Source organism: Gracilinanus agilis, chromosome 3, assembly GCF_016433145.1.
Source record: "Gracilinanus agilis isolate LMUSP501 chromosome 3, AgileGrace, whole genome shotgun sequence".
In the NCBI taxonomy this organism is placed as follows: domain Eukaryota; kingdom Metazoa; phylum Chordata; class Mammalia; order Didelphimorphia; family Didelphidae; genus Gracilinanus; species Gracilinanus agilis.
This window is the reverse complement of record NC_058132.1, coordinates 467,499,420-467,643,598: the sequence shown is the minus strand read 5'-3', so window position 1 is coordinate 467,643,598 and position 144,179 is coordinate 467,499,420. Positions and strand designations below refer to the sequence as shown.

At 35.4% G+C, this 144,179-nt stretch overlaps 1 protein-coding gene across 1 annotated transcript; it reads right to left on the bottom strand.

Moving 5' to 3' along the window:
- Nucleotides 1–59,787: 59,787 nt before the first annotated feature.
- Nucleotides 59,788–121,013, bottom strand: PNPLA4 (patatin like phospholipase domain containing 4). The gene is made up of 7 exons (XM_044670387.1): nucleotides 120,938–121,013; nucleotides 119,203–119,387; nucleotides 113,616–113,710; nucleotides 113,304–113,439; nucleotides 96,050–96,115; nucleotides 60,618–60,770; nucleotides 59,788–60,083 (listed from the first exon to the last, which is right to left on the bottom strand). The coding sequence occupies exons 1-7, from the start codon at nucleotides 120,960–120,962 to the stop codon at nucleotides 59,952–59,954; spliced, it is 792 nt and encodes a 263-aa protein (XP_044526322.1). The 5' UTR covers nucleotides 120,963–121,013; the 3' UTR covers nucleotides 59,788–59,951.
- Between the last annotated feature and the right edge of the window lie 23,166 nt (nucleotides 121,014–144,179).

Sequence of the window (144,179 nt, the reverse complement as noted above, 5' to 3'; positions counted from 1 at the left end):
CAATAAATGGAAGACTTAACCCTAAGAAAATGGTGGAAACTTTTAAGTACTAAAATAAGTAGAAATATTATAGCATTGCTATAATGTCATGTCCAGAGTAAAAACAATTACATGAAAAGCATGAAAACCTGTTTAACATTAGATCCCTCTTTGACTTTTAGCTAATATTGAATGCTTACTAAGAATGTTCTAAAATTAATATTCTTCTCTAGATAAATTAACTTTTACTTATGTTTCTTAAAAATAATAAAAATATAAAAGCACCCAGCAGAGCACCCAGTATAAAACAGATCATTTCTCAATTGATTAATAAGATAAACAATTATTTTATTTGTGTGGTTATTGTAGTAATATCATTATTATAGTAATGATATAATAATGTCATTATTATAGTAATATCAAAGATATAAAATATAAAGACCCTCTCCTGTACATTTTAAAGTATCAATGCTCTAAGATGATAAAGGAAAAGTTGAAAATTCCCTGAACTTGGATTGGAAGTATTATGTAGTTTTGAGAGAGGCTTAAGGAAAATTCTTCTACTTCATTTACCATGATTCTAAGCCCACTTCCAATTCTACTTACACGATTTATTTAATCTGAGTTCTATTCAGTGTGTTGTGTAGTTAATTCAATGCTCCACTTAACCATGATTGCTTTCTCATATGTAATTTTCAGCTCTGCAGCTGAATTTTTATTTATACTCACTATTTTCACCATTCACCTTTGCTTTTATCCTTCCCTTCCTCCCTTTTTTCTTCCATTCCTTTCTTCCTTCCCTCCCTCTTTTCTTCCTTCCATGGACTTCAAGTACTACATCTGTGGTCCTATAGTTTATAACTACTTTATAACTCCCTCCCTCAGAAAATTAGACCCAATGATGATGCATATCATGAATATGTTGGCATACTATTTATTACACACATATATCCTCATTCTTGCAATCATCTATCTATCTATTTTCCAAAAGCATTGCTGGAGTAACTGGAACTAGCTGGCATGGCTTTAACTTTTTATCTTAGTTTTGTGTCACTAATGTTTATAATTTATTTTGTTTTCTTTCCAGTATCTTACTAGTGAATTTTCCCCACATTTCCATCAGACTTATTTAATCATAGTAATTGTAGCAAGCAATTAATTTCAATTGAGCCTATTCCCCAAACACCAAGCACTTAAATATCCTCTCTACTCCTTTCCATCAAGGAAGAGAATATTGAAATAGTTTACCCAAAGAGAGTAGAAAGAAGCACAATCCCATTAATCTCTATTTCACTTGACTAAAACTTTTTTCAAGACTTCAATGTGGAGTTAGTCCAACTTTTAGTCTCATACATTATCATTGAACAATGTCATTGATTCATACATCTTGAACTGGGCTGGAAGACTGTAATCTCATTACCACCACACTGTTTGCAGAAGTTTGGATGACTTTAGAGATAGTACTGATAATGTAATACATTTTTTTAAATTTTTATTAACCCTTACCTTCCATCTTGGAGTCAATACTGTGTATTGGCTCCAAAGCAGAAGAGTGGTAAGGGTAGGCAATGGGGGTTAAGGGACTTGCCCAGGGTCACACAGCTAGGAAGTGTCTGAGGCCAGATTTGAACCTAGGACCTCCCATCTCCAGGTCTGGCTCTCAATCCACTGAGCTACCCAGCTGCCCCAAATGTAATACATTTTTAACTTTTATTACCCCACAACACTGATACTGATTCCAATTTCTCTCTCTCTCTCTCTCTCTCTCTCTCTCTCTCTCTCTCTCNATCCCGTTTCATGGAATAACAACTACTTTTGTTCATTCAGTAACTTCAGAATGTCTGTGCCTTCCTCAGTGTGGGTATTTTTCCATTAATATAGATTGTGACCTCACTCCATCATAGCTAATGTTTTCATGGGATGCTACAGCCAAAAAAACTCATCTCTTGAGATCAGCCTTCTGAGCTGATCTCCTCTCTCTCTCTCTCTCTCTCTCTCTCTCTCTCTCTCTCTCTCTCACTCACTCACACACACACACACACACACACACACACACACACACACACACACACACAAATACATCACCTATCTCTCTTTTCTTGCCTCTCTCCCCCAGTTCTTATATATGGTTTTCTTAGAAAACTGATGCAACAGGCTATCTCTCTGCCACCTTTAACACACAGGTGACAGATTGCTTCATAATCCATTGGTTAATTTTTAGGAATAGGCACAGATCTTTAGTCATAGGAGTTTGGCCCCCTCATAGACTTTACTTATTGTTTACAGACTGCTAAAAGACAAAAAAAACCTTAATGGAGAGTTAGTAAGAACATAGCTCAATATGAGTTGCCAGGAAAACCATTTTGACTATCACTAGAATCTGTTATAGAAGTCTTTGCAGCTGAAACTAATGCAGAGTTTTTTTCACCTTATATAAAGACAGAAAAATGTAGATAGAACATTTACTAAGCACTGACTATGTGTCAGGGACTATATTAAACTCTAGGGTTACAAATACAACCAAGCAAGATTATCGCTGCCCTCATCCATAGGACTCAGGTACAGAGTTCAAGATTGGAGTTGAAATAGGGGAAATGAGGATGATGACTAGATTGCAGGTAGCATGGTAGGGAGATGTCCAAGGAGTCTCCATGGTTTTCAACAAAATGGAAGGATCAAATACACATATTTTGGGGATTGACCTTTTGCTATTGTTTCTGTGATACTAATAAGCTATATGCTACTGGGTACACTTGTACCTTGCCCTCAACTACATGCATCTTCCTACTCATACCATTTTTGAATTGTGTCCATTTATCCCATCAAATTTTGATATCAGATCCTATTTGTATTTTTTTAAATGGAGTATTAAAAGATTAAAGCACCATTTAAAAATAAGTTTTTTTCACAGTAGGCATTTAAAAAGTCAGAATTCTAGCTTTTCCTTATAGAATAAGCTTATTCCTCTTTGTCTTTCAGAAGGCAGGTTAAGATGTCTCAGGTTTCCTTAAAAAAAATCATCTCAAGTAATATCTTTTACTTATTCTTCTAGCTATTAATTCCTCCCCTTCCCAAAAAAAGATTCCTTATATCTTTTTCATGTATAAATAAATCTATATACTGGGGAAACCTGATCTCCAAAGGCTTATTCTGGCCATGTCTTGATTACTTCCAAAGGCTCTATTCTGTGTGGTTTTCTGAACAGAGAACTCCAATTAGATGGTATGGTGGTTAGATGGCAGGACCTAGAGTCAGGAAGACTCAAATTCAAATTCAAATCCAGCCTCACACACTTCCTAGCTATAAAGTTCTAGTAAAGTCTATAATGATCTAGTAAAGTCATTTAACCTCTGTTTCCCTCAGATTCTCTTCTAGAAAATCAGGACAATAATAATACCTAACTCATAGGGTTGTTGTGAAAATCAAATAATATAATATTTATAAAGCATTTATCCCATAAGATCTCATTTCAGTATCTCATTTATACCTGCTTTTAAAGCAGAATGTTATAAGTAGGTTGTAAGCACCATTAAAAAAAAAGAAAAAAAAAAAGACAGTGCCTGGCACAAAATAGGCATTTAATAAATGTTTATTTCCTTCTGCTGCTCCTTTCCAGAAACAAAGACCTTACAAAGGTTCAAAAGAAGAGGTTGCTAGATGGTCTGTGTCATATTATCCCAGGCTGTGCCTTTTCTAGTTCCTACTTAAAAGTTGCGGACTTAGTAAATGAGGGATTGGGATACACAACTGAGAAATGTGGATTTCTCCAAAAGCTTAAGGGTTCAATTAGTTTCTGGGCATACTTTTTAGAACATGGTAAAGTACATGTCAGTAGGTCATTCTGGACCTTGTCTGGAATCCTATGGATTTTCCCTACTCACTGTACCACCCCCCTAAAAAACTTTACTGAAGAGGCTATACCCTATATTTCCTTTTTCTTAAATTTTTTCTCTTTCTTTTTTCCAGGTTACATTGTCAATAAAATTTTTAATACTTATTTTCTGACCTTTTGCACTCCATGTTTCTCCCTCTCTTCCGATCCTCTCTAAGAATCTTGTAATATGATATAGATTGTACATATATTATCACACAAGACATTGTTCCATGATCATCATGTTGTAAATCAGGGCACATATTGCTTGCACTAGAGAAAAGCCATGAGAAATAAAGTGAAGAATGGTGTGCTTCAATCTGCATTTGGATTCTGTCTATTCCTTCTGTAGTGTTAGAAAACATTTTTCTTTGGAGTCATACTGAATTCTTGCTTTATTGATAATAGTTAAGCCATTCACAGTTGATCATCACATGCTATTGTTGTTACTATGTATAACATTCTCTTGGTTCTCCCCACTTTACTTTGTATCACTTTATAGAAGTCTTTCTAAGTATTTTTGTGATCATCTTGTCATTTCTTATGGCACAACAGTATTTTATTATAAGCATATACTATGATTTGTTTAGCCAATCCCCTGCCTTGTATTTTCTTAGGGCTGATTTCCCATTCATTTTCCCTCGTATGGACCACCATATAATCTTGGACCTCTGCTACTTTCGCGTAGGGAATATTATTCCATTAATATAATTGTATAATTCAAAGCACTCATAAAGTATTGTCTCTTTTAAGTATCTATCCTCCATGATGAAACTGTATGAGGAAGAATTCAGGAAGCTCTGGAAAGTATGAGAAGTTACATTTTGGAATCTTTCAAGATGAAAGCAAACTCTTCCTGACTAGTCAGCATTAGGAATAGAACTAAAATAAAAGATTGGAAATGGTTATAACATAATACCACTAATCCTGAGCTTGGGCTGACTATCTACAACATTGAAAAGGTCAGGAAAAGCTGTGATGGGTCTGAAGACTTTGTTCAGCTCCTTTAATTCACCTTAAGTTGCCAGTTTCTCACAAGTAATGGGGTTGTTGTAAGGGGAGTAATTATAAAAAAGAACTCCAGCTTCCTTCATTTCCATCCTTTGGAAGAAATATATTCCACTTCCATGGGAACCAATATTATTTGATATTAACTACAAAGGACATTTTAGATAATTTTTTGTTGTTGTTTATCCTTCCTTTTTTTGAATTACCATTTATTTTTATTTTTTGTATATAACATAATGTAATGGGTAATGTAACTATAATATACATGATATATAAAATATAATAGATATGTTTGTCCAAGAGAAATAAATTCTTACATTAGATACATCTCATTCATCCCCCCCCCCTTCTTTCCACCCCTTCTCCTCCTCAAGAAGGCAGGTAATATGATGTAAGTTGTCCATATATCCTATATTATCATATAATACATATTTCCCTGTTCATCATGTTATGGAATAAGACACATGTTTAAACGAGAGAAAAATTCATGGAGGAAATAAAGTTAAGAATGGTTTGTTTCAATCTACATTCAGATTCTGTTCCTTCCATGGCAATGGATGTCATTTTCCTCATGAATCTCTTGGGACTGTCCTGAGTCCTTACCTTGTTGATAATGATCAAGCCATTAATAGTTGATCATCATACATTGTTGTCATTAACTCTGTTCAACATTCTCCTGGTTTGGCTCACTTCATTTTGCATCACTTCATATAAGTCTTTCCAGGATTTTCTGAGATCATCTTGTCTGTCATTTCTTATAGCACTATAGTATTCCATTACAATCATATATCACAACTTCTTCAGCTATTCCCCAATAGATGGACATCCCTTCAGTGTTCAGTTCTTTGCCACCACAAAAAAGAGCTGTTATCCATGTTTTAGAACATTTGGTTTCTTTTCCTTTGATCACCTTAGGAAATAAATAATGGTATTACTATGTCGAAAGGTATATACAATTTTGTAACCATTTGAATTTAATTTTAGATTGCCCTCTAAAATGGTTGGATCCATTCACAGTTTCACCAACAACATATCAATGTCCTATTTTTTCCATATCCCCTACAACATTTGCCATTTTGGCTTTTTATCATTTCAGCCAATCTCATGGGTGTGAGATGGTATTGTAAGGATAAGTGATAAGGGATAGGGGAAAATGCATGGATTGTCTTTAAAAGGAAAGGAGGAAATTTTAGTGTTATATTGATCTTCATTTCTCTAATCAATAATGATTTTGAACATTTTTTCATATAGTTATATGTATCTTTAACTTTTTAAAATATTTACTTAGTTAATTTAGACTATTTTCCCGTGATTGCCTGATTTGTGTTCTTTCCCCCTCCTCTTCCTTCTTCCTCTTCCAGAGCCAATGAGCAATTCCACTGGGTTTTACATGTATCATTGGTCAAAACCTATTTCCATATTATTACTATTTGCAATAGAGTGATCATTTAAAGTAAAAATCCCCAACCATACCCTCATTGAACCATGTGATAAATCATAGGTTTTTCTTCTGCATTTCTACTCTCACAGTTCTTTTTCTGGATGTGGATAGTATTCTTTCTCATAAGTCCCTCAAAATTGTCCTGGATCATTGCATTGCTGCTAGTAGAGAAGTATATTACATTCAATTGTGCTATAATGTATCAGTCTGTGTACAGTGTTCTGGTTCTACTCCTTTCACTCTATATCAGTTCCTGGAAGTTGTTCCAGTTCACATGGAATTCCTCCAGTTTGTTATTCCTTTTAGCACAATAGTATTCCATCACCATCAGATACCATAATTTGTTCAGCCATTCCCCAATCAATGGACACCCCCTCATTTTCCAATTTTTTTTGCCACCACAAAGAGTGCAGCTGTGAATATTTTTGTACAAGTATTTTCCCCTATGATCTCTTTGGGGTACAAACCCAGCAGTGGTATGGCTGGATCAAAGGGCAGGTAGTCTTTTAAAGCATAGTTCCAAATTGCCTTCCAGAATGGTTGGATCAATTTACAACTCCACCAGCAATGCATTAGTGTCCCAATTTTGCCACATTAGATACTTTTTAAGGTTTTCATTTGGTTCTATCCATAATAAATCTCAGTTGGGATTGTTGTTCAGTCATATCTGGTTCTTTGGGATCTCATTTGGGGTTTTCTTGGCACAGATACTGGAATGATTTGCCATTTCCTTCTTTAGCTCATTTTACAGATGAGGAAACTGAGGCAAAAATGACTTGCCCAAAGTCACATGGCTAGTATCTGAGGTCAGATTTGAACTCAGTTCCTCCTGACTCCAGGTCTGATTCTCTATCCACTGTGTCACTTGTAAGAAAATTGTTGAGGAATTGAAGGGATATGGACAAGTGGTTTATTGCAAAAATAACCACAATGACTCCATCCTGTGCCTCAGTTCTGGAGCTAGCTCAGTTCCCTTTCTATTCAGTTATACACCTTGTCCAAATTCTGCCCAATGAGAAAAGTTGATTCAATTGTGAGAATTGGGAGAAAATTGTATTGCATTTTATTATATTGTGTTTGAACCTAGCTGTGCATTACCAAAAAACTGGACCAGCTGTACTGGCTGTTTAAAGACCCTTAAACAAGGATCTTGGTTATGTCGACCAGAAATAGAGTCAGATCCTAAAATTGATGTAAGGAGTTTTTCTCAAGCAATCTAAGTGTCTTATCTGGAAATTGGTCCCTTGCTAATCAAGCAGCTATTCCTACTATGTTTTTTTGCTTGTTTACAGATATTCTGGGAGGAGTGGGACACTTCATTTTCTGAATTCTGAGAGTTGCACTAGTTCACATTTCTCCTCTCAATTTGGAAAGTCCATAATCCTTCATCCAATTAGAAGTGTCTATTGTTGTATTGTTTCCTTTTAACTAATTGATCTTATTTGATTAATTATTTTTAATGAATAAAAACCTGTCTCAACCTGAATTTGGAGTCTAGACCTAAACTGAGAAAAGCTTTAGTCCCAATTTGTTAGGCAATTAACATGGATTGCTTGATAAATTAATATGCTCAAAAGATCAAAACTTTGTTTCCTCAGTTATTTAATTTTGCTCATTACATCCCTAGCTTCAGGTTAAGACATCAACCCCAATGTCATTAGTCCTCTGAAAGCAAAGGACAGATAAACTCAGCAATCCACAATAACAAGCCTAGAAATTGCTAAAAGGTCCTTCACAGACATGAAGCAAGATACTCCTTCCCTCCATGTCCTCTGTAACATTCCCTAAATAATCCAAATGAGTCACAGGCGTTTTTAGAGCAGAGGTGTCAACTACAGGGAACATGCGGTCAATGACACTTAAACATTTTTTTCCAGATTACATGTTGATACAATTTCTAATACTGATTTTCTGACATTTTGCAATTTATGTTCTCTCCTTCCCTCCTACCTCTCTTAACTTCCCAAGAGGAAGGTAATATGATATAGCTTGTATGTATGTTATCATACAACACAAATATCCATTTTTATCACATGAAATTTGAAGCCTATGGCACTTTAGAGTGGGACTAAAATAGATTAAAATTTAATTGGCAAAATTTAAATAAATACAAATTTAGGATATTTTTAAAGCTAAATCAATATATGAGCCACAGGGATTCTTATATACATTTCAGTGGTCCTGTTAGTATTTGAGTTTGATGTCACTGGTTTGGAGGATATCTCAGGGTTAGGTGGAACTGTATGGGTCTGTACCCTGGTGATGAATTTCCCTGTACAGTTTTATTAGCACCCTCATAAAGTGATTACTAACTGCTTTCTTATCAATTCTATGTGTCAGGAGCCATACCCAAAGTTCCTTCCCAGAGAGGATGTCATTGCTTTTTGTCTCCCTAGCAGAGAGGGAGGCAAGCTTTGTGACTCCTATGCCTATTCCTAGAGTGTCTATTCATACTGACAATTCTTTTTGCCTGAGGCACAGCTATTATCTATATGATTCTGTTTGAGAGACCTTTAGCTAAAGTCTGAAACCACTGAAGCAGGACAAAATCCAAAGGGTGAGATCTAATTGTCCCTGAGATAGGCTGGACATAGGGTTTGAAAGATCATGGAGGGGAGGTTACTTCAGAAATCCAAATCCATCAAACCTATTTCCTCTAGGAACTTCCCCTCCTCCCTTTCAGATGCTGTTGGGAAGAGAGTGTTCTGCACCAGGGATTAATCTTTATAGGGCCAGAGGCAAATAATTTCCAATCTCAGCCACCTAGAAAGGACAAAGAACATTTTTGAACTGGAGGCTCTAATAAATTCCATTTACTTTGTAAAAGTAAATTCTCAGAAAGCTCACCTAAGCTATGGAAAGCAGCTGTGGAGAGAGGCTCAGCATTGACCTTTTTGGTCTATACCCTCAGGAGTTATTGCTCCAGGGATTCAACATATTTGTCTGGTCTTCTCCAGCAAGGACACAAGTTAATTTGTAGAAGAGGTTTGTATAGCCTCTGCTCCTTCTCTCTTCTTCCTGAAAGCAGTGGTAAGTTAAATCTTTCTTACCACAAATAGGAGTTCCCAAATTTGTACTCTGTCTGTAATCATCTGATTAGGAATATGATCCTCTGATTTTCTGGCTGGGGCTAGTCAGTATCCACTCCTATCAGGAAATATCCCTTTTGCATTTGTTGGAGACCACCAATTCTCCATTGGCTCTTGTTGTGAGGAAGATTAGGTAGTAATTAATTAAGAATTAAGGTTCATCTAGCAGGAAGGGCTGGAGCTGGAGAATTCCAAGATGGAATGAAGGAGCAGGAACGAGTGCTTGTGCCCTGAGAAAGACTCCATTAGTGGTGGGCACAAACTGTTGTTAGTCCTGGGAGATCTCAGAGTCGAGGACACCCTGCATCCTGATTTCCCTGGGATCCTGAGTGGTGGTGGCTTTCCAGCAAGAGGACAAGACCTACAGAGAAGCACCAAGAAGAGAAGTTTGGGATCTGGTGGACAGCATCTCAAGCACACCCTTTCTTCTTGGATATCTTGGACCACCTAAGCTTTGGGCATCCTGATCATCTGTGGATAACCGTGAGAAACCCCAAAGCCACCCTCAGCCCATAGTTGTGCTGGTCAAACCCTGGCTGGAACCAGGTCTGATGCAGCCTCCCAGAGACTCTATTACTGCTCCTTTGGCCCTGTCTGCTAGATCACTAAGATTAGAGTAGAGGAGTCCTCCCCTTGCCCTGTGGTTTTGTCATTAGGTTTTAAGTATAGAAATCCCTTTCCCACCTTTAGTTAAACATAATTAAACCAGTTAAACCCTTTTACCTTGCCTGCTTGTTTCTAGACTCTGGCCTAGGGGAAGCTGGGTGACAGTTAAGACCAACTGCCATTCCTGTGTTAATCCTGTGTTAAACTGTGGTCTTTCCATCCTGGTCCAGTCTCTCCTACAATCTAGTGTGTGTACCCACAACTATTTAGATTTATTGTAACATCCCTGGTGCCATCCATTACCTATTTTTACACTCTTGCTATTGAATGGGCTAGCCTAGTATATTTTCAGTTTTATTATGATAAAAATCCAATTTATGCAGAATCATCAGTAATAACCAGGGAATGCTAGATGTGATGTTTTCTATACCATCCTTGACAGCTTTCTCCATCACTCAATGACTGGAAGGGGTTGGTGGGGATGGGGGTAGGGAAGTCTGTTCCCTGTCCCCTAGAAAATAATCCACATACACAATCAGGGAGGCTTTTGCAACCAAGAGCCATGATATATCCAATTATCTATATTCGTAATTTAGTTCTTCATACCAATAGAGTTCTTCCCTCAACTCAACTATGACATGAACCATGTTGTCGTCTCTTCTCAACCCAACCTGCCATAATTAGCCAAATGTAAGAATTGGCTCTAACACCAAGATTCTCTTAGTTCATCTTTTACATTGGGATGAAATAAAGCACTTGTAAGTAATTAAACAGTTAACAGAAAAAAAGTTTATTTTGCTTTAACATACCATGAATGTAAAATGGCACTTAGCTTACTTATCTGGACATGGTGCCCGTTTGCCTACATATGGAAATACATCAACCCAGTGTATAGTGAAGGACATGGTGATCCCTGTAGTCTTCCAAAATCCAGCAAGTCTGTGGGGGCCCTGATAGCTGAATTTTTTGTGCCTTTAGGCAATCAGGAAGTTGGAAAGCCAGGCTCAGTTAAATCTTGGAAGTAGTTTTGTCTTTTTTTAGGGGAAAACTAATTTCTATGGATTAGGGGAAGAGAAGGAGTCTGGGCATTCCCCTGTTGTTTGTGGGAAAAGAATCAAGGAAATATTGCTAAATGTTAGTTTTTAATCACATAGACATAGAAGAAGTAATTAAAAATGCATAATAACTGATTGAAACAGGAAAATAGCTAGAATCATTTTACCAAATGGTAAATTCTTATCCCAATAGTCTGGATCTTTAAAACATAAGGTAACTATATTTTTTACAACTGTTTATTGTATTTCTGGTTTGTTTCACTGACCTACTTTTCCAATTCTTAGCCAGTGCCAGATAGTTTTGATAATTACAACTTTATAATACAGTTTAAGACCTGATACTGTTAGACTGCCTCCTTTTACATATTTTTCATTAATTCCTTTGATATTCTTGATATTTTTTCTCCCAAATGAATTTTGTTACTTTTTTCTAGTTTAATAAAATGATTGTTTTTGGTAATTTAATTGGGATGGCATTGAATTAGTAGATAAGATTAAATAGAATCCACATTTATTAGGGGTTTCCCTTCAATTTTATAGTCCCCACTTACTTTCAATGCCCATGTCCTAAAGAAAGACATAGAGGATATTTAAATATTAGTTCAATTCTCTTTAAGCACTATGCTTCCAAATTCTGTTCTCTTTCTACCTGGGGGAATGCAGACATAGAATATGAGTACATATCTGTATATAGCAGGGAGGAAATGCTTCCCCCACTTTTATATAATCCCTGGCTGGGAGCAAATCAGGTCTGTGATATAGATAATAATGAATTAAATCCTTTATAAAATTTTCAAATTGTCATATATTCAATAAAAGTATGAGGCTACTTTAGAAGTGTGGTCTTCACAAGTGAGATGATTGTGGTTGTTAGCCAAATAAAATTGCTTTTCTAATGAAAACTGAGGGAAATACCATAAAATACAAACCTGATCATTCAGAAGGAACAAACAGAAATACTTTTCTACTTTTCTCAAGAATACATTTTTTTATGTGTTATGCTATCATCACATAATGACATGTATGACTTGGAAAGCAGATGAAATCTCAATAATAGGAAATGACTTCTGAATGTGTTAGAAATCATCTTCTTAGTGATATAATGAAACTTGGTAAACTTCTTTTTATGTGAGTTGTTAGATACATTATAGATATGAGGTTTGGTCAATCTGTAATCAAGATAATGTAGACAAATTATGGACATTTCCAAATCCCTTATGATCTATTTGAACTATTTGTAATGGTTTAGGGTTTAATAGCTTAAAACTGCACTGACTTTTGGGGCAGCCTATGTAATGCTCTTATTACTTTTCACAAATCAAAATGTGAAAAGGGAACACTAGTTTTCAGAGCTTATAACAATGTTCCTGTTCTGGACATAAGCTTTCCTTTGGCCCAAGAAATTCTTCTTTTTGAACCCAAGAATAAGAAAATAAATATAAAAAATAATTTCTAAGAGTCTCTTTTGAGATAAACTAGGCAAAATCCATTGTGATACATAATATCTGAAATATGGAGTATTATAGTCACTTCCCTCACTTATTGCTATGTGAAAGTAACATTAAACTTTTTTGGAAATATCTCAATTTAAAAACTAGCTTTTTTTAAGAGAAAAATTGTTATAAAAACATGATGGAAAAGGTTAAGTTTTAATTAAATTTAGATGAACTACTCTGACTTTTCTGAACAGTATTAAATCCAGTAGAATGTCCTAGAACCTGGTTTAGTACTTTCTTATCTTTGTGACCATGAACAAGTCACTTTCCTTCTCCACAAATTTTTCAGCTTTGGATTAGATGCATTCTTATGTCCTTTCTAATTCTAAATCTATAAAACTCTGAACAGAGAAGTCAAAGTCTTTTTTAGAGTATCCATTTCTATTTTGTATCTTTGTTTCCTATAACATTCCACCTCTCCTCTTTTGTCCTCACACAACCTATATTGTTATTGTTTCCCCTTCGGAGAAATTATTTTATTTTTACTCAGAATATATTTCATATTTATCTGTTTACATGTGATATCCTCTCTATCCCAATAGGATATAAACTCCATGGGTATAAAAGCTTTTCATGTTTGCCTTCATATTCTCAGCACTTAGCATAGTGCTGGAACTTAATAAATGCTTGATAAATTGAATTAAATTGGATTTTTGTGGATTCAAATGTTATTGAAGATCAAATTATGTCCCTCAGCTTCATAACTGATATCCACCTGGTCTACAGGAATTCATTGACTTTCTTTCTTTGGGAAATATTTATTACTTTTCTTAGGAGTTGTCAATATTGAATTTCACATGGAATTTGTCTTAGCCAGACAAAAATGGTTTGTGAAATGATTCTGCAGCTTGCTTTTGTTGGCCTTGTCCTTCATTACTTAGAAGAGTTGGTCTAATACAAATATTACATGTTCTCCTCAAACTCTCCCATTCTTCTTCAGAGCCTCAGTAGTATTTTATAAAGTTAGTATGGAAATGTAAATAGAATTCTGGACTCAGTGTTAGGAAGGCCTTATTCTAACTCATACACTTAATAGCTTTGTGACCTTAGGCAATTTACTTAAACTATCTCAGTGTCTTATCTGTAAAATTAAGAGATTATAATAAATGCCCTGTAGATCCCTTATATTTATAAATCTTTGCTTTCTATGACCCTGGGATCAGAACTTTGAAATATACTTCTGAAAAGTCTAGGGCTATTCAACTAGGCCTCACATTCTTTTGTCCTCTCATGAAATCTAATCTCATATCATTAGTTCCTATTGTGGTTCTAGTAGTTTAAACTTCCACAACATGCCCTTCTCTTCTGGTTAGAATCAGACATTATTAGTACAATGTTTAGGAGACGATATTGATAATTCTTCTTTATACATTGAAGTCAAGTCAACAAGCATTTATTAAGTACTTAGTCTATACCAGGCATCATGCTAAGTACTAAAGATATGAATAAAAACATCAAAAAGTATTAAGAACCTTACCATGTGCCAGGAACTATGCTAAATCCTGGGGGTATAAAACTATATATTTACAAATTATTTACTTGTAGTTAACAAATATTTATTAAGCACTTACTATATGCTAGGCAATAGGGATACACATAACAGAGATGAAACATACAAAGAAAGGCAAAAACAGCCCCTAACCTTAAGGAGCTTACATTAAAAATTAATATGTAAAAAATAGGTACATATAGAATAGGTAGAAAGTAATCTTCAAAGGGAAGGCAGCGGCAACTATGATACTCAAAAAAGACTTTGAGCTAAGTCTTGAAGGAAATCAGAAATACTAAGAGTGGAGGTCAGGAATTTATATATACATACATATATGTATATATAAACGCAAAAACAAGTAGGCCAACATAACAGAATCATAGCATTAAATAATGCATAAGAAGACTGGAAAGGAAGGAGCCAGATTGTCAAGAATTTTTAAAAAAGAAAAAGATAACTTTATATTTGATCCAGGAGATAATAGGGAGCTACTGCAATTTACTGAGTATGGAAGTGACATGAATCTTTAAGAAAATCACTTTGGCAGAGCTAAATAGAAAATGGTTCCTCATTTACAAGGTAATTTCTTATATGTGATCAAAATATGGCCCCAGTTCTGTGATAGGTATGACAAAACTAGTCAAAGGAATTCTGAATACCAGAATTATTAACAAGGGTCCACCTTGTCTGCATGTTTATTTGTCTATTAAAGAATTTTAGTAGCGCTGTTAGGTATAAATCCTTCTTTGGAAAATTTGTCATATAACCCCTAATAGGTTATGTTTTCTTAAATGTTCAAATAAATTGGCCTTTATCACAGAATCTACCAACTTTCTATGCATGGAAGTGGAAATCATTAATGTGTAGTTACTGAGTTCCACAAAAGGGGATTCACAGTATTATAGAGAAAATATAGATTAAAGATTCAGTTAGCAGATTTAGCCTAGCAAACTGGCAAGAGCTTGGAATTCCAAACCTGGAATCCTGCCAGAGGGGACACTTTCACACAGTGACTCTGGAGTTGGGAGTTGCTGGCAATTGGTAGCTTTGTAAGCAGCTTTCTGGGTGAGCCTATGTGGTGTTTGGGATCTTAGTACTTTTGGAGTTGTTCCTTGAACCTGAACACAAGATATTCAATCAAGACTGTGAAGTTTCAGGTTGAGAAAGGATTTTTCTGTGTTGGTGGACATAGAGAGAATCCCATCTCCCTCACTTATCACTTGGATTATTTTGCTGTTTAACTGGAGTTTCCTGGGACCAGAGACATCTAGAGAGCAGCCAAGGATATCTTCATGAGATACCCTTAACCCTGACCAGCCAGCTTTTGCTCTAGGCTGTATGCTGGTAGATTTTAGTTATTAGAGTAGTCATCTCCATCCATCCCATCCCCTGACAGTTACTTTTAGACCTAAGTTTCTCCTACTTCCCATCACTTCCTACCCTACTTTTGTTATTGAAATCAATTTATACATACCTTCCTTGTTCTTCTCCTTTCCCAGACAAACCTGGCAATTTTGACAAATGAGAACCCACTGAGATACACCCCCAGCAGCTTCTCCTGGTGGTTTCCCTCTCTTCTCCATTCCCCATTTTCTCTTTACCAAACCACCCTGGAGTTGTTTGTCACTGGTTTTGTTGTTCTGGTAGTTAACCCACAGAGTATTTATCCTTTAACCCACTTTGTTGAGGGACTATTTAACCCCCCAGCATAACAACAGTAATAGACCACTGGCCAGTTTTCTGTTATATTTTGCCCTGCAATTCTAAGGTTCACTCCAAATTATTGAGTGAAAACCCTTCTCTCTGTGATTTTTCTATATTTACTTACATTTTAACATTTCTGTTTTATATTTATATTTTACTTAGCATTTTAACATTATTCACCCATCATTAGAATCCTATTCTTTGCTCATTATGTAGAATTGAGGTAAGGTTCCTATAAAGTATGACAGTGGAATACAAGCTGTGGTACATATTAGTCACCAAGTTAGAAAAGCTTTGGATATTGCCCTACTAATGGACAGTATGTCTATTTTCTTAGAACTAGACTGTTATATCTATAAAGGAGAGGTTCTTAATCTTTTTTGTGTTGTGGTAGACTCCTCTGGCAGTCAAGGAAAGCCCATTAAAAAAATCTTTCCAGAAATGTTTTTTAAAAAAAATATAAAACAAAATAGCTAAAATCATAAAGGAAATAAATTATTTTTTAAAAATTAGTGGATAATATGTATGTACATATAAAATTTCAAGCAATACGTACATATATAACCTATAAAAGATATATTTCTACATACACATATATATGTGTATATACATATATGTATATATAAAATAACTTAGATTAAGAACCCTTATGGGTCTAGAGGCTCTAGTCTAGCCTAGCTGTAGAGTGATGAGTCTTCATGGGCAACAGGACAAATGGGGAGGGATTAGTAGGAAAAGTGACAACTTCACTCTGATTACTATTAGAAGAGAGTTTAAGACTGAAACACTATTGCCAACCCAAGCTTCATGAAGCCTTGAATCATAAGAATCAAACATAGAGTTGCATATAAGTCATAAAAGGTTTTATAGTCATTTCGACCAATTAATGATTTGACCACGGCAACTCTTAAAGGCCATCTACTGAGTTATAGAGGGTGTAAAATTCAAATCAGTGGAGGGAGTTTCCACATCATAGAAATTATATACCCTTGGAGTAATGAAGTATTTTATTTATATCTTGATCACAAATCAGGCACACCAGTTTGTTTCATCCCTATTATTTATTTTAACAACTCTTGAGTTGTTGGTTTCAAATGACAGTATGACTACCTATCAGCTTTCATTACAAAGTCCAAATAAAATAATTAATTGAGACGCCACCATTTTTTTCAATCCTGAATATACTTTGGGGTGGGGGGTGATCCTTTGTCTGGATTCCTGGTTTGTTTGAAAAAAAATTTAACTGGCTTTACATTCCTCTACAAGACAGACCATTAATTTTCTCTTTTTCAGTCATCTAATTTCCAGTTTTCATCTGACATGTCATACTTGTTTAATTTACGGGAATATATTTAAATATTTTTGAACAATCATAAAATCTTTACTGACAATCCAATTTGGCTTTATTTATGGGAAACATCAACATTGTGAAAGGAAATGATGTATCTATTTGATTATGAAAAGATAATACATTCATAAGTCAGGTTTTAATATTCAGTAAATATTTATATATTAATTCAGGAAAAAATGGTTTCTATTGTAGTTGAATGAATTTTTTAAAAAATGAAACTTCAGGGCATCCAAGTATACTTAAATTCCAGCTTTGATTTCTTCACCTTTTGTGTCTCTCCATTGACTTTGAAAAACATGAAGATGGAATATTCCAATGCATGAAAAGATACAAGGAAATTTATTTCTGCACAGTCTCCTTTAGAATTACTAGATTTCTATTCTCCTTCTCTCTAGACTTGTCTGCTTCTCTCCTGGTTTGTATTTTATGGGATGCGAAAGGGTGTGTGGAGTGGGCAAAAGGAAATATGACCCTAGCTTAAACTATATGAAAAACACTATGATATGCAAAGGCTGAAAAATAGAACTTCTAAAATATTCTGCATCATACCAGTCTTGTAAGGCTGTGTCTTATAAGTCTCATAAGACTCTATCCACCTTTGGCCACTCCAAAATAACTATATTTCTCTGCTTTAAATTGTATGTTTAAATGCATTTTTCAATATTTAGAAATGGAAAAAATGATGAGGATGTTTTAAGAATTAAGACAAAATACTGGAATCCAAATTCAGCCTCAGACACTTATCTGTTCTGTGACCCTAGGCAATAATTTGTTTGCCTCAGTTTCCTCATCTGTAAAATGAGGAATAGTAGCACATACCTCCCAGAGTTGTGGTAAGGATTAAATGAAATAATAATCGTAAAGCACTTAGCACAGTGTCTGGCACATAGGAAGCGTAAAATAAATGTTAGCTATGATTATTAATTAATTATTACCAAAGCTGTGGTAAAGAACAAGAAACAAAAAACAAAGCAAATCCTGAAACTCCTTCTTTCCACTAGTTAGTGTGTAATGTTAATTAATGTGATGCAAGCTAACTTTCCATGAGCAGCAGAACAAGGAGTGATCAGCAGGAAAAGTAACACCTTCTCTCTGATAATTATTAGCAGATAGTGATGAAACCTCTGCCAACACAAGCTTCATGAAGACCTTGAACCAAAGGAAATCAAACCTGGAGTACATAAGACAGAAAGTTTTTAACTCATTTTAACCAATTAAATTCAACAAGCAATTATTCAGCTATTACAACATGCTGAGAGGGTAGGAAGGTTCCAATAAAATATAGCCCCCGTCAAACCCGGCCTCAGCCACTTCCCAGCTGTGTGACCCTGGGCAGGTCACTTGACCCCCATTGCCCACCCTTACCACTCTTCCACCTATGAGACAATACACCGAAGTACAAGGGTTAAAAAAATATATATATATAGCCCCTGGCCTGGTGGAGCTTTTAGTCAAGCAGGCATAATAAGAACACTTATCTCTTTGAAATGCTAGTGGAGTGAGTATTTAACATGAAGTTGGAGAGTCCTAGGTTCCCATTCTGCTTCACATGCTTATGTTAACTCTCTGGATCTCTGTTTCCACACCTGGAAATTAAAGGTAATAAAGGTTACACTACTTAACCCACAGAATTATTTTAAGGTAAACACATAACAGAGCTTAAAACATCACAGATATGTGAGTTTCTATTTAGAAAAAAAAAACTATTCCTGTATTCTGTCTCAGATTAAGATCATGCCTTAGAAAAGGGATTTGAAAAGACAAGTAACACCATCCTAGTCAGTAACTTGAAGTCTCAAATAGTGAATTGTAGGAGGAATGTCTTGTTGAACCCAGATGAATAATCAGAGTTATCCTCAATCAAAGGGGAGAGAAAAGTTAATGAGGACTTGAAACCACATGAACATTTGAGGAAATATCTAGTTCAACAGCATCATGCACAGGCATCAGAACCAATTTCTATAGAGTGAGAATATAATTCTTAACAGTGACACAAAATACTGTGAAAGGAAATTCTTGGTTCTCTTTATCTATTCTGAGTTTACACTTGTAAAAATGGAATCCTTTATTCTCTTTGCCTATTTGGAATTAACACTTTGGTTAACAATAACTTAAGTATCCCTACTTAGCACCTCACTAGATTGTGAAGACAGGATTAACTCTTCTTTGTCTTCCTTTTGATTGAATCTACACAAGCTTGAACTAGGTGGAGAAGCTCACAAACCACTTAAAAATTGCATACCCCCAGAAACTCAATCAGCCAGGAATCTGTGAACCCTTTTGATGAGAATTCACACCTCTAGAAGGTGAGAAGTGGATCCCACAGACACTGCCTCCCTGGACAGTGCTAGGCAATTTGGAAGCTGTGATTGGCCCCTGTGAAGAGGGGAAGGGCAAGAAGTCACTATAAAAGGCTCTGAATTTGTGGGCCTGGGAGTTTAGTTTGAGGAAAGAAGTCAGCTTCAAGAAGAGAGTTGGGCTTAAGGAAGAAAGTCAGCCTCAGGAGTCATCTTCAGCTCAAGTCATCTTGACCTGCCTCTTAGAATGAACTTGGGTGAGTGGATAGCTGGTTTTCCCTTTCTGACTTCTGGAGAGAATTTAATTTCAATTGAATGTCAACAAGTTCTGGCTGAGTTGAGCACTGGAGCAATATTTTTAATTAGATAGGCTATTGTCTTCTCTATCCTTTTGTATTTCTCTACTTTCAATCTGTCCATCTCTTTTGTAAATAAAAGCTGTTAAAGGTCATCTCAACTTTGAGCATAATATTTTGAATCAGTGACCACCATTATTATTTATGATTTTCATATATTTTAGTCAGACTGTTAATTATTAATCCCTACAACACACAAGCATTCTTATAAATGGGATGGCATTGAAATTACTTCACTTTGGCTAAGTTTGACCTAATCTGATTCCTGCCAGGATGCCAAATGAAAACCAGACCTCTTAGAACCAGAAACAGAAAAGCTTGGTGAAGGTTCTCCTCTGACCTCCAAAGGAACACCAAAGAATCTGCCTCTCCCTTTGGCAAAGGGAGGGTTCAAAAGAATAAATAATGTTTATCTGGCACAAAAAAAAAAATATTTCAGAAGGTTTGGGCAACATTAAGCCCTGTTCTCTACTTCCAATCTTATTAGGTCACAAATAATTTTCTTTCTTCTTCCTTTTTGCTGCCATCTTTATAACTCTGTATTTCAAAATAAATTTGCAGACTTCAGGATAAGAATTCAAGCTCTACATTTTATTTCTAAATGTGATCTGACAGTCTAAGGTAACAGTACTTCAACATTCTAGTCCCTGGATCAGATCTGAGGTTTCATGATGGGTAACGCCCTTTTCAAGAGGCAAGTCAGTTTTGAATCAAGGAGGTTATAGCCCTATTAGCAATCCAGTCACAGCAGTAAAGCCAAGGGATGTCCTAGGTGGAAGATAGAAACAGCTGTGCCCCAGAGACTGTACCAGAATACAGCTGCTTCTGATTTTTAGAGGTCTTAGTGTAATAATCAGGGAGGTTAGACATTGTGGATTTTCATTTTTTAAAAAGGGTTAGCTGTGGGATCATTGCAATCAGTGAAAGAGAACTAGAATGTGTTTAGGAGTTAGAGTAGGTTCAAGGGAAGCATGCTATTTTTGAGACAAGCAGTATGTTTGAGATAATTGGTGCATATGAAAGCTATATAGGGCACTTTATTCCCTCACAGTGCCTAACAGAGTACTTGCACACAGTAGACATGCTAATATTTTTGATAAGCAAATTTTTATATAAAAGGCATAACTGACTGAGCCTTGTATAAAGTCTAGTCAATTGTGTTCTAAGCAACAACAGAGGCTACATAAGATAGACAGAGGCACTGTATTATAATGGAAAGAATATTTACTGGACTGAGAATCAGGATGTCAGGTGCCAAGTGCCTACATCCAGATTCCTTTCTCTAGGGAGTAAGTTTAGGGAATAGATAAAAAGGCACTACAAAAAAAATTCAAAGAAAAATAAAAACAAAGAAGTACTATTATTTTTTCATTTATTTGGTTATTCAAAAAAAGTGTATGGAGCCCACTATATATAAAGCATTTTGCTAGGGAATAAGTTCCTTAGAAAAAAAGGTTTTCCAAGGGGAAAAAGTAGTAACTAATATTTACTATTTGATACTGGTTATTTCAGATTAAGGGCATTTCTATTGATTGGTAATTCTCCACAACTCATACAAAAAGATGGTCATACCTTTGATCTTATCATCACCCACAAATATACCACTTCCATGTTTAGGAATTCTGAAATTCCCTTATCTAACCATAATCTTTAGAATTTTCACTTATCCCTCTGCCTTTTTTTAAAATATATAACTTTATTAGTTATCCATGCTACAATCAACAATAAAAACCTCTTTTTAAACCCTTACTTTTCCTCTTAGAATCAGTACTGCATATTGGTTCCAAAGGAGAAGAGCATTAAGGGCTAGGCAATGGGGGTTAAGTGACTTGCCCAGTGTCACACAAGTAGGAAGTATCTGAGGTCAGATTTGAACAAATCCACAGAGCCACCTAGCTATCCCCTCCAATAATCACTTTTAAAAGAATTAGGGAATAGTTATAAAACATTCATTGAATGATAAAATCTTCGAGCTAGAAGAATTAACTTAGGGCTTATCTGTTGTGAAATGAGTGAGTGGGGAACCTGGTAAAAGTCAATAGATTTGAGTCTGAGGTGTTGTGTTATTTGAGGGAAACAAGAGGGATTAATTAGAACTATTTGCCTAAGTCAAACAGCCAGTTAGTGGCAAAACCCATGCTAGAATCCAGCTTCCCTTTCTGTCTTTCCATTATTTTTGTCTTTTCCCACTGAACAAAGGATTCATTGTACAGTTTAGCCAGATTCATCAATCATGAAGAACATGATTCAGGTTGCAAAATGTCAAAGTGGGATCCTGGTAGAGGATAAAGGGCATTGAAGGTGTGCCCAGTGTTTGAGTCCTGTATCTGCCACTAACTAGCTGCTGGACCTTGGGCAAAACACTTCATTGCTTTGGGCCTCTATTTCCCTTTCTGTAAAATGAGGGGACTGGACTGCTTTATCTATAAGTTGTTACCCCAAAGCTACCATTTCAAAAAACTATTGGCAGAGAATATTTAGACTATATATAATGTAACAATATAATAATATATATACACAATTGTACAGGCAGCAAATAGGAGCATTTGAATTCTAGAAGGATTTGGAATATGGCCATATGTAATGTTTTAACTATACCAATGACCAAAGAAGGGCAGTGTAGGATAGAAAGTAGATAGAAAACTGACCTCAGAGTTGAAAACACTTAGGGCCAAATCTCATCTCTGGCATATATGAACCTGAAAAGACATGTTATCTTTCAGTGCCCTCTCTCTCCCAGACGTACTCCAAGGGACTCTCTAAGCCTACAATTTGCCACTGGGAGACAGGCAACAAGCATTTATTAATCCATTACTATATGTCTGAGAGTTTTCAAAGTGCAATAGATACAAAGAAAAACAAAAACACAGCTCTTGCCCTCAAAGAGCTCACATTCTATAGGGCAGGCAATATGTAAACAATCTGGTATTATGCAAAGAGGAAAATTTTGAAAGAAGGAACTGTGGATGGATAGATCAGAAAATGCTTTTTACAGAGGATAGGATTTGAGCCAAGACATGAAGAAAGTCAGGCTACAAAGAGTTTTCTTACTAGGATTTGTATATACCAACGCAACAATCATATGCCTGGATACATACACATATTTGTGCACACACACACACACACAATGCCTCAAATCAGTAGAAGAGTTTGCCTCAAATCTTCTATTCCCTTTTCTTTCATCACTTTGATGGATGAATATGAGTACAAAATAAGTCTATTGTCACTGAAAATGATTAGATGTTATTCTTATGCAGATATATTTTAATGTAGAGGAGGCACTTATTTACTTGTTTATGATCAACCTTATGAAAATATTTTAAGTACTTGGGTATTTATGTTTCAGGGAAAAGCAAATAAAAATATTTGCATGAGAGAATTCATCAGCCTACACTTCGTACTCACTTGTACAAAAGGCTAAGCCTAAAATGCTGCTTTTTCTTAAAGAAATATGCAGCATGAAAATCTAGATATAGGAATGTTTACTTTTTATTGGATGTGGCAATAAGGTAAATAATAAGTTTAAACTACTCATGATGCTTTATAATGATAATTACTATCAAATCTTGAACTCTCATAAATACCATTTTACATACCAAACCCTCTAATAAAAGAGATTTTTTACCAAACCAGAAAATTTAGAGGCAGACATTGCCTTATTTGAAGTTCTGTCCCATGTTGGAAGATCTCTCTACTGATATATTCATTGGATAGTCAGAGAAACCCCCTAACTGTAGTGTTAAGGGGGACCCAGTAAGGTTTCTTATAAAAAGTGGTATTTTAGCTGGAACTTAAAGTATGTCAAGGCAGCTGAGAGAGAGAGAGAGAGAGAGAGAGAGAGAGAGAGAGAGAGAGAGAGAGAGAAAGAGAGAGAGAGAGAGATGAAGAGAGAGAGAATCTGTGGTATGGAGGACAGCCAGTGAAAAGGTTTAGACGCAGTGGTTCCCAAACTTTTTTGGCCTACCACCCCTTTCCAGAAAAAATATTACTTAGCCCCCTTGAAATTAATTTTTAAAAAAATTTTAATAGCAATTAATAGGAAAGATAAATGCACCTGTGGCCATCACCGCTCCCCGGATTGCTGCAGCACCCATCAGGGGGTGGTAGCACCCACTTTGGGAATCACTGGTTTAGAGTCAAGAGATGGAGTGTTATGTAGGAGAATAACAAATGGATCTCACTGGATCTCAGAGCAAGTGAAAGGGACTAAGGTATAAGGTATAAGATATAAGGCCAGAAAAGAAGAAAAGAGTCAGGTTATGAAGAGGTTAGGTCATTATTAAGTCAGGTTTTTAGAGACAGAGGATTTTATATTTCAACCTAAAAGAAATGGGGAGCCACTAAAATTTATTGATGGGGGTGGATGTGGGAGTGACATGGCCAGATCTATGGTTTAGGAAAACCACTTTAAAAGTCAAGTAGGTGATAGGCTTAAGTAGGCTGAGACTTGAGGCAGAAATACCAACCACCAAAAGCCCATTGCAATAGTACAGGCATGAGGTAATGAGGTCCTATAGCAGTATTAGAGGAGAGAATTTGAGAGATATTGCAAAGAAATGAGAGAACTTTGCAATGGACTGGATTTGGGGTGAGTGAAAGTATGTGAGGCATAGAAGATGATGCCAAGATTGTGCGCCAGAGAGGATGATGGTTCTGCCAAAAGCAAATAGAAAAGTTAGGAACAGGGGAAGACTTATGTGGAGATTAAAATTAATATCCAATAACTAAATATTATATTTTTATAAAGTTTTATTAATAATAAACTAGCATAAAATACTAGAGTGAAAAAGGTGCTAAACTCACTTTATCTGCCCTCATGAAGGAAAGAGCAAGAGGGAAGAGCTACAGAACTTATAAAACAATAACGTGATCACACAAAGGTGAAGGTGCAGGAGAGATTAAAAGGAATTTTGGGAAATACTAAGGGACTTATGGGGAATGCAGTCCAAGGTTTAAAATCTACATTTATACACTTGTGTAGTAAGAAATAGTGAACTCAATTTTATACATTTTGAGTTAAAGATGTCTTCAGGACATCCAGTTTCAGATATCCCGTGTCTGAAGATGTGAGAGTGGAGGTCAGAAAAGAGGTTTAGGTGTGATATGTAGATATGAAAATATACTCATCAACCAGGGGAAACTAATGAGATCAAGAAAAAACAGAACACAAGTAGAAGAGAAGGCCAGGACAGAGCTTTAGGAACACCCCCAGGTGGCAGGTATGGATTGGATGAAGGTCTAGCAAAGGAGACAGAGAAGGGGTAGTCAGACAATTAGGAAGAAAACTGAGAGAGAAATGTCATGAACACCTAGAGAAGAGAGAGAATCAAAGAGAAGGTGATTGATTTTGTCATCATCTCTTGGTTATTGCTCTTTGTGCTTAAAGAGTACCATAATGATATCATTGGTAATGTCTTTTGTCTTGTGCATAAATTGGATTTAAGCAAGGTGGAATTATATCCAGTCATCAAGCCTCATTTCTCTTTTGTAGAGTCATCAAAATCCAGTGGCAAACCTATGACACGTGTGTCAGAACTGACACGCATAGCCATTTTTTATGACATGCTGCCACATGCAACTGCATACAGAGAAGTTTGGGGCCACATGCCAAGGATGAAACATTTGCTGTAATGTAGTACAGACACTCTGTGCACTATAGATGACAATTCTACCTATATTAATTTACCTATTTTGGTTTATTAAATAGTTATATAGTACAATTATACATTTTTGTCATTTAAACAATAAATATCATGAAATTGTGGTTTTTTTCCTCAAAGCGACACACCACCCAAGTTATGCTTGGTCTTTTGGTGAATTTTGACACACCAAGCTCAAAAGGTTGCCCATCACTGGCTAGACAAAGGTCAAGACAATTTGTATTGGACTGGGATACATTGGATGACCTTAACTTCTTCCACATCTAAACAAGCTCTAATCACATCATAGCTCCATTTCCACCACCTTCATGGCCATTGGAATAAAGCTTCCCCTTCCACTGGGGGAAGTCCTCACATACCTAGAACAAACATCCCCCTAACTCGCCAACAGATTTGAGGCCCGTCAGATACCCTCAACCTGGTTTAGTCAAGCTTGCCAAGACCATTTGCCAGGGTGTGGCCACTGTGGAAGCTACAACTTCTTGGAGCCACAGATGAGAGCTAGATGGCAAGTGGACATGAAAAGGGGAAAGCAACCCTGAAATGGGCTCAGCAAACCCAATTATCAATGACTGTAAAAAAGTCAAGGAGGATAAGGATTGAGAAGGTCATTAAATTTAGTGATCAAAAGATTATTGGTCACTTTGGGGAGTAGTTTTAGTTGAATAACAAGATCAGAAGCTGGGCAGCAAAGAGGTAAGAGAGGATAGGAAAGGGAATGGAAATAATAATAGAAAGTCTTCTCAAGAGTTAAGTCTTAAAAGAAAGGAGAGAGAGAGTGATGGGAGGAGGGAGATGTATGAAAAGATAAAGCAAGGCATTTTTGAGGATGGGACCATTTCAACCTTTATTCTCTAAACACTTGAGCAATAGGAAAATAGTCAATTGAACAGGGAGAAAATAAAGATTTGTGGGAGTACAGAAATGAATGAGAGGACATTCTTCTGGAGAAGGCAGAATGGAAAGTAATCACTTGTACATTTAGAAGGATATGCTTCTACAAATCCAATCAGAGAACCTCAGTTCCTATCTTTATCCTGATTTTAAGACTTGTGAGACTTTAGACTAGTCTTTCACTAAGACTTCAGTAGCTTCATCAGTAAAATGAGAGGTTTTTCCTGGCCTCTTCCTTCTATATCCTTTCCAGATTTAAATCCTATGATTTTGTGGATATATATTATAGTCTCAATCTAACATGAAAATGATTATTCTGAAAAGTATGACTCCGGGGCATCTACTGTAATCCTGAGTTTAGGTTGAGAAAATGGGCTTGTTCCAGTTATTCTGAATATGGAGAGAAATGGCCAAGCATCAAAGACATAAAAATTCTTTTTTTTATTTGAAAAATTTTATTTAATTTAGAATATTTTTCCATTGTTACATGATTCATGTTCTTTCCTTCCCCTCCTCCCACACCCTTCCCATAGCCAATGAGCTATTCCACTGAGTTTTATATGATGACATAAAAATTCTAGCCTCAGGGAGAATGTTGGGTCAAGTTTCATAGATTTATCTTGAGAATCTCAGAAGTCATCCAGTTCATTTCACTTCATTTACACGTGATAAAATTGAGGTCTAGAGAAATTAAATGATTTGTTCAAGGCCACAAAGATAGTAAGAGGCAGAACTAGGTTTGAATGTGGGTCCTCTGTCTTCAAATCCAGGGCTTTTCCCTCTCTACAACAATGTACTTAAATGAATTGACTTTGGTGTGAAAAAAAATTTAAAACTCTAGGTACAAATTCTAGGTCATTCGTGGGCAATTTGGCCTTCCTGGGCTTACCTTCATCAGTGGTTCAGTTTTCCTCCAACTAGTGTGGTCTCATGAGAATTTAAAAGACTTCCGACTATATAGGAATTCAATGCTTTATGAGACCAAAGGTTCATTTAATGTAGAAATAATTATGCAAATGAAACTGCTTTTTAAAATGAAGTTGCTTTTAAACTTATCACTCTGAACTCAGGAGCTCATATATTGTAAGGAAGACCTTATAACTACTTCACAAAATGATATAAATAAAATTATAAAATAATCAGTCCTGTGTTGCAAACTACATGTTTCAGGCACTAATGGGAAACCTTTTGAGGTTCACCCATTGTTAATTATCACTTCAGACTCTAATCTCTTCAAAAGATAGATTGAGGTGAAGTGTTAATAGCTTTATGTTTTATAAAGTTACTACTTAAAAAAAGGAACACTGTTATGAAACTGGCAGACAGGCTGGCAAGAAAGCTACTCTTTAAACTTCATTACATTTTCTCATTTGATCAATAATTTAGCTCCTTAATATCATCTTTTATCCAATGCAATGTAAATATGCATAGATTTTTTTTATTTAATTGTTTCAAAAGGATTAGGATCTATCAAAAGTCTAGGCATAGATTTCTGATTCCATGAACCTCAACTTCTTTCCACTAGCACATTTTACAGCTACTGTAGTTACAGGGTGGTGGTGTCATTTACCAGATGTAAAAATATGCCCCATTACCAAAAAGTATTTTCAGATTTAACTTAAAAGTGTGAGTCTCCTAACTTTAGTTACTATAAGTATGTTTGTTCCTGATAATATCATAGATTGCTCTTGCAAGAGAATCACAAAACTCTCAGTACCCAATTCCATTTCTTTTTATACTTTTTTCCTTTTCTCCTCTCTCACACCTCCCTCCTACCCCCAGCTCCCTTTGAATGAAGCATATAGTAAAATAAACTGTAAAGTCAAAATAACTAAGCAGGATCTGTATAGAAGAATCCAGGAGAAAAATTTTCTTCAAACATACTGGATACACATATGCATAATATGTGGCTATAAAAAAAAATGGATGAAAAGTTATTCTCTTTTAATTTTTAGACATTTTCAAAGCTTAAATTCTTGGTAACTTCTCTATCTTTCTTTAGAAAACACCCTTTTTTGTAAATTTCCCACATTAGATTTAATAACAGATAATGCTGAAGAAGTCCTGGACTGAGTTACTTGAGAGTCCAGGGAGAATCTCACCTACCAGCAGATCTGCATGACTGGAGATCAAATAAAGTGAGTACCCAAACTGAAAGAACAAGAGATTTATTAGCATACTAAGGAGGATTGTTTGGAATGGTAGCAATTTTAGCTTCTTAGGGTATAGATTCGGTTTTTAAAGCTTTTTAGGCTCAGAGAATACAGCTAACTAATGGCATTCTGCAGGAAGGAAATAGGAGGAAGTATGTATATCTTGGGATCATACCAATTGCTGAAGGTTTGCCCCTCTGGGAAAATACATTTTTCTGTGGTAGTCTTATCAGATTTCCTGCCCTCATGTAGTTCACAATCTAATGAAGGGATTGAGGGAAAACATGCAAATAAATATTTACAAAGCAAGTTATATACAAGATAAATAGGAAATAATTAAAAGAAGGCAGGCATTGGAATTAAGAGGAGTTAAGAAAGGCTTCCTATATAAGGTGGGACTTTAGTTGAGACATAAAGATAGTCAAGGTAGGGAAAGACAGAGAGAATAAGAGAGAGGAAAGAGAGAGAGAGAGACAGAGAAAGAGAGAGAGAGAAAGACAGAAAGACAGACAGACAGACAGACAGACAGACAGACAAAGAGAGCATGAAAGAGATAAAGAGAGAGGGAGGAGGGAGAAGAGAGAAAGAGGGAGAGAAATAGGAGGGAGAGAAATAGGAGGGAGAGGGGAGGGAAGAAGAGAGGGAGAAAAAGAGAAATGAGAGGAGAGAGAGGGAGAAAAGGGAGAATGAGAAAGAGAGAGGATGGAGAGAGAAAAGGAGAGAAAGGGAGAAAGAGAGTCTTATTCATGGAACATGTAGGAGGCCAGTGTTGCTGGATTAAAGAATACATGTTGCATAGAAGGGTGTAAGAAGACTGGAAAGGTAGAAGAGGATTAGGTTAAAGAAAGGCTTTTAATGAAAGAATATTTTTTATTTGTATCTGTAGGCACTAGGAAGCATGGGGTGGGGGAAAGGGGACTGTGAATGTGACATTATTAGGTGGACCAAAATTTAGGAAAATCACTTTAATGGGTTGATGGAGGATAGATTAGAGTAGGGAGAAGCCTGAGGCAGGCAGCCCCACCAGCAGGCTATTATCTTAAGGTATGATGTGATGAGAGATTTTACTGAGAGGTAGTGGTGTCTGAGAGAAAGGGAGCATATTAGAGAGCTGTTTCAAAGGTACAATTGGGAGGCCTTGGTAACAGCTTAGACAGGGGGGATGAGGGATAGTGAAGAGCCTAAGATTACCTCTAGGTTGACAATGTCTTCCACTACAGCAATAGGGTAGGGGGGGGGAGGGGAGTTAGGAGAAAAGATAATCATTTCTTATCATGTTTTTTTGTGTATTTTTGCATAGCCCTAATGGCAGAATACTTAGCACAAAAAGATGATAGTTGGAGGTGGGGGAGGAAGTTGAATGTTTTGTACAGAAAGCAAAGTCTGTACAATTTCATACTTATGACCTAGAAATATAGATCTTTGTAGGGGCAAGTAAAGTTATAGTAGACCCTCATAGCTTTAAATATAATAGAACGTTTACCCAAAAGTTTTCTTCAAAATGTAAATGATTCTGAGCTCATTCATCATCAACCAAAATGTTATCACTTTATTGGTGGAATTTAGTATATTTAATTCTCTTTTACACAAAGCAAGGATTTTGAAATTTATATTCTGTATAACTCTAATACATCTCTTTGGATGGTCTGTGATTTGACTATATAGATGAGTTCCCAGCTGATATATTCCATCTCTACAGATTAAAGATGTTGACTATATAGGATGCATTGAACCCTCCAAGCCATTCTCACAGTTTTCAAAAGTCACAGGTACAGATGAGTAAGAACATTTCTAAAAGATACAGTGTCTTAGAACTGGTCAATCTTCAACTCGATGACAGTGACATTTACTTCTGTGAGGTTTGGAAAAGTCATTCTTCCTCCCTGAAATCATGCTTTTGGAAATGGAACTGGGATTACATGGTAAGAAAAACAACTTACAAAAGCTCTTAAACTCCCTTTTTTCTTTCCCCAGTTAAAAAATCCACAATTGTCTGATACAGTTGAAAAGAAAGGATGTTTGTCATCTTGTTCCCATAAAAGTAATACTTCTGAAACTCCCAAGTTACAAAATATTTGTTTCTGAGTGAGTTTCTGAGTGTTTAAAGTGAAGAAAAGATGTCAGGTCATTGAATTTAATAAATTATTAACTTAATTTGATTAATTAAATTAATAAATGATTTTCCACTCTGTGCAACGCTCAAGGTCAGGGGCTAAGGATATTAAGGAGATAACTTAGTTTGCTCTCAGGGGACTTACATTTTAATGGAGGAAATACAGCACATACAAATGAGTAAATACAAAGCAGAGAGCCCTACAATTGAGGGGATGAATGAAAATATCCAGGAGTATGTGGCACCTGAACTGAGCCCTGAAATAAGATAAGGATGCTCAAGTAATAGAAATGAGATTCATCGCGTGCTTTCTAGACATGTGGTAATAGGCAGAATCTTGGGAATTGGAAAGATAACTTAAAGGAAAGCTACTAATCCAATCTAGCTAGAATGATGCATGTATGAAAGAGAATAATATGAAATAAAGCTGAGTAGTAGCAGCCAAATTATTGAGGGCTTTAAATACTAGGCTGAAGAGTTTTTGTTTTATCTTACAATCAATAGGTAGCCCCTAAACTTCCCTGAGACATCTGGATGGTATAGTAGATACAATGCTAGGCCTAGCATCAGGAAGACCTGAGTTCAAATCTAGCCTCATACACTTATTAGCGTTGTGACCTTGGGCAAGTCACTTAACCCTATTTGCCTCACTTTCCTCATCTGTAAAATGATCTGGAGAAAAAAATGGCATGCCACTTCATTACCTTTGCCAAGAAAACCTCAAAAAGGGGTCACATAAAGTCAGACAAATCAAATAAAAAATCTTTCCTTAAAAAGAAAAGGGCAGGTCAAACTTTTATTTTAGGGGAAGTCATTATCCTGGGGTCATTTAGCTGAGTCATAAAGTCTCATGCACAAAGTCATTTTTAACGTCTCTCTGTTCTTCTGTCTTGGCCAATCATCCTATGATTCCTGCTTCTTTGAGGTCTGCAACATCTATTACATTTTCCCCCTTCTTTTCTATCCATAAGCTATCACTCTAGTTTAGCTTTTAAAGGCTCTTTATTAGTGTTTTGCAATAGCTTTCTATCTAGTTTGTCTGATACCCTCCAGTCTGTCATCAGATGGAATCCTAGGGGAATTATCCTAGTCCAACCTCTTCCCTTTTATTTTTCAAATGAGGAAACTGAGTTCCCAGAGAAGTTGGGTAACTTGCCCAAGTTCACAGAAGCAATAATAGGTAGATGTAGGATTCTAATACAAGTCTTCTGAATTCCATAAATAGTATCATTCCTTCCACTGCACCCTGTTGCCATCCTTTCCACCCTCCAAGCCATCCTGCAGTATGTTCATTATTTATTGCATGAAGAGCACTTTATTAGCTCCTGAGGTATGTGTGGAAGGAAGATACAAAACTTAATAATCCAGAAACATGATTTGTCTATTTAATAATCCCACAATAATTTGCTTATTGTCAAATAAGAGAGAGAAGATAAACTCAGATAAAAGATAAACTCAGTGGATCTTACACAATGTAAAAAAAAAACCTAGGGTACTCATGAATAGATTACTTCATTTATGAATGTAGATAAATTCTGAAAAGGGGTCACCAAACCACCAAATTGATAACATAACTCATTCTCTCTCTCTGTCTCTCTCTGTGTCTCTCTCTGTGTCTCTCTCTCTGTCTCTGTCTCTCTGTCTCTGTCTCTCTCTCACTCTCTGTCTCTTTCTCTGTCTCTCTGTCTCTGTCTCTCTCACTCTCTCACTCTCTCACTCTCTGTCTCTGTCTCTGTCTCTCTCTCTCTCTCACACACACACACACACACACACACACACACACACACACACACACACGCCTTAAGAAACCTTGCAATAAAGCAGTGATTGTGGAGTCCACAGTGACTGGGTTGTGGAATACTGAAGAGATCAAGCCGATATGGCAAAGTAAGAAATACTCAGAGCCTGTCAACCACCTTCCAAATGACCAGAAAAAAAAATGCCTCAAAACAAGTACTGGAGCAGCAGAACCAACAGAAGAAGGGGTGAAGCAGTACTCCAGCCCAGAACAATATAGAGAGACAGCAAAGGGGATTCATTTACTGGGGTACAAAGGGAGTGCTGGACAACCTACAGCAGAACTCGAATTTAATACAGCATAAGCAGCAGGAGAAAGAGCACAAATTGCAGGGAAAGAGTGGAAACCAACACAATATAGAACAAGCAGCAGTGGGATGAAAGTGGCCCTGTGTAGTCCAAAAAAGATTGGGCCTGACACAGGTGAAAGGGAATTCTTTATTCTCTTTGTCTATGTTGAGTTAATCAACCAAAAGCTTAAAAACACCCCTACTTAACACTAAGAAAAGGAGTTCACAGTGGCTAACTTGGAGAGCTCCACCCTTTTAACTCCCTTCAGAGGATGAGAGGTATGAATCCCACAGACACTGCCCCAAGACAATTTGGAAACTGTGATTGACCTCTGCAAAGAAGGGAGGAGACAAGAAATCACCATAAAAGCAAGCCTCCCTCAGAGGAGATTGTCCTTGAGAAGATAGTCTAAAGAGATTGTCTTCTGGAGATAGTCTTTTGATTGGGGAAGAGTCTTGGAGGGAGCTTCACTGGAGACTGAGGCTTAGAGCTCAGCTTCAATTTAGACTCTGATTCCTGGACTACTTCATTGGGTGAGTGAAAGGCTCCTTTCCTAGTTTCTGAAGAGACTAGCTTCCATCTTGGAGGAGGCAGCGTGGTTACTCACTACCAGCCTTCCTGGTTGAGAGCTAATTAATCTCTGCCTGGATTAAGCAGACAGAGTAAAACATTTAGGTTGATAGGATAGATAACTTCTCTAACCCCCTCACATTTCTCTTCTTTATTGTTTCTTCTCTATTTGTATATACTTGTAAAAAAAATTCTGACTCAAGATAATAAATACTGGCAACCATATAATTTCATATAATCATTGTCCAACTATTATTTTAACTTTACACACAGCTCATGCAGCCTTGGGAGAAATTCGGCCTAAGGTCTAGCCTCTGCAGGATTGGATAGAACCAACTCAAACCATATGAAATGAACATCTGCAAACCTCTGCAGAGTGCTCAATTAGAGACCTAAATAGCTGAAACAATCCCAGACACAGTACAAGTATAGGACAGTACTCCCTCCACCCCAGGAATGGAGTTAAGCTGCCACATATAGATAAAATCAAGAGAAAAAATAACACCCCAAAGAGCAAAAGACAGAGAAAAAGACCGACACATGAAAACTATTTCAACAAGAGAGATGACCAAAATACAATCATAGAAGACAATAATACAATAAATGAAAATGTGTGAAGCCTCTAAGAAATCTTGTATTGGGATTTTTAAAAAATAAGGTGTTTGTGTCAGGTGTGGGGGGTGGGGTAGAAAAGTCTTCCTGGTGATTAGGAAGTGATATCAACACTCTGAGGCTTTAATTCTCTCTGCCAATCAAGTCAAAAAGAAGGCTTCAATATCTTTTAAGAAAAATCTAGCTTAACTTGCATAAATAAAAGGGTCATGATATTGCTCCTACAAAACATATCAAAGTCCAAACTTCTTCATCTAGAGTTCAAACTGAATATATTTCTTATTTCTACCACCATACCTTTGCTCATACAAGCCCTGTGTCAAAAATGTTTCCTCTCTCCATTTGTAAAATACTTATACATCAAGTTCTAATCCGAATCTTAATAATCTAAAGTTTTTTTCTTTCAACTTTAATGGTATTTTGATTTGTGTTCCTCTTATTCATTTAATGATATTTATTTGTGTACCTAATATCTTTCTCATAAGATTATAAGTTCCTTGAACATGGGACTTATACCTTCCTCATTTCTGCATTCCCCTTAGTGTTTAGCATAGTGTCTTGTACATAACTGATATCCAATAAATGTTTGTTGATTGATTGAGTGAATGAATGGATGACTGTTAGCTAAACTTGAGCAACATAATTCACATAGAGAAAGTTGAATTAGTTGAATATGGAGTTAAGGAGAAAGAGACTTTGTCAGATTCCAAGTAGGGACATCATTTATATACATATATTTAAATATCTAGCCAGTGACGGCAAACTTTTTGGATATGTAGTGCCATGCCCACCCCCACCCCCCCAGAGACCACATGCCATACTCCTCTCCCCTCCCACTGAGTGCTGAGATACCATGACCCCCTCCACTCCACAGGGGAGGGAGAAAGCTGGGCAGAGGAGCTGGTGAAGTGAAAAAAATGTCATCATCCATGGTGGTGAGAGAGAAGGAAGCAGCTCCACTGGAGTCCCTCTGCCTATTTTTTTAAAACCCTTACCTTCCACCTTAAAACTGTGTATTGGTTCCAAGGCAGAAGAGTGGTAAGGGCTAGGCAATGGGGGTTAAATGACTTGCCGAGGGTCACCTAGCTAGGAAGTGTCTGAAGCCAGATTTGAACCTAGAACCTACCATCTCTAGGGCTGACTCTCAATCCACTGAGTCACCCAGCTACCCCCAAAAACCACAAATCTCTCTGCCTTTCTAGTAATGAATGTTGGGGGACACAGCCATGTGCCCACAGAGGGCACTTTGCATGCCATCTTTGACACCCATGTCATAGGTTTGCCAGCACTGATCTATGGCAATCAATAATGTCAGGCAAAGACTAGGATCTAAACTTGGGAGTGTAGTAGAGTTTGTTATTCTTAGGATGGATCTTGAAGACATCAATTTGAAATTGGGTCTTATACTGCTACATCAGCCTACAGGGCAGAAGAATAGGCTTTAAACACATTAATATCACAAACAAAGGTGAAGACCAATTTCAAGATCCAGGGAATCCATCTAAGTAGGAGTAAGACTGGCAATTGGCCAATTCAGTACAGGTAGATGATGTCTATCAGTAAAGTTTGCAACAGCTATAGGATATCAATCTAGTAATGGCTTCTGCAAAGGAATTAATCAGCAGGAGAATTACAGAATTAAGCAGAAAATCTAGTTAAGGGAAATATTTGAGTACTAGAAAAGTAACCCAGTTATTGGAGAAATATAGGTACATGGAAGGAACTTAGTCATACGGAATCAGGTATAAGGAAGGAGCCCCATTACTAGAAAATTGAGTTAAAGAAGGAACAGAAGTGCTTCATTTACTATGAACTCATGAGCCTTCATAGAGACAGGGTTGGTTAAAGAATCTGGGCCAAGATTTAGGTTACAGGTAGGAAATAAGTGTACCTAACTGCCTGGTTAGAAAACAGTAGGGTCAAAGAATTCAAGAAGGTCGATAAAGTTTTTTTTTTATTTTAAAGCATAATAAATCTTATATGAATCTTAATTTCTTAGATTGTGATATTTCTTGAAGTTGCATATGTTTAGAAATATAAGATGTGACCTAGAGAAATTAATTGTTTCCTTTAGTTAACATGCCTATAAACCCAATCACTGCCATTAGATGCATGGTGTTGCTTTCATTATGGTGTGATTCTGTTAGGTTCTCCAAGTGAGTAGGAATAACTTAAGCTATAAAGTACATTTTTCCATTATCAATTTTGCTTTTTCCATAAAATGAAAAGTTTTATTTAAACAGTGTAAACCACTAATCATTTCTTAAAAGGAAGCCTTTTCCAATCCCTCAATTCTTCTACTGCCTTCCCATTCCTAAATTTCCATTTATGCCACATATAGCTTGTCTGTATATAGTTGTTTGCATGTTGTATGTGCCTCCTTAGTTAATGCACTCATTAAGAGCAGGGACGATATTTTGCCTTTTATCCTCAGTGATTATCACAGTGTATCTCACGTAATAGACATTTTATAAGTGCTTATTGCCTGACTAATTACTATTTTTTGTTTTAGAAATTTGAATACTTGATACAGAGTAATACATCAATTAGCTTTGAGACTGGGTTCATAGTAAGACAAAGAAATAGACCTATCTTAAGTATGGATTGACACTCATTAACCCTCAGTTCTTACCAAACCACTTAATTTACCTCCCAGGAGTCCCAATGGAATAATTTTCCTGAGATCAGAGCCTTATTGGGCTATTAGTGCTTTATTCATGATCTGGGTTCTAGAATAGTTTCAGTCTTGTTTGATATGAAAACTTAATATTCCACCTGCTTCAGATAGTGTTAACACGCTTTCTATCTATCTTATCAAAATGCCTTTTACTACTCTGCAGTGGTTAGGAAAGGAATTTGACCTCTCATTCATTATATTGTTCTTTGGTTCGTGTCTCTGGGCCAATGCTTGGGGTCTAAATTATTCCCTTTCTACTTACTGCTTCCACCCCCCCCCCCCAAGATTCTCTTAATCCCTTCAGAAATAGAAATCATTCTAAGATCATGGGCTGTTAGATACATTTCTTTGTTTTTAGTACCTATTCCTCTACTTTTTTCCCACCAGAAATGAAGGTTATGCTGCCAAAGTCATTCTATTCCTTCTTCCCAAATGATCTTCTCAGTTGACTATCTCTTTAGCCCTAAAGCCCATTGATATGGGAATCCCTCCTTATTAGTGAAAATGAATGCCCTGTTATCTGTGAGGGACAAGACAGAGTTGATAACAGTCCAAGAACTCCAGCCTTCTTTAGGCCTCTTTGAGATTCTTCAAGCCTCAAGTCTTCAGTTGTTTCAAGCTATGATGGCTTATATCTTCAAGAGAGAAGATGGATGAAGTCAATCATCTTTCAAGGTGCTGAAAGTAAAAGACTCTAGGACAGTAATGGGCAACCTTTTGAGCTTGGTGTGTTAAAATTCACCAAAAAAATCAAGCATAACTCATGTGGTGTGTCACTTTGAGAAAAAATCCATGATTTTGCAATATTTATAGTTTAAATAGCAAAAATGCAAATCGCAATAAATAACTGTATTTAATAAGCCAAAAACTAATCATTTAACTTACCTGCTTAGTGACTTCTTTGTTCATGTCAGTCGGTTTCTTTTGCTGGTCTTGATGTTGTTTAACTTGTGTGGGGTGCTATGAACAAGGGTGGGGGAGAGGGAATTCTTTAACTAACCTGCCTATTAGTGACTTCTTTGTTACTGAATTTCATTGACTAATGAAAATTCATTTAGCCTCTAAGTCTTCACTTGGAATGTTGGTATTTTGTACACTTCAAGCCAAAGCAAGCACTACTAACTTCATCTGTCAATCTGTTTCTTTTGTTGGTTTTGATATTATTTAATGCTGAGAATAAAGTCTTGCAAAAGTACATAGAGGAAAAAAATTGTGAATAAAGTCATTGCTATACTTTTCAGGTGTCTGGTAATCAGTTCCAGGCATTCCAAATTTCCTGTTCATTGTGGCACTCCTCTTGATTCTCCAAGTGGCATCTTTCTTGATTCTCAAGCTTTGACCTCAAGTCAACAAACACTTGAGCCCAGATGCTATCTTGAAATTCTGCAAGTTGCATCTCCAAATCATCAGTTTGCACCCACTAGAAACCATTTAATTCCAAACCACTGTAGACTACTACATACATTGTAGACTACATCATGATACTTAATTATTTCCATGGTCTGTTCTAGGCTTCTAAATTGATTAAATCTATCACTGTCAAGTAATAAGTCTAAAACATGCTGGTCATTTATATGCAAGGGTTCCATTTCATTTTGTTCAGCTGCACAGGCCTTCTCAAAATACTTTGTTACTCAAGGAAAATACTTCTAAGTTTTAGTTTCTACATCTCACTTTAAAATCTTAAGTTTACTTTCAAAAGCTTTTATGTATACAAACATAATGTCAATACTTTTGCCAAAAGCTTGTAACTTTAAATTCAGTTCATTAATATGAATAGAGAGATCTGTAAAAAACATCAGGGTGTTGACCTACTTATCATCATTGAGCTGAGGAAAGTTTTCCAGATCTTTATCCTCAAGAAATACCTTAATTTCTTCAAAGCACTCCTTGGCACATAAAGCCGCCTGATGGATAATACAATGAAAAGGCACAATCAGATGTCCAATAGCTTCTGTAAACAATTTGACAAATCCAACTTTTTTCCCCACCATGTTTGGTGCCCCATCTATTGTCACTATTGTCACAACTTTAGTGATATCAATGATTAGGTCATGGAATGTTTGTATAACAACCTTACATATTTTGCTTCCTGATGTACTGGTTGCCACTGATACTAACTTTATCAACTCTTCGCTCATTGTGAGACCATCAGAATATCAACCAATAATGGCCAACTGAGCATGTGATGTGACATCAGTAGTTTCATCAAGAGAGATAAAAAAATATTTACAATTACTTATGTCTCTCTTTAATTGATGTTGTATATTTGTGTTCAGTCTCATTATTCAGTCTTTTGTGATATTTCCATCGAGTGGTAACTCAGATATTTTCTTAATAATTGCATCTTTATTCTGCATATTGTGAAACAGAACTGGTGGTGCACATCTTAGGAGAATTTCTTTAATAAATTCTCCCTCAACGAGTGCTTTTCCATGCTGAGCTATGGAATGAGCAATGCTCAGACTTGCAGATGTTAAATTTGTAGAACCTTTTACAAGTGTAAGGATGGAATTAGATTGGCTCTTATAAAGGTATAGCTGCCTAGAAATGTATTCCTTCCTTTCATCCTCACTTTTTTCAAGAGCTGGGAATGATTAGTTTCAAAATGTCTATTTATATTACATGTTCTGCTTACTACCATTTCAGTATGCAAAATAATCTGCCATTTTTTCTATAATGCCATATGTCTCGGTCCATGTCTCTTAAAAGGGTCGACTACTGCTACTACTACTTCTTTTATTTAACTTTGTTTTTTTATTTTTTGGGTTCTCCATCAGGGAGACAGTGACAGAAGATAGAATTATAGATGGCCTGTTAGCCCTGCAGGCAATTAGGGGTTAACTAGCTTAACTGACCACAAGATAGCACATGTAACTGTCTTTTAGGAAAGGATAGGGTTAATAAGCAGAAATAGAGGTTAATAAGGATGCACAACAGTAATAGTGGTGAAATGGAGTCTGCACTATGCTGCAAGATGGCATTCCTTATATAAATTAAGATGGCTGCTGCTATTTCTAATGGGGGGAAATGGCACCCATATCACAGGCCCTTGCCTCTCCCAGCCTCCCCCTCACTTATCTCAATAATGATGATCAATTAGAAATCCAGGACACCCCAGAACAATAGATTGGATGATGGTTGTTGTGGTTATGTGGTTGCTGGCAATGGTGATCACAGGCCCCCAGAGATGCATCCCCCATGGCTTTCCACTACTCCCTGCTCTGCTGGCTGGAAGTGAGGTCAAAGGTCCCTTAAAGGTCCAGAAGTCCCAGAACTAGATGCTCTGTGCCAGAATTCTGTTGTTTTGGCCTACAGACCTTCAGCACAGTGTCTACACTACACTACAGCAAATGTTTCATCCTCAGCATATGGCCCCATACTTCTCTGTATGCAACTGCATGTGGCCATGTGTCATTGAAAATGGCTATATGTGTCAGTGCTGGCATGTGTGTCATAGGTTTGCCATCAGGGCTCTAGGAAGACAAGAGAAGCCAGAAGGCTCCATTACGTTCCTATCCTCAACTTGCTATACCAGAGATGGGGGAACTTCCCCCGGGGTGAGATCTAGGACTGACTCTCTCTTTCTCTTTCTCCCTTTCTCTCCCTCCCTCTCTCTCTCTCTCTCTCTCTCTCTCTCTCTCTCTCTCTCTCTCTCTCTCCTTTCTGCCAATAGAAAAGCCAAGTCTGGTATAGATTCTCCTGTGTGTATCTTCTTTGATTTCTGTTTTGTTACCAATTTGGACAAGTAGGTTTTGTTGACTAAGTATGTCTTCATTGTTGAACTTGTATTTGATGGGAAAGGAATGAACCTTTGATATAATGCTTGGGTTCCTCTTTCCCCTCAATAATTGAAAACGTCAGCAGAAGTTAGCTTGAACCTGATCATATCCACTAGATTAAAAATATTTAAGGGAGCAGACACATATGATTCTAGCCTGATTATCCCTCTCTGTCTCTGTATCTCTTTGTCTGTGTCTGTGTCTGTCTGTCCATCTGTCTGTCATTCTCAGGAAAGCAAGGTGGCTTCTACCCATCACCTTTTGCTTCTCCTCATAACAGTGATTAAAGTTTTTCCTTAGAAACGTTTAGGGGGAAAAGAGACTAGAAACGCTAACTGCCTCCTTTCAAATCATAAAAAGACACTCTAACCCCGCCTCTCCCTAAACACGGGAGTCTTTTTATATATGGAAGACTAATTGTATAAAAGGGTTGAAGAATTCATTTTAAAGTGAAACTAATGAGTTAGAATCAGGTTTTTTTCCTTTATATTATTTTTTCAATTAGCAAGCATTTTTTTCACTCTTCCTCTCCCTAATTGAAAAGAAAAAGAAAACTACTGTAACAAATATAAATAGTAAAACATATCCCCACATTAGCTACTATATAACTCTTTTTTCTTCTGAACATTTTCAAACATCATGTTAATATAATACATTTAAACAAAGTTACTAATTACTGTCCTCCACAACTGAGCTCTCTTCTTCTCACTAGAAATATCCAATCTAACAAAATGAGAAAATAATATTCATATTGTTAACTGGGAACAGATGAAAGCAAGCCTATCTTCGAAGTGGGCTATGTAGCTTCAAACAAGCCATCTGATTAAGAGCTGCATTTCCAATGGGATTTGAGATTTTTGAGAGCAAGCTTAATGGTTGTTTTTAGGAGTTCAATTCTCATGGAACTAGATACCTGAAACACAGGAAAAAAATGCAACAGAAAGGTGACAGAAAGGCATATATATGGGATAATAACCATATGATGAAAAAAAAAAAAAGTTTTACAAGAACTGAAGTCCTCGAAACTTCCAAGAAGCTCTCTTGTTTGGCTTGCAGAGTCACTGAAAATATTTTGATGACTATATTTTAATAAAATTGGTTTGCTTTATAAAGTTTTGTGATATCATTTATTTTATACAGTTAAAAGTCTTATTCTGAGAAACAGCCTTTAGGCTTCACTAGCCTTGCAAAGGGATACATGATACAGGAAAGATTAAGAACCCTTGCCCTAATCTAGCTTGTTTTTATAGTAAAACCTTCTCAATTAGCTTGCCTTCATGGCATCAGCTTTTTCCTTCCAGTTCTTTGGACGCAGGCTATTTATCTACTGCCTCATAGAATGTTTAGTTTAATTTTTCTTCCCAGCATCCTGTGTGCTGGGCTGGCTCTGTCCTAATTTTCAAAGCACTGATCTTAGTCTAATATTTTGCTTAGATACTTTTGCCATTAGGGCATCATAATGAAATGGAAAGAAGATTAAATTCAGGATCAGAAAACCTGAGTTTGAATATTCATTCTGCTACTTACTGCCCAAGTGACTTCAGGCAAACCACTGGGATTCAGTTTTGTCACATACCAAAAAATATTTTGGACCCTGACTGGATCAATCAGACATATAGATATGTCACACACACAAACTTCTAGTGCCTGGGCTCAGTTATTATGTCACCACTCTCTTTTTCAAGTGAGGGGACATGATAGAATATACATAAATCAAGCAGATGATCAAAAATAAATTTTTTATCTTTCCTTTGCAAGATTTTAAAATGATGCCAGTACTTTTCAAAAAGCATAGTTCTAATAATTCTACTTAGTCAATAAGGATTTACTATATGCCATGAACTATGCCGAGTTGCACATATATAGAAAAGCAAAACAACAAACCAAAAATAATCCCCCCCCCCAGCAGTCCTTGTTCCTAATGATCACACATTTTAATGGGGGACACAACATGTAAATAATTAGATCCATACCACATTGTGCTTGTATATGGATGTGTATATTCAGGGTGTATGGGTGTTCAAGAAGACTAACACCTTTGAGAGCTTGCTGAAAAAGTCTACTTATCCATCTTGGGGTCTCACTGGCAGTCAACTTGCACCTGTGGCTTCAAGAAGCTGTAGCATCCATGTAGTTGCCTTGTTTATTCATTTGATGGGAATAGCTATAGTGCTATTTAGTTAATTTCTTTTACTTTCTTCTTAATTTCTTATGTATTTTTGGTTTAATGGAAATTCTAGAAAAATTCTTATTAAAATTTTATATAATTTCACATAATTATACAATTTTTAAAATAAAGACAGGACAGGGAGATGAAGAAATTTCGTAGACTTAATTTATTTACACTGAAGCCATACCTCAATACCTCATGTGGTCCTTAAGTATATAGTGATAGATGGATAGGTAGATAATTTATTAAATGCTTACTATATGTGAAATACTGTGCTGAGTGCTAGATATAAATTCACTTAAGGCAGTTCTTACTCTCATAGTTACATGCTAATTGGAAGAAAACAAAATATAAAAGAAGCTGGAAAATTAGAGGAAGGGAGGTGAAGAGAAAGAGAAGATACCCATAGAAATATGATGGGCAAAGCTAGAAAGTGAGAAACAGAGCCAAGAGAGACATGGAGGAATAAACATGGGCATTTCCTCAAAATGGAAGAAGAGCCACCCTTCTTTAGACAGGATTCAATTTGTCAATGTCTGAAAATTAATTGAATAAAACTGAATATAATATTCCAGAGAGAGTGTTACCAGTGTAAAGTACCATTAGGATAATGGGGACTACAGAAATGTTCAGATTGGAGAACACATAGGGTGACTTCTGTCTTGAAATATTTGAAAAGTTATCACATAGAAAATGAATTAAACTTTCTGTATTTGGTCTAGTAGGGAAAATCTACAAGTATGTTTATAAATTTCAGAAAGTCAGATTTTCTCCCTTAATGTAAATAGAGAAACGTTGTTTTTTTTTAATAACTAGAATTATCCAAAAGTGAAATAAGATACTCAGTACAAAAAGGGGTCTCCCTCACTAGAGATCTTCAAATGGAAGATGGAAATTCCTTTGATGAGAAAGACTAGAGAATATTACTGTTCAGGAATGGTTATTAGATGACCTTTAGGGCCATTCCAACTCAAAGATCCTGTGATACTGTAAAATTGGGATTCTTGCTTGCCTTCCTTGCTCCTCAACACCATTACTTCAAACTAAAATTACATTAATATAACCCACATCACATTGTTGGTTCATATTAAGCTTATGGTCAGCTAAACTCCAAAAGTCTTTTTCATATGAATTAATGGAAAACCAGTTCTCCCCTATCTTGCATTTTTGTAATTTATTTCTCAATTGATTGTAAATCTTTAAATGTTATGTCATTTTATTGGCTTTGTTTCACCATTTCTACATATTAAGTTCTTTGAAAATCTTAATTCTGTCTTCTAGCACATTAGTTGTACTTTCCAGTTTTATGTGATTTGAAAATTCGATAAACAAATCTTATTTGTCTTCATTTGAGTCACTGATGATTACATTGAATAGAACAGAGCCAACATCAGTCCTTTGGTATGGCACTAGAGATCTCCCTCCACTTTGACAATAATCCATTAATCAAAACTCTTTGGGTATAGTTGTTGAACAAGCTATGACTAAGTGTACTGTTATCCTCACCACATTTTTTAATCTTGTCTACCAAGATGTCATAGGGGACTTTGTCAAATGCTTTTTTGAAATCAAGACACAATGTATTCCAGGCATGCCTCAATCAAGCAGAGGCTATTTTACTTGTATCTTTGTTCACCCAGCACTTAGTGCATGGTTTGCACAGGTATTTAAAAATGTTGAATTAAACAAAGTAAAAAGTAGAAATAAAGTCACAAATAATGAGTAACTTGTGTCATCTTCATTAGAATGTAAACATCTTGTGAGTATTCTTTCATTCTTTGTATTTGTCTCACCAGAGTCCTAGCACAGTGATTGGCCCAAAGTAGATCTTAACAAATGCTTGTTAATTGATAATAATATATGGCAGTTATATGAGATATTGTTTTTACTTCCCCCAAAGTATTTCAGAATTGTAATGTTTTTACAAATGTTGTTGCAGATCAACTAATGTAAAAGATGCAAGAAAAGAGTCCCCAAATCAAGAAATTCTGCAGATAACGATAAGAAATTTTAATAATAGTACTTATCAAGATTATGTAGATGTCACTGGTAAGAGGAGATTCACAATGGAAAGAAATAAATAAGCACAAAGTAAAGTGAAAAATAAAAGTGTTAAATGTGTGTTGTAATTAAGTATTTTTATACTTTATATTTGTTCTTTGAATATACAGTGCTCATTAAAATTCAGCATCAATTTTTTCTCGCCTCCCCCCAAACAATATTCAATTGAAATTTATGGATTATTCAAGAAGAGAAAGATAATGGCTATCTATTTTGGAATACTCATCTTCATTCTAAACATTCCATCTGTCTAACTATATTTACACTGTGTAAGACACCTGTTTTTATTTCCATGGGACCAATCCAGCTCAAAAGTCACAGCTGGTGGCAGTCTGAATGGATGCTGGATACTAGTTCTTTAGGAAGGACAGATGGCTTTCAAAAACACCTTCTGAGTTTTCTTATTCATTTTCTTCAAAGAGTTTGGACAGGCATGCATGAGTGACATATAGGCACAAACCCAACTTATACTATATGAATTAAGATGGGTTTGTTGTAGTTGATGTTTGAGATGAATGAGTTAAAGAAAGGTAAAATCAGTGGTAGGTAGTATGGCAGTGATATAGTTGTAGCACAATGAGATCTGGATTTGAAGTTACAGGACATGAATTCAAATCCCTATTTGGAGATTTCCTAGCTGTGTGACACTGGGCAAGTCACTTAATATTTTAGAATTTCATTCTCCTTAAATGTAGAATAGAGATATTGGATTCAGTGGAGGGAAGGGTTACTTTCAGCTTTAAATAAAAATTCCTATGATGCAAAGACATTAGATCTGAAGAATACAAGTGACATGAAAGGGCCTATTATGGGCAAGAAAATGTACATAACATTCTTCTCCATGGTTATGTTGTCTTTCTTCTCAAAGAATTTTTATTGTTCCTTGAAAGCAAGGATTATTCATTTTTGGTTTTGTGTCCTTAATACAATAATGTATTAAGTAGATGTTTAACAAAGATCGATTGATTCATTCACCACTCCTTATCTAAGCCTAAAGAATATGGTCTTTCTTCTTGTTATTATCTTCTGACCATTGACCCTATCTTATTCTCTCATTCCATTTAACTTTCTTCAGAGCTCACCTTCATTTCTACCATATTGGACTCCAGGTCAATTATTTTGGTGATACTTCCTCAATCATCCTAAATATCACTTCAAAGAAAAGTTTTGTTAGTTTGTTGTAGAAATGTATATTTGATGTGTTTACTGCTTGGCAGATCTGGGAATTTGCCATTGACTTTGATATATAAAGAATCTAAGAAGAAAACTTAAATTTTTTAGCCAGATATGTATTTTAACACAGCCACTGTCTACAGGCAGGATATTGGCAACTTGACTTGCTCTATATATTTTACTCTCTCCTCTAGGTTATAAAGTGGGGAGGATGAGGGAAAATATATTAAATTAGCAAGGGAACTATCACTTTATTATGCATTTTGCAACCATTAAAGAAAAGTCTTGTATGCCTTTAGAGGGGGTTGCTTTTCTCCCTAATAACGTTGAAGAGCCCTACTTTAAAATCTTTCTTGTCTAAGTGAGGAGAAAAGAATGACTCTTTTTAAACTCTAAAAGGAACTGGAGAGCCAGTAGTAATTATAATGTGATCTTCCCTACCTGCCTCAGGTTCCTGTTCCCCTTACTTCAATGTATGTGGCTTTTACAAATTGAACCAAGTGCCTTTGTATCTGATATGCAATTGTTTTGTGCTGTTACCCCAGGTTGTTTCTTTACAAATTTCTTTCTCAAATTAAATGCACTCAAAATTAAACATGAGTTCAAGTTCCTGTTTGACATCATCTTGGTCCAAATAAAACCTACTTGTTTCTTCTCTTTACTTGCCTATTTCTGAGAATGGCACAGATATTCTCCATTTATACTTAAAAATTCTTGATATCATTTTAAAATCCTCCTTTCCCTTTCCCCCACATATTCAATCTGTTGGTAGACTCATCTTTTCAACTCCTATTTTCTTCTGTCATGTCCTTGTTATCTGTCATATGGACTATTAGAATGACTCCTTAACATTTCTAATCTCTCCAATTTCCAATTTACCCCTCACAACATCCCCAAAACCATTACCTGATCAAGTTTCCTTATTGTGCATATCTCTAATCATTCAACTATTCAAAAATAATTCATAGTTTTCCATTGCCTGTACAAATGTCTTAAATTGGCATTCGAGATTTTAATGTGACTCTATCCGTTCCAGCCTTCACCCACATTCATTCCTCTTTTTAATATGATATATACTTTAGCCAAACTAGAAAATTCATCTTTCCTGTGATTTTCCACTATGTCATCCATTGTTAACATTTGCTATGACTGGAATACCCACCCTGGCATCTTTTACCTTTAAAAAATCTTAGTAATCTTTAAAAAAAACATAGATTTTCAGTTCCAAATTCTTTTCTACTCTGCATGCTTTCTACCCATTGAGAAGGCAATAAATATAATAACCATCATACAAATGAAGGAATGCTAAACGTATTTATGCATGAGCCACATTCAGAAAAAAAAAGACAAAGAAAAAATATGCTTCATATCTGCACCTGAGCCCATTAGTTCTCTACCTGGAGATGGATAATATTTTTCACCATGAGTTGTTTGGAATTATGGCAATTAATTGTATTGATAAGAGTTTATGAAGTCTTTTGCAGTTTATTATCTTTATAGTATTGATGTTATTGTATAAATTGTTTTCCTTATTCTGCTCCCTTTGCTCTGTATCAGAATATACAAGTCTTCTCAACTTAATCTTTTCAGGCTTTCAAGAATCGACTCAAATGTTATGTCCATGAATGATATTTCACTTATTATTTAAGGAAAACAAGAAATACTCTTTCATGGGTTAATTAGTAATCTTAACTTACAATTATTATAAATAAAAGAAAGGGCTATGAAGACAAATTCAATTTATGACAATGGCTCTTGAAGAGTATGAACATCTAAGTTCTAAAGAGAAGTTGATAAAATCTTTCAAAACAGGCAACCTATATTTTGTGAGACTCCAATATCAAATTATTATCAGAAAATGGTGAAAATTCTATTGGAACATATGATTTGTTATAAAGAATTGAAAGAGGTCAAAGACTTGCAGACCGTATAGATGTCTGTCACATCTACATCATGGATATTTGAGAAAAGTACTTAAGGCAATGAATAAAGTGGAAAATATTTAAAATCATTGAATATGATTCTGACAATGTCTTAAAGTAGAAGTATAGAATTTGCACATAGTAATTGCTCAAAATTTTTTTGTTGAAATAAAGGTCTTTTAGAATTGTTAGTATGCTAGTATCTCATTCCTTTCACTGGAGCAATAAGGAACTATGGTTCTAAGACAGCTGCATGTATTTTCAAAGCACAATGTTTAGCTATTTAAAAAAATATATATAAGAGAAAACTCTTTAAGTAGAAGAGAGTGAAAGTTATGTTAAAAAGATTATGATATAAAAATAACATACAATTTTTAATTAAAATAACTGCCTATTGTACAAAAAATCAAGCCATTCCCCAATCAATAAATGGGAAAGGGATATGAATAGGCAATTTTCAGATAAAGAAATTAAAACTATCAATAAGCACATGAAAAAGTGTTCTAAATCTCTTATAGAGAAATGCAAATCAAAACAACTCTGAGGTATCACCTCACACCTAGCAGATTGGCTAAAATGACAGGAGGGGAGAGTAATGAATGATGGAGGGTATGTGGCAAAATTGGGACATTAATGCATTGCTGGTGGAGTTGTGAATTGATCCAACCATTCTGGATGGCAATTTGGAACTACGCCCAAAGGGCTTTAAAAGACTATCTGCCTTTTGATCCAGCCATAGCACTGCTTGGTTTATACCCCAAAGAGATAATAAGGAAAAAGACTTGCACAAAAATATTTATAGCTACGCTCTTTGTGGTGGCAAAAAATTGGAAAATGAGAAGATGTCCTTCAATTGGGGAATGGCTGAACAAATTGTGGTATCTGTTGGTTATAGAATATTATTGTGGGGGCAGCTGGGTAGCTCAGTGGAGTGAGAGTCAGGCCTAGAGACAGGAGGTCCTAGGTTCAAACCCGGCCTCAGCCACTTCCCAGCTGTGTGACCCTGGGCAAGTCACTTGACCCCCATTGCCCACCCTTACCAATCTTCCACCTATGAGACAATACACCGAAGTACAAGGGTTTAAAAAAAAAAAAAAAGAACAAATGTCAAAATGAACACCAAGTTAAAAGATACAAATATGAGACATCACAATTGGACCAGTTCTGAAACAATTTGTTTAAATAAACTATGAACACCTCAATCCTTGAAAAAAGTAAAATGACTACATAATTATGAAAAAATTTTAATTTATAATTAATTTTTAACATTAAAAAATTTAGTTCCAAATTCTTCCCCTCTCTCCCAACTCCTTCCCCCACCCTTCACTGAGAAGGCAAGCAATAAATATAAATTATACATTTGAAATCATTCAAAATATATTTCCATATTATCTATATCACAAAATAGCAAGAAAAATAACATGGGGAAAGCATACTTCTATTAGCATTCAGAGTCCATCATCTCTCTGGAAGTAGATATTTTTTTCATTTAAAAAAAATCCTTACATTCTGTCTTAGAACCAATACTTTTAGTACTGGCAGAAGAGTGATAAAGGTTAGGCTATTAAGTTAAGGGACTTGCCCAGGGTCACAAAGCTAATGTCTTGAGGTCAAATTAGAACCCAGGACTTCCCATCTCTAGGTCTGGCTCTCTATCCACTGAGCAAACTAGCTGTCCTGATAGCATTTTTTATCATGATTGCATTGGAATTGTCTTGGATCATTGTAGCTAAATATTTTAGAATTGATTATAACTATTATATTATCAAAATAATCATCATATTACCAAAATTGATGTTAATGATCTCCCATGTTTGTCTCACTTTATTTTGCATCAGTTCATGTAGGTCTTGTCATGTTTTTCTGAAACCATCCCCTTGTCGTTTCTTATAGCACAATACTATTCCATTTATAGTCATATACCACAACTTGTTTGGTCATTCCCCAATTGATGGACATCCCCTCTGTTTCCAGCTATTTGCCATCAAAGAAAGAGTTGCTGTATTTTCCTACTTTTCCTTTATCTCTTTGATGTACAGATCTAGTAGTAGACAATACCTAGGATATTACTGAGTCAAATTGTATGAAGTTTTATAGCCATTTGGGCAAGAGTTCCAGACTGTGAAGAGCATAAAATTATAATTTGAAGATATCTAAATATTATCTAAAGAAATATGTTCATTAGGGACTATAGGGAGCCACTGAAGGTTTTTGAGATCTTTCCAAGTATCAGAGGAGAAATCAACGTATTATACTGTTCTTTGCTCACAAGGACTTGACAAATTAATATAACTAATTATTTCCAAAAACTAATAACATTTCCTCTAATTCTACAACTTATCTAAAATTTTCTGGTTTTTTGATAGCACTAACATTTTCCCAATCAACTGGGCAAGAAACCACTCCCTTTGACTCTTTTTGTTAGTTCCTGGCAACTTTATTTTCAATTTATCTCTTAAACAGTTTCTTCTCTTTCCAAGTATTGCCATCTTCCTCCTTATTTCCCTCTTTAATGATTGTTACCAACCACTGAATTTATTTTCCCTACTTCCATTCTCTCCTATTGCTAATCCATTCTTCAAACAGCTGCCAAAATAATTTTTCTAAAGCATAGGTCCAACCATGTAATTCTCCTATTAAAATGCTCCATGGGCTTCCATTGCCTACAGGATAAAAATGCAAACTCCTTATTCTAACATTTAAAGCTCACCTGCAACCTTTCCTGTCTTATTTCACATGCTTTCCCTTTATAAACTCTAGATTCTGCCAAACTAGACTACTACCTGTTTCCCAATCTCATGCTGCCCCCTCCTGCCTCCATGCATTTAAACAGTCTATTTATTAGTCCATTTCCAATTGTTCAGAATTTCTTCCTTCCTCCCTTCCTTGCCTCCCTTCTCACTGTCTTTGTCTGTCTATCTGTAGTCTGTCTCTCCTTTAAGCTATGGAATATAAACTGAAGCCATTGCCATTTCGCCCCTTAAAAATAAGTTTGCTAGCTTAAAAAATTAGTACCCCAAGTTACCATGAACCCACAGGTAAGTATTCTCCTAGGCTTTAAGCACCACATTATATTTATTAATATATACTTTACATACAGATTTAAATTATTGAGTTATTATTGTTATTATTAAATGTGTCCTTTCACTGGATCCTTCTCTGGCATATGTCAGAATAAGTGAACTCTGAGGGCCTTTCTAAGCCTAATATTCTACATTAGGAGTATATAAATGAAATAGTTGGTAAACATTTTATGGAATTATTCCATTTGGAAAAAAAATTTTTTTGTGAGAATTTCTGAAATCTATTAGTAATAACTTGTTAAAGAAATTCCCAGTCAAAAAGAGAAACTTCCTTTAAAAAAAATTTTGGTGGGGGGGTGGGTCTCTCAGTCACAGCAGAAGGGACACTTGCAGGGCAAAACCTACTCAGTCCAGTCTCAACAGCATAAAAATGTAATTGAAAAAGGTTTAGAAAATAAAAATACAGTATAAATAATGTATTCTGTGGTTTTCTAAGTCAACATGGGCATTCAGGGATATGTTTGTATTTGAATTTGATATCACTGAGATAGTACTATATATTTATAGATGAATTCAAATATATACCTACATTTTATATTTAGGATCTCTTTCTACACTAGTTTTGTTTCTACTCTTTGGAAACCTTTTGAAGGACTTCCAAAGAATTATTCTTTTCTTGCTTTTTACAATTTAACTATGTATTTTAACCATATTACTTTTATGAAACTAAGCATTAGTATCCTACTGAATTTTTTTTTGAAGGATAAGACCTTGAAAGGTTATTTCATTTACCCCACCCTCAGATTTTAACTTTAGCTTATTGCTGGTTCATATAGAGATACCCAGGTTAGCTGCATGGCTCAGGCTTGGTAGACTGAAAGTAGGCCTGGAGACAGGAGGTTCTGAGTTCAAATTTGCCCTCAGACACTTTCTAGCTATATGACCCTAGGCAAATGACTTAATCCCACTTGTCTAACCCTTACCACTCTTCTGGCTTGGAATCAGTATATAGTATTGATATTAAAATAAAAGGTAAGGGGGGGGGGGAGAAAAAGATGGAGGGAGGGAAGGAGAGAGAAAAAGAGAGAGGAGAGAGAAAAAGAGAGAGGAGAGAGAGAGAGAGATATTGAGAACACTCAGGTAGAATATACCAAATTCACTTCTCATTTTTCTTTAATTTATATGGTTAAAATAAAAGAAGGAATTCATCAAATCCTCTCCACCCTCTTATCAATTTCAAAGTGATCAGCTGTGGAAGGCTCTCTTTCCATAAAATTCATAGCAGTTTAAGTCACAGAAACAAACCTGTTCTTTATTCAGGAACAAAAAGAGAATACACATGGGCCTACATCAAATTGCTATGCAAATGAGACTCATTGATTTCAAATACTGTGGGTCAGAAGGAGGCCTGCCTAGCTATGTGGGTCTTTCATTGTGTTCTGATATTGTTGTTTGTTTTAAAGAGAGTCCTGAATAAAATAGCAGAACTTCAAGGAAACCTCCTTTTGCAAGATTACTACAACAGACAACCTATGCCTTTGCCCAAATTATGCATTTGCAAAAATATATTTTGTGTGGAGAACGTGTTTTTTTTTCCCCATGAGGACTGCAACAATGAAAAAATAATTTAGTTATGTTAATTTTGAAAACAGAAGGAGCATATTCATAAAGATCTTACAGATTATAAATTTAAGCATTCATTATCTACCAGATGTAAAGATGAACACAAAAAGATTTTGATGATTCAAACTCATATCAAATCCTGGTAGAATCTATCAGTATACTATGGAGCATGGAAGAGACCATTTAGAATATAGTGTGCTAAAAGTCATAAGCAGATGGTTATTCATCATGATGATTTAAAATGAAAATTCCAGGTATCAGATATAATACTTGAAATACATATTCTTGGTTTTAGCTTCTAAATAAGAATTGCCAGACTTTGAAGAGACATTACACTAAGAGGAACCTAGTTTTAACTATAGATATATAAAGCAGTTTTCCTGCTCTTCATCCATTTTGTGCATCTAAAAGTTCATACAGAGATACTTTGTTTTATATTGTAGTACTTCCTACATTCCGATCCCCCTAGCAGTGCACTCAAGGAAAGAAAGAACTGTTGCTTATAAATAGCAGCAAAACAAGCAAACAAAAAATGAAGCAACTGGAATCAATAATTTCATTTGAGGCAAAACTTTCCATTTAGGGACAAGGGGCTATCCTAATCTTCTGTGACTAAAGTTTACTCTATTCAATTCAATTAAACAAATATTTATTAAATGCCTACTATGTGAAGGGTTTGGTTTTACAAAGATAGAACAAAATGGGTTGTCTTCAATGAATTACCTTCTGCTGAGATCCAGAAAATGAGCAAGTTCCTCAAGGACAAGACTTTTTCATTCTTCTGTTTATATCCCCAATGTTCAGCACAATGGCTTCCACATAATGGATTTAATATTTATTGGATTGAAAGTTGTTCACAAGCAAATAAACATAAAGTAATTGGAGGAAAAAAGAACTATAACTTAGTAGAAGAGCATTGAAAGTAAGATCTTGATTAAAATATCAGTTCTGCTGCTCAAAACCTACAGAACCTTGAACAAATCATTTAATCTCATTGTCCCTCAATTTCTTTATCAGTAAAATGAGGAATTCAGACTAAATAGTCAAGTTCTATTTCAGCTCTACACCTCTATTCCTAAGAACCAGAATTAAAGAGGAGCTCAATGGAGAAATGATTCAATTCATGTAGGAAGTTAAGGATTCATAAAAGTATAGGGAATACATTTTGAGCATACAAGACTAATTGTACAAATACACGGAGGCAAATAATGGAATGCTGAACACAAGGAACAGCTAAATAGAGTGCATGAAAGGTGTGATATGTATAAAGTTGTGAAGGAAAATTGTGGTACATTTGTGGAGGATCTTCTAAGCCAGGCTCACCCCTCAGCCCAGCAAAAGCCAGTCACTGAAAATTTTTAGTCAGAGGAGGGACAGTATTGTGGATAAATTCAAAGCATTTTTCAAGGTCTCCCGGCAGTATCGGAAAGATGTGAGCAATAGCCCCATAGAGAATACACAGTGCAGTGGCAAAGGTCTTAAAATATTTTATTAGAAATATCACTTACCTGAAATATTCACCTCAGGTCTGGCCTATTTTTAATAGGTCTAGAAATTGCTTAATGCAGCAGGACAGTTTTTAAACTGAATTTAGAGTTGGAAGACAGGTACAAATCTCAAGTCTGCTCATTTGTTTATCTGCAAGTACGATGATTGAAAATCTCTTGGATTTAGTCTTTTTGTGTAAAAATGAGAGCTGAACTAGTTATTCTCTAAGGTTCCTTCAAGCTTTCTCTTGATGATGCCTTTTATCAGGAACAGAAAAGATATACTGAATATTCCAAACTGGAAAAGATCTGGTCTTACTTATTTCTTGATTGAAATCTAGTCTTTGCCTTCATCATGACTTCTAGTCACTTTATCCCTCTGCTTTCCCCAATAAATCAGTCCTGCTCTAACCTCCCTCCAATTTCTTGAACCTACATTTATTCAATTCAGTTTTGTTCTCTGCTTTCTAATATCTTGCCCATTTGCCACCTATCCCCTTCAAAATCTCTACAATTTGATTTTCTGCCCCGCCTCCCACTCTTGCTCTGGTATGTAAGAAATAAAATGGATAGATTTAAAAACATTATGGTTTTAAAGGATTTATTGGTATCCATTAGAAAAATAAAGCCATGTGCCTCTTAAGAGTCAGTTTGAAAGTTGCACCCTGTTGCCTCCTCCTCCCATCCTGGCTCCTGCTCCCAAGGTGGAAAAGAGGCAGCACCAACCCAGGCCCTCACTATTTATCCTTCTGCTTCCATTACATAACGGTCTTACATCACCACATAAGACTGAAAGCCAGTTAGATCATGTGAAATGTAGTTTGAAAGAGCCCTAAATGTCCACAGGAAGTTTAGATCAGGGACCTCAAAATTAGTTCAAGAACCCCCAAATTTCCAATATCACAGGTGACAGTGAATGCTGCCAAAGTCACAGAACCATACTGGCTTGGTACTACAAATTTCTCCTTCACTCTTTCCTAATTGCCATTTTTATCAAATTGCTCCCAACACTGGTTATGAATCATCTTTTCTATAAAGTCATATGTAACCCTTTTCCTCTTTCTTTGTATCATGTGGGTCAAGAAAAATTGAAGACATGCTCTTTATTCTTCCCAATTCTGCACTTAAATTCATTTAATATATTCCCCTATTTTTTTCTCCTTTGTATTTATATTGAAGAGGTTACCCTTTTTGCCAAGTTCATGACGTTTATTTATTCTCTTGATTCCCTTCCCTCCCTCTCATTTCAGAGCTGCCCTTTGGTTACCAGGGCTAGGCCCCAACGACAGTCTCTTTCACTATTCACTAGGATCCCTTCTTTTTACAACCAGATTTCCAGACTGTCCCCATGCTTAAAGTCACTTGATCTCATCAACCGTTTAAGGTTGTCATATCTTTCCTTTTTTTTGACAAATTTTTAGAAAGAGCCACACTGAACATAGTATGTATTTACTGTTAATTGAATGGGAATGTGTCCTATTCACAGATAATTAAATACGATGAGAGAACTGCAAAATAGTGTAGTTGAAAACACATTGAATAAGGAATTAAAAACCTATAAGAGTTTCAGTTGTTTGGTCAAATTAGAAACCCTCAAATGGTTAAGAAGTGAATGGAGGAGGAGGAGGAAACAGAAACAAGGAATATAGATAAGATTTTTTTTTTTCTGAATGAAATGTTTTCTTTTAAGTTATATCCATTTTTTTGTGAGCCCATTTGGTTTTCATGGCAAAGATATTGGAGTAGTTTGCCTTTTCATTTTCTAGCTCATTTTACAGAGGAAGAAACTAAGGCAAAATACGGTTAAGTGTTAAGGATCACACAGCTAGTAAGTGTCTGAGGCCAGGTTTGAACTTAGGAAGATGAGTTTTCCTGACTCCAGACCTGACACTTTATCCACTGTGCCACTTAGATGCTTTCTGGATGATATGCCCAAGGTCAAATAGGCACAAAAAGCAGTGTTACTTGGAAAGACTTCAAGTAGAGCATAGAGATAGCTATGTCTGTCATTCAAAGACAAGTTTAGATGAACCTGGGGAGGTTAATCTCTGGAATGTTAGTCACCACAAGTAACAAGTAATTTAAACCATGGAAAGTTATGAAGATTGCCCAGAGGTGCTCTGATCTATATTGGTGAAGGAAGTGACTAAATCAATGAAATCATCTGTTTTTAAAGTTTTAAACCATAAAATGAAAGCTAAAGAAGTATAGTTGGGGAAAGCTGGGTGGCTAGTGAATTGAGAACCAGGCCTAGAGACAGGAGGTCCTATGTTCAAATCTGGCCTCAGACACTTCCCAACTGTATGACCCTGGGCAAGTCACTTGACCCCCATTGCCTACCCATACCACTCTTCTGCCTTGGAGCCAATACACAGTAAGGAAGAGAAGGAGGAGAAGGAGGAGAAGGAAGACAGAGAGGAGGGGAGGGAAGGAGGAGGGAAGGGGAGGAGGAGGGAGGTGGAGAAAGAGAAAGAAGTATAGTTGATCTAGCCAGCATATCTAGGATCAAATCTCACCTCTGACCCATAATGGCAATATGACTTTGGTTAAGTCACATTCTTAATGCCCCCACACAACTTAAGACTATACATTGCAGAAAAGTTGCTGATCTGGATTGGTAATAAGGAATTTTTTTCACTCTATTCATACCAATGAAATCAGGACCAGACCAAATGATGAAGACTAGATATTACTGTTTGATCATAATTTTCACAAGCATAGAGTACAAAAAATTTACTTAGAATTTTAGTGATTTTTATTGGTTCAATTATTGAAAGTAATTTTTGAAATAAAATGTTGGCAAAGTACATTCTAAAGGTTATTTGTTCATAGGTGATTATGACACACTGAAAGGTCAAACTATAAGGCCAGTTTAGAGAGAGAAATTAAAAACTCCTGCTCTAAGACTACAAACTAGCCAATAATATGTATTGGTAGTGTAATAATATGCATCAGCAAAGGGAGTTTCTTTACTGAAAGTTCCCTACAGCAATAATTTCACAGGTAAGGACTATCAAAACAAATAAGATTTCAGTTTTGTTTTTCTCTATATTAAGAATTAAATTAGGAGTCATGAGGTCATGAGGCCTAGGGTTAAGTTCTAGCTCTACAATAAGATATCAGGTTCAGTTGGATATAAAATAATTAGATTACCTTCAATTTACCTTCTCATTTGATTTCAAATTATTCTCATGATCTTTTGAAGATTCTTATGATCTTTTCAAATCTATGTATATTTAAATTATTGAATGCATTTCTTCTTCCTTTTGAGGACTACTTAACTTTAAAACCAATTCAATTTTCTTTATGAAAATGGCAAGTTACCATGGTTACAGAGTGAAGAATGTTACTGAAAAGCAACAAAAGACAAACTAATGACATTTTAAAAGCCAGTTTTGAAGATATTGGGAAATTGCTACAACAGAGGACCAGGAACCTACCAAAATTCCAATGATAGTAAATCATAATATAAACATCCAAGTGTCTAGGTCAGAAGTAATTGATGTCTATTTAGATTTGCTATGCCTGTCCCAAATCATTTTGTGTTTCAAATCTAACTAAATGAACAAGATTTAATAAAAGATGAATGTTGCACATCTACATATAGCTGAGAATATTCATGAATGCAATGAGAAATAACATCATGCCTATTACATACCTCATATGAGAATTAGGTGTGGTATCTCAGGACAATATCATTGTATGTAATTTTAATGTTTTATGGTATATTCTTCCCCTTCATGAAAAAATAGATGTAAACTGACATGGTTCTTCATATTAAAATGCCCACTAATGAATGCATCAATTTCTTTTCGAGGAAAAGCAATGACTACCAGAATGATTAAAATTTAAACTTCTTCAATCATCTTTAATAACAGGATAAAAAAAAAATCTCACACAGGGGGCAACTGGGTAGCTCAGTGGATTGAGAGTCAGGCCTAGAGACGGGAGGTCCTAGGTTCAAATCTGTCCTCAGACACTTCCCAGCCGTGTGACCCTGGGCAAGTCATTTGACCCCCCTTGCCCACCCTTGCCACTCTTCCACCTATGAGCCAATACACAGAAGTTAAGGATTTAAAAAAAAAAACACCTCACACAGTTCCAAACACATATGGCTTTAATTAAATTACAACTGAAGCAGGAAAATTTTCAGAAAATATAGGCAAAGCTAGACCAATTTTATGTGCTTGCTTAATGGAATGATGGGTGCATTATTTGAAGTCTAAAAGTAGTGTTATTTCAGTATTTTAGAAGCCATAAAATTGATTTAAAGAGGAAGTTCAAATGGTATGAAAATATATGCATGAAATTAAATACATGCAATTCAGTTGTTTTGCTTCCTACTGTCTTCTTGTAATTAAGAGTTCATGCTTGACAAAATATCATAAAACCAGATTTTAAAAACTATACAAGTGAATTCATATAAACCAGAGCAAAAATATTTGCTACCAAATTCCTTGGCATTGTTAAATGGTTCAATATTAGAAAACTATGATTTTATCAGTAGAAATTACTTTAAAGAAGCATTATTACTTCCTTTGCTACCACATCCTAAGGACCATGGAGACTTTTCCATGACTTGCAGCTGAAACCATCTACGGATGTTGTCACCCTCATTAAAATGTGATGTCCTTGAGAGCAGAGACTGTCAATTTGCATCCCCAGTGTGTAGCCTGGTGCTCTTCCCCTAGTAAGTGCTTAATAAATGCTTGATATGAAAACCTAGTCAAATAAAATGTGTGTTTTCAGAACAATTGAATGAACAGTTCAGAGTTGACTCATGCTTAGTAGGCTAAATAAGAACTATCTAATTCATTGTTCTTAGTGGTACTATAATAATTTCGAGCTCCTAAGGAATGGAAATGCCTGATATTTGTCCCTTTGGCTGAACAATAGAATTGTAGGCAGATCACTTGAACTGTAGGCTGATAGGATTTCTATATTCTAAAAATCTATGACAACTGAAATAGCCACTGTGTAGAATCCCTGAAACATATCAATTGAGCCTATGAAGCTTTGGGAACCTCCAGAATTGTTTTGGAATTTGGAACAAGAAAAGATTAAGAGATTTGTCTTCAAAGGATTCTCTCCATGAACTCTTTTCTGGCTTTGTCTCCATGGTTGGATGACATGATTTTAAAGCAGTAGCAGTCAATGGCAATTATTATGAGTTTCATAATCTACTACAAAAGGTCCTTATTTTAAAAAATCTATATGTTTTAGCTGACTCCTTAAACCTTGCTTCTGTTTTTTTTGTCATCTCTGGCTCTTAACATTTGAGCCTGTAAGTGCTAGTGCTGAGACTATGAAAGCCAAGGAAGTTGGATGTAGAGAATTTAGATATTTTCCTCCATCAGAAATAATTTCAGTTGAGAAACAATGGAAAGGATATTTATGGATAAAAAAAAAAGGCACAAGTCAGTTGTAGGGTCATCTCTAGAATTTCAATTAGTTTCCTTTCCCTTTACGCTCTTACTTGAACCTATATCTTAACCTAAAGTTAACTCAACAGTATATCAGAAATTAAATGAATCCTTAAAAATCTTCCCCTTGGCTTTATAAGCACTCTAAGAAATTATAGGTTTCAGTTCCTCTGCCAAACTCTTATAGTGAGCTCCTGAGATTATCTCCTGAAAGGACCAGTTCATTCTGAAAGATTCAGCGGTGTAGCACCATAGTTATGAGAACAGATAGAAAGAGAACACTACTGAAGAAACAGTACAATCCACAAGACAGTAATGAGTATTGTGTTACTACAATTTCCTCAGTGAAGCTAAAATAGCACCTCCTCATTTTTAACAACCTAATGACTATTCCAGAATAAAAAACATAAGATCAAAGCTTTTGAGCTGTACGGGATCTTAGAAATTTTCAAGCCCAGTTTTACTGATGAGGAAACTGAGGTTCAGAGAAAATAAGTGACATGCCTAGTATCACAAGTTAATAAGAATCTGAATTGGGATTCAAATCATGCCCCTTAAAATGTAATAAGTATTCATTTTTATAAAACGCTAGTATTCTTTAAAAATGCCTATTATCTGAGGGTACTTTTATTGACACAAGTTTTAATTTTAAAAACAACATTTTACTCTCTTTTCTGTTGACAAAGAAAACTTTGACAGATGACAATTTTTCATGCTCGATTAGAACCTGTGCCCAAAGTCCTTTAAGTTTTGGTTTGCATAATAAACTTTAAGCATTCTATTCAAACCAATTTTCTTTTAGTAAAAACTTGGTAGCATCATCAAATCCATTTTGAAACAGTATTTTCATTTTCCTCTGGCTTGGTGGGAAAAGAGCTTGATTTAGTCTTACCAGATTGGCCCTAGACAACTACAATGAAAAGAAACAAATTTTAATAATGAGACATAAGTGACATTGAAGGCAGATATAAATTTGTCAGCCTAAACTTGCTTATTACAGATTTATTTGATAACAAAAATACATAACCCATAATAAAAATATAACCCCACCTAATTAATATTTTACATTTTTTACTCATAAGGATTTTATTTTATCTAATGTACTTTATATACTTTATTATTGCAATCATTTTAAACAAAGGACTACATTCAAAATTGAATTTGAAACTGGTCTCAAAAATGGGGAAAAGAAATTATAAATTAAAGGATAATATCTTCATTTGCATAATGTTCAAAATGCCTAAATAAAGAGTATCCAGTACTTTTTATTCTGATTGTTAAAAAGTATATATTTTGAAGGAATATCTAAATTATTTATCTAACATATGCAAAATATAAACATTCTCTCAAGTTAAAAATGGATAGGGAAATAGTTAAATTCAGTGCACACTCCTGGAAGAATTAATCTTTCAAATTCTCTGAATAAGTCTAAAAAAATGCTTACCATGATATCTTGATTTGCCATATTAATGTATAGATCCAGCTGTCCTTTGTCTTCTGGGCAGATATCTAATCGACCACTGAAAGGTGAAACAGTCACTGTTCGCCCTATAGGCAGGATAGGAAGGCCATTGGTAAGCCCTCCATCAACCCATTTCTATTAAAAGAAGTATCTATTTCAGTTGCATAGCAACTTCACATCACATAATACAAAACACAATGACTTCTTAAAAAGAAATTTCTATCCAAATAAATACAGTCTTGGAAATAATTTATAATTTCTGGTTATAAGAATTAATTTTTTGTGATATGTTTCAGAACAATTTTCAAAAAAAAATTCCTATACAAACATTACTTCTGCACCATAATAAAAAATTTTAGAAGCAGTTAGGATTTAGGGATAGGAATAGAGAATGGACCTATGTTTTCAGTGACATAGATAGGAACTCCAAATATAGAGTTAGAATATGAAACCAGATCTTCTTTCTGAGATGAGCTCTCAAAAATATGCTACCGTGACTCTTAAATTAGGAAATATATCATAAAATTCCAAAGGTTTTGATTTTATTATCCTCTATAATAGCTGCCTAAATTTTGACTTAACATTATATTGTTACAAGAGGAGAGGTTAAAGCATGTGAGTTTGGTCTGTAGGAGAGAGTGCAGGAGGATAAAGATTCTAGAATGGAAAAGCCCACTTTTCAAACAGTTAACTGAGATTTTGAGCTGGCGGTCTCTCTAGAGATTTCTGGAGGGGTTGGCTACTTTTCCTCAGTGGTTATTTCTACCTTGATTCCCCATCCTACCTGTTGCCTTGCTGGAGCTTTGTTGTTGTCGGCTGTGTTCCTTGTGATCCTAAGCATCTGACAATCTGATTGTAAGATCAGGTCTGGTTCCTTTTGAATCCAGAACCTCTCTCTGGGCCCTGTCAAACTGCCATAGACCACTATCTCAATACCATCAAAAGGGGTGGGGATTAGCACAGTTTTAGGTTGAGCAGGGACTGGGATTTTCTTTAGATCAGATAAATTAGGATTAGTGTAGGCTACACCCTTTGAAGACTTCCAGTGACAGAACAACATTAGATCTAGGGGATAGTTAGTGATATTAGCATTAGGGCCATCCAAATTCCTTCTAATCTTTCCCTTTTAATTAAATTACCTTTTATTTACTGTTTGAGTGGTCTGTGTGTGTTATCTCAGGACAGGCTCTGGTGGGACTGGGTTCTGTTGGCCTTCCCAAAACACAATTAATCTTCTGATACTGGCCCAATCCTAACCATGTGGTCCCATCCCCTATACCACCCTCTTACAATAAAGACTTTGTGGGGGACTTAGTATCATTTTATTCAAGTTAAATGATAGCATTAGCTATTGTTCTTTCTTCTTTTGACATCATGAAATGGTATCTTGACTAGCCTGTGAATTGGCTTTGTGAAGATGGGATTAACTCTCCCATCCCCTATTTTTAAATTTAATCACCAGAAGCATATACAACCTACTTAATGCCTAAGTGAGGGAGGTCCACAATCCAAGTGCTAAAGTGGGTGACAACTCAGAAATGACTGACTGCCCCTAGGCAGTCCTAAGCAAAGTTACAGACAGCAATTGGTCCCCATAAAGTGGAGGAGGGGACAGGAAGTGATGTGGAAAAAGCACTATAAAAACCCTGAACTTCCTGTTCAAACAGACTTTCTCCTTTGAACTTGGCCTTAGAGGAGCTCTGGCTTGGGACCTTGGACTGCTTCTGGTAAGACAGCTCTTGGATTTTCCCCTTCCATCTACCAGGTAGGTGAGTGAAAAGGCAGACTCCTTTCCTGGCTTCTGGAGAGACTAGTTGCCAGGCATTTTAAGTGATTACTGATACTACCATTCTGAAGAACAATTTGGAACCATGCCCAAGGGACCATAAAATTGTGCATACCCTTTGACCCAATAATACCAAAGTCATCATGGACAGGGGAAAAGGACCTACTTGTAAAAATAATATTTATAGCAACTCTTTCTGTGGTAATGAAGAATTGGAAACTGAAAGTATGTCCATCAATTGGGGAATGGTTGAACAAGTTGTGGTATAATTGTAATGGAAGATTATTGTGCCATAAAAAATGATGAATGTGATAAAAAAAAAGGGAAATGAAGAGAGAAGAACCAGGAGAATGTTATACACAGTAACAGCAATAATACACAATGATCAGCTGTGAATTAATTAACTATCAGCAATGCAAGGATCTAGGACAGCTCCAAGGGACTCATAAAAAAAGGCCATCTACTGCCACAGAAGGAACTTTTGGAGTTTGAATGCAGACAGAAGCATACCCATCTTCATTTTATTTCCTCCATTAATTTTCCAATAATGTAAGCAATATGTGTTTTCTTTTTCAACATGCCAAACATAGGAATAGGTATTATATGATAACATATGTACAATCTATATCAAATTTCCTGCTGTCTTGGGGAGGAGAGGGATGGGAGAGAGGGAGAAAAAATGCATTGCAAAATGACATAAAATTATTAAAAATTGAACCAATATTAAGAAAAAGTATAATACAACACTGTTTCAAAAGCCCTTGGGTGGAGATAAGATAGACGAGTAACTAGAACAGCAGCTCTGTTTGAACATGAAAATCCTCTCTGACCAAGATTAAAATATCACCACAAAATGAATACAGGAGTGAAAGAACCAACAAGAAGAAAACTACTTTTAAGAGAGGAAAAACCAGAGACCATCTGGGGAACTGAGGTGAGGGGAGCAGAGGCAGCAAGAGACTCTAGCTAGAAATGAAGAGCATGCCAAGAGCAAACCACAACATCACTACCCCACAACCCCCTATCTGCTGTCTCAGGTTCTGAACTTAAGCCCAAACTAACATTCAGACCCTAAGAGCCTGCTTAGGCAAATAGTGGTCCAAGCCAATTCACACCCTTGAAATCTCAAACCTGTGGAGAAGTCCAGAGTCCTAGCCCAGGGCACTCTGGAGTAAAGAGGGCTGATCTGTGTGGGTTCAGAGTGAATCCAGGAATCCCAATCTGGGCTTGGGATGATGACAAAATCCACGGTTTGGGGTAAGGACACAATTCTCAGGGGGAGCAATACCCCTGGATCTCTTTGCCCTAAACTAAGAGCAGAACTACAGGACAGGGCAATCAAGGGTGTGCTTGATTGAATCAAGAACACCTTGAGACCAAAAACTTGAGCCTAAGCCTAGGGCTAGAATTAGTCAGCTCCTGGCCTGATCAAGTTAGGAGTGAGATCAAAAGCTTACACCCAAGCCTGAGGAAAGTCTTTAAGCTATCAGTATCTCAAGGGTCAATTAAATCTTCAGGAGGAGGGGGCTCTCTGAGCTCTCAGCCCTCAGGCCATCTGGTAAACCAGTAACAACCCAGAAAATAAGCTGAAAATAGCATCAAGGAAGAACTGAAGTTTAAGAAGGTACACTCCAACTTCCCAGAAAACAGAGCCTACCTATACTTAGACAGGAAAAATGAGCTAACAACAAAAAAAGCACTTAATTCTAAACAATTTTTATGGAGAAAAAGAGCATGGTTCACAGACATGGAAGGGGACAGTGCAAGCAAAAGAAACACATCCAATATCCAAAAGAAAAATATGGATTGGACACAGATTCTGGAAGAATTTTAAAAAGATTTCAAAACTCAATTAAGAAAGGTAGAGGAAAAGAGGGAAACAGAAATGAAAGTGATGCAAGTAGAAATGAAAGTGATGCAAGAAGAAATGGGACAATTGAAAAAGGAGAACCAAAAACTGACAGAGGAAAACTAGGCCTTGAAAATCAGAATTGACCATCTAGAAACTAATGATTTCATGAGAAATCAAGAAACAAAGCAGAATTAAAGGAATGAAAAAAACAGAGGAAAACATGAAGTATCTTATTGAAAAAACAACTGGCCTAGGAGAAACAATTTAAGAATTACTGGACAACCTGAAAGCCATGATGAAGAAAAAATCTTGGACATCATATTATAAGAAATTATCAAAGATAACTGCCCAGAGATCCTCAACCAAGAAAACAGATGTATCACACAGACAGCAGGAAACAGGATAACCACAGGAACAGGTATAATGAGAAGATATAGCAGAAGGAAAGCCACAGGAGAGAAGCCAAGCTCACTAAGTCCACCCCGGGAGACAAGACTCAGACTCTAAGCTTAACTGACTGTTAGAAACAGCTCAGTAACTTCTGCAGAATTCCAGAATCTTTCCTGTCTCTGCATCTTTTCAAATCCTGCTCATATGCTCTCTTTCCTTATAACAATACCAAGATGAATTTAAAATGGGAAAATGATTTAAATATGAAGAGTGAAATCATAAATAAATTAGGTGAATATAGAATAGTATACCTGTCAGATCTGTTGGAAAGGAAGGAATTTAAGACCAAGAAAGAGATAGAGAACATTGCAAAATGTAAAATGAATGACTTTTATTATATCAAATTTAAAAAGATTTTGTACAAACAAAACCAATGCAACCAAAATTAGAAGTAAAGCAATAAACTGGGAAAAACATTTTTATAAAACTCTGACAAAAATATAAATAAGGAACTAAGTCAAATCTACAAAAAAATCAAGCCATTCCCCTATTGTCAAGGGACATGAATAGGTACTTTTCACATGAAGAAATCAAAATTACCAGTAAGCACATGAAAAAGTGTTCTAAATCCTTCCTGATTCAAGAAATGCAAATAAAAACAACTCTCAAGTAGCACCTTACACCTATCAGACTGGCCAATATAGCAGCAAAGGAAAATGATAAGTGTTGGAGGGGATGTGGCACACAAAGTTTTTCAGGAACTGTTTAATAAAGAAAAAGAAACTTAACTATTTCACCAGTCTATTTTGCTGAAATTCCTGATATATAATGTGATTAACTAAAAGCTAATAAAAAAACTGACTTTACGTGAGAATGTGGCTTGGCAATATACGACTATGACCATTATCTAAATACACCTATAAGCACTAACTATATTATAAAGATGTTAACAATAGTTCACGTTTTGAAGCACTTTCAGGTTTACAATATACTTTCCTCACAAAAAGCCAATGAGGTATATTCTCTGAATATTATTATCACTAAATTTAAGATGAAGAAACTAAGAGACTTGACCAAAAACATATAGCCAGAAAATAAATTTTGGGACTAGAACTTGAATCTTAACCTTCTGCTTCTAAATCCTGTTCTTACCCTCTGTCAAACTACTGCTACATGAGTCTTGATAAAATAAAACCAGGTCTATTCATGTAATTTAAATATAACATCACCTGGTGTTGACCTTACATAGCTAACTTTATAGTCCTAATTCTTATCTTCATATTCTTTAACAATTCCAAAAGAAGCATGCTCAAAAATATTATTCACATTGAGAGAGAGAACTGATGAACTGAGTGCAAATTAAAACACAACTTTTTCACTCTACTTTTCTTGCTTTTTTTTTCCCCCAACCTGTATTATATGGAAATATATTCTGTATGACTTTACATGTAACTGATAATATATTGCTTGCTTTCTCCATAGAGGGGGAGAAGAGGAAGAGAAAAAATTGGAACTGAAAAATTTTTTAAATGAATGATAAATACATATATAAATTTTAAAAACTTCCCCTTTCCTTTCTAATTTTTTTCAACAAACAATGCTTTTAGAGATCTTTCTCTTGATGATTTTATAGAAATGAGAAGATAAGCATATGGATCTATAGTTGTCAATGTCTTCTCAGTTAACTATTTGGTGCCCAATAATGTTATGGTCTTGTGCAAGATTCAAACTCAAGAGGAGTTTAAATAAAGATAGTGAAAATTTCCAGATATTCCTATTAGTGAAAATTACTGTAAATTCATTAAGCCCTGCAACAGTATATGGACATCTAAATAACATCCACACCTAATTAAAAAAAGAGCAATTTAGTAATCCAAAAAGGTAAAACTAAGTATATAATGAATGCACTTAGCAAAGATGAGCAGTCTATTGACTAAGTTGATAAATATACATTTCTTGGACAGACGCTAAATCTTAATAATAAGTTGATCCTGAAATTGAGTAGGAAGAGGAGACTGGGTTGGATCACATTTGGGTAACTGCAATGCTTTAAATTATACTAAGTTGCTAAATGCTGCAAAAGCCTACCCTTTAAATACCAAATATTCTTTGAATGACAATAGAAAATAATGCATCATGCAACTATACAACCTCAGAACAATCCATGTTAGAACTTAAGATATCAAGGATGCATATGGCTGAAAAATGAAGCAGGCAAGTCATATACTGTTGTGAGGAAGATTTGATTAGGTATTGATTAACTATTGATTAGGAAGTACATAGCAGGAAGGAGCTGGATCTGGGAATTCCAGGTTGGAATGAAGGAGGAGGAAGTCTGTCTGTGCCCTGAGTGTGGACTCCATGAGTGGTGGGCAAAACTGTTGCCAGCCTGGGAGACCTCAGAGCAAAGGACACCCTGCTTCCTGATTTCCCTTGGGATCCTGTGTGGTGTGTCATCTAGCAAAAGGACAAATCTACAGAGCCAAGAGAGGAGGAGAAGTTTGAAAACTGGAGGACAGTGCTTCAAGCAGAACCCTCTCTACTTGGTACCTGAGATCATCTTGACTCCTGGCATCCAGAGATCATCAGTGGATTGCAGTGAGAATCCCAAAGCCACAAAGTCCTAGCCGTACTCAAGCCTGGCAGGTTCCAGGTTTGAGGCAGAAACCCAGAGACTCCATTTACAGCAACTTGGGCCCTGTTAGTTTAGATCACTTAGATAAAAGTAGAATAAGTCCTCCCACTGCCCTGTGGTTTTATCCCTTAGATTTTAAGCATAGAAATCCTTTCCCACCTTTTAGTCTAACATAATTAAAGCTGTTAAGTCCCTTTTACCTTGTTAGCCTGTTACTATACTCTGGTCTAGTGGAAGCTAGGTGACAGTTAAGATCAACTGCCATTCTTGTGGAAATCCAGTAAACTCTGTTCTCTTCACCCTGGTCCAGTCTCTCATAAATCCTAGAGTGTGTTCCCACAAACCATATCCCTGGTGACCCCATTCATTACCTTACTTATATTTTCTTACAATACCAAGAATGAGAAATAATAGGAAAGTCTGAATAGAGTACTTATAGTCATGAGTTAAATAATGGAGTTCTCAATTGTACTGGCTGGATATTGAAATACATAATATTAGAAGATATGATGGGATGCAATTTTCTTTAGTTAGAGCCATGTTAATGAGACTATCAAGGTATCAAAATATAACAAGAAAAAACTTCATTATAAAGTTTAAGAGTTCATTTCTAATGGAACAGAATCTTGTGAAAGAGATTTTTCCCAACATGGGTTTTAATTTATATTTACTTGTCCCCTTGCTTTCCTCAATTTCTAAATAGAAACATTTTTCAGTGAAAATGGAAAGATACTATTAATATGTTAGTATGTTGTTAGATACTAACTACAACTTAATATTAGTTATTGTTATTGATATTCACATTAGGTAGCATAGTGGGTAAAATGGATGATAATAGTAACACCTACCTCATAGTGTTGCTGTGAGAATCAAATAAAATAATATAAGTAAAGCATTGTGATTATAAAATGTTTCAAGAGTTTCCAAAGTATTTTATGTACATTATATCTTCTGAGCCTCATACAACTTTATGAGGTAGATAGTACAAATTTTTCTTTTCTCCTTTAACAGTTGAGAAAATGAATCTCAGAGAGGTTTGTCCATGACCATAAAGGTAGAAAATGTCAGGATCTATGTCTCAGCTCAAGTACTCCTGACTCCATCCACTATACCACATTTCCTGTTACCCTACTCATGATATAAGATATATATCATTACTTTGCATGACTCTGGGGCAGCTGGGTGGCTCAGTGGATTGAGAGCCAGGCCTAGAGACTGGAGGTCCTAGGTTCAAGTCCGGCCTCGGACACTTCCAGCTGTGTGACCTTGGGCAAGTCACTTGACCCCTATTGCCCACCCTTACCACTCCTGGGCCAAGGACGGTCCCTAGCAGGGATGAAAAAGGAGGAGGGTTGGGCGTGGGGCTAGCAACCCCACCCTGTAAAAAACTACATCTGCTAAAGAAACTGCAACCTAAAGTAGGGGCAGCTGGGCTAGCTCAGTGGATTGAGAGCCAGGCCTAGAGACGAAAGGTCCTAGGTTCAAATCCAGGCTCAGACACTTCCCAGCTGGGTGACCTTGAGTGACTGTGTGACCCATTGCCTACTGGTTGTGGCCCTATGCTCCTAGAATGGAGTCCCAGGATTAAAAAAAAAAATTGCATGACTCTGGGTAAAAAATTTAATTTCTTTAAGTCTAAGTTTCCTCAAATCTAACATGGAGAGAATAATAAATAGAATTTACTTCATAAGCCTGTTGTAAGAATCATTATCATCCAATCAATTTAATTAAATATCTATTATGTGCCAGGCAATGTGCTAAAGACTGGGTATCTAAAAAGAGGCAAAAGTCAGTTATTGCCTTCAAGGAGACTACTATCTCATGGGGAAGATAACCTGCAAACAAATATATACAAAACAGGTTATTTGCTTTTTAAATAGGTAATAATTGGAAGAAGCACTAGAATGAGGATGTATTGGGAAAAGACAGAATTTGTATTGGAACATAAAAGAAGCCATAGAAGTCAGTACATGGAGTTGAGGGCAGTGAACATTCCAGAGATAGGGGACAGCCAGAGAAAATGCCTTCTAGAGGCAAGAGATAGAATGTCTTCTTTGTGAAACAACCAGGAGGCCAGTGTCACTGGACTGAAGACCATCCAGGAATAATGCAGAAGAAAACTGTCATTAAAGGCTTTAATGCCAAACGAGGCATTTTGTATTTGACCCTGGAGGCCATAAGAAGCAACTGCACTTTATTGAGTAGGGCAGTGACTTGGGCAGACCTACACTTTAGGAAAATTAATTTGGAAGGTATATGGAGGATGGATCAGAGAGACTTAAGTCAGGTAGACAAACCAGAAGCTGTTGCAATAGCCCAAGAGTGAGGTGATGAGGGTATGTACTAAAGCGGAGGCAATGCCAGAGGAGAAAAGGTAAGAGTATTCAAGAGATGTTTTAAAAGTGAAGTCGACAGGCCTTGGCAGCAATTTGGATATGGGGTCTGGTAGGAGAGAGAAAGGAGGTGAGAAAGATTCCTAGTTTGTAAAACAGGGTGGGAATGAGAGGAAACAAAGTGAGAAGTGGGTTCTTCAGGGATTAGGTCCCCAGCTCCAACCCAGGTCTCTGTAAGTCCAATGCTCTTGGGTGGTAAGGGAAGTTCTGGTCGAGAGGTGTCACTAGTTTTTAGGTTCCTTAAAAATATACCTTAATGCTTCAGAGATTTATGAAAGACTATTAAGAAATATAGGTTAGATCTAAATGAAAAATTTCAAAGCATCCAGTATATATAAAAAATTGGAAATGTATTAAGTGATCAAGATTATTTTAACTTTCCTATTATCTCTTCATACAAAATGCTTCTTTGGAGTCTTGCACAGTGGTCCTAGAACCATAGAGTTTAACTTCACTTTATTTTATTTTGCTATTGATCTCAATCAACCCTGGGAATTAGTTTTTTTGGTATTTTTCTTGGTAGGGATAGTACAATTACATGGAAATGACTATCTAAAAACAGTAATGTATACTTTGAGCATTTAGTTCAATTATTTTGATAATGTAATACGTATTTTTCAAATACACACATTTTTTAAAACTGCTTTTAAGGAAAGGTTAATTTTTTCTGAAAATGAAAAAAAATGATACAAGAAAGTAACTTCATATAGAAATTTCACTAAACTGTGGGAAGCAACCAGGTTTCTACAGAACAAGTAAATACCTAGAAAAGTGTTTTAGCTTTTTATTAGCTATTATTTATTAGCAATTTAAAATTTTGGTTTTCTAGCATTATAAATTACACAAAGTTCTCTAAGATATTCTGTCAATTCAGTCAGAAGTATGCAGGTATTTACCATATTTTAGACTTCATTAAATAACAAAGGAAAGCCAAATTCTTTCAGAAATGCCACTGAAATGACATAGTATGTGTGTTGAGAGGGGTTATGAGCTAACTGGCTCCCTATTTCTATATTTACTATTTTAACCAAGAATAATAGTTTCCAAATCTTAAGTGGAAACTTAAGAAAAGCTTGTTTATCTTTGAAAATGCATAATTCCACAGGAAGATAGATTCCTAAAGGAAATAAACTAGAGAAAATAGAAGAACTTAGTTTATGGGGAATTTGGGAGAGATATGAAGAGAGGGCAGTCTGTACTTGTTTGAGATTTGTTCTATCTTTCCAATTCATTGTAAACATCAATATAATCTGTGAACACCCTGCTCTTGGTTTCAAAGCTCTTTCAATTATCTGATTAAAAAAGAATACTCCATATTTTTCAAATATCAAAGTTTCACCTAGCAGCAACTGGATAAAATAATTTACTTTCTACTTTAGACTACTGTATTGAATTGTTGTTTATGCTGAAAGTTACTTCTTTATAAATTGGAAATATGAGTTTCTAGATAGATATAGTGACTTAATTATACAGACATTATCATGACAATACATCTTATAAGTAATCTGCATTATTTTTCTTGAAAATTAGTATATGAAGGAGATATGTTTGTAAAAGCCTATGTAAAATGATAAGATTTCCTATATGCAGTTTAAATCAAATCCCTCATTTAGTTTTTATGGCCTGGGAGACCTTACAATTTTATTTAAAATCATATTTCATTACATGCTTTGTGGTTGATCAAGGAAAGAAAACACGATCCAAACAATCTAATTTGTAGAATTGTTAGTTATCTAAAATTTCTTTCTCAAATGATAACTTTAGAACGAACCTCTTGCTACACAATTTTTTTTAAAGTCTGAATGTCAGAAAGAAGATACAATGACTTTTTCTCAATATTCTAAAATATTAGTCAGTTTTCAAGACCCTCTCCTGGTCTTTCCCCCAAAATCCTAGACCATACATTCTCACAGAGAAGCAGCAACAGATGAATATCTAGAATAGGGATTCTTAATCTTTTATGTCCAATATTAGAACAGTAAAGCCTACTATAGGGCTTGTCTACATTTATAATTGATGTTGTCTATATTTATAATTGAAGGGAATGCTAAATCTCAGCTAGAGCAGGAGTTCTTAACCATTTTTGAATCAATGACATCATTGGCACTTTGGTGAAGCTCACAGACCCCTTCACAGAATAAATACATGAAACAAAACACATAGAATTACAAAAATATCTCATTTACATTGAAATAAAGCTAATTATAAATTAATCATTAACAACAAGAAGTTCATAGACCCCAAACTAAGAGCACCCTGAGTTGTTTGATGGAAATAAAGATATAACTTTTTCTGATACAAGTTCACAGATCTTAATCTCATGTTAAGACTGGATTAAATCACTTAGATTTTTCCCTCTATCTTCACTTTTACTATTATTCATAGGCTACTTGAATGAATTTGGAGAAAATTTGTTGATAGGGTCTATTGCTAATTTATTTTTCATGAACTCAATTGAGCTCCTACTACAAATAAGGTAATCCTTTCACATCTCCCTGAAACATCTGCTGCCCCCTACTCACCATGATGCCAATTAGGAACATTTTTGTCCCTTTGTTAGCTTCCCATGGTCTCTCCTCCTCCCACCATCTGAGCTAAGTACTTCACTTCATACTTATTGAAAATATTAAGGTCATTCATCAGGAATTCTTTCATCTCCACTGTTCTTCTTTCCACATAAATTATGTGACATAAATTAATAACATATATTTATTTCTCCACTATCTCCTCCTTCACTCTTTTCACACAGGAAGACCTAGCTCCTTCATTTTGACAAAGCAAATCTTTCTACATATACACTTGATCCTATCTAATCCTATCTTCTCCTGGAGATTGCCCCTACAATTTCCATTTTCTCTGTAATCTTTAATCTCTATTTCCTTGCTGCTTCCCAGCTACCTACAAACACAGGCAAGTATTTCTCATTCTTAAAAAAATCCTCACAATCTTCCTTTAGAAAGCTGTCTATAATAGGAGTGTCTGCTTCCTCTACATTCCAAGAACCTACTTCACCATTCAATTGAAGTTGCTCTTTCTAAAGTTACTATGATTTTTAAATGCTTTTTTTCTCAATCTGATGGGTTTTTTTCTCAGTCTTTATCACACTTATTCAAAATAGGACTTTTACCTTCACCCACCCCCCACCCAAATCAACCTTCCTTCTTTCCAACCTCATTATTACTATTATCAAAGGCCTCAAGATTTATCCAATCATCCAAATCTACCACTTCTAAATCTCTAAATGCTTACATCCACAAAATAAAGAACAGACCAATGAATTACATACATAATTACAAAAATATGGGGGAGCAGCCAAGATAGCAGCTTAGTAGCAGCAAAAGCTGAAACCACACAATACTTCCAAACCAATCTTTAAAAAGTGTCTCAAGATGACAGGAGTCAAAAACCAATAGCAAGACAGAGTGGTGGGGGCTTTCCTTCTGAACATAACTTGAAAGGTAGGCAAAGAGAATCGATTTTATTAAAAAGATCCTCTGAATGAATATAGTCAATTTTGATGGGTAGGTGATTCCTGGTTGTAAACCCCAGTTGCCTTGCTTTCTGGAATATCAAATTCCACGCCTTTCAGTAGTTCAATATGGAAGCTGCCAGATCCTTTGTAATCCTGACTGGGACTCCAAGATATTTCAATTGTTTCTTTCTGGCTGCTTGCAGTATTTCTTTTCCCTATTTTTCTTTCAAATCTGTTTTAGAAAAAAAAATTGAATAGGTCATAAATGAGCTATCCAAGAAAGAAGCATCAGGACCAGATGGGCTTTCAAGTGAATTCTACTAAACATTTAAAGACTAACTACTTCTAATACTAAATAAATTATTTTGAGTAATATGCAAAGAAGGAGTGCTACCAAAATTCCATTTATGAAACAAATATGGTGTTGATACCTAAGGCAGAAGAGCAAAAAGAGGGAAAGAAAATTATACATCAATTTTACTAAGTTGCTAATATAGACACCAATATCGTAAATAGGACACTAGCTAGGTGTATATAGCAATATATCACAAAAGATTATACATTTTAACCAAGGGAACTTTACCAAGGGAACTTTATACTAGAAATACAGGGTCATTCGATATTAGGAAAAATATTAAAATAATGATCATATCAATAATAAAAGCAATAAAAATCATATGATTTTATTAATAGATGCAGAAAAAACTTTTGGCAAAATACAACACTTATTCCTAAAAAAACACTTGAAAGCATAGGCATTTTTCCTCAAAATTATAAGAAGCATATACTAGTGGGGATAAGCTAGTAGCCTTCCCAATAAAATCAGGAGTGGCATAAGGATGCCTATTATCAACAGTATTATTCAATATGGCACTAGAAATGCTAGTAATAGCAGTACAAGAAGAAAAAGAACTTGGAGGGCTCAGAATGGGCGAGGAAGAAATAAAATTCTTTTTGGTAAACTATATGATGGTATACTTGGAAAATCCTAGATAGTAAAAAAATTAGTTGGAACAATAATTACAGCAAAGCAAAAAGACACAAAATAAACACAGATAAATCATCAGCACTATATATCATCAACAAAATCCTGCAAGAAGGGATAGTGAGAGATATTTCATTTGAAGAAACCACAAACAATATAAAGGACCTAGGAGTATACCTGCCAAGACAAACCCAGGAACTATATAAACATAATTAGAAAATGTTTTTTAAACAAATAAAGTTAGATTTAAATAAATGGAGAAATATAAGTTGCTAATTGATGGGTGGGCCAAGACAACATATTAAAAATGATCTAATCTCCTTATTTAGTGCCATCCCACTTAAGCTTCCAAAAATTATTTTATTTGACCAAAATTTATTTGAAAGAACAAAAGGTTCAGAATACCAAAAGAATTAATAAAAAAAAGTAAAGGAAATAAGTCTAGCAGCAGCAGATCTTAAATGATATTATAAGATGGTGATTTTCCAAACTATCTAGTATTGCTAAGAAACAGAATGGTGTATCAGTGTATAAAGTAGGAATAAAGTAAATTTACAATATACAATAGTGAATGATCACAGTAACCTTACGTTTGATAAACATAATAAAAAAATGTTAGTAATGGAGGGATTTAGGTGAACAGATGTTTTCCACCTAGGGAATTGCCTAAATACCCAACTGTGGTCTCTGGGTATTTTGGCTCCCTGTTAGTGAAAGGAAAGCAGTGTTCTGCTTTCCTTCACTTTCCCTCACTGGACTAGTAGCATGTAAGACCCCTAAAGATGATGATATATATATGAAAAATATCAATTTTATTATAAATTAAAATTAGGAAGTGAGGATTAGGAAAAGGGTTTCCCTAACTCTAATTCTCTAAACTCCCATCAAAACACTCTAAGTTCATTGTAAGATGAATGCTTCATGTCTTCTGGCTCCCTTTTCCACTCCCTATGCTGACTAGATGTTACCCAAAATCTGACTAAAAAACTGCCTAGCTATATAATACTCAGTTATTCTCTCAAAGTTGTCTTCAAGGGTTTTGATAAGAGTGGCTCAGGATAACTGAGTTCACTCAGCAGGGTTTTGACCCTGGGTTAGACCCAAAGGTTCAAACTGACAAGAAATTTCCCAGGCAAGTTGGCACACACTCACAGAGAGCAGGGATAACCAGATCTTCTCCAAAGTTGCTCTCCAATTGACCAGGAACCTCAGGGAATGGTTAAAGGGTTTCCTTTTGTCCACCAAAGCCTTGAGGTAAGAAACACCCTCAGAAGCAGCTCTTCTTCCCTTCTTTCTCTCCCCCCTGACTTCTAGAATCCTCTTTCCAAAGTTCTTGGCGTGTGACCACGCCAGTTTCTTAAAGCTAACTATCTATCTTATTCTTATCAACCTACATCTCTATAATCTCCCTATTATAATGAAGATCTAAATTTTAGGGATAAGGACTCACTATTTGGTAAATATTGCTAGGAAATCTGGAAAGCAATCTGGCAGCAACTAGGTAGACCACTCTTACATCATTTATTACCAAGAGAAGATCAAAATGGATGCATGACTTCTCCAGCCGAAAAATGGTCAAAGAATGTTAACAGATGATTCTCAGATGAAGAAATTAAAACTATCTGTAGTCATAAGAAAAAATGCTTCAAATTACTATTAACTAGAGAATGTAAATGAAAATACTGAGGCACTGCCCCACACCTATTACATTGGCTATTATGACAAAAAAAAGAAAATGGTAAATGTTGAAGGAGATGAGGAAAAATTGAGACATTAATACACTGTTGGTGGAGTGGTGACAGAATGATGACATAACCATTCTGGAAAGTGTAGGAAGGAAATTAGAAATATATTGATAAGGTTTGATAAGATAAGGAAATTTACAAGGCTGTCCCAGAGGAAGGAGATTGGCTGAGGCAAGAAAGAGTTCTCTGCATGAGCATGGAACTTTGAAGGAGTAGGGCAGGCAAGGTTCTTGAAACTGTTGGTCTTGGACTTCTGAAGAGACTGGCCAACTCAGATTTCACTCTCTAGATATAGCTTTGCTGGTGATAGGAAAGAAAGAGAAGTCTTAAACAATCTTGAGGGTTTTCCACTTTCCTCACTATGGAGATACATCAGGAAGAAGAACTTATCAGATCTGCTGCTGTGAGAAATGTTTTGTGAGAGGAGAAGAGACCAGAAGACCGTATTCATCTCTGACTCTGAGAGAAACCTCTGAAGTCACACTCAGCTATATTTGAGATCAGCTCTTTTGCTCACTATAAATATAACTCTGGAGATAACTTTAATAAATAGATAATTAAGGATTTAGTTAGCTTAGCATATGAGTCATTTATCAATTGATAAATGGTCAAAGGATAAGAATCACAATTTTTAGGAGAAATGAAAGCTATAGTCATTAAAAAATGCTCCATATTATTATTGATTAGAGAAATACAAATTATAACAACTTTGAGGTACCATATCACACCTATCATATTGGCTAAACTGATAGAAAAGGAAAATGACAAATGTTAGAGGAAATGTAGGAAAACTGGGAGACTAATACACTGTTGGTGGAACTGTGCACCAATTCAACCATTTTGGAGAGCAATTTGGAATTAGGCCCAAAGAGTTATAAAACTGTATTTACACATGTGATTCCGCAATAAAACTATTAAGTTTGTTTTCCCAGGTGATCATGGGAAAAGGAAAAGTGCTTATATGTTCTAAAATATTTATAGTAATTTCACTTGTGGTCACAAAGAACTAGAAATTGAGTAGATGTCTGTCAATTGGGGAACAGTTGAATAAGTTGTGGTATATGATTAATGGAATATTACTGTGTTATTAGAAATGACAAGCTAGTTGATTTTTGAAAAACATGGAAGGACTAGCGTGAAATACTGAGTGAAATGTGCAGAACCATGAGAATACTATATTTAGAAACAGCAATATTGTTTGAAAAGTAACTGTGAATGACTAAGATACTCAGAGTAATGTGAATATTACAAAACAAACTACCAAAGATTTATGAAGGAAAATATTACCACCAGAAAAAGAACTGATATATGAAAGCATGTATACTGTATGGTTCCACATATAGATCTATATAAAATTTTAGCCTTTAATATGGGTTTGGGAGGAAGAAAGGGAGACAACTTGGAATGAAAACAAATGAAATGAAATGAATTGAAATAAAACAATTGAAACAAAACAAGTAATTTTAAAATATATATGCATATGTGTATATTCATGCATACACACATATTCACATGTATAGTGGATTCCAGAATAAAATACAAAATCCTCTGGCATTTAAAGTCCTTCATAATCTAGACCTCCACCCTTAGCTCCCATTTTTCCAGTCTCCTTATAACTTACTCTCTAGCATGTATTCTTTGATCCAGTGATATTTGATTCAGTGATATCTAACATTTCAAGCAGATTCACTAATAACTTTCTTACTGTGTAAGTATACTAATAAGTGTAGCCCTGATCTAAATATAAAACTTAATGTATGCCTCTCCTGAGATTCTATCCAAACTTCCAGGAATGGAATATGCCTACCAAAATGTGTCTTATCCATTTCATGATGATTTTATGAGTGAAGTATTCTGGTAAACTGTAAAGTACATATAAATACAAGGTGATATATAACCTTTAATTTTTTGGAATTTAAGTAATATCAAAATTCACTTATGAAATGTTCTCTCAAAATTAACGAATTGACAATTTATAGTTAAATTTTTAAATGTTCATTATAAAATCTTACCTATGATTGTTTTATTACAATAATAGTGTGTTGCTATCTCATCAAAGCTTTTAAAAGTTATTCTAGTAAGACCTCTTAAAAATTTAGCTTTGAAGTACTCTCAAGGAGCAGGTGGATAGCAAGTATGATGATCTGTTTTTCTTGTACATGAATGGTTTCTGGCCTTTTCTAATGCTGAATCTTTGAGATAAAAATCTTACAGATATTATCAAAAGATTTTTCTTCTATATTCACTGCCCTTCTTCATTTAAAGAAAATGTGTCATGAAATAGACAGTTAAGAGTTAGCAGAAAGTACAGAGAAAAACCCCAGATGGGCTTTAAGTACCTGGCTTGTAAAGGAAATTAACCTGACAAAGTAGTCACACTGATAGGATAATTTCCAGGGTAAGATAAGTTATGTAGACCTAAATCCACTACCAGAGTTCTACTCCAGTGCTCTGTGATGTGAAATTAGCGATGACTTTTTGAAGATGATGACAGCAAAGCCAGAGTTTAACAAATTATTGAAGGAACAGTCAAGATAAGTTTGGTTAGGCTCATCATCAGATAAATCAGCAACCAGTTTATAAATTCTTGGCCACAGAAACTCAAAAACCAAATAAAATAAATAGGGATTACAATCTGCATTAGAAAAGAACGCATGCACCTAGATTAAACAAAAGAGCTTATGAAATATTAAAGAAACCATAAGATGAGAGGCAGTATGTTAGAGTGGAAAGAGCACTATCTTGACATCAAATATCTGGGTTCAAGTTTTCTCTCTGACACTATGTGATCATGGGCAAATTATTTAACCTCTTTCAACCTGCTTCTTCATCTGCAAAAGAAAATAATAACTACAATACTTATCTCACGGGGTTATATATTAAGACCACATGAGATGTTTGTAAAGCACTTTATAAATCGTAGAGTGACATATAATGGTATGATGATCATAACATGCTATACATGACAATACGTTTTAAAATACGTATCACAGTTGATTTCATACAGGTAATTTGAGAGTCTCCATGTCATGGATATTTACCAAGGATTAATAAATAATTGGAATGCTGAACTCTATACTGTCCTCTACTGTCCTCTTGAGTCCCTGTCAATAGTGCCCTACCAAACCTTACTCTGGCATCATTCTCACCATCTACCACCTTCACTCCTACATACCTATTACATACAATTGAAGGTAAAGAAAATAATGCAACCATTTTAATTAGGTTCACTGAAAATTTATATTATGAAACCTTAACTGGATCCTTTTCTTTCTATGTTTTCCTTATCCTTAGTGGTTCTTTCCAAACCTTTTCATCCCAAAGTACTCCCATGGCTTTTCCTTCCCCAACCCTCTCAAATGGAAACCTTGTCTCTGTAGTATACAGAATTTGGGGTTATAGTTTTTTTTTCTAGCTTTGGCTGAGTTCCAAAAAGCTGTTAGAGGTTTTAGAATCTTGAGGAGAGGCAGTTGACTGGATCTTCCGGGAAGGGAGGAAGTCAATGAGCGAGCTCTTAGATTATCTAGCTTCAATATTGAAATTTAGCCTAGCATTAATATATTTACTAGAGAAATTATTATTTTAGATAGATCCTTTATATCTTCCTTTCCCAATACCACCCTGCCTTCCCTCCCTTACCTTAGTGGCTGTGGAGTTTATAAGGAGAGAAATTAGAGAGGAGTTAAATCTGTGAAGAGTTATCTAATTGACAGCATTATTTATAATTTAATCAAATCATCATTTATTTTCTTTTAGATAGCATTTTGTAAAACTGAGTGAGGCAGGTCCTTACTCAGATTCTATCTTTACTTCCCTTCCCCCACCTAAGGTTCCTGAGATAACTGACAGGGCTTTCCTTTAATCCACCTTCCTGATCAACATCCTTCAAACAATTAAATCCTTTGTGTTTCAATAGTAAAAAAAAAAAAAAAAAAAAAAAACCAAACTATAACCCCAAATACTACATCTCTCATTTTACAGAAAAAGTTAAGGCTATTCACTTTGAGCTTCTTCTTTTGCCCTCTTTTTCTTCTCATATTACTCAGATTCCTTCTGCCACTATCTCCACTCTGACTCACATGAAGAGGTAGTCTTATTCCTTAGGAAGGCAAACCTCTCCATCTGCACAAGTGATCCTGAATTATCAGATTTTCTCCAATAGACTGCCCTTTCTTGTCATTCACACTCTCACTTATCTTCAATTTGTCTATTTATTGCATTTTCACTATTGCCTATAAACAAATATACCTATGTCTCTCAACTACCCTCCCCATCTTCACTTGAACTTTTCATCCCTAACTATTATCATCTCTTTTCTGCCCTTTCTACCATTTACAAGTGTCTGCCCTTTCTCTCATCTCACTCTTTTTAATTTCCTACAATCCAGCTTCTGGCTTCATCATTCCGCTGAAATTGCTCTGTCCAAAGTCAGCAAAGATCTTTTCTCTTTTTAAAAATTTATTTATTTGATTACTTAATTTAGAATATTTTTCCCATGGTTACATGAATCATGTTCTTGCCCTTCCCTCTTAACACCCCACTCCTTTAGCCAACAAAAAATTCCACTGGGTTTTAAATGTATCATTGATCAAAACCAATTTCCATATTATTAGTATTGCACAAGGATAATCATTTAGAGTCTACATCCTCAGTCATTGAAACATGTGATCAAGCAGTTGTGTTTCTTTTGTGTTTCTACTCCCACAGTTCTTTCTCTGGATGTGGATAGCGTTGTTTCTCATGAGTCCCTCAAAATTGTCCTGGATCATTGCATTGCTGCTAGTAGAGAAGTCTATTATATTTGATTGTGCCACAGTGTATCAGTCTCTGTGTATAATGTTCTCCTGGTTCTGCTCCTTTCACTCTGCATCAATTCCTGGAAGTCTTTCCAGTTCATCATCTCTTTTAGCACAATAGTATTCCATCAACAACAGATAAAAGGGCATTCCCTCATTTTCCAATTTTTTGGCCACCACAAAGAGCGAGGCTGTAAATATTTTTGTACGAGTCTTTTTCCTTATTATCTCTTTAGGGTACAAACCCAGCAATGGTATGGCTGGATCAAAGCACAGCCAGTCTTTTTTTTTTTAACCTTTTTTTTTTTTTAACCCTTAACTTCTGCGTATTGGCTCCTTGGTGGAAGAGCGGTAAGGGTGGGCAATGGGGGTCAAGTGACTTGTCCAGGGTCACACAGCTGGGAAGTGTCTGAGGCTGGATTTGAACCTAGAACCTCCTGTCTCTAGGCCTGACTCTCAATCCACTGAGCTACCCAGCTGCCCCCTCGCAGGCAGTCTTTTAACGCCCTTTAGGAATAGTTCTAAATTACCTTCCAGAATGGGTGGATCAATTCAGAACTCCACCAGCAGTGCATTAATGTATAATTTTGCCACATACCCTCTAACATTTATTACGTTCCTTTGCTATCATATTAGCCAATCTGCTAGGTGTGAAGTGGTATCTCAGGGTTGTTTTGATTTGTATTTCTCTGATTATGAGAGATTTAGAACACTTTTTCATGTGCTTATTGATAGTTTTGGCCTATTCATATCCCTTGCCCATCTATCAACTGGGGAATGGCTTGATTTTTTTTGTACAATTGATTTAGCTTCTTATAAATTTGAGTAATTAGACCTTTGTCACAGGTTTCTGTTATAAAGATTTTTTTTCCCAATTTGTTGCTAACCTAATTTTGGTTGCATTGGTTTTGTTTGTACAAAAACTTTTTATTTAATGTAATCAAAATTATTTATTTTACATTTTGTAATATTCTCTATCTCTTGCCTGATCTTTAAATCTTTCTTTTCCCACAGATCTGACAGGTAAACTATTCTATGTTCACCTAATTTACTTATAGTTTCCTTCTTTATATTTAAGTCATTCACTCATTCTGAATTCATTTTGGTGTTGGGTGAGAGATGTTGATCTAAACCTAATCTCTCCCATGCTGTTTTCCAGGTTTCCCAGAAATTTTTGTCAAATAGTGAGTTCTTGTCCAAAAAGCTGGGATCTTTGGGCTTATCAAACCCTAGCTTGTTGAGGTCATTTACCCCAAGTCTATTCCACTGATCCTGCCTTCTGTCTCTTAACCAGTACCATATTGTTTTTGATAACCACTGCTTTACAATAACAGTTTAAGATCTGGTAATGGTAGATCCCCATGCTTTGGATTTTTTTTTTTATTATTTCCCTTGATATTCTTGACCTTTTGTTCCTCCAAATGAACTTTGTTATGATTTTTTTCTGATTTGGTAAAGAAGTTTCTTGGTAGTTTGATAGGTATGACACTGAATAAGTAAATTAATTTGGGTAGGATGATCATTTTTATTGTTTGCTGGTCCTACCCATGAGCAATTAATGTTTTTTTCCAATTGTTTAGATCTAGTTTTAATTGTATGGAAAGAGTTTTGTAGTTGTGTTCATATAGTTCCTGTGTTTGTCTTGGCAGATAGATTCCTAAATATTTTATATTATCTAAGGTGATTTTAAATGGAATTTCTTTCTCTAACTCTTGCTGCTGAGATGTGTTGGAAATATATAGAAATGCTGATGATTTCTGTGGGTTTACTTTGTATCTTGCAATTTTGCTAAAGTTGTTGATATCTCCACTAGCTTTTTAGTTGGTTCTTTAAGGATTCTTTAAGACCATCATATCATCTGCGAAGAGTGATAGTTTAGTCTCCTCACTGCCTATTTTAATATCTTCAATATCTTTTTCTTCTCTGATTGCTACTGCTAGTATAGTACAATGTTAAATAATAGAGGTGATAATAGGTATCCTTGTTTCACTCCTGATCTTATTGAGAATGCTTCTAATTTATCCCCATTGCGGATGATGCTTGCTGATGGTTTTAATATGTACTATTTTTCTTTTCTAAGGCCCTTCTATTCCTATATTTTCCAGTGTTTTCAATAGGAATGAGTGTTATATTTTGTCAAAGGCTTTTTCTGCACCTATTGGGATAATCATGTGATTTTTGTTGGTTGCTTTGTTGATATGGTCAATTATGTGGATGGTTTTCCTAATATTGAACCATCCTTGCATTCCTGGAATAAATTACACATGATCATAGCGAATAATCCTCATGATCACTTCGGGTCTTTTTGCTAGTATTCTATTTAAGATTTTTGCATCCATGTCCATTAAGGAGATTGGTCTGTAGTTTTATTTTCTGTTTTTGATCTGCCCGGCTTTGGAATCAGTTAACATATTTGTTTCATAAAAGGAATTTGCTAAGACTCCTTCTTTGCTAATTTAGTCAAATAGCTTGTATAGTATTGGAGTTAGTAGTTCTTTGAATGTTTAATAGAATTCACTTGTGAATCCAACTGGCCCTGAGGATTTTTCCTTAGGGAGCTCTTGGATGGCTTATTCAATTTCTTTTTCTGATATGGGATTATTTAAGTATTCTATTTCTTCTACTGTTAATCTAGGCACTTTGTGTTTTTTGTAAATAATCATCCATATCACCTTGATTGCCATATTTATTGCCATATAATTGGGCAAAATAGATCTTAATAATTACCTTAATTTCCTCTTCATTAGAGATGAGGTTGCCCTTTACATATTTGATACTATTAATTTGGTTTTCTTCTTTCTTTTTTTAAATTAGATTAACCATTACCTTATCTATTTTATTTGTTTATTCAAAGTATCAGTTTCTAGTCTTATTAATTCAATAGTTCTTTCACTTTCAGTTTTATTAATTTCTCCTTTAACTTTAGGATTTCTAATTTAGTTTTTATCTGGAGATTTTTAATTTGTTCTTTTTCTAGTTTTTTTAATTTGCATGCCCAATTCATTACCTCTGCCCTCCCTGATTTGTTAATATGCACTCAGGGATATAAATTTCCCCCTGAGTACTGCTTTGGCTGCATCCCATAGATTTTGATGTGATGTCTCTTCATTGTCATTCTCTTCAATGAAATTATTGTTTCTATGATTTGTTCTTTAACCAACTGGTTTTGGAGAATCGTATTTAACTTCCAATTAATTTCTGATTTGCCTCTCCATGTATCCTTACTAATTATTATTTTTATTGCATTATGATCTGAAAAAGGTTGCATTTATTATTTCTGCTCTTTTGCATGATCTCTTCTCTTAATTGCCAAATTTAATGACCTAGTCTTAATCCTTACCCTTCTTGAGTTTTTGACACTGTTGATCACCCCTCCTAGATATCCTTTTCTCTCTGGTTTTTCAAGACATCACTCTCTTCTGGCTTCCTTCCTATCCATCTGATCACTCTTCCTCAATTTCCCTTGCTAGATATTCATTCAGGTCACGCACTCTAACTAAATATGTCCCAGAGGATTCTGTCCTGGACTTTCTCTTCTCCTATACTATTTTATTTGCTGGTCTCATCAGCTTCCATGATTTGAATACCATCTTTATGCTGATAATTCTTAAATCTACTTATCCAACTCTAATCTCTTTTTGACCACTAGTCTCACACTTTCAACTGACTTTCAGACTTTCAAACTTACTGTCATTCAGACTCTTAAACTAATATATAAAAAACCCAAACTTATTATCTTTTTTTCTCAAAGGACCCCACCCAGCTCCACTGGCCAAACTTCCCAATTACTGTGGAAGACACCACCATCCTCTCAATCCCCAAGGTTAGCAACTTAAGGGCCATCTTTATTTACTTATTATCTCTCATCTACCACATATCCAATCATTCTAAAGCCTGTCAATTTCACCTTTGGGATGCCCCTTCTATCTTTTGATACTGAAACCACTCTGGTAAAGGCCCTCAACACCTCCAAGTTGGACAACTGAAATAGGTTGCTAGTTTGTCTGCCTGCCATAAGTCTTTCTCCATTTGTGTCTATCCTCCATTCAACCACCAAAGTGATTGTCCTAAAGCACAAATCTGATCATGTCACCATTTCCCCTTTCCCTGCCCCCCCAGATGTAACAAATTTAAATGGCTTCATGATCAAATACAAAATATTCTGTCATTCAAAGTTTTCCATAACTTAGTCTGATAGCAACATACTCTAACTTTCTGGTCTTGTTATACCTTACTTCTTGCCATGTATTCTTTGATCTAATAAGACTGGTCTTCTTTCTTTTTATTTTTTTTCCTATTCTTTATTTTTCTTAATTTTAATTCCCTCCCTCCTTTGGAGACCATTTCTAGTGAACAACTGTGGGAGGTTATGCCTGATTTTTGCTTCAAACAGGGATCCAGTGGAAACTGAAAAGGAGAAGCAGACTGCAGCTGAGAAAGTAATGACAAAAGATGAGTTTCAGTGTGTATGGGCTGCACCTGCCCCAGAATTCACTGCTACTCAACCAGAATACAGGTACCATCTGTGTCCAGTCAACAGGTCTCTAATGAAGACTGGAATGCTCAGCTAGCTACTGATAATTGGCCTGCAGCTCCTACTGCTCAGACCACAGTGTGGTCCTAAGTTTTACCCCAGATGCTCTAATAATGTTGAAAAAAATGTTGATGGAAAATAAACATTAGATTCTTAACATAAATAAACAAATAACTACACACACACAAACACACACACACACACATACACACACATATATCTTTTACACTATTGGTGGAACTGTGAAATGGATCAACCGTTTTAGAAAACAGTCTGGAATTATGCCCAAAGAGTTATAAAACTGTGCATATCTTTTAACCCAGCAACCACTATATAGGTTTATTTCCTAAGGTGACAAGGGAAAAAGGAAAATATTGAGAAAACATTGTAGGACTTGGGTTTTAGGAAAATCACTGTAGGAGCTGTGTGAAGGACTAATTGCACTGGGAAGAAATCCTATGGCAGAAAGATCAATTAGGAGGCTATTGCATTATCCAGAAGAAAGTACATGAAGGCCTGAATTACAGTGTTTGAGGAATAAGAAAAAGGAAGACATGTTGACAGGATATGAATGACACAAATTAGCAGATGATTGGCTTATGAGGGGGATACAGGTGACTTGGAGATTTTGAACCTGGCAACTAGAGAATGGAGGATCAACTCTTCATCAGAAATCAGAAAATGAGCAAGTTGGGAAAGAAGAATATAGGTTTAAGATAAAAATTCTTGACTTGGGTCTATGAACTTTTTTTTTGAGGGCAGAGCCAAGACGGTAGCTTAGAAGCACCAAAAGTCCAAATTCTCTCTGCTAGTCCTTCTATACTAATCATTAAAAATGTACTTCAAAGAAAACAGAAATTCAAATCCAAGAAGAAGTCAAGGGACTCTCCTGTGGAACACAACTTAAAAGGTAGGCACAGAGAGTATATTTTCACAGGATAAGGGAGAGACAGGCCGGCTGAACACCTCCCCTACTCACTGTACTAAGACCTGCAATAAAACCAGACTGGCTGTGTGAGCCAAGGGCAGAGACTACAGCTGGAAGGGAATACCTCTAACCCACCACACTAGGTCCAGCATTCTGATAATGGCTGGCAGGAGGAACTTGGAGGGCTACTGGGCAGGACACCCTCCTGTATCTACCACACTGAGACCTGAGATAAGCCCGGGCCATCTGTTTGAGCCCTGGGCAGAGGCTTCAGGCAAGAGGGAACACCTCTGACACACTACATGAAGTTCAGGGTTCTGACAACAGCTGGCAGGGAGGAGCTTGGGGGGCAAGGGGCACCTGGCTGGAGATAGTAAAGCTGGCACCCTCAGCCCTGCTGGAGATAGTGAAGAATTTGCCCCAAGGCAGGCTATCTCAATTGGTTCAATCCAGTATACCAGCAGAGGAATGAGAAAAGAGAAGATTCGGTTTCAGAGCATAGCACCTCAAACACTCTGGTTTATTAAATCAACTGAGGGGCAAGTTTATAGTCCATAGGGTAGGAAAAATGAATACATTTTAAAAAGTAAATAAAATTAGTAAAGGAGAGAAAAAAAGAAAGTAACAATTGAAAGCTTCTATAGGGGTAAGGAACAAAGAACAGAACCAATGGAGGAGGAGAAGATCCAGGGAATATCAAGCAAAGCCTCAAAAAAACAAAACAAAAAAAAAAACAGGGAATCAGATGCAGGCTCTGGAGGAGCTCAAAAAGAAATTTAAAAAACAAATAAGACAGATTGAAGAAAAATGGCAAAAGGTAAAACAGTAGCCTAAAAAGCAAAATAGGTCATCTGGAAAACAGAGGCATAGGCACTGAAAGCCAGAATTAACCTTCTGGAAAATGAGGCCAAAAAATCAGAAGAAGAGAAGAGACTTGAAAAGAAAAATGGACCAAAAGGAAAAGGAAAATCAAAAAGTCATAGCAGAAATTCAGTCTTAAAAAATTAGAACTGGGGATTAGAAACTAATGACTTCATAAGACAGCAAGAAATAATAAAACAAAATCAAAAGAATGAAAAAATAGAAGAAAATATGACATACCTCACTGAGAAAACAACTGACCTGTAAAATAGATGCAGGAGAGACAATTTAAGAATTATTAGACTACCCAAAAGTCATGACCCCCCAAAAAAAGCTTAGACATCATACTACAGACCAAAAAAAACTGTCCTGATATTCTTGAACGAGAGGGTAAAATAGAAATTGAAAGAATCCACAGATCACCTCCTGCATTAAATCCCCAAATGTCAACTCCTAAGAATGTTATAGCCAAGTTCAAGAACTCCCAAGTCAAGAAGAAGATATTACGAACTGCTAGAAAGAAACAATTCAGATATCATGGAGCCCCACTCAGGATTACACAGGATCTGGCAACATCCACATTGAAAGACTGTAAGGCATGAATATGATATTCTAGAAGGCAAAGTAACTGGATCTACACCCAAGAATCAGCTACCCAGCAAACTATATTCTTTATGTGGAAAGTATGGTCATGTAATAAAATAGAAGATTTCAAAGAATTTCTGAAAAAAAGACCAGACCAGACTCAAACAGAAAATTTGATGCCCAAATACAGAATTCAAGAGAAGCATGAAGAGGTATATAAAAGAAAAAATTTAAGGGCTTCAATAAAGTCTAATGACATGTATTCCTATATGGAAAGAGGTTATCTGTAACTCTTAAAAATTGTTATTATCATAGTAGCTACTAGAAATATACATAGAGCATACAGTGGTAAGCTATTTAGGATGATATGTCAAAAAATACAAAAAACTAGGGGTGAAAAAGATGATAATACTAAGAGAAATGGGAAAATAGATAAAATGGGATAAAATATATTACCTAAGAAGTGTGCAGGGCAGGAGGGAAGAAGATCAATACAATGGAAGGGGAGAAGAACCAGGTAATATGTAAACCTTATCTGCATTGGAATTGGCTCAGAGAGGGAAAAACAGTCAGATCCATTGGGTTATAGAATTGTCTCTTTCCCTATAGAGGAGTGGAAGGGGAATAAGGATGGTGGAGAGGGAAGTAATAAAAAGGAGGGGAAAGGGGGGAGGAGACTGGCTAAAAGAGAAAGACTGGAGGGGAAGGTAAGAGGGAAAGGAGTAAGGTTAGGATTAAATGAGGAAGTGGAAATGGAGGGGAATTCCATGGATGGTAATCATAATTGTGAATGTGAATGGGACAGATTCATCCATAAAATGGAATTGGATAGCAGAATGTATTAAAAACCAGAATCCTACTATATTTTGTCAACAAAAAACACACTTGAGGCAGGTAGACAGGGTAAAGGTAGGAGGATGGAACAGAATCTATTGGGCTACAACTGGGACAGGGAAGGCAGGAATAGCAATCATGATCTCAGACAAAGCTAAAGTAAAAATAGATTTGATTAAAAGACATAAGGAAGGTAATTACATCTTGATAAAAGACAGTATAAAAAAAAGGAAGAAATATCAGTACTCAACATGTATGTACCAAGTGGTACAGCATCCAGATTTTTAAAGGAGAAACTAAAGGAGCTTAAAGAGGAAATAGTAAAACCATACTAGTTGGGGACCTCAACCTTCCTCTATTAGAACTAGATGAATCGAACTAAAAAAATAAAGAAATAAGGGAAATGAATGAAATGTTAGAAAAAATAAATAGTAATAAAAAAGAATATACCTTGTTTTCAGCAGCACATGGTACATATACAAGGATCAACCATGTACTAGAGTATAAAATATTACAAACAAATGTAGAAAAACATTAATAATGAATGCAAATTTTCATATCATAATACAATGAAAAGCATAATTAATAAGGGCTCATGGAGAGGCAAATTTAAATTTAATTAGAAACTAAATAATCTAATTTTTAAAAACTGGTAGGACAGAGAACAAAACATAGGAACAATTACTGAGTGCACTGAGGAAACTACATATCAAAATCTATGGGATATAGCTAAAGCAGTACTCAGGTGGGCAGCTGGGTAGCTCAGTGGATTGAGAGCCAGGCCTAGAGATGGGAGGTCCTAGGTTCAAATATGGCCTCAGACACTTCCCAGCAAGTCACTTGAATCCCATTGCCTACCCTTACCACTCTTCGGCCTTGGAACCAATATTGGCTCCAAGACAAAAGGTAAGAGTTTAAAAAAAATTTTTTTAAATAAAGTGGTACTCAGGGGAAAATTTAAATCTCTGAGTCCCTATATCAATGAAATTGAGAGGGAAGAGATCAATGAATTGGACATGCAACTTAAAAAGCTAAAAAGAGGACAAATTAAAAGTCTCCAGATAAAAACTAAATTGTAAATACTAAAAATCAAAGGAGAAATTAATAAAATTGAAAGTAAAAGATTAATTGAACTAATAAATAAGACTAGAAGCTGGAACTTTGAAAAAACAAATAAAATAGATAAAGTACTAGCTAATCTAATAAAAAAAGGAAAGAAGAAAACAAAATTAACAGTATCAAAGATGAAAAGGGTGATCTCACCTCTAATGATGTGGAAATTAAGGCATTTATTAAGAATTATTTTGCCCAATTATATGGCAATAAACATGGCAATCTAGTTGAAATGGGCAGATATTTACAAAAATATACATTGCCTAGATTAACAAAAGAAGAAATAGAATACTTAAATAATCCTATCTCAGAAAAAGAAATTTAACAAGTCATCAAGGAACTCCATAAGAAAAAATTCCTAGAGCCTCTTATGGGGAAAACCAGGGGAGTTAAAAATTATATGTGGGTTCAGAAGGGTGAGTGGGAGACAGGAATGGACAGTAGGTGGGACCAAACAAGTTAGGGAAACTGGGTTTACTGTTAAGGGAAATGACTGATGATAGAAGTGACAGTTAGGCCCTAACTGTCACCCTGCCCCACATTGACAAGGGGTCTGTGAAAACCAGCAGGCAAATGACAAGACAGTTTGTAACAAATTTAATTAAGGGAACTATGATCTGAACTCTAAAGGATGGGAATAGGGGTTTCTACATTTGCAGACTATGGGCAAACCACAGGGTCAGGGGAGGGACTTATCTACACTTGAACTGAGACCTAAAATAGGTCAGGGACCAAAAAATAGCAGGACTGAAGTGGGTATCCTCACAGCAGAGTCCTGACACTCCAGTAATGTTACAGCTCTTCCAGGACCACTATCTGTACTCTTTCAGGTGGGTAGATTCTGGGAGCTAACCCAGCCCAAGTTAACCTGCAACTCAGGTTGGGATTAATAGTCTCTATCAAAAATCTCTCAAGTAGATGACAGTCTTCCTTCTGGCTATCAAGAAATCTGAGTGCAAACGCCACTTCCTCTGAGGTTCCCCAGGATCAGGTACAACTTGTCCCAACCACCATGGAGTCCGTCTCAGAGAGAGAAGCACACTTCCTGCTTCCCTATTCCATTTGGAATTCTCTAGCCCTGCCTGCTAGATCTCCTAAAATAATAATTTAGTAAACTTCCTCACATCAAGCCAGAAGGATTCCCAAGTGAATTCTATCAGACATTTAAAGAACAACTAATCCCAATACTATAAAAACTATTTGACAAAATAAGCAAAGGAGTCTTACCAAATTCTTTTTATGGCACAAGTATGGTACTCATTCCCAAGCCAGGAAGACTTAAAAACAGAGAAAGAAAACTATAGACCAATCTCGTTAATGAACACAGATACCAAAATCTTAAATAAAATACTGGCAAAGAGACTACAGCAAGTTATCACAAGGATTATTCACTATGATCAAGTGGAATTTATACCAGGAATGCAAGGATGGTTTAATATTAGGAAAACCTTCCACATAATTGACCATATCAATAATCAAACCAACAGAAATCACATGATTATCTCAATACGTGCAGAAAAAGCCTTTGACAAAATACAACACCCATTCCTATTCAAAGCACTGGAAAGTATAGGAATAGAAGGGTCCTTCCTCAAAATAAAGAGTATATATTTAAAACCATCAGCAAGTATCATCTGCAATGGGGATAAGTTAGAAGCTTTCTGTTTGTTTTGAATTCGGGGAAGTGCTATTGGGAAGTGTCTAGCAGACTCCCTATGGACATGTGGGGACTTTGAGACTACATTACCCATGATTCCAATGGGTCTTAGGGCGTGGGGACATCAAAGGTCCCCATGCAGGGGGGCAGTTTAAATTCAGAGGAGAGCCTAGAGAAGGCTCTTGGTCTTCCTGAGATGCTGGCTGACGTGCAGGAGAGAGGATGGGCTCCAGCGGTAAAATTAAAAGATAAGCGTGGTCATATATATACTTTACCAACATGGCCATGGCTTTAATTAAAATACTAATTTCTCTTATTATAGCAGTCTTTATCATTTTCAATCGTAACATTTCCCAATAACATCAGGAGTGAAGCAAGGAGGCCCATTATCACCTCAATTATATAATATTATACTAGAAACACTAATGATAGCAGTTGGAGAATAAAAAGAAATTGAAGAGATTGAAGTAGGCAATGAGGAAACTATCACTCTTTACAGATATGATGTTATACTTAAAGAATCCTAGGAAATCAATGAAAAAGCTAGTGGAAATAACTTTAGCAAGTTGCAGGATATAACATAAACCAAATCCACATAAATCATCCTCATTTCTATATATTTCCAACAAAACTCTGTAGCAAGAGTTAGAAAGAGAAACTCCATTTACAATCACTCTTGACAACATAAAATATTTGGGAATCTATTTGACAAGACAAACAAAGGAATTATATGAACACAGCTATAAAACACTTTCCCACAATTAAAACTAGAACTAAATAATTGAAAAAACATTAATTCTCATGGGTAGAATGAGCTAACATAATAAAAATGTCAATCCTACCTAAATTAATTTACTTATTCAGTGTCATACCTATCAAACTACCAAGAAACTTTTTTAAAGAATTAGAAAAAATTTTTAACAAAGTTCATCTGGAAAAAACAAAAAATCAAGGATATCAAAGGAATGAATGGGGAAAAAATGGGAAGGATAGTGGCCTAGCAGTACCAGTCTTAAAATGTACTACTGGCTAAGAGATAGAAGGGAAGAGCAATGGAATAGACTAGGGGTAAGTGACTTCAGCAAGCTAGTATTCAATAAACCTGAAGATCTCAACTTTTGGGACAAGAACCCACTATTTGAAAAAATCTCTTGGGAACATTATAAAACAGTGTGGGAAAAATTAGGTTTAGATCAACATCTCACACCCTATAGCAAAATTAATTAAAAATGGATAAATGACTTAAATGTAAAGAGTGAAATCATAAATAAATTAGGAATTTAGAATAGTATACCTGTCAGAGCTGTGGGAAAGGACAGAATTTAAGACCAAGCAAGAAAAAGTGAACATTATAAGATGTAAAATGAATAGTTTTGATTATATTAAATTAAAAAGATTTTATACAAACAAAGCCAATTTGACCAAAATTAGAAGGAAAGCAACAAGCTGGGGTGAAAACTTTATGACAAAACTCCCTGACAAAGGTCTAATTTCCCCAAAATATAAGGAACTAAATCAAATTTACAAAAAAAAAAAAAATCAACCCATTCCCTAACTGACAAATACTTAAAGGATACAAATAGTCAGTTTTTACATGAAGAAATCAATACTATCAATAAGCACATGAAAAAGTGTTCTAAATCCCTCCTGATTAGAGAAACGTAAATCAAAACAACTCTGAAGAACTATCTCATACCTAGCAGATTGGTCAATATGACAGTAAAGGAAAATAATCAATGTTGGAGGGGATATGGCGAAATTGGAACACTAATGCATTGCTGGTGGAGTTATGAACTGATCTAACCATTCTGGAAGGTAATCTGGAATTATGCCCAAAGGACTTTAAAATATTGTATTCCCTCTGATCCAGCAATACCACTACTGGGTTTGTACCACAAAGAGACAATGAAAAATGTTTGTACAAAAATATTTATAGCCATGTTTTTTTGAATTGGCAAAAAATTGGAAAATGAGGCGGTGTCCATCAATTGGGGAACAGTTGAACAAATTGTGGCATATAATGGTAATGGAATACTATTGTGCTGTAAAGAATGATGAACTACATGATTTCGATATGAAATGGCAAGACCTCCATGAACTGATGGGGAATGAAATGAGCAGTATCAGGAGAACATTGTATAAAGAAAATAAAACATTGTGGTGCAATCAAATATAATAGACTATGCTTAGATCAACTGATCAAGAATAATCCTGAGGAATTTATGAAAAAGAATGCTATCCACATTGAGAGAAAGAATTGCAAGTGTAGAGATGCAGAAGAAAAAAATACGATTTGTCACTTCTTTATATGGCATATGATTGGGGATTTTGGTTTTAAAAGATCACTCCAGGGGCAGCTGGGTAGCTCAGTGTATTGAGAGCCAGGCCTAGAGACGGGAGGTCCTAGGTTCAAATATGACCTCAGACACTTCCCAGCTATGTGACCCTGGGCAAGTCACTTGACCCCCATTGCCTACCCTTACCACTCTTCCACCTATAAGTCAATTCACAGTATTGACTCCAAGACAGAAGGTAAGGGTTTAAAAAAAAAATAAATGATCACTCTATTACAAATATGAATAATATGGAAATAGGTTTTGAGCAATAATATATATATAATCCAATGGAATTGCTGGTCAGCTCTAAGAAGGGGAAGGGGAGAAGGGAAGGAGAGAAAATGAATCATGTAACCATGGAAAATATTATAAATAAATACTTTTTTTAAGTTTTGATAACTATATTTCCATATAATTGATTTTCTCTGTAATTTAATGTACTATATTTCATGTCTTGAAAAAAATTATGCTGAGAAGGGATTTGTCCATAAGTTTCACCAGGTGGTAAAAGGAGTCTTTGACATTAAAAAAATGTTTAAAAGCCTTTGGTTTAGGAGAAAGATAATAAATTTCATCATTGATATGTTAAGTTTAAAGTACCTACAGGATATCCAGGAGGAGTTGACCAGTACTAGATAAGTATGCAGGATTGGAGTTCAGGAGATACATTAGGGTCTGGACCTTTCAATCTAGGAGTTATCTTCATAGATACAATTTTTATATCCATAAGAATTGCTGAAATCACCAACAGAAACTATAGAAAGAGAAAAGAGGAGAGGGCCAGAACAGAGTCCTCTCAGATACTCAGGTGTGAAGATAAGTACAAATGAATTATCCCCCCACCCCCCAAAAAAGGAAACAAAGAATAAAGAGTCAGATAGAGAGAAAAGAATTATAGCAGAGTAGTGTTAGTGAACTATTTGGATATGATACAGAATCTTAGTCATTTCTGATACAGCTTGGGGAAGTTAGGAAATAAAATTTTTTTCCTGTATGCTGGCCATTCACTCTGGGCAGTTTGTAAAAATGGGATATTTGGTCAGAAATTTGTACTTGGGACATAACATGGTTTAACATTATGACTTGTAGTAAATTGGATTATATCTCAATAATTAACTGGGATCACCGTTGGAAAAATGCAGGGACATGAAGACAAGAAAAATAAGCAGTGCCCTTCACCAATGTGGACTATCACATACCAACAATTTCTGAAAGTAATGGAATTTTGGCAATGGTTTCTCAAGAAGTAACTTTCTTGGGGATGAGAAACAACTTATAAAAAATTAGCAACAGTACCAGATAATATTTAATATACTTTGAAATTAGTACCACATATGATCTAGTAGAGTTTTATGAAGTCCTTTTTCATCCCCAAGTGGAATTGTATGCACATGATCTCCTATTGCTCTCCAATGAACTTATTAATTTCATCTACCTGTTTTTATGATTTATTGTTACCTTTTCTCAATTTTTACATCATTCCTACTACTCTCTCCTAAACATTTCTCTATTTTGAACCTTTCTTTGCTTAATACTATCTATATAGAAGAAATAGAAAAGGAGATAAGATAGTAGAAATGAGACAAACTAGGAAAATTTCATTTATTACCAATGTAATTAGTGAGCAATTAGTTTGACTTCTATGCCACTACCAACAGCAGAACTTTCAACTGTGAAGAATAATATACAGATTAAACACTATTTCTTAAAAATTTATTTTCTACCTCACTGATTGTTTAATTCATGTTAACCAAAGACACCACAAGAGACCAACTATATGCTAAGTCTGATTATATATTATATATATTATATGTAACTTTTTTCAGAAATACCATTTTCCTAATAACACAAAATGCACTCTGTATCTCCTTTATAAAGATTATATTGTCATTAATATTACATGTGATGAATGGTTTTTCTCCAGTATTAATAATAAATTTGAATGAACCAATTCGCAATTTATTGCCCTAACTTCTTATGACCAACTATACCCACTTTATAAATAGTCGGGAAGAGTTAGAGCAGAAAAAATCCAAAGTACAAACTATTCCTATAGAACACAGAAAAAGCAAAATGACTTTTTTTTAATGATTAAACTCAAGATACTACCTTTTTGAGAATCAACTGAGTTAATCTTCAGTACATATGATGCACTAACATGCTTATAAAGTGCAACCAGAAAAATTGAAAACAAAGCAATACCTAGAGATATGACCTATCCTAATTTTGAAAACTGCTTTTAGGCAAATATGTTACCTATTTAAAAACACATCTATTTCAGGAAATCACTGATTCCAAATATAAATTACTTGAAGATAACATATTTTTTAAAACTTTACAAAAAATGTACAAGATGACTGTCCTAAGCTTTGAACTTTCTTTTCTTAAAAGAAGGCAAAACCGTTTTATTTATTAATTTTTTTTATATTTCTTCAGGACACTTCTAAAATTGGGTGTTTTAGGAAAAACTTTGAAAATGTAAGAAATGTTTTTGAATATATAAAAACATTACCTCTCCTTTATATTCCACTGCTTTCAGGCCTGCATAAACTGGTACAAAACTGCTAGCCAAAAGAACCTAGATTTAAAAAAAAAAAAAGCATTGTGAATAAAGACAATTATTATTTTCCTATCCTATAAAGTTTATATTAATCAATGAGTGTGTTGCTTTTATTTGAAAAGGGCTATGTAGAAAAATGCTATATTTTGAAAAATGTATGTAGTTAAAATAAGTGTGATGCTTTTTGAAAACTTAAAAATACTCGAGGTATATACAAATCAATTCTCTTTAAATCAACCAAATCTGTTTAAGTAAAATTTGTGCAAAAATAATATTTTTAAATCATGAAGGCATACAGATGGAAAACAAATTATCTACTGCATTTACCATGTACAGTACATTCGTTTTAAAACATACAATTAACTTTTGCAAAAGGAAAAAAAATACCAAATTTGATTTCTACAATAGTCTGAGACACTCTAATCTATGATATCAGGATGTTGCTAGGGGAACAGTTTCTTGTAACTTGGTCAGATTACATTAGAAAGTGGATGCTAGATATATAAAATGAATCTTGACTTTCATCTAGATAGTTGAAAAGAATTTTAGTTTGGGAGGTAAAATGTAGATAAGGAATTTTTCTAGCAAATTTATATGTTTAACATACTGTGTATTTTCAAAAGCATAGCATCCTCATTGTTTTAGTTCTTAGGACATCCTATTAGAATTTATTTAATACAAAATATAATAAACAAACTCTGAATCTAAGTAATATTTATAACATCATTTCTATGGAGGAGTATATTCCAAATTCCTACTTGTAAACTACCAATTTGGCACCTATTTGCTACCTTGTATTCTTATTTATCATTTTATGTACATATCTTCTTCGAAACTATATTATTATTGGATTTTTTGACCCAGAAACTTGATTTCTTTTTTTTTAAACCCTTACTTTCTGTCAAAGTAAGGACTCTAAAACAGATGGGCAAGGGTCTGGCAAATGCAGTAAAACCTATGACTTCACTAATATATGGAACCCTAGTTGAGGAAACTCCTTCCACTCATGCAAATCAGGAACTGCTTTGTAATTCATTGTCTTAGAGCAATATTCAAGAGTTAAGTAACTTACTAAGAGTTATATTTTCAGTATGCGTTTGAATTTGAATTCAGTTTTTCCTGATTATGTTTCTGCCTATACAGTATAGAATATTAATCATATAACTAGATTATATTAATAGTTCCCATTTATATATGTTGCTGTTTTATAAAAGCACTTTCCTCCAACATAATCCTGTATGATTACACTTTTTTTATTTCAATACCTTGCACACAGTTAGTGTTCAATGAATATCTGATAAAAATAGAGCAAGTATCCCTGTGCCTACTCTCCAAAAATAGAAGCAAGACTCCTTTGACTTCCACTGATAGCTCCCTCCTAGTGGTACTATAAAGGGCTGCCAATTTATGAATAGGGACAGAGAAAGATTCCTGTAGAGGTTCCTTTACAAGGGAATTAGAAAGTCAGAGGGAGTCAAGAGCTTCAATGGTGAAGGCTACTCTCATGGCAATGGGGATATCTGCTCTATTTGAGCCTAAGTGCTTCAGAAGGTTAGAGCTCCACCACTTGTAAGTCCCTTCACTATTTTTTTTTAAATGACCAGGAGTATGGAGGACAGCCAATCATATGGGCTGGTATTTATAAAGAAGATGTTTATAAGATGAAGGCTGTCAGAATAGATTTTTTATATATAATTTTGGATAATTAGATTCTAATCTATATTACATGTTCACTGTGATAATGAAAACACTTTAATTTGAAGCAACATTTCTAGGATGACAGCATTAACATTTTTTGCGGTACTGCAAGAGTAGTGCCAGATGTTATAGCAATCTTATGTGAGATGAGTAAATCTTACATAAAATGAAGCAAATGCATTAAAGTCCATACGGTTTTGCATCCAAAAGTATCAACATTAATTTTAAAGTATATGTATGACATTACATTAGTTGTACTTATTTTAAAAATAAACAAAGCATTTATTAGAAGGTATGTAAAAATTATAAAACAATTCAGCGGTAGTCAGGTAGAACCAATCTGAACTACACCTATACTAGTTAAGGCAACAACTATAATTATTAATTAATTGCATTTCCCTTAACTGTTATAAATTGGCTACTCCTTTAAAAAAATACTGACATCAAGCATACTTTTGTGTCCAATTAAAGAGAATGAGAATCCCTGATCCCCTGATTCTTTTTTACTAAGACCTCATTTATCACAATTAATCAGTATTTAGCCACAATAAGTGACTAATCTGGGAGTGTTTAATCAGTCATTAACAGAATTATTGTAAGATTAATAGAAATCAGAAATTATATTTTATAAGGGAAAAGTCTAATCTATGCAGTAAATCTAGCTACTTCCTCCTTTTTTTATAAGCTAGCAACTGCAATAGGGTGTGACTCATCAAGTAATTAAAAAGCTTAAAAAAAACATATAAGGCATGTTCCGATGATGAGTGGTCTTGGAAATGTACTGACCCCTTGACAAAGGGGCATTGCTAGTATATTATACTGAAGATTGTCTTAATTAGCCAAGACTCAATAAGAAGCCGAGACACCTCTTCAAACTAGCACCCAATCATTGGTAGAGAAATATAAATCCCACTCATTGTCACTAAGCAGAAGGCTTGATCATATTTGGCACAGAGATATCCTGAGCAGAAAGACGTCTAATAGAGATCTCTTGTTTTCCACCCTGGTGGTTGACTTTTGGGTTGTGATCTTGAATGATGTAATTTTAGGATATTAAGAAAGGGAAAAAAAATTCTCATTCAATTATATTTGATTATGAGGAAAATCTAATGACCCAGCTTTGCTGAGAGACACTGGTCTCTCTCAATAATTCTGTTACTGGCCTGGAGCTTTCCTTCTTTGTTTTATTTCAGATTGGCTGAAAAATATTTGTCACACAGTTAACAGGTAATTGCTGTATTATACTTTAGCAGTGGTTGACGAAATGTGTGGGTAGAAGAGATTAGATTAAAATTATATCACTTAGACATTTAAAAACTAAAGATCCTACACAAATGTTTTATCTCAGTATACTAATAAGAAAGTTATACTTTGAAAGAAAGAAAACCTTCATTCCTAAAAGCCTGAATTACATTTTTCCATGTCATATTTTATCGTGAAGTTCATGAGTTAATGCTTGAAAACTGCTTTGAAGCATTCAGATGAAAAATGCTATCCAATTACTTTTTTGCTATATTAAGACTAAGATTCACATAAGTGATATGAAAAGTACAATGAACTGAAAAATACTTGTCACTTCTCAAATCAAACAAAGTATTTGTTTTGTCACAGCTTACTATCTTTTCATATGTACTAATGATCTGCTCATCAAAGTAAGTTTAAAAGGAAAATTAGCTTTAAAAGAGAATCAGGAACTAAGCTGCTTTTCTCAACTATAATCAGCATACCAAAATAAAACTGCATCTAAGAGGAATTTTTGTAAATGAAAAATAATAGCTTTAGGAAATTATAAGGCCATAATGAATTGAATCTAGCCACATATTTTAAAGTGCCTAAAATATTCATCTGCCCCAAAGAAACTTGTCTCCCTAATTAGAAATGAAAGTTTCCTAATGGCAGAAAAGGGATAGTTGTTTTTAGTATCCTAAATTTAGAGACAGAAGGAACGTTAAGAGGACATCTAATCTGAACTCCACCTTTTATATATAAAAGCAAACAAACTGATACTCAAAAAGGAAAACTTTGACAGAAGAACAAAGGTACTCAGTAAGGCAACCACAGTATGAATTCATGGTATACCAGGACTATTATATTGAACATATTAACTCAATAAATTTTATTTTGCAAATAGATATTCATCAGAGACATAATGTTATACTACATGACAAAACTCAAGTCTCTCTAAAATTTAAAACTACTGCTCTCTTAATAAATTAAACAAATGAGTGTTACTCTCTATTCTCTTAATTTTTGAGTTAATAAAGAGAAAATATATTTTTAAAACTTTGGCTTTAGGGTTCATTTACTCTTTTTTTAAAACCCCTTCCTTCTGTCTGTGTATTGACTCCAAGGCAGAAGAGTGGTAAGGGTAGGCAATGGGGGTCAAGTGACTTGCCCAGGGTCACACAGCTGGGAAGTGTCTGAGGCCAGATTTGAACCTAAGACCTTCCATCTCTAGGCCTAGTTCTCAATCCACTGAGCTACCCAGCTGCCCCCAAGGGTTCATTCACTTTTTTTTTTTTAAACCCTTGTACTTCGGTGTATTGTCTCATAGGTGGAAGATTGGTAAGGGTGCGCAATGGGGGTCAAGTGACTTGCCCAGGGTCACACAGCTGGGAAGTGGCTGAGGCCGGGTTTTGAACCTAGGACCTCCTGTCTCTAGGCCTGACTCTCACTCCACTGAGCTACCCAGCTGCCCCCAGGTTCATTCACTTTTTAAGTTTACTGTGGAGCTTAATGAGACTAGCTGCTTATCTCAAATTTGCTGGTGCAGCTGCAACTCAATGATAGTTTGTTTCAATTCAATCTTCAATTCTTCCCAAGATAATGATCAATACTATACCAAGACTTATTTCACTTTCAAAAGGCTAAATATTAGAAGATCTTGCTTTAACAGCAGTATGGGCAATGGAATTCAGTAGATCACTTAAATGGCCTCACATGCTGTTATTAGATATAGATTAACTCTTTTTACAGTAACAAAGTCTGAAAATACCAGCTTGCAAGAACAAACCAAAAGATTTTAGGTGAGATTTATTAGCTAGCTCTTTTCATTCATGTTTGTAGATACAAAAAGTGGTCACCCATATCTATATGCATAAAATTTATTTGAACTACACACTTGAAAAGTAGACAGGACCATGCATAAATGGAGGAAACCGCTACCTCTCACTCAATTTACTATTTAACAGAAAAATGCTAAAGAATCAATCAGCATCAAACTACACATACATGTTTTCCCTGGCTAGTAGAACATCTTTAGGTGTTCTGAAATGTCTGTGGAAGGAGGAGGATGGAGGTGGAAGGCACTGGAATATGGGGCAGGGGCTGAAGGGCCCCCTGGGGCACATCCTGGGGCTCTGCCCAGACTGGCTGGTTGGGAGGTGGAGCCAGATATGGCTCAAGAGCCATATGTTGCCAGCCCCTGTTCTATAGGAAGGGATCTGTCAGGTAAATAAGATGAAATGTTGGTAGCAAAGAAGAGATGAAGCCAAAGTACTGCTGGAATATTTGAAGTGGCAGGGGAATACTTTCAGCTGGAGAGATTAAGGGAAGCTAAACGTGGAAGAGGTTGTCCCTGAACTAAATTGTGAAGGAAGGTAAGGATCATAAAGGTAGTCCTACTTGACAAAGGAACAAGTACAAGAAAGTTTTATGTTTGTAAGGACAGAATTTGTGCAAGGGGGATGGAACGAAAGGAGCGAGAAGAAGGCAGTTGGTGACAGTTGCTGACAGACCAGAGAGAATTCTGGGAAAGGCTCCAGAAAAAGGAGGAGGAGGAAAAGGGTTCCAGTGGAGGACGTCCCAGCTTGGATCCAGTCCTGAGGGCTTCCTGAGGATCTTCCTTTGGACACTGAAACCTTGATTCCCTAGTCAAAGATCCCATTGCATCTCACCCAGCAAGACTTCAATAATCAGGTCAGCTAAGTGTTTGGACTCCATTTTGGGAGCAATCTCTTAGTCTCCTTTCCCTATTACCCAACCTTGCTGAGATCCCCTTTCAGTCAAAATTTACAATTATAGAAAAGGATAGAAATAGAAATAGAAGAAGGAGAAGGGTCAGGGGAAGAAGCTTGGGAGTGGGAACCCCAAAGGTTCTCACTCAAGCGATGGACCCCATAGAAATAGAGAAGAGGGCACCCCAAAATCCCTCTGCCCTTCACCCCTTTCCCCATTCCTTGAATTGTGATTAATAAAAGCAATTCATTAGTCAGATAGCACTCCAGAATGCCTGAGAGACAGCAAGATAAAGGGAACCACCACAGCTTGGTCTAGCTGCCTCCATCTTGGAGCCAGACCACCCGCTGTGAAGTTGACTGACCTTGGGGGAGATTTGTGTGAACCCTGCCCTCATTCAGAATCAGATTGGGGTACCCCATACCTCATCTTATAGGGAAGCCTTGCCCCCAACTCCTGTGGGGTGGAACAACCAACCAGGTCACCCAGTTTCAGGGTGACACCCCCTCAAAGTCTCCAAGTGTATATTCGGTGGGAGGGGAGAGCTACAAGAAAGTCTCACTTCATAGACTTTCTCTCTCCTTATATAACATTGGCTTACTGGCTCTCATTTATTATTACAGTTTTGGCAGAGGCTCTCTTAATTGTTAACAGTTTATACATCTAGAGTTGCTTGAATTCTTCTGATTCATAACATTAAACTATGTGAAGTTTTTTTGTTTTTTTGTTTTTGTTTTTTTTTAAACCCTTACCTTTCATCTTGGAATCAATACTGTATATTGGTTCCAAGGCCGAAGAGCACTAAGGGCTAGGCAATAGGGGTTAAGTGACTTGCCCAAGGCCACACAGCTGGTTAGTATCTGAGGCCAGATTTGAACCTAGGATCTCCAGTCTCTAGGCCTGGCTCTCAATCCACTGAGCTACCCAGATGCCCTCTATGTGAAGTTTTAATAGTCTTTCCAGGTCTATAGTAGGGCCAGACTTCCCCTGTTTGCCATAATAGGGATTAGTTTTCCTTCAAAGGCAGTACTCTGAAAATGGATTGGTCCCTGTCTCAATTGACACTGTCTCCTGGAAATTTAAGAGCAAAAAGTCCCCCACACAATACAATCAGGGTCCTTTGAACCTGGTGTAGATTTCTGAAGACCCTAAGAGTCTCCATGTCCTTCAGTAAATTCCATTCTGAAGACAAGATTTGTTTCCATATGAAAAAGGAGTCCCTGTGTAGAAAAACTAAATGCCACTAGATCCTTGTTGCAGATCTTTGTTGTGGAGTGGTGGATAACTCTAAAAAATAACAGTAGGGGTTGTAAATGTTAAACTTCATTTCTAAAAACAAATTAATTTTTTGAGGCTTTTCTATAGATCTTGTAATCCAAAAAGAAGTTTCCTGTTTATACTCAGAATGTTCCCTCATGATCAAGTATAATTATGTATCTGTTATATATTCACAGACTCATAGAATTTTAGAGCTACCTGGTAGGTGGCTCAGTGTATCGAAAACCAAGCCTAGTGATAGGTACTGGATTTAAATTTGGCCTCAAATCTTTCCTAGCTGTGTGACTATGTAAGTCACTTAACTCTCATTGCCTAGCTCTTACCACTCTTCTGCCTTGGAATCAATACATAATACTGATTTGAAGATGGAAGGTAAGGATTTTTTTAAAAATGTGAATGAATCTTCATTATCTGAATAATCTAATGCCATCTAATGCATGAAAATAGTATCAAAATAACCAAAAATCATTTCTATTTCGCTTTAGAATGCATTCAAGGATTTTTAAAAATTTACCTTATCTAGTTATATTTTGCATAAAGCTAATGTTAAATCTAAATACCAAATTATTATTTGTCAGAATTTCCTAAGAACATATTGATGGTCAACAGCCCAGAAGCATGTTGGGATTTAAAGCTGAATACAATTAACTCCCAGCATAAAGAGAAGTTCCTCAGCTTTCATGGGGCTGAGTAGAAGAATTTGCAAGAATTCAAAATAGTTTAAAAAAAAAATTGCTCAGAGAACTCAAAGGGAAAGAGATTAGCTGAGAGGAGTCTTCCAATGTGCTCTAGCACAGGACCACTTTTCTTATCCCCAAAGGTTTCTCCTTTGTATTGAGTAGTAGTATTTATTTAATTGATATATCTGATTCAAAACTATGTCATCTCTTAAACCTAATATTACAAGACTGCTTGCTTCCAAAATCAAGATGTGGTTAACTTTAATGAATCTCAGAGTTATGAAATTGTAGGGGGAAGGATATTATAAAGTTGGGTGCCTTCTGGTGTTTTTCATCTAATCCTGGCAAGGGTCTAACCTATTTTGCTTAACCTCTAAAGTCTAAAAAAAATGAACTTGGACAAAGAGTAGTTCCGCAAAAACCATATGCCTTTTACCTCACATTTTTAAGCAGTCCTGTAATTCAGGGTGTTTAGTAAAAAACAAAGTGAATGCTGGGAAAGGATGGGGGGAAGGGACGAGGAATACTTAAAATTATTATTATTTTTTTTATTTTAAACCCTTAACTTCTGTGTATTGACTTATAGGTGGAAGAGTGGTAAGGGTAGGCAATGGGGGTCAAGTGACTTGCCCAGGGTCACACAGCTGGGAAGTGTCTGAGGCTGGATTTGAACCTAGGACCTCCCGTCTCTAGGCCTGGCTCTCAATCCACTGCGCTACCCAGCTGCCCCAGAATATTTAAAATTAAAGAGAATGCCAAAATACAGAAGGGTTTGTGTAGACTCCATGCAAGTAAAGAAGAATGAACTGAACCTAAATCATAAATGATTAAATGGTAAAAAATATCATGAGAATGAAATCACAAATGAAAGGATATAAATTTTCACTTTAGAATCTCACAAATATTTATTAAGCACCAGTCTATGGGAAAGGCTGAATAAAAGATAGATCCAACAAAAACCTTACTTTCAGATATTAATCTAATAGGAATTAGGGAGAAAATGAAAAAGATATGTGCAAAGTAATTATGATAGGAGAGAGTATGAAAAGTTCAAGGAGATATCATGTTAAACTGAAGGAGTCGAAGTAGGCTTCATAGAAAGACAATATTTGAAATAGATCTCAAAGTAAAGATTTCAAAAAGGAGATGTCACAGAAAAAGAACCATATTTTAGGCAGAGAGGATAAAAAAAAAAAAGATGATAAAAGATGAGACACAAGAAGGAAAGCAGAGAGTAGTCCAGTTTGGCAGAAATAGAATAGGTGAACTGAAATGTTCAAAAGTGTATATTAGAACCAGACTATATAGAGCCTTGGATGCAAAGATCAAACATTTATATTTGATTCAATAGGTGTTGAGGAGCCACTGATTGTTTTTAGTATTGAGGTGGCACACTCAGAGCAACACTTTAGGAACATCACTTGGGCAATGTTGTGAAGAATTAGAGAGGAAATAAACTGGTGGCAAGAAGTTTAGTTAGCAAATTGTCATATAGAGCAGTGATGGTGAACTTTTTAGAGATGGAGTACTGAGCCCTGCCACCACCCCAACCCCCAGTCTGAGTGTCGTGCCTGCTCCCCCAAGACGGAGTGCTGCATCTGGATGCCCCCACCTTGCCCCCTGGCCCATCCCCCGACCCTAGACAGAGGAGGGAGTAACGCTCCCATTGGGCTGCTAGACAAAAGGGTGGGTAATGAGAAGAGTGTGTGGAGAGGGGGAAGAGAGTGGCTGGAATGGTCCCATTCAGCTATATGCCACCTATGAGCTATGCTCCTCTCCAACCCCATCCACTGGAATCACCTTCACCACAGACTCAACAGACTACTGTCTGTCCCACCTCCTGATGCAGTACGTGAGCCTCCATCTACCTTCTTTTACCCCAGATAGGGGAAGGAGGAAGCACTCCTGTTGGCTGACAGGCAGAGGGGTGGGGGAAATGAGTAATGTCCTCAGGATTGTATGGAGAGAATAGCTCCACCCCCATGTCTCTGGCTTTCTAATAATGAACTCTGGGGGGTGACTGCAGGTGTGCCCAGGGAGAGGGCTCTGCATTGCTTTTCTGGCACTCATGCCATAGGTTCACCATCACTGAAACAGAGGAAACAGCTCCATCTGATAGTTTGGGTGAAAAGAGATGAGGGCCCAAATTAAGGTATGTGAAAGAGTGTAAAGGAAGAGATAGAAGTAAGACGTAATGCTAAGTAGAACTTGATAATTACAGACAATTCTTACTTAATGTTAAGTGGCCCATTTTGCAGAGCTCTACATAAAGCAATTTTTAGATATTGCAAAATTGCCCCTACTTACTCACTTCGCTTAGCCTACATAAAAAAAGCACATAGAAAATACCTTTACACAAGTAATCAAATATACTAAAATGGAAACATATTACTCTATCATGATAATAAACAGAACTATGAAATAAAAGGTAAAGCTGATGATAAAGTATACACAATGGAGTAAAGATGAGATAAGGGAGCAGGACGTCATTCCTTCCCCAACCACTGTGTGTATGTAGCCTTTATCATTGGTGGTTGGTAACAAAACTTTTTTTTTTTTTTAATGAAGCTATTAAAGGATATTTGGACAGTGGCTCCTTTCTTTTCTATGTAAATTTAATGATAACAAGTAATATTATCCTCAGCTAGTCTGAACTTTTAAAAATCTTGTTTGGATCCATCTTTTCAGTACAAGAAAACATTTCATTCAAATTAAGAAATCCTCCTGACAAATGTTTTGCTATGAATCATCTTGGTTCAATGTCAGATTCTAAAGTTTCCCTTTCTTCTCCTAAAATCTTTGCAGTTAGAAGCTCAATAAGTCCTTTTATATAAAGTTGAATTTGTGGAATGCAAATCTATGTAAAGCTAGATCTTTCTGTAACTGGATGTAGGGGTAAAAGGAAAGGTAAGGAAGTATCAAAAATGACTGATTCCAAGAATATAAAACTAAAACATGGTATTGTTGATAAAACTAGAAAAAGGAAAAAGAGAGACAAGTTTCAAGGGTGAGTTGACTTTTAAACATTTTGAGACTAAGCTTCCAGCAGAATATCCACAAGGTGATATCTATCATAATACTAGAAATATGGGATCAAGTATATGAAAAATTAAGAGTTCTAAGTTCAAAGAACATTGTCTTTGCACATTCTTTTTAGACTTTAAAGAAAGAAATAAAAACCTCAACTCTGTAGCCATCTTCAGAGTTTAGTTTTATAATAAAAACTCCTTGGATAATTAGAATTTTACACCTAAAGATAAACCTATAATCATCTATCTTATTTTGCTTAGTAAAATTTCAAAAGATTATAAGGTTCTAAAACTCTAGCATTTCAATACTGGCGTTGTACACCATTTTATTTTACTTTTTGTGGTGTAGATGCTTCCAACTTCAATCTCAAGTAAACACTTTTTTTGGTTATTGCTGCTTATGTTATCAGTTTTGTCAATAAAGGGATGCTTATTATTAAGAGAAAAAAATAAATTTGGGATTCTCCTATATAGGGATAACTGAAGCTACAGGAATGAATGAACTCTCAATGGGAGGGCAGAAGAATAGAGAATAAAGAATAGAGAAAAAAGAACAGAATCTTGGGAAGCATTGCTAATTAAGGGAAAGAAGGAAGATGAGGAAGATATAAAGACAGATGGTCAGAGAAGTAGGTGAAATGGAGAATGGGAGTGGTAAACAGTGGTAAATGTAGAAAAATCAAGGAGGAAAAGGTTAGAAAAAGGTAAGTGAACTTAATAATAAAGGTTTCATTTGTGACTGGAGCAAAATAGGGTAGGTAGAAGCCAAATTTAAAGGGATTAAGGAAGGATTATTGAGGAAGTAGAGGCTATAAACAAAGACTACACTTTATATGGCTGTGAAAAGAGGAGGGAGGGGAAAGGGAGAGAACAGGAGAAGGGGAGAGAGAGAGAGAAAGAGAGAGAGAGAAAATGGTTTCAAAAGGCAACTGAGTCAAGGGAAAATTTTTGGCTTAGGGAAATCTCACCATGTTATCAAATTAGAAAGGGGAAAAATTAAAGACCACATGGGGAAGCATGAGATTATGGGGATATGAGAAGAAGGGACTGAGATTATAGTGGAGGGATATGTTTTCCTAAGAAGGAGGTCAATCTCTTCCTCTGAGATTTCAAGGCAGGAAGTAATGGTAAAGGTCATTGAGAAATTTAGAGTAATAAAATTAAGCATATTCATATCAAATGGCTCAATTGCAGCAAAGTAGAAAGAGAAGTTATCTACTAGGTGTAAAGGTAGGTTTATGAATTTAGGTGCCTTTTGGGAGAAGACAGGATTTTAAACAGCTGTTGTAAAGAATCTGAATTACAGAAATTCAGAACATAAAGAAATATCAGTGGCTACATAGACCAACTGATGCCTCAAAAAGAACCCCCTCTACAACTACCTGAAAAGTGGTTCCCCAGTGTATATCTAAGAATCACCAATAAACCAGTTGCCTGCCAAGACAGCACATTCCACTTCTAGCCATCCCAAATTGTTAGTTAAGTTGTTTTTTTCTTATAACTCTAAATTTATCTTTTTTGTTACTTCTACTTGCCCCCTAGTGCCAAGAATAAACAACTGTTATCTCTACGTCCTCTAGCAGTTTCAGAATGTCTAGAATGGAGAGAGTCAATAGATTAGAAAAAATGACTACTGTACAGTAGTGAAAGTCCAAATAAATGAATCTGCAGTGAGTCAAATGAGAATGATTTTATGACATCCTAAAGCAGCACATAACCCTTAAGGAAGAAAGAAGTGAAGTAAATGAGAGGTCCTACTTGGAGTAAAAAAGTTGGTCAGGAATGGCATTAAGGATAGTTTGGAAGAACAGGGAAGGATGATAAAGGAGGATAAGTGAAACAGGGAATTGAAGGGCTAAGAGCTATGATCAGGGACAAAAATTTCAGAGTTCAGGATCTGGTAGGTAAATCAGTTTTGAGTGATGGTAAGGTCAAAGATATGATTGCTCTAGTTGGTGATTAAAGCAAAATGGAGTTTACAGAATTTGAGGAGTTCAGTGAACTGTAAGTCTCTCAAGATGCTGGATGTCAGGATAGCAAACAGTATGATACAGTAACTAGATTCAAACCATACACTGCCCACCCAGATTTTAGTCCCAACTTCTGCCATTTCCTATGGGTAACCATGGGCAGACAGATCCCTTTGTTTCCATTTAATCTAAGTTTTTTCTCATCTGTAAATCAAGAGTGCTATAATTTATACCTCTGAGGTCCCTTGGGCTCTAAATCTTTTTTGGGGACTTTACTATTAATTCCAGTGGTCAGGTCATATACTAGGATGGCACAAATTATAAGAAGGAAAGACTGCTTACTAATGATGAGAGTCAGAGCAAGGACACAGCAGGGTGAGTAGGGAGAACTCTAACTCTACCTTCAAATCCTGTGGAGTACACAGCATGGGAGAGTTGTGGAGTTCTCAGTAGAAAGCCAAATGTCAGTTAACATGACCCTGTAGGACGTGGTCTAGAAGAGCAAGTGATTCGGAACAAAGGGGAATGAAGATTCCAAAAAGCAAAAGAAAAGAGGAAATTGAGGGAGTTAATAGTTTAACAATTGGTGGGGTAAGCATGCAGGCAGTAGGATGGACTTGACTAGACATCAGGAATATTAAGAAAATGACATGTAACAAAGATAACATAGTACAAGAATAGTGTTGGATTTGGAGTCAGAGTAATCTTTGAATCGAATTCTGCCTTTAACACCCAGCATATTTCAATTCCAGTTTCATTATCAGTAAAAAGGATATTATACTCATTGTACTTTTATTGCAGGGTTCTTGTACAGATAAAGTAAAATGATTCATGTAAACAAAGCTTCTGAAACATTAGAACACTATATAAATATCAGTTATGGTAATTGTGATGATGATATAACCAAAATAAATGACCAATAATGATAAAACACATAGGTAAATACCATTCCCTTGAAACATTAATATAGTAGAAAAGAACTCTGGATTTGTAATCAAGAGACCAGGATTTTGTCCCAATTTTGTATTTAATAAGCTGTATATGTGGGGGTCAATCACAATAGTTCAGAAAATCCTTAAAGATCTTAAGAGTTCAGGGGCAGCTGGGTAGCTCGGTGGATTGAGACCCAGGCATAGAGACGGGAGGTCCTAGGTTCAAATCTGGCCTCAGACACTTCCCAGCTGTGTAACCCTGGGCAAGTCACGACCCCCATCGCCTACCCTTACCACTCTTCTGCCTTGGAGCCAATAAATAGTATTGACTCCAAGATGGAAGGTAAGGGTTTTTAAAAAAAAAAAGATTTTAAGAGTTCAACAGCATTTTAGAGATGAAGAAAACAGGCTAGTTGGATGAGATGATTCCTAAGGCTCCTTTCAGTTCTATGATTTAGCTTTAATTGATGGTTAATATCAAACCAATAGCACAGTTAGTTTCCACAGTTATAAAGACAGACATATATATACATTTATATGTCTATTGCTCATTAATTTGTTGACAAACTGTATTGGATTCTGTATTCAAAAGCTCTAATACTCTGGGCCTGGAGTGAATTTAAACTTACCTTCATATAATCAAGGAAACAATTTAGTAGAGAAATTAATAGTATAAATAAGATTACAAATGTTTGTTTTGTTACAGATAACTTCTGGGAAAAGATGCAGAACAGCTTGAGTGACAGATCTTTGGTTTTAGAACTTGGAATTTACCCAGATGGCATGAGCCAAGGGCAAAGTTGGGACCACCTCTATAAAAGCCCAGGGGCTCAGCCGCTCTTGGTCTCAGTCTTAAGAAGGGAATTCCTGGAGGGAGAGGATGGTGAAGGGTGGGTAGGCCTATAGACCTGCAGATCCAGCATCCATACCTTATTGTCACAAGAAGTTGATTCACCTATTACTAAAGAGAGCTGAGAGATAACAACACAGCTTTAAGAAGATCATCATTACCCCTTCCTTTTCTTTGGTCTAGACCACTGCCGGGTCTGACCAGGGTCTATGAGGGGGAGAAGAATCTCCAGCCAAATACCAACCTGATGCTCATTAATTAACCTGACCTCGATAATCAAACAGTTATAGGAAAAAAGTCATCTAACTGATTGAAGATTTACAGCACGGATTTTCTTAGTGTGTACTGATTTGTTCCAGCCATTCTTCTCGATTTCATCTTTCTAATGGCATTTCTATTTCTTTGACTAGCATACTGGGAAGGAGGACCCAAATATGATGGTTCCCCTGTTGCAGTTGATGAAAATAGATTGACAAATACACAGTATAATTTTTTTAGAATTTTACATTCTATTTGCTATTCTGCTCTGTTTCATGCACTGATGTATTTGGGATGATGTAGTTCATTTGGGTTTTATACTAAGTTTTCTGTATAATATTCTGCTGCTTTAAAAGGCAATACTACTCTCTCTCATTTTATTTTGTAGTACTTACAAATGAATTTGTATTTTAAACCTGTGTTGCCCTTGGCTACCATCTCCTGCCACTTGGGAAAATTAAGTGTCTCCTGCCTATCACATATTTGGGCTTTTTTGGACTCACTATAATGTTTATTTTATATTGGTTAAACTTTTGAAAGAAATGGTAATAATCAATATCTTTATCTTTTTAAATTTACCATTTTTTAGCACTAGTAGGTTATTTATATAGATCATGTTGAAGTTACCATAGTTGTTACTATTACTTCTTACTCTTTATTTTGATGTTAATTTTGGTCTTTGTTCCCACTTGTAGATAATCTGTCCACATTTTATTCTGATATGACTCTCATAAGAACAACAAGCTATTTACTTCTGTTAGAATTGTGTTCAAATTCACATTTTGTGGTGATATAAGGTATTAAACCATGTTTAGCATCATCCAATTCTCTTTTCTGTGCATATATGTAGGTATACATACATATATACCTAAACATATATATAGCATTCATTATATATAAGTAATATAAATATTTACATAAAAATAAATATAAAAGACTATAGTACTCGTGCCATATAGGTGATTTTTCTCAGTTATCTAAAAACATTTGTCTTTCTAAAATTTTTTCCTAACCTCTACATACTTTCATATGTTAAGGTTACCTAATTTGGAGAACCTTGTCAAGTTCTGCATAGATTTTCTCTACTTCTTCATCCTCCACAACAGATGTTAGTATATAAGTTACAATTAACTTCACATTTGTCATTTTACAACCATGAATTGATATTTTTATTTTTGGGTACAGGATGAAACCAATTCTGCCAACTTCCTTTTTTGACTATAAAGAAAGCCTATGAGCCAAAATTCTATTTGGTCATAATTTCCTTCTCTATTCTGCTGAACTGTTTTTTCAGATGATGGCTGTGAGGGCTTGCTGTGCCTATTGGTCTATTAATTAACAAATGGTTAGCAGTTATGGCTGGTGGTGATGATGAAGGTGGGCTAGGTCCTTTCTCCACAATGACCTTGCCCCTGCTTGATTTTACCTATAACTCTTGCTTCTGGCTTCATTGGTTTGCCACTGTGGTTATTTTGACTCATGAAGTAATTTAAGGCTTGTCACTGGTGAATGCAATAGATATGCCTCCTAACAGACAAGCAGTCATTGCTGCCTGACTTTTTATTCTACTTCCTACACTAGAAAGTGCATCGGATATGGAGCCAAAGAGCTAGGTTTAAATTATCACTGTGTTATCAACACACCTGCTGCCTGATCCTTCTCAACTGTCATAGCCTCTTTAACCCACAGTATGACTGAGGAAATAGAAGAGTCACAAACTAAATGTAATATTTTATTTTTCTTTGTTTCATGGGCTGCCATGGCCAAAGAATTCATTACCAACCAACTAGTTCATGGTACTAAAATGCATTTGAAAAATAATTCTATAATTTGAACTTTCCACCAAATTAGCCTGGCTCCCTCTTCACTTAACCCAAATAAATGAATTTTTGTCATAGAATGCACAGCTACTTGCTATTATTGCAAAAAACAAAACAAAACAAAACAAAAACCACAGGTTATCCAAGACACTAAAACAGTGATTCCCAAAGTGAGCACTACCGCCCCCTGGTGAGTGTTGCAGCGATCCAGGGAGGCGGTGATGGCCACAGGTGCATTTATCTTTCCTATTAATTGCTATTAAAATTTTTAAAAATTTAATTTCCAGGGGGCTAAATAATATTTTTTCTGGAAAGGGGGCGGTAGGCCAAAAAAGTTTGGGAACCACTGCACTAAAAGAAAGAGTTGGCTGTTTTTCATTTACTATCATCGTCTCCCTTAACCCATTATCTTAGGAAGGACATAGTTAATTGTAAATTGGCTAGTCAGATTATTTCCCATGAATATTTAATTCTCAAACTACTAATTTTCAAACTTATTCATAGAACCAGTGAACAGTTTCATAGAATAAATATGAAACTTAAAATGATGAGAAAATAAAATTATATAGGTTTGGGGAACTATTTCTTAAAGTGGAAGTTTATAAAGTATAAGCAATTAATTTTTATTTTTCATTTAACAGTTTCATTTAAATTTTTTTTTAAATGTGTCTGGACAAAAGAAAAAAAACACTATCCTGACTCATTTTTAACAAGGTAATATGCAACTTTCTTACCTTAATGAGATCTTTCCTGGAGGGGAAATGTGAAACTAAGTTATTTTCTCTGGTTCTTGCATTAGTGATAGATACATAAAGTCGAGTATTTGCTATCTCATGGGCGTTAAGAGGAAGAATGGTCTCCATGCCTCCTCTAAAGAAGAGAAAACGATAAGCATTATTCACCTTTAATTATTGAACACCTTGTAAATATTTTAAAAGAGAGAATGCTGAGTATGGCATAGTTTGTACAGAAAGTATTCAATACTTTGTCTTTATATACTTTGGGTTTTACATGAGACACTATATATAGGAAATGTAAATACATACCTTAGTCGTGCCATAAAATCATAACCTGGTGTTATGGCACCAAAGTACTGGTTTCTAATTTCTTCAGCAAAATTGTATGTAAATTCATTACATTCCTGAAAAATAAGATATTCACTAGAATTAAACAAAGTCTTAACCACAAATCATTTTGGGGAAAGTGTTTGTCAACCAAGTATTAAATATATCAAGGACTTAATTTGCCCTGCAATTAAAAGATAACTGGTGTCAGCTGCTTCTGGCTCAATTATACATGTATAAAATGTGAATTCATTAATTTTTCACAGCAATGAAAATATTTGGGTGTGTATATATCAGTTTGAATCTGATCTGACAAGGAATTATGGAAGCATAATATAGTTAATGAGATGAATACCAATTTTATAAGTGGAACATTTTTAGGAAATAAATATTTCATGGCTAACTGGTTAAAGACATTTTTTGTACATATGTAAAAGAAGGTAGTTTTAAATATGACACAAGAAGACAAAAATCATGAGATCTAATCTCATAAATTTAGACCTGGAAGGTACCATAGAAGTCATCTATAGAGTCTAATCGTTTCATTTTACAGAGTAGGAAACTCTAGGGAGGTAAAGTAACATATCCAAGTAACATAGGCAGAAAATAATAGAGGTGGGATTTTAATGCAATTCAATAAGCATTTACTAAGCATCTACTATGTATAGACCAGGCACTAGGCTAGGTTGTAGAGATGCATAATAAAAAACAAAATAGCCCATGCTTTCAGAGATTTTACATACATAACTCATTGTTATTTTCTTTTTTGATTTTTTCTTTCTTCCTATTTGAAATTTGATTTTTTTTTAAACTCAAGTATATGGAATCAGTATTGATATTTTGATATTGAGGGATCAGTTTACAATACCTATTAATTCTGATAACATTATATACCCAAAAGTTTTAGACTACTGAAGTTTGCCATTGGTTGTTAAATATTATGAGACTTAACTGATATTTGTGTCCAATTTCAGAAGAAGGGACTGTTAATGAGCCACTGATCGGTGCAAAGGAGCACAAGGTTAAGAAGACCAACAATCTCTGTGGGGTTGGTGAGGATTTATGCCAAGGCAGAGGACCTGTTTCAGAGGATTCAGGGAAGCAGCTGTTTAGCAAGTCTTGATGTTGGACTTCCCTGTTTCCTGCCTTTATATGAGACTAAAATATATCTCTGTTTGGCTTTAATTTTGGCTTGCTATCCCTGTGATTGGAGCAGGAATCAAAAAGGGAATCATATTTCCCTTTTTCCTCAGACTTTTGTTCCTTCCTTCCTTCTGTAATATGGAAATTTTCTGTAGTCCTGACGGATGCTGGATAACTGCAAATATTGTTGCACCTGTCCTGCATGCTTATAGGATATGCTATCTTAATTGGACCTTGACGGTGAATCAAGGACCTGTTATAATTTTAATTTATACTCATATTTAGGTACATATATGATTTTAATTTTTTTAGTTTGTTTGTCTCTCCTCTTGTTTTGGGGAGAATTGATTCATATACCTTATAGCTTAGCCATGCATCCTGTATCAATTCTATTGTGGGTATATACTCTCATGGGTGGGGTGAGGGGATTGTGTAATTATCAAAAGTCCAAAGTCTAAGATCTTTTCAAGTAATTTTAGGAAAAGATAATTACCAATATCCTGGACCAAGAAAGTATATCTTCTGTAGAAGATGATGTAAGGATGCTTGTAGAAATCAAATACCACATTGGGAGATTCAGAGTGAATTTTTGTATATAATGAATTGAATTGAGGAGGGGTTGAGCCTGGCATTTAGCCTGATTGTAGACATTTATTCCAGCCCCTTTAGCAGCTTTTTGGCAATGTGCCTACCAATCATTTTTTCTATTTTTTTTAATTCCCAAAAGTGTTGTCACTCCCTCTATGAAATGTACAATATCTTTTCTGTTCTTATACCCCTTACTAAGAAAATCATAAATGTATAGACTCCATATATGGAATGATTCATTGAGGAGACTGACATGTTAATCACCTTGAAGAAAAAAAGAGTGGGGAGACTTAACATGCTGATCTCCCAAAGAATCAGAAGGGAGGATTATGTGAAGTAAAATACTTCCATCCCTCAGCACCCCAAGGGTGGGTATTACAGAGTAATGTCATATCTAATGGCCTGGTATCCTCTGGCATCCCCTGTGGTTCCCTGGCATCAACATGAGTGTCAGAGAGCAATGTGGCTACAGTGGGAGGAGCTAGTGGGATTTTAAAATGTGAGCACAAGAAGGAAAGTGGTCTCTTTACTTCTCTTCTTGAACAGATTGACTTCCTGGGCTGGTGCTTGGCACTACGCTAGGCTGAAATCTGAGACCTGATCTTACCTTAAGTTAGAAAGGCTGAGGTCTCTCTCTACCTCTATCAAACTCTCTCTCTTCACTAATAAATGCTTATAACTCTGGTGCTGAGCCTCCAGACCAATTTTAATTTGTTACAATTAATATATAATATACAAATATATGTATTGCATAATATATATAATATTTTATTACGTATTATTACATATATTAGAGTGAGAAAGAGAGATATCAATTAAGAGAAAAGATCCTTTAACTAGAAAATTAAATACAAAATAAAGACTAAATAATTTGGGGGGCATAAAACTAACTTCTTACAGGAGGAAGCATTTTAATTACACCTTGAAGGAATTGAGGTCAACTTAAGGAGAAAGGTCATTCTAGGTACAAGGGATTTCCTATGAAAAGGCATGAAAGTGGAACAGGGAATGTTGTATACAAGAAACTCCAAAGAGATCACGTTGCTCCTACATAATTATTCTATGCTTTACCAAAAGTAAAAGCTATTAGATAATTCAGAAACCAGTATTTAACTAATTGCAAAAAGGGAAAAAAATCAGTAAAATACTTGCTCTACTGAATTTTGAATGTCCTCTTTATTTGATGAAATTAACTAGTCACAGGATACTACAAAAACAAAAGGTAAAATGTTTTGTTTTTATTATTTATTATTGTGTTTTAATAATATAGCATATTATCAAATTTTAAATTTTCTATGGCAAAGCAGGGATGAAAAGAGGGAACTATTTCCATATTCACAAAATAAAATGAATATGTTAGAGTTGTTGTTATAAAGTCAGTTGTAGGGCAGTTAGAAGAAAATAATTCATTTGACTACAACAATTAGGATAGATAAAAGGTTCATAGATCTAGAGTGAAAAGGAATGTTAAGGGCCATCTGATCTGACTTGCTAAAAGTCATACAGCTAATAAGTATTTGAGCCAGAATTTAACACAGGTCCTCTGTTTTTTCATCACTTGCTCTTTCTAGTCAGTGTAGGAGGTACAACGAAGATGTTGCTTCCTTCCTCTGTCAGGAAGCTTAGATAAGATGTTATAAAACCTTCAGCAATGGCAAGACCAGATTCACTAAATGAATCAAAATAGCTCCAATGGCAAACCAAAGAAAACAGATTTCAGATTTATAGTTAGAGTCAGGTAGAAGAGTGGTCACCATAGAGAAAGGGCTCTCTTCCATATCACCACCAGCAACAACTACTGGTCAATTCTTATCAATAGATAGATAGGCACAAGAGTCCTGGGAATAGCAATATCCTTCAGACCCCAACTTTTGATTACAGTCAGCCCTCACAATCATCATCTGGGTAATCAGGTCTTGTGGAGAATAAGCCAGCAATTCTTACCAATGGGCAACCAACTGCTATTCCAGCCTAGCTGACCCAGCAAGACCCTCTTGGAGGCAGCATGGATCAGGCAAGGCAAACTACCGCCACCACATTGACACTGATTCTAAACACAAGAACCTTTGGAATAGCAATCCCTGCCTGGAGCCATCATCTTGGGAAGCAAGCACTGTGGAGATGCAACCTGATAATCATTCTTGCAGATGCTACAGCCAATTACAAAAGACCTACAAAAGAAAGTTATTGTCACCAAAGTCCTTGCCACTATCATATGTTTAAATATCAGAAAATGATATGACTTTATCAGGGAATATTACATTAAAGAAAACTACTTGTCTACTTGGACACAGGGATTCTGAGACTTCTTTAAAAAATTGAAATTACAGGTTCTCTTTCCTCCTCTCTTCTCTCCATGCAAAAAATAAAAAGTATAGCATGTACCTAATACTCTAGTAGTTGCAGTGAAGAATGCAAAAGATGACAGTAGGTAGACTGCCCTCAAGGGTCTTTACATATTTACTGTGACATAAAAGTAAAATCCTAAATAGTTCATTTGGGATATGTTGCTAGCTGGAAAGGATCTCAAGGATCAACTAATCCATTTTCCAAATTTTACTGATGAGGGTCCAGAGGCCCAGATAGTTTAATTCATTTTTCCAAAGTCTTATAGGTAACAGAGCAAGAATTCAAATATATGTACTTTATGTTACAAATCTAGCACTCTTTCCACTGTATCATGCTGCTAATAGTCTAAAAGTAGCATCTCCAATGAACTTAATTCCTTCTACAATATGACAAAAACAAAATGGAAGGGAAAATTACTGGTACTTGAGAACTTCTGTTTCTGTTATGTTACTTACATAACTCTTTTGCTCTGCTATTGTGGTTTCCAGTTTTATCTTTCACAACTATTTAGTTCTGCATTGATCATTATTATGGGTAATGGAGGAAATGTTTTGGGGCAAAGGATATAATAGCTTTAAAATGCTAGCCTTCAATGTTTTCTGCTAAGTTCCTTTAAGTAAGGGATTGAATTCTGTAAATGATATTTATATAAAGCATGCAAAATAATTTACATACATTATCTAATCTGAAATTTATAGCTTACCCAAGTATACAGGGCACAGTGTTCAAGAGCACATGCTTAATAATTTTTTAAAAAATCTTTGACTTGAATGGAAAACTGCATTCTTACTCACTTATTGTTTATTTTTAAACATAGTGTTCTCTTTTTACATTTTTAGAATATTAGTTATGAGCAATACACTAATATTTGTCTAAATAGTAGTGAAAATAACCCTAAAAAGAAAACAGCTAACAAATACATTTTTCTTTACATGGGCTAGGGAGAAAAAGGATCAAAGAAAAATAGTAATAAAGAGTTAGGGAATTAGCTCTATAAATAAGAAAACAACTGAATTGAAAATATTTAGGCTGCATCAAAAACAAGATTATTTGACTCTTTGTGACTGTATCCAAAATTAGGAATTTTGTCCTTATATTTGAAAGAGGAAAATTGTGTCTGAAAACAAAAGGCAGAGGTTGGTCAAATTTATTAAACTTTTAAAAACATCTATGTATGTATATGTATGCTTACAAAAGAAATTCCGGTTAAGAAAAAAGGAGACTGGGATCCAAGAAAAAATAGTTAAAATAGAATAAAATATTTCCTTCCCCTCATCTTCTTCCTAATGTAATCATATTTTTAAAAATAGCACATAAAAGGGGATTCCAATTAATTCCAAATAATTCAATTTTAGGTTTTTAATATTTTGTTTATTTCCCTAGCAAGCCTATTTTTCAAATCTAACATTTTGGTAAAGCTAAAATGAAATCTTGATATTTTATCTTAATTTCTCCACAAGGCACATATTTTTAGTTACCATTTAATTACCTCTATTTTTTCTGGTGCAGTTAACAGAATGGTTGCAACCAAAGATCCTCCAGAAGCTCCAGCAAAGGCCTTCACAACTTTTAGCAATTTTTTGCCATGTTTGTAAAATGCCGATGCTGCCCCCAAGTGGTATATTCCCAGGAATCCACAAGAAGCAAAGGACAGGTTGATATGCTTCATTCTTGCTGCAAAAGAGATACTAAAGTCAAAAAAAAAATTACCCAAGGTATTGCAAATAAGTATCCTTTATGTTGTTTTTAAATAGTTTCATGTTTATATAGATTTGAAATCAGAAATATTTTCAACAAAGCATTGTTTGAAATATAATCCTGTTATCAAATATAAAGGCTTCCATCCATTCTAGTTCAATTACTGAATAATCCTGAACAATATATTAAAAAAAAATAAAAGATATTTACATAATTCATTGTTTCGTAGATTATCACCACCTATTTCCTCCCTTCTCTCTTTTTTAAAAACACTTTTATCACCTCAGACACAATATTCAGTCTTTTCCTGACTTTTAAAAGAACTAGAAGTCTTTTTAACACTTTTACTAAAAATTGAGTAATGTAATATTCAAGTGATTATTTCTAGTTACAACTGAGACCTATATTCCTTTTACCCATAGAACATTGAACCTAAATATTACCTTTAGTTTTTTCCTAACTCATTACTAGAATTCAAATTAAAATACAGCCACAATTACCCAATTAAGGAGTAAACTTTATATAAACTATTTAAAAATAAAAACATAGATCATACACCACCAAAAAAATCTAAATCTACTTTTTCCCTATCTTTTATCAACATTTCACTATAAAAATATTCCCTCAAAACATGTGGGCTGAGATATTCATTTGACAAATCATTGAAGATTAAATGAATCTGTCTACTACATCTAGAAATTCTAGTGCTTTGAGAAAGTATACTTTGAACAGGGCACTTTAAAAACCTTTGCAACCTTCGTGTACATGACTTTTGCCCTTGATAAATAGTCTCTCTCTCCTGGTTTGGCCTTCTAAGGGAACTGAATAGGTCTCATTAATGGGGTGGGGAAGAGTACAATAGAACCAATGTTGACTCCTAGGGCTACATTTCCTGTGAGACCCAACAGAGGCTCACATTCATTGCCCTTGAGAGGAAAAAGGGATTCACCAAAGGGCTTCCACAGAAACAAATTCTAAAAATTCGCATTATTTTCATCATAATGGATCTCACTCCATTGCACAGTACCCTAACATCAATTTCTAATTCTTTTGAAAGGTGTTATTTATTACAGACGGGTGGAGTTTTTATCCCCAATAAAACTGCTTTTTTAACATTTATTAATAGCCACCCCTTTGGTGGGCATTATATTCAGCTGAGCCAATCTTTAGTTCTAGTGAAGATCTTCCCCACACCAGGCACTTCAGGAAAAGGGAGGGAGTGAATAAAGAAGGGAAGACAGCTAAAGGTCAAGTTCAGTCCTTAAACGCTCCTCCAAGTGTAGCCTCCCCACCCCTAAGGAAGGGGGTGCACTCCACCCCCAAGTCCTAGCCCTGGGGGTAGGGTTGGATGAAGTGGGCAGGAAGGGAATAAGGCTGAAGGCACTGCGCAGGCTTAGTTCTAGCCTCCCGAACACTGTCCCAGGGGGTCCCCACCGCAGAGCCTCTGGGAATGGGGGCGGATCTAAACCAGCGGCAGCTAATTCCACCTCCCTCACCCTCTTCTTTCTCCCTCTTCTCTATCATACCGATTCTGGTATGGGGCACATCCATGTTGAATTATATCCCCCCGGAAACAGATAAATTGGATCCGACCGGGGGCACTCAACTCCCGCATCAACTCCCGCACTCTTATCCGCGCGGGTAACAGGAACTTGCTCTTCTCAGAACCAGGATTAGGGCAGGGGGTGGGGCAAAACAAGGTAGAAGAAAGTGGGCAGAGGAGAAAGAAAAGACCAGAAGCTCCCGGAAGGACTAACAGCTCCAGTTATTCCCAAGAACAACGTGGAACCCCGCCCCCTAGCATGGCCGCTGGTGACGCCATCACGCTAATGTGGGCGTTGCCCGAGCTCCAGGCCTAAATATAAACATTTTATTTTCAAATGATAAAACCTGCTGTAGCGAAAGTGAAATTAACCCCGGGAGGGGAAGAATTGATAGGGAGATAAGGAGGTGAAGAGAAAGATAAGATTAGCGCAAGCCTAAGTGTCGCCCTCCTAGATCTAGGAACCCTAACAAGTTGCTGCGCACGCGCAAGATGTTTCTTCAAGTGATACAGGTTTCAGGCCCTTGAAAATATCTTTTTTTTTTTTTAAATTATCGTGAATGTTTGGTTGCTAAGACTTTTATTTCATCTCACGCTGCATATACTCTCTGTTATACCCCAACCGCGTTGGCCAGTATATCCATAAAACAAACCCGCTTGCTTGTACGTATGCTTTAGTGTGTGTATCAGGCACAGGGGATTCCAGGAAGGATTCGGGACCTTTAAAAAGGTCTCATCTCTTTGCTCTTATCTATCCCTGCATCACACCATTTTGTCTAAACAGCTCACCATCTCTCGCTCTCTCGCTCTTCCCCCCACCCCCATTCCCGCGGGGGGAATCTCCCTACCACCGTGTAGGACAGAACTAGCTGGGCGGGGGTGATAGTGGTGGGGAAGGAGTTGGGGGGGGTGGGGGTTAGGAGAGACAAAAAACGCTGGCATCTTTTCGTGTCACGACTCAAGTTTCCAGGGATCAGATTCTCATTGATTCCTCCCTGCCTCTTCAAGTCCTTCCTCAAGGTCGCAATCACAGCAGCACCCCTTGAGATCAGATGATGCTCTGTGTCCCCAACAAGGAGATTTAAATGGTTCACATATTTCCCTTTCTATTTCTATTTCTATTCATGAGTTTTAGGAAATCTTAATTCCCTAGACTGAGGTTAAGATGCAAGACAGAAAGGGTAAGAGGGAGACAAAGGACGGAAGGAAGAGAGAAAGACTGACAGAGACAAAGACTGAGAAAGAAAAGAAGGAAGCAAGGGCATAGTTGTCCTAGTTTTTCCTGTCACAGCCTTTATTGTGCAGCAAATCTAGGTATCTAGCCACTATTGTTTTAGGAAAGACTCCAAACATTTTGGATGTTTCAGGCTTTCCCTGCCCTCAACTATTCCAAGTACTGGGCATTCACAAAAGTTATTCTCTTTTCTTTTACTACCTTCATCCCCCCCTTTTTCTTCTACCATCTAGTGTTTTTTGTCTTCGACCCAGAATACCCTTCTATTGATGTCTCTATGGCTTACTTAGGCTGTTATCTGTATGTCTGAAAACTTGGCCATCCAGAAGTTTTTGTTTTTCAGTACAAATATAGTCCCCTTAATGAGTCGCTGCTAGGTCCTTGAGATGTCCTAGTGCCTATCATGGCACTCAGCAGGGCTTATGAGCCTGTTATGGAACAGTAAATCCAGGCTTCAAAACATAGTGCCTTACTCAATAAAGTTTACTGCCTATGCTTAAACTAGCACTTACTCTATAAATGCTAATGACAGTAACTATCCTATAGATTCCAAATTAATGTCTAAATGGGTAAGTAGAAAAGGAAATAATACAATACCATCCTTCCTTAACTGGAATGCATTGGAACCTAATTATGTCTACTAAAAGTCAAAGTCAGGGAACAGGGGAAATGTGGAAACTCTTCTCCTGATTTGATGGAAATAATATTGGACCTGCAGCCAAATTACTTAAGTTCTAGACTTGACCATGTGATGTTGCTCATCATATGTCCTTCTGAAATTTTAATTTAACACAATTGGGCCTCAGATTTCTCCCCTATAAAATTAGGGGGCTGAATTATATCTCTAAGGGCCTTTCTATTTCTTATATTATATTATTCAGTATTGCTGGACCTTCTGTCTCCTCTTCAAAAAAATTTCTGTCTTAACTTACTCTGTAACTCCAATTTAAAGCTTTCGAGTATTATTGAACTTTTAAGTAATCCAAATTAAAAATTGTCTAGTTGGATCTAGGAATAGCAAAAACATAGGCTTGCAGAAAGTGATAGCAGTAACAGCTGTTGTTGCACTCCTAGATTTTCAGCAGGTTGGCCCAGACACCAGATGGAAACTATGATTTCTAGACTGTCTGGACAAATACCAGACATATGGCAACCTTAATTTAACCATGAAAGAAATTATCTAAAATGGGCCTATATTTGACATTCTGACATCTTACCCTTAGATTTTGAGACCTCAAGTAAAATTATCCAAAGATAAAATATAATGTGAAGCTTTCCTCCCTAGACTTTCCCTTCACACTGTATTTCTATCTCACAAGTTAAACAAAAATCATAGTATATATTTGAAGGATCTACATTAGGTCCAGATAGCTAAGATACAAGTAAGTGAATTATGTGAACTATGTATATTAAAAACTTTGAATCACTACTTAAGAACATTAAAAATAATGACTGATAGTATATGTTTAGTCCTTAGAGTTCTGAGATATGATTCCTCATGATCATCACACAGCACCATGAGGTAGATACTGCTGTTACTATTTCCATTTTACCTAATAGGAAACTGAATTTTAACAAAGTTTAAGTGACTCAGTTAAATTCAAAGGCAGGTTGGCCTGCTATTACTATGATGCTATTATTTTTGTAGTTTGCTTTCATTTTAAAATCTTAAATGTTATGCTATTTGGTACATAACATTCCATCTTATTTCCTCATTGTTCCTAGTGCTGTTAAGAATAAGATAGTTTCTCTCTTTGTGTCTCTTGAGTTTAACAACAGGACAATGATGAAGGATAGAGTGGAAGAATAAGGAAAGAACTGAGGGAAAAGTTTCTTAAAGGAGCTGACAATTCAGTTGTACCAGCAATTAGAAGTAAAAGTGAGGAGTTAGAGAATTCCAACTATAGAAGACAACCTATGAAAGGTAGAGGGGCAAAAGGAGTCAAATACAATAACTTGTATAGGAAATAGCAAGTACAGCTAGACTATAGAGTAATATATAATGAGCTCCGAAAAATAAATGGAAACCTGAGTGTGAAAAGCTTCAAATGTCATATAGCAAAATTGGTACTATAAAGTAATTGAGTATATATAAGTATATAAAGTACCTAAAGGCAATGAGCTATATCAAAATGTTCTATCACCATCTTGAACTCAACAAATATGTAACTATATTACCTTTACTTGGCCAAGGAATGGAAGAGAGGAAACTTTCTATAGATGAGTTCCAGTTACTTTGGGGGATTCTGACCTTGGAGAAACAAGCCAGGCAAATAGGAAGGATGCTCCAATGCAAGTAAGAGGCACAAGATATCTGGGGCAAATAAGAAAAGATGGAGAAGCTGCAGAGAGTAGTTGCTGAGGCTTAGCACCTACTGTGTCCACAAAATGATACTCATTAACTTTTTCCCAATACTCATTCTTTTATCCAACTTCCTTTTTTTTTCCTGCCAAAGTCATAATCTTTTTCCAGTTACCCATTTTCTTGCTCTTGGTGTTGTTTTTAATAGCTTGCTTTCCATCACCCTATATATTAAATCAGTTTCTAAATATAGTGTATATTATTTCAATTCTTTTGTAAATGGAGACTGATATATTCATTAAGATTTGTGGTTTGTGAACTGGAAATTCATGAGTCTCCTAATTTTAAGAGAGGACACAGAAAATTTTAAAAAATACTGAAAAGAAAAAATTAGAAGTTTTAAATGTGAGTCATAGAAAGGCCATTCATTAAATTAAATTTTAATTTAATTTTAAATTAAATTAAATAATAAATAAAATTTAAAAATATTCATTAAATATTTCATGAATTATACAACCAAGAATATCCTTTAAAAATACCTGATGCATTGACAGTAGATGATTTTATCTTGAAATATATTCATATGACCGACCCTTTGAAGTTGGTTAAGAAAAGAGGTCAAGTATTAATGAGAAAAGTTGTGACTTCAAAACAATGTTAATAATAGATTCATTCATTATGAAAAAGAAATAAGAGACCAATGAGCCCAGTAATCTCTATACAATGTGTATCAGCATCAGCACAGTGTAATTGAAGAAACAGAATTGTCTTCTATAAGAACTGAATAGAATACAGGTGGTGAATGCACTTAAAAGAGGAATGTAGGGGGCAGCTGGATGACTCTAGCCAGGCCTAGAGACGGGAGGTCCTAGGTTCAAATCTGGCCTCAGACACTTCCTAGCTGTGTGACTCTGGGCAAGTCACTTAACCCCCATTGCCTAGCCTAGCCCTTACCACTCTTCTGCCAATACACAGTATTGACTCCAAGAAGGAAGGTAAGGGCTTAAAAAATAAATAAAAAAGAGATATATAGAATTGGTGTGAACGCTAAAGAATCTGCATCAAGAAACAAATATGGGCTCAGAGATGGAAGGTTGTCTCAATTCCTGAAAATAGTAAGAATAAATGACCATCATTCTTAGATCACCACTATAAGAATATTATCATCAAGTTAAAATCAAGAAAGCAGAGCTATTTTTCTTCTTTTACAAATGTAGCCTAAGTTGCTGTAAATATGTCAAGTATTAATCAAAAGGAAAATGTTTGATATGAAGGAAGCTGATGGCCAAAAAAGCATTAATGTGAATATAAGCAATGCTCAAGTATGAGGTCTAGGTTTTTTATCATGAATTAAAGCAAGATGACACCAGCCAATTTATGAACACATTTGGAAAGATTAATAGCTTGAAATAGGATCAGAAGTACACAACCTACAAATAGAATACATTTTATTACACATTTATTTTATTTCTGAATTATACAAATTTTTCATGCTTTTTAATGTTACACAGTTAATCTATTATTGTTAGTGTTATAGTATCTTAATTTTTATTTAACAAATATAAGTATATTGTTTTCCCTGCTTTTATTTAAAGCAGTACATCAGATGTTGCTTTGTATTGTGTTTGTTTTGAATTTAATATTAATGTATATTTGATACATCCCAAAATGATTTTCAGAGGACTAACTTTTTGGCCATGGGTAGTAATAGAATACCTATTTCAAATTATTGCTGTCCCTTTAAGAGACAGAGAATCCTTGGAAAGTAACAATTTTAAATCATTTTATGTGAAAGTTTTGTCATTTAGTTTTTGAGAGACAGAGTTAAACAGAAACAATTTGAAATCAGGGAAATCAGAAAGGACATGGAAAGATTTTCTCAATGAAATTGTTTTAGCTTTTATCTTTCAAAGAAGAAGATAATTCTTGAGAACAGACTTTACTAGACAGCTTCAGCAAGCTAAATGATGGAACTGTTATAAGTTGTCAGCAGTAATGGTGGTGGTTTAAAGTGACTTTGGTTATATATAGCCTTTCTCACTGTTAAAATATTTTATATAATAATTTATATCTTTGCATTTTATACTTAACAAATTGTATAGCCAATAACTATAATATGTACTTAAATCTAGGAAATTAGAGGTTTTGACCTGCAGAGAAAGATGAGAAACTACTTATGGAGAAAAAAAGCTTCTCTACCTTATTAAATAATATCAAACTAATTGTGTTTAGAACTCTGAGCTAATTGATTAATTAGTGAGAAAGAAATTGTCATTTTCAGGTAAGTGGTGGGAAAATATCCAACAATATCCCTAGAATATAGAATTTAGGTTTATAATAATGAACATGGTAATAAAAATAATCAAGTGGGGAGTACCCTAGGATTCAATTATTTTTATATACTTATATGTTTAAGGGGGGGAAAGGGTTCTATGGGTTCAATATATTAAAAGATGGTCACCAGAGGATTGAACTATTATCAATCCTCAATTAAGAATAATCTCAAGTCAAAATTGACTTTTATGGAAGTTTATTTACAATTAAGAAGAGAGAGAGGAAATAAGAATCTAACCCAGTAGGTAACTTATTACAATCTTCTAATTAATCCAGGTAGATCTTAACTCTTAGCCGAGAGTTAGAGGGCCAGAGGCCCGGAGGTGAATAGAGCAAAACTTCATTCACAGAGCCTACTAAAAGAAATTTCTTAAGAAAAGTTCAGGAAGATTCAGTGTCTTTAAACTCACCTTATGAAATTCAAAGAACATATATAAAGCAGTCTCACCAGGATCTCAGCATTCTAACACTCCTCCATGAACCAGCAGAGGTCTGTCACCAGATGCCCTCTTCAACTGAAGACCTCTCACTCTCTCAACTCCCTCTTTTTAAAGGGGTCACATATGCATCACTTCCTGTGCTTTCCCCTAGCCTGTGTGTCCAATCACAATAGACACTTCTCATAGACCACCTAGGGGGCGGTCAGTCAATTCTGATTTGTCACTCACTTTAGCACACGTGGGTTAGGACGTCCCAGAATTGGAGATGCTCTCACCTTTTGTGATTAAATCTAAAGATGGGCAGTGTAGCCTTAATCTAATTATCATATATGTGACATATGAATATATGTATTACATATGCATATCTATACATGAAGAAAGGAAGGAAGGAAGGAGAAGGAAGGAAAGAAAAGAAAAGTCATTTATATGGTACCTACTATTTTTCAGTTACTTGACAAATATTGTCATTTGACACTTATAACAATCCTAGGAAGTAGGCATTATCATTTCCCCCATTTTATATATGAAGAAATTTAAGTAGAGGTTAAATGACTTATCCAAGGTAACAAACACAGCTAGGAAGTATCAGAGGCTAGATTTGAACTCAGATCTTCTTGACTCCAGTCACAGTACTCATTTCATTATGCCATAGATTGAAAACTAGAAGTTACTTTGGATAAAATCAAGTACAATCCCCTAGTTTTGCAGATACAAAAATGCAGAAGCAAGAAGTTAAGTGACTTGCCCAAGGTCATACTCTGTTAGTAATGGCAGAACTGGCACTTAAACCAAGATCTGTTGAATCCTAATTCATCACTCATTCTATTGTTCCATTCTGCCTCCCTGAGACATATTTTTTTTTTTCTTGACAGGCTGAAACTTCTTGAGTTCAGGGATTATTTCAGTTTTGTCTTTATGTTCCCAATGCCCAATCTAGAGTCTTGCATATATGTACACAATAAATGCTTACTGATTGATTAATCTATTGGTAGAAATCACAAGCATACACAATATGTAATGTATCGATGCGATGTGGCCAAAAAATATTCATCACCTATTCACTGTTTCTAATGATGAGCCTCTCCATATTTTACTAGGTTGGTCTTCAAATATCAGACCTACAGTTCATTGCCAACTCCATACTTAAAACTTTTCTACTTTATTATCTTTTCATTTGATAGAGCTGTTTTTATTTATAAATATAATATAGCTATATTTCCTTTTTACATACAAAGGGTAGTGGGAAATATATTGATTTGTGGCAAAAACAATTTTTAAAATGGACTCTAAAAAGTAATAATTCACATAGAAACAATGAAAATTTCACTTTCTGAATGGTTACAATTTACTGATGATCATCATGAATTACATCTTAGAAACTTAAAAAAGAACAATAAATATATATTAATGTAATGATATTTTATTATATTATGTTGAGACTTTAGGTCAGGGGTTGGCAACATATGGCTCTCGAGCTATATCTGGCTCTTTTGAGGGCCAGATATGGCTCTTTCTGCAGGAGCCATAAAGTCAATTTTTTTTCAGTCGCTGTTACAGGAGCATGCACTGTGAGCACTGTACGGCTCTCACAAAATTACATTTTAAAAAATGTGTTTATGGCTCTCAAGGCCAAATAGGTTACCGACTCCTGCTTTAGGTCATGATTTTGGAAAGTGTTTGCTAAGTATTTACAGACATCTGAGTAAAAACTAATGACCCAAACAATTTTTACTAATATTTCCTACACTTTCAGTTGTAAGAAATGATACATAAGATGCCAGAGAGTGTGGAGTCCTTGAAATATAATAGTTAATATGCATTATATTTTGAATTCTTATTCATGTTTTACTTTTACTTATATAATCATTACTTATTTTTAATTAATTTTAGAATACATTTACTTATAAAACTAAATAATTTACCTGAAGCCCTTAGATCTATGAGCAAATATGAATTTCAGTGTCTATTTTCAGATTTGTGTTTTTCCTTTCCCTGATAACATATTCCTTAGCAAACCATGTATTAAAATGAGATAACTAAATTACTTTGTTTCAGGATTTAAGAGGTCTCTTTAGTTTACTTTTATCATAGCATTAATAATTATTATTTCTTTAGCAAGTATAGCTAAATAATTCAAACATTTTTGTAAACACCAAAATTAATATGTTTAGCAATACATCGCTGAAGAATAGCAATATAATGTATATGGGTATGTGAATACATATGCCTAAATATAGTAGGTGACTGAAGACAAATATCAAATTTCAATGCTCATCTTACTTGATGCCTGGAAACCTAGAAGCTGTGACCATATTAAAGCCAGGGTTTTTTTTCTTGTCTTTTTGTAGATAAAAAAGGAGCAATGTGCTTGAAAGAATTATGGAAACTGGGGGCAGGAGGTGGAGTGGACAGAAGAGTCCTTAAAATCAGAGATAAAAATGAATCTGCCTTGTTGAAGGATTTCTCTGGGCAAAGATTCAGGCAATGGTAGAGCTGGGGAAAAAGAGACTGGGTGAGTCTGGGACTGAGACTTCTTTCCCTCAGAACCAGTTGAGGTGGTAGCCTCTAGCCTTTCTCTTCCATATTCTGAGGCAGATTCAAGGAAGCATCTCTCCCTGTGGGAAGAGAGAGGAGCTGAATGGAGGAGGTGGGAAAGGGTGGTTCCACACGCAGAAGGGAAGGGGCCACACAAGAGAGAGCAAAGTTTTCTCTTCAGCCAAGCATCTCCAATCCAAAGCCATGTTTGTATGTCAATATGATAACTAGCATTTACATAATGCTTCAAAGTGTGCAAAGTGTTTTACGAATATTACCTCATTTTGTCCTTGGAGCCAGAAAGTCCTGATATATGCTAATGCGTTATTCATTAATAAATATTAACTAAGCATTCACTGTGACCATGATTGTACTTGAAATTTAGCTACCAAGATGAAATAGAAGAAATGATATGTTCTCTAACTTAACTGGAAAGGACCTTTGAAATCATTTAGTCCAGCCTGTTCATTTTACAGATGTGGGAACTGAACATGATATACCATGCAGTTTGCCCAGGGCAGACAACAACATGACTATCATTTCTCTCATTCTGGATTCTATGCTTCATTAAAGCGCCATATTTTGTATTTGCTTTTTCAGTTGCCATGTCACCCTGCTGACATATTAAACTTACAACTCACCAAAAACCCCTGAGGTGCTTTTCATATGTATCATTGTCTAACCATGTCCTCCTTCCCATCCTATAATTGTAAAACTGATCCTAAATATAGGATGAGAAAATTTGTCAGTTGCCTACCTCAATTCCATATATATCATGTTTATAGCAATCTCCTGATCTACCAGTATAACAACCCTGTCAAAAAATAGGGCTATTTTAGCTGACATGTAATTAATCCATGTGGTGTTTTACTGATTGCTGCTTCCCTTTCTATATGCTGACAAACCATCTTTTCAATAATACATTCTTTAGCAAAGAACTAGAAATTGAGAGGATGCCCATCAATTGGGGAATGGTGGAAAAAATGTGGTATATGATTGTAATGGAATACATTACATATGAAATGATGAGCAGATTAATTTTTTAAAATTTGTAAAGAACCAAATGAGATAATGAAGTGGGAAATGAATAGAACCAAGACAACATTATACACAGCTACAGGTTTAATATTGAAGCATAATTTGTGAAAGTTCACTTCCAGAGAATAAACTGAGAAGTGGGTGAAGTGGATACAAAAGACACTATGTGTGTGTGTGTATACACACTGTTGTGGATAAAAAGGGGGGTACACTAAAGTTGGGAGGGTGCTCTCCTTCCCTTGCTGAGTGACAAAGGAGTAAAAGGGTGATTGAGGTAATAGGAGAGGAATGAAAGGGATGGCTAGGTTTAGGAAGGAATGGACAAGGAGGTATTTGGATGGTAAGGGTACAGGTGAGGTATTCAGAAGAGGCAGCTAACACAGACTAGACACCCAGGCTAGAGACAGAGGATATTGAGGTAATAGGCTGAACCCTTTGAGGCAGGAAAGGTACTTTATAGACACAAGGAATAGGGTCAGTCAGAAGTGGTTTGAATCTGACTTGAGGGCTTTCTTGTCAGTTTCTCAAGTCCTCAAAGGAGGAATCACAAGGCTCCTTCCTCCCTGTCAATGAAATTGAAGTGATTCAGGAGGAAGTGTTGGGCAACTACTCCCTCCCAAGATGGATGCCTCCAGTTTCCCTCGGGAAATAAAAGAGAATTATTCCTTCCCCTTCACCCTTGCCTAATTTCTTCAACACAAAGATTCTCCAGAGGGTTTGATTAGGTAACCAAGGGTTTTATTAATGTTTCAGGATTGGTCTGGAAGGAGAGAAGGGTTTGGGGTTTCTGACAGCCGCTAGGGAGAAACTCAAGATGGGGGAGGGTCTCAGGAATGGGTCAGAATGAAAGAGAACCTGCTCTCTCAGCCTGGGAAGATTTGACTGCTTTTAAGGTAGAGGGTATACTAAAGGGATAGTTTGAATTCAAGGATGTCCTACTTGCCTATTGGGGAAAACTAAAACCACAAAATCTTTTCACTAAAAACCCAAAAGCCACCCTGTCTCCCAGAGCCCCAGGAAAGCAGACAGGGAAAACAGGGAAATAATATGGAGAAGGTCAGGGAGAGGTCCAGAGAAATTAGCTAGGTACAAATTGTCCAAAGACAAAGCACAGGCCAAAGCAAAACCGAAATGCCAAAGCAGAGTTCTTGTTGGTCCTTCCATTCTGTTCAAGGCTCAGGAATCAACTGAACTCTCTCTCTCAGAATTCTAAGGCTTAACTGCCAGAAATTTTCAATTGGCCCCCTGCCAGAGCAAAAACCCCTCTTGCAATGTTTGCATTACAGCCCCCCCCCACCACACACACACACACACAATTGCTTGCTGGACAATGTCTTCTATGGTATGGAGAGAGGAGAAAGAGGCTAGAAAAATGTTAATTGATTTAAAAATACATTCTTCAGTTTTACCTGGAATCAAAGTCAAACCTATGAACCTAGAGTTTGAAGAATCTACTCCCTTCTCCATTGTTAAGAACAAGCCATCTTATATCTTAATACTCAGATGTGTCAGTAATTTCTTCACTATGGATTCTGCCTCCATAGATACACAGATTATAATCTCTTTGACTGCCTATCACTAACCCCATCCCTGATCATACTATTTTACCTTGGGCATTTCAAACTTGCCACCCTTTCTGTGTTACTCCCCCAACCCCTGTGCCTTTGACAACTATATTGCCTCCCTGTATTTTGTCAATATGTTAACTTGTTCATGACATAGCCAGTCACTATTCGAACAGAGGAATGAAGAAGATATATCATTCTTAGTAATAATAATTAATGTGACACAGCATATACAGTTTATTAAAATTGGGTTATTATGTCCAAACTACATAATTGGTGTTCCTTTAAAGTTAATATGATAAATTGCTCTTATGTTTATTTTAGATTTCATGAAAATAACCAAGTTATTTAATTGTATTCAAAATACAGAAACTAATAATTACTGGATCCATAATGAAAACAAATCCATAACAAAACCAAAGAAACTGCTTAAATCCTGAAATACAATTATTTAATTCTTTCATTTTAGTAAAATAAGTGTTATATCTTATTGATCTCAGAAACATATATTGGTGATGTTCTGATATTTTTTCTTTTATTCATTCTAAGTCTCTCCCCCCTATTTTTTAGAACAGTTTTATGCTGTTTCTTTGAACTTGGGTCAAAGGAACCTTTCCCTCTTCCCAACTTTACTACCTTTAAATAAATTTCTCCTCAGCATTTGAAAATCTTGCTTATTTAAAGGTTTTTATAGACTTTCCATTTTACAGAGTTCTTCCCCCTAAGATTTTGGATGTAGATTATTATTGTTGCAGTCGTTATTGTAGTTATTTTGAATTTAAATGAAATGATGATAAAAATAATAACTAACATTTATAAAGCACTTTAAGATTTATAAGGTGCTTTACAAATATGATCTCATTTATTCTCACTACTGCCCTTGGAGGTAGGTGATCTTATTATTCCCATTTCATAGATGAAGAAACTGAGACTCATAGAGGTTAAGTGATTTGCCCACAGGTTTACATATGGAATAAATGTCTTAAACAGGATTTGAACTCTGGTCTTTTTGATTGCAGATCTAACAATCTATCAACTGTACCTGCTGCTTCCTTACAATCAAGTCTATCACCCAAGTGCAAAAAACAATATGACAGATTTATATAAGAAAAGATTTAAAACTCTCTACTTGATTTAACCTCCTTGTCTCAATTAAGAATGCATTTTATTTTATTTATTTATTTTAAAAGACCCTTATCATCTGTCTTAGAATTGATAAAATATCAGTTCTAATGCAGAAGAACCATAAGAGCTGGACAATTGGGGTTGATTTGGGTCATAAAGATAGGAAATGTCTGAGGCTAAACCCAAGTCCTCTTGACTCTAGGACTAGCACTCTATCCATTGAACCACCTAACTGCCCCTCAGGATGCATTTTAAATTATGATGTATCCTTGAAAGCTGACTGCTCCAAAGATTATATTTTCTCATAGGCATAATATAATTATAATAATTCACTAAAGAATTAAGATAAAATAAACCATACTAGTAATGTATAGTAGTAATGTATCATGAATGATTCAGCAACTCTAAATTCTTATTTGTTTTACACATTAAATTATTTTCCAAAGTCTATTTGGAAATTGGGAAAAGCTAGCAGTTCAGATCAGTAACAGAGCCTCTATGCAAAGTACACATATCACATTAAAGTGAAATTATATCAATTCATGGATTTGATTTAAAATTATTCCTTTGGATATAAAGCCAGCCTCAATCAGGAAGAACTGGGTTCAAATCCTATCAATGACATATATTCTTATTGTTACCCCAGTAAGGTTTTTTAACCTTCAATAACACAGTCAGCTCTCAAAGGCTATAAATAACACAGCAGGAATAGGCCTGCCCTTGTAAAGGGAATTTCCTCAAAGGGAAGACAATTAAATCAAAGTCTAAACCAGTGGTTCCCAAACTTCTTTGGCCTACCATTTCCAGAAAAAATATTACTTAGCCCCCTGAAAATTAATTTTTTTTTAATTTTAATAGCAATTAATAGGAAAGATAAATGTACCTGTGGCTATCACCTCCTCCCTGGATCACTGCAGCACCCACCAGGGGGCGGTAGCACCCACTTTGGGAATCACTGGTCTAAACCAAATGTCTAAACTTGTCTACTTGGAATGTGAAAGAGTTATTTTACCATAATTTCCTTAATTTGCCTCTATAAAAATCTGTCCAAAGAAATTGGAACTTTTTCTTATCTTAATAAATTTCACATTAACTATAGAAGCCTCAAATGCCATTTCATTTACAATAGAACTAATTCAGAAGTGGAGGGAGGGCTGTACTAAATAGCAAAGATGAAATGATTTGCTAAAAGAGTCTGAAAGGGGTTGCAGAAGTGTTAACGCTATATTTTCTACCATATATCTAGTCTTTCAGAATTATTGAGATATTGATTGAATTGTGATAGGGATTTAGAGAGGGGGGAAAGAGAAAAAAGAAAAATTGTCCCATCATTGTCCCAACCTATATTTCCTTTTACTTTTCCTTTCCCCTTAATCACCTTCCTCTTTGGTAGCAGAAACTATTTTTACTCAAAAGAATTTATGCCTATATTTTCTGGGCTAAGACATTAGGTGTGAATAATAACTTTGCTAATACCTACTATAAGAAGTTGTTCTCTCAGTTGGAGCTAGAACTCAGCTGAAAAGGGAGGGCTTTCTTATAAATCTTATCTAGGGGAAAAAGCAAAAGGTACACAAAGGAAGAAGAAAAAAGGGAAGACCGTTTTAGAGAAAATCTCAGAGAGGGCCAGGTAAGCCTTTTCATAGACAAAGTAGAAAGTATTCAATACATTTTTGTTGTCCTTGATGAGGTGAAACACTGAAATATCCTTTTTTAAAAATAAAAGTTGACATTTCTTCCTTTCTCCTTCTCCAGTCTCCCTAGCTTATAAAGTATCAATATTTGGCCTACTCAGTATCAGATCAAAAAAGATATTACCCAGCAATAGAAAGTGTATTGTGTAATCTTTCTTATTATTCACTATCTATCTGACATTTTTTGACATGCTATAAAAGTACATTACACTTATGGATGAAAGGATTTAGAACAGAAAGGGATCTTAGATATCATTTACTCAAATGAGGAAACTGAGGATTAGCATGTTTCCAAAGTCACATGAGAACAAGTGACAAAACTGGGATTCAAACCCACATGTCCTGACTCCAAATCCAATTCCTTTCTCTACAGTTTTGTCTTGGAAATAGTTATTAAGTCATTAGAAGAATCTTTAAAGTTTATTGATGTCTTTCATTTTTATAACATCTACATTTCCAAATATAGCCATTTTACCCCTTTTCTCAAAGTAATACCTGTAATAAAAAAATGGAAAGGAAAAAAATAGTTTATTAAAACTAATGCTACATCAAAAGGAAGCAGATCACATATGCAATATTCCACATCCATAATACTCCATCTCTGAAAAGAAAAGAAGTATATTCTTTTATCTCTTTTTCAGTGCCAAGCCTAGCCAATTATATATACATAATATTCAATTTTGATTCCTGCTGCTGTTCTTTTCCTTTACATTGTTGTAGTTATTGATTATGTATAATGTTTTCTTTATTTCTCTTACTTCCTTCTGTATTATTTCATCTCTCCTCTGTATTCTTTGTATTTCTCTGTATTCTTCATATTCATCATGGAATATAGTGCAGCAATATTCCATTACATTCATATATCACAATGCATTGATCCATTCTGCATTCGATAGATCTTTTGTTTCCATATCTTATAGCACAGACATTTAAAAATGGTTGCTAAAACACCTATCTTAGAACTTGTAAAACATGATTGCATGTCCTTTTGCCTTTTCTGATTTGCCATAAATTTCATTCAATTTAATTCAACTTAGGAAACATTTATTGTCACCATATGCAAGGACTATGCTAAACTGTTGGGGATCCAAATAAGTTCAACATAAAGCCCTGCTATCAAGGAACTTAAAATCTAACAGGATTCATTCAACCATGATTTATTAAGCACCTCATGTGCTTGGCGCATATGTGCTAAGTGCTCGGATACAATGAAAGTATCATTTATAGTTTAAAGTTTATAGATTAGTGAGGGAAACAACATACAACTAGGGTACAATGAAAGACAAAAACAGTTCATGTTCTGAAGTTTATAGACTAATAAAGGAAACAACATGCAAACAAGTTATATACAGTATTAATGAGGGAAAGTTTCAGAGGGAAATCACCAAAATAAAGAGAACTAGGAAAGACTTCTTGGAGGAAAAGATATATACACGAATAATAATCATATAAGGAAGAATGAGATGAGTGTGAAGGCCAACATGTTATATATTGGAACCCTGCACAAAGTCTCCAGAAAGCTAGACCAGAAAAAGTACTTTGTTTGTTACTCAAAATAATATTTTTTATCCTTGTGGTTTTTTTATTAGATAAACCATAGGCTGTTAGTTCAAAGAAAAGCAAAATAGTGATAACAAAACCCTTAATCATACAACAAAGCAAAATAAATAATGAGAGAATACCCAGTCATAACAAGTGTAGACTGTTCCACCAGCTACTACATCACCAGAGAGAATACATTCAGGAATATTATATGGCCAGAAAACTTAAGTGAGCTTCTAACACGTGTGAGTTTCCTAACACATGTAAGGAAAACATAGAATAAGGAAACAGGTGAAGGAGGAACAAAATGATCTCTCTGATGTTGCTGTTACTCTGATGTCCTTTGGCGATGCCATCAAACTGCTGTATTCTGGGGGTGTTATTGAACATCCCTTTTCCTCCACTGAGCTAGTCTCCGGCTGCTCCTCTTTGCTTGCTGCTCCTCTTTGCTGCACCACTCTGCTGAATGGTTCTGAGCTACTTTCTGCAGGTCTCTGCTGCCATCATCTGATCTTTGACTGCTATGCAGCCTCTCTGGGTACTCCCCTACAGTTGTCTCCTGAACTATAGCTTATATGTCATGACTCCTCTTCTGCTAGTGGGCTAAACTTGTTCATTCATAGATCAGGACTACTGCAGCTGAAAAAGCCAGTAGAAGTCTTTGGGCTAAGATTGTCCTTTTCTCTGTTGCCTCTGGGAGTGCCACACATTAAATTTTTATACAAGTTAGAGTCTAAAACTGCTCTTAGTTTCTAGTTTGTATGCTTTCAAATCATACTAAAATCTACTTAGCAAAACTACACAGGAATTGGGTAGTGTGGGGATGAAAAGATTGTTTTTAACACTTCCCTGAAATTTGCTATTCAAATCAATCAGAAGGAAGATTAAAAACAGCACTGGTGTAGCTTAGTGGAGCTGTCAAAGCTGACATCTGACCTATTTTCCACAAACAACTAAAATCTCATAGCTAAATCTTTGAGAAATATTCAGAGAAAGAGATCTCATTTTTTTATCTGAAGGGCAATAGAACAGTCAGAAAAGGTTTCATGGAAGAGATAGAATATGAGTAGGGACTAGACAGAAGGGATGGACATCAACAGAAAGAAATTAGGAATAAGGGATACATAAAGGATAGAATCTATTGAAAATATGGGACTGGAATTCAGGAAAGATGTGGGACTTGAGAAATAGGTTTTGGAGTTATGGATTCTGAGAAATAGAACAAACCTCAGAGGCCACATCAGATCTGAATAAGAAATTTTCTTAAAACAAATTCAACAAGTGGTAATCAAGCCTTTTCTTGAAGATTTCCATTAAAGAAAAATAAAACAGCCTTCTGTCTCCTAACTCTTCCCATCTCTGTAATACTCTAATTGTTAGGAAGTTTTCCCTCATAGTGAAGCTATAGCTGTCTCCCTATAAACTTAGTTAATTCACATAGATGTAATAAAATTGAAATTATAGATTTGATTAAACTCACCAAAGGTGATGATTTTAGGAAGAAAAGAAGAATGGGTAAAATAGAAGAGAGATGAAGCATAAATTTTGTCTTAAGAAGCAATGACTAATTGGAACCAGGTAATGGAAAGTAGCAAAACTGCCTTAGAATGTACCTTCTACAATGGAAAAAATAAAAAATAAAAGGTAAGTTAGAGTACTTGTTTATTACATCAAGTCCATAAAATTATCTTTTATGCCAGAAGAATAAAATAAATATCCTCTCCCCCCTACTCTTCAGGAGAAGGTAATCACCTGAAATCTTATCACCAAAATAATTAGTATATTCTACACTTGATTCACCTTCACTTGCCTTTCCTCTCTGATTGGAGGGCTGGAGGAAAGGGCACCAAACTCTTCCCAAAGCCTTTTATAGAAGGCTCACAACCCTCCTAATAACAACTTTTTCCATCAGCTGCCTTGCTTGGCTTCAGTGTCAGAGAACAACACACACCTATACCAAGTACCTACTAGGCCCAACCACTCCCTATCCTTTTCAGCTTCCTTTTGCATATTGTCTTCTCTCTTTTGATAATAAATTTGCTGAGGTTATGAACTATCTTTTTCTTAACAGTATACTTTCACCCCTGGAGTTAAGATTTGGAAGAGCTTGAATCAAAATATGGAGATTACAAGGAAGATAAAAAAAGAGAGAAAGGAAGGGAGAAAAGGAAGGAAGATAAAAAAGAAAGAAAAAGAGAAAACTTAATTTTTTTTATTTAGGCAAAAAAAGAAAAAGAAAAGAGAGAGGGGGCAAGAGAACTAGTAGAAATAATAGAAATAGACTGGGATCTAACTAGTGTAAACAACACTAAGCTCAAGGACAAAACTTTAAAAAACTATCTTGAAATAGGAAAGGGATAACTATACTAAATAAATAAATAGAAAAAAACAGAAGTTTAACAATCAAAATTTTATGAGGATTAGATTAAAAGTTAAATAACTCAATAAAATGTTAATAATAATAAGACAAAAGCACAATGAGTTGTATACAAAAATCACTTTCTTAAAAATAAAAACATATTGAGAATGAAAATGAGAGGAATGAATAAAATATTCAGTTCAGTAGATGAATTCATAAAAGCCAGAACTTTAATAATGATCTCAGAAGAAATAAAAATGAAAAATCACATCAAGAGATAAAAAGTATACTACATTATACTTAAAGGAAAAATATATTAATAGAGGCAAGGACTAATATTATTAAACATGCTTTCACTAGAATCTAAATTCATAAAAGCAAAGTTAATATTGAATTACAAGATATGGATAGTAACACAGTAATTGAGGGTGACTCTAATATTACTTTCTCTGAGTTGAACAAATCAAACAGAGAAAATATCCATAAATACAAAAAAAATCAGAAAATTAGAATTGAGAGAATTATGGGATTCTTCAAATGAGCATATTAAAAAAGTATGTTCATTTAATATATAATTTTCAAATTTGATCTTAGTCACTTACTAGCTCTGTAATCCTATATAATTTACTTAACCCCTGTTTGCCTCAGTCCCTTCATCTGTAAAAGGAGGAGAAAGAAATAGCAAACTAGTTTAGTATCTTTGCTTAGAAAATCCAAAATGGTGTCACAAAGAGTCATACATGACAAACAAACAAACATCCTATAGAACAAATAAGGTATCTGTCCAAGAACAACATAGGAAAAATAATTATGGAAGGCAATGATAATAAACATGTCAAAATTTCTGAAATATAGTGAAAGAAGTTCTTTCAGGAAAGAAAATTATTGAGGGACAATAAATTTTTAAATTATCCAAAAGGCTGAATTTAGAATTTAGACTTTGGGACTTTCAGTGAATGAACATTTTATAATAATACCTTGATTCCATTGATCTATTGTCCCTTTAAATACAATGTAGTTTATTTTTATCATTTGATATTATACATTTTCATTTTTGTTTCTTCTGATAGCATTATTACAGTTCTGGCTTCTGTAACAGTTCCCAGTGACACATGTAGATAAGTAATTAACATTTTCAATAATGATGACAATTTTTGTTAAAGTAGCTCATACCTTAAAGAAACTAATGATATATTAAGCACAAATTTTAAACAACAAAACTTGTAAGCGTACTGATAGTTTCTATGATATGAAAAGCATGGGAAGTATGTTAATTCTAAAAATTGTAACTGAAATTTTGCAAACCTTTTGCATCAAAAGTAAAGTATATAGGCTATATAAGTATAGAAAATCAATTTTTTGATGAAAATGCTATCTTTTGCCAAAGAAGGAACTGTTGGAATCTGAGTGCATATCAAAGCATGCCATCTTCCTCTTTATTTCCTTCATGAGATTTTTATTGTATGTGAAATATGTATCTTCTATTACAGCATGAGCAATATGGAAATATATGCTAGTATGATCTATGTTAGATTTTCTTAACCACCAGAGGGGAGGAGTAGGAGGGAGGGAGAAAATCTGAATCCTAAAATTTCAGAAAGCAACTGTCAAAAATTGTTTCTACATGTAACTGAAAAGGAATTTTAAGAAAAAAAGAAAATCAATTCTTTCTATAATTTTTTCTGCCACCTAAAAAAAAACCCTACAGATTTTAATATGATTTGTAAGAAAAAAAAAAAAGATATCCTAAGACCATATTGTCACCAGCTCCTTTGGACTCATTATGAGAAAATTTCATAACTTGCAAAAAGATTGATGGTTAAAATACAAGTTATATATAACTTATGCCTTCTAAAAATGACTTCACATACATAATTATACAACACTGTGTTCTAGGTGAGAGTCCATGCCTGGGATTAAACTTTGTAATTAAGAGTTCACATCACATGTAGAGTGCAGTTGTTAAAGGCAAATTGTTCTTAAAATAAAGCTTTCATTCAACCAAATAATATCAACAAATGTTATTTAGCAAATATGTAATTTAATTAACATTACTTCACATTGTCTCAAAACAAAAGTCAGAAGTTGTGATTGATTTTATTTGATGCAATTTTGGTTTGGAAAATGCCTTCACAGATGTTCGAAATTGTATTCAACACTAGAAAAAAACCTAACTTTTCTTAACACAAATTATTTTCAAGATTTTCAGTTCAAAATATTTTCACACACTTACCCTAATTGTACCCTACAAGGAGCATTTGAAGTCTAAATCAATGCCAAAAATACTTCCTGGTTTTATTTATACCTTCTTTTTGGAGACAGGTTAACTATAAAGGTTCAATCTGGAAAATAAAATCTGTCTTTCCTAGCTATTCTCCAAAATCATTTTTATGTGCATCAATGAAAAATACAACACAATGTTTCCTTACTATTAGAAATAAATAAATACATTTTTTTAAACCCTTGTACAAGGACTCCTCAAAAGACTCTTCCACCTATGAGAGCGGTAAGGGTGGGCAATGGGGGTCAAGTGACTTGCCCAGGGTCACACAGCTGGGAAGTGTCTGAGGCCGGGTTTGAACCTAGGACCTCCCGTCTCTAGGCCTGACTCTCACTCCACTGAACTACCCAGCTGCCCAATAAATACATTTTTATACAACCAATACTAACTTGTGAAACAGTATTGCCTAGTGGAAAAGGAGTCGGTCTCAGAGTCAGGAAGACTAACTAGTCTTTTGAGGATCAAATGAGATAATATATGTAAAGCATTCATGGTGTCTAACTGGATTTGTGAAAACAGAAATGAGGGGTAAATAAATCCATGAATCTTCAATAAAGAAATGAAAATTGAATCCATAGAAGCTGATCCCCAAGAGAAATACATTGTCTATAGGGCATGACTGATGAAAATCCAGAACCCTTCTGCCAATAACATTCCATCCTCTTCTTCCTGCTTTCTTTGTTCCTGCACATTTCTTTGCATCATTTTGCAAAATCCCTGTCTTCAGTAACAATGGATATCCTTGTTTTTATTACAATATGATTGAAAAGATCTCCAGTTTTTCTTCTTTACATATAGTTTTGGCTATTGATTTTCTATAAATAGCATTTACCATGTTGAGGAAAAGTTCATTTATTCCCAAACTTTTTAGTACTTTTAGCAGAAATGGATGTTTGATGTTGCGAAGAACTTTTCTAGCATCTACTATTATATTTTATGTCATTTTAATTTCTTTTGTTTTTAACATGATATATTACTTTTTAGTTTTCCTCATATTTAATTAGCCCTGCATTCCTGGCATAAATTCAATTTAGTCTTACTATATAATCTTCCTTTCTAAAATTTTAAAATGTCTTTAGTAATGTAATATTTTACATCATATTCATTGAAAGATGTTGACCCATAATTTTCTTTCTCTGCTTTATCTCTCTATGGTTTATGTATCAAGATCTAATTTGTATCATAGGAGGAGGTTGTTAGGATTCTGTCTTCCTATGTTTTTTAAAATTATTTTATTTTGGAAATATTATCCTTTGAATGTTTGATATAATTCCTTTTTTTATTTTATAAGTTGCAGGCATAATTCACTGAATTCTTTCTTTCTCACTTTTGTCAATAGAACTGTTTAGAAATATAAAATTTTCCCTATGCCTTGCTTTAACTCTATTCTAAAAGTTTGGTTTATTATATTATTGTTGTAATTTTCTTATATGATTTTCTATTCTTTTTTAACCAATTCTTCAGAATATAATTATTCAGTCTATAAGGAATACTCAATTCTTTTTTCAGATGTTCTCTTGAATAAAATTTCAGTTGAATTGTGATCAGGAAAGAATTTGTTTTAATAGTCATACTTCTCAGCATTTGTTTATGGGATTTTTATTGTCCTAATCCATAGTCAGTTTTTTGGGAAAATATCATGTATAGCAGCTGAAAAATATGTATTCTCCTTTCTCTTACTATTCAGTAATCATTAGATAGTGATGTTTAACTTTTTTAAAATGCTATTTAGATCCTTAAATGTTTTCTTATTTTCCTTTTTAATAGATTTGTCTAGGTCTGAAAGGAAAATACTGTAGTCCTTTGCTATTATAGATTTTTTCTTTTTTTATTGTTTATTTCTCTTTGCAATTCTATGATCTTTAAGTAATGAGATGCTACTCACTACAATGCATATGTGTGTGGATAGCATCTCATTTTATTATGAGGTATATAATTATATATTATGTACATATATCAATTACTGTAATGCAGGGGGAAGGTGTGGATGATATAAAGGTGATATAAGGGCAGCCAAGGGGCCTTAAGCAGTTGTCGAAGTTGGTATGTGAAGGGGTCCTACACCAAAGCTGAATGAGAGTCAGATGAACTCTCTCACCAACAAGGCCAAGACCCCTTTAAGATCAGGATTCTCTGCCTCTGCCCCTGGGAGTTGGAATCAATTCTATTGGACAGTTGGTATCATTTCCAGGAAGGAGGTTGGGACTTCCTGAAATGAAACTGTTTGATAAAGGCTGGCCAACTAAAGTTATTATTCTGATCTGACAGCTAGTGATAAATGCCCCTTGATAAGGTAAAAGCAATGGCTTTCAATGGTCTTTAAGCTTGAGGCTAAAATGGGTTTATTGGTAATTAAAATGAATCAGGTAAAAGGGAGTTGGAAAGTAGGTGAAGGTAAGCAAAAGATCTTGGTTAAACTATTTCTCTAAACTACTTTAGAAAACACAGATTGATCTTTCCTAGGTGCAGTAGTATGAGAAAGCCTTGAGGGCAAATCTCAACTATGATAAAATTGGTTGCTGACCTAGGGCTGCCAAGCCCTGGATCAGGTGCTGATGTCTTGATAGTCGAATTTATCTCTTGTTTATAATAAAGGTTGTTGGGTATGCCAAAGAGCTGTTGAATTAGGCTAGCAATGGTAGTTGTTCCTACCTGCCTAATAAATCTACGCCAAAACACCCAGATGTCCCCGTGCCCACTTTTCCACCCTTTCCTCCCTAAACCTGAAGTTCAGAGCCAGAAGTGAAGTCAGGGATTTGGGCACCTCTTTTTATAC

Bases quoted from the DNA above. Each gene is read 5' to 3' on its own strand.
- PNPLA4 (XM_044670387.1), bottom strand. From the start codon at position 120,962: ATGGATGTGCCCCATACCAGAATCG. The intron at 113,711-119,202 runs GTAATTAAATGG...CTTATTTTTCAG, and splicing joins CTGCACCAGAAAAAATAGAG to GAATGTAATGAATTTACATA. The intron at 60,084-60,617 runs GTAAGCATTTTT...TTTTCATTGTAG, and splicing joins TGGCAAATCAAGATATCATG to TTGTCTAGGGCCAATCTGGT.